We start from the raw sequence: 143613 nt of genomic DNA, 5'->3' as shown, positions 1-143613 counted from the left end.
TATAACCTCATAATCCTGTGGCTATGCCTGGTTTGTAGATGCTTGTTATCTCTGTGGTTAGTGCACAGTTTGCAGAATCTTTGGTCTCTTTGAGTCAATAATCTCACTTACCCATCGCTAACCCTTGTATCTCAGCATCAGCTCGATGATGAATGATTTCATTTATGAAACTCCAGATCATCACTCTCTGACTGCTGACTCTCTCGGCCTGCCAGGGGTCGTTGCAATGCAATAAACTACAAGCAGACACTGCTAGGAGTGAGGGGGAGCATCGCGAGGGAGCAAATGCTCCAGATCTCTGGATGCAGCCCAATTTCTTTGCAAAGTGGGGAGTTTTAGGTAATGATTTCCTTGAGATGGCATCTCTGCTCACCATACATGCAGGCCCAGTATATTACCTGTCTCTCACTTTTTTTCAGTGGAGAAACATCAAGGGAGATACAACAAAGTAAATCCATTCACGCCTGGGCTTTCCGCCCATTGTTTCTTTTGGGGCAGCATTTCAACCCTTTGACATGCAAACCTTATCTATTCACATATATTCAATACATTCAGTTCAGACAGGGTGATGTTCCTACCCTCCAGGCAAACCTTATCTATTCACACACACACTTTGATCCTTGGCTGCCCAGGTCATGAGAATGCTTATCTCAAGGTTACATTTTGTTCATCCACCAACCCCCAAATCTACATGTGATCACACTCCCCATCCCTCCAGGTTTATCACTCACTGTTTATGGATTCCTTGTTAGTAATTGCTCAATAAATACTAGGTATTTCTTATTAGGGTGAGTGGGAGGAAGATGAGTCAGCCAAACAGACAAAGATAATTCCTGAAGGGAGGAAATAGCCCTGCAGGTAGGGTTTATCTTATCTTATGTCAAGTGGAGGCCAGGAAAGATCATTATTGCGTACCTGTTCTGTGTTGGGTACTTACTGGCACTGCCTAGTTTAATGTATAAATCTATATGTCTATTGTTTTTTTTTTTAATCCTCACCCGAGGACATTTTTCCATTTTTTTGTTCAGATAGAGTGGGAGGGAGAGAGAAAGAGAGAGAGAGAGAAATCAATGTGAAAGGGACACATTGAGTGGCTGCCACCCGCATGACCCAACCGGGGCCGGGGACAAACTGCAACCGAGGTATGTGCCCTTAGTGGGAATCAAACGCGGGTCTCTCTGGACCACAGGCCAATGCTCTAACCAGGGCTATATGTCTATTTTTATTTTACTGAAATAAACTAAGTTTGGTGAGGTGAAGTGAAGTCCTCTAGGCTCCCACCTCGTGGCGGCAAAGCTGGGACTTGAACTTGCAGCTGTGGGGTTGCCACACCCTCTGATTCAGGAGTGCTGTGATATAACACCCCAGGCAGAGCAACCGCAGCAGGACCACAGGCTCTCAGGACCCAAGCTGTGCCCAAGGACCTCAGCTCCACTTTCCGGTTTGCAGGAGATTTGCTCTGTCCCCTCTGCCCCCGGCCACCTGCCGATATCCCCAAAGAGGTCCCGGGTAATGACTAAGCTGAGAGCTGTCCCGTCCAACCTCCCAGCCCTAGTGGGAGAGACTTCTGAGGTACATAATGGCTTTTAAAATGTAATTTAACTTAATGCTCTGCTGCATTGTTACTAGTATAAGCCCCATGTGTGTCTCCGGGACAGCCGATCATAGACAATTTCACAGAGAAAATGTCTAAACTGAGGCAGCTGCTACTTTTCTGAACACATAGGGTGTTTAAGCCACCTGGCCAGAGGCTGCGTTGGTGGCCTCAGTGACTGTAGCTGAGATTCTAGGCTTCCAAGAAAATGTCAGGGAGAAGGCCCCCACGATCCCTTTGGGAGGGGCACAGAGACCTGTGCTGAGGACACCCTTGTCCCCATGCCTCACCCGCCCCAGACGGCAGGGGTGGGGCAAGGCTGCCCTCATCCCCAAGGGAACTGGTGTGCACTGGGGCTAAATGCTTTGCATTAGTACTGAGGCAGCTCAGAAGAAAGACGGGAGGACTTGTAACATTCTCCGGGCTAATTGGAGGGGTCTCGTCAGAGATGGCTAGCGCCCGAGGACACCGAGTCACATCACAATTCAACCCTCATCTACTCAGTATACAGAGCAAATGCTCAACGTACACGCAAGTAGGGGCTCCACTGGCCTTCCAATTTCTAACATCAATCTCCCCTCCTCTTCCTCCAACACCAAAGCTGTCACTGAGGGGTCCACTGGGTTCCCTGTGGGGTGCCACCCTCCCTCTTCCTCTGTCACTCAAGCCACGTTTCAAAACTCCTGCTTCGCAGCCGGGGCCTTTATTGCTGTTAGGTAGGACACGGTGTGTTGATGTGAAGCGACTAGAGCAGGTAAGAAGTGTTGGATGGGCAAGGGGAACCTCTCTATGTCCCGAGGATGAGCACACAGTGTGGAGAGGCCCTGGGTCCCAGGTTTCAGCCTCTGCGTTGCCAGCCATGACCTTCTGAAAGGAAGGAACCCGAAGTTCAATGACACACCACACTCCTGGGCAAGCCTAGGCTCTCGTTTTGCTTCAGGCCCTGCGGTGACCGCCAAGACTTTTCATTCACCATCACTCCTTCAATCCATCAGTCTGTTCATCTTTCTGTCTGGCATTATATTTTTGCCACATGTGTCAGAAATTTCATCCTGAAAAGAGTTCAGACTTTGCTGAAGCCCAGTCCCTGTCTCCCCTCCAGCCTTGTCTCTCTTGACCCTCTGCTCACGGTTTGTACCCTACTGACCTGGGCACACTCTCACCTCTCAGCTGTGACACTTGTCCCTCCTGCCTCACACTCTCTCTACGTTGACTTCTCACAGTCCCCTCTCCCACTCACTCCGCAGGCTGGCGTTGAGAGGTCAGTTTCTCAAGGAAGCTTTTATCACCTCCACTCCATTGTCCGTGTCTGGGAAAATGTCCTTGCTTATCCATGCTTTCTTAGTGTCTTGAGTTTGCCACATGAGGACACCTGTCACCCTATAGGTGAAGCCATAAGTGTCATCTCCACGTGGACAGGTCTGTTTGTGGTCACTTTCAAGGGTTTTAGCCCAGGGACGGGAAGCTGTGGCCGAGGCTGCTTCTCCTTCCCCATCCTGAGGCTGTCCAGAGTCATCCTGACCTGGGGATCACCCTAAGCAGCTTCTGCTCATGAAGGAAATCTCAGCTATTGGTCTGTGGTTGTTCCTGGCTATCACATGAGTTAGGGGATTAGGGCCTAAGTGTTGCATCGGTGGTTAATTTTGCCACAACTTGACTGGGCTACGGAATGTCCAGAGAGCTGCTGAAACATGGCTGGATGACCGTGAGGGTGTCTCCGGAAGAGATGTGCATTGGAATCAGTGAAGATGCCCCTCATCTGTGGGTGGGCATCGTCTAATCAGGTGAGGCCTGGCCAGGACGCAAAGGCAGAGCAAGGGCGAATGGGCTCTCTCTGCTTGGATGGAGCCGTCTGTCTTCTCCTGCCCTCTGACGCCGGAACTCCTGGGCCTCGGGCGCTCGGATTCGGACCAGGACACTCAGGCTGAATGACACCACCTGCTGTTCTGGGTTCACAGCTTGCAGACGGCAGATCGTGGGGCTTCTCAGCCCCCATAACTGCGTGATCCAGTTCCCCTAGCGAGTCCCCTCAGACGTGTACACCCCTCTGGTGCTGGTTCTGTGGGGACCCTGGCTGACACGGGCGGGGAGGAGTAGTCTGCCCCTCTGAGCTCTGCAGGCGGCAGGCAGCATGATCAGACGACCCATGCTGCTCACCCCGAACTCCAGGCTCCGAGGAACGCGGCGGGGGAATCCAAAGGCGGCATCGGGGGTCGGCTGGTGGAGGGGGTGGCACTGCCCGACGGCCTGTGTTTGCTGGAGAATGTGCCGCCTCGTCACAGGTGTCACGGAGCGTCTCTCTCCTGTCCGGGCACAATGTCAAGCTGTGGGAGCAGAGGGTCCTGGGGCAGAGCCGGAGCAGTCACAGGTCGTCATGGCAAGCGTCCCTGGAATTCTAGCTACCTTATCGTCACACTACTGTATGTTTACATATCCTAATGACGAGATTGCACATTTCAGATAGTAGGTAATTATGAGTTCTATTACTTAAAGAAAAATACTTGGGGATAATTACACAATTACGAAGTACAATTAGAAAATGACATATAATTAAATTTAGAAAAGCGTTTGAAACGCTCCTACCTCCCATCCCGCCCTCCTGTACGAAAGATTCTTGTCTTTATTCTCTCCCTTCTTTCTCTTCTTCAAGTCCAAGTGACGCCCAGGCCAGTCCAGTGTGAACAAGGGCTGACTGTTCCCCTGAGGATGCGAGGACATTGCATCTCAGGGATGTAAGCCCTCATGGCCTCCTGGGAGTTCAGGGACCTGAGGCTGTGGAATCAGAGGGGCCTTTGGTCAGGTCCTGGGGAGTCGCTGTCCAGTGCTCCTTGGTTCTCCATTGGCTGGGGTGCAGAAAGGGAGGGAGGAGGGGCCGCACAGTCCGGGGCTGGGAATGTAGCAAGAAGTGGGGCTTCTGACTGTGACTGGAAGCAGCTTGTCCGAGGTCAGCTCCCACCTGGCGACAGCAGGTCATCACCTGACAGTATTTCCCTTTCCCAGCCCTGCGGTCCTCGGTCCTCGGCAGCACCTGATGGGGCAGGGAGACGGGCAGTTCTTGTTGCCCGTGGCAACCCTTCCTTGGCTCTCTCCGTCTTCACACTCCTGGTTTTGTCTTCGGTTCTCTGGTGCCCTTCTCAGTCTTCTTCATGGCTTCTTTCTCCAGTTGGCTCACAGGTTCCATTTTATTGTTCTTCAGAGTTCCATCCTGTGTCTCCCTCTCTTTCCTGTCTTTGGCGATTCCAGTGGGCTGGAAGGAGCAGGAGGTGAGGCTGGGTGAGCAGGGAGGCAGCCCTTCCTCTGGGCACACAGTGTGCCTTTCGCAGACCTCCCTGCAGCTGTGGGTGGCACGGAACTGTGGGCAGAAGCAAGGGGCCCCCTTCCAGGCTTGTCCCGTAACTCTTCCTCCCTTCCTCCTTCTCCAGCATCTGCGGAGTGTCCACGTCCAACATTCAGTCTCTCGGAGGAATCAGGAATCCCACCGTCTCCAGAGCAAGAGCTCCTCTTGCTGCTACTTAGAGTTTGAGCAAGAAAGACTTGAGTGCATTAAGTCATTGCGATTTCTAGGCGCATCTGGTGTAGCAGCTGCTTCTAGATGAAAACAGCCGCGCTGATATGAAAGACGACGCGAACCTCCGAGTTAGTATTGGCAGAGTTCTCGCTCTCTTCCGGTAGGTCCAAGCCGGAATCCAACTTGTATTCAAAGTGGATAGAATTGGTTAGTCTGGTGGAAGCCTTAGCGCCTCCCTGGCATCCACTCTCTTCATTGGCTGGTTCCCTCAGTTCTGCTCAGGTCCCTGACCCTCGTCCACACAGCCCTGGGCTTGAGGGGAAGCTGGCTCCTCCCTCAGCCCCAAGGTCTAACCCACCCCTCGCTGCAGGAGCCCAGGCCCGTGTGAGTCCTGGCTTGGGGGTTTGATCAGGAAGGGCTAGGACCCAATTCGCCCAGTGACACATGGGGTGAGTTTCCTGGGGGTGTTTGGAAAGATGCTTCTTCACCCTTAAGAGAGAGACACAGACACCGTCACTGAGGAGCCCAGAGTTCTGAAAACAGGGCCACACCCCAGACCAGCAGTGGGCGGGGAGCCTGGCCTCTCAGAGCCGCGCCCAGTCTGGGCAGGCAGGTCCCTCGGACTCCTTCGTCCCCAGTCTCAGCCGGCTGCGAAGCTCACCGAGTACCAGCTGAAGATGCTTTCGGCGGAAGGTGTCAGGAAACCCAGCGGACATCGCCTGAAACCATAACGGGCTTATCCGAGAAAGGGTGGGGCGGAGCTGGGTTCAAGCAAGGCTTTTGCCCATTTTTTTGAGACACTCTCCCCATCCTTCTCTTCTTCAGGCGGGTGTCCTGCGGTGACCCCAGGCCTCACAGCCACAGACAGGGAGGAGGTCACACCCGGGCGTCCTGACGGATGTTTGCAGCCTTCTCAGGTGCCTGGGCCCGTGACTGCACGTCTTCGTTCACTCCCACAGGGGGCTCCCCACGGCCATTGTCTGTACGTCACTGAATCACCAGAGGCGTGACGGCATTTCCCTGTGTCCAAGTCCTCGAGGCTCCTGTGCGTGGCCGACACAGGCCGTGTTCTCCCCCTGACTGGTCTCACCCTGTCCCTCAGCGCGAGCGCTCACCGGTCCCTTGATGACCTCACCCACAAGTGCGGGGCGGACTCCTCCACAGGCTCCTCTTGGTCTTGCAGTGTCACCACCTGCTGCACTGCTGGCCCTCATCCCTGAAGCCCTACCGCAGGAACCCCTTGGTGCACCTTCCTCAGCCTCCCTCCTGCGAGCAGCTTCGTCCCCACTCCTGCACACACACGTCCACAGCGGCCTCTTCCCTGCACGGCCGCCGAGTGCTCCTGTCTGTCTCCTGCACGGAGGGTGAAGGTCCTCATTCATTCCACCAGCATTGGTGCTTTGAGTGATCAGCGTGTGCCAGACACGGTGCATGGTGCTGGGAACACGAGAAAACAATGCAGCCAACGTGTAGCACTGACCAGAGGCCGGCCACTACTCCACACATGTTGTGTGCCTTAACCTAGAGAGCAACAGTTTGCTGGGCGTCAGGAAGGGAATGTGACCCGTGCACCTGGGCGCAACAGTGCATTTCCATCCCCTCCCCAGGAACTTAGAATACAGCCATTCTTCTGACAGTCCATACTGATGGACACACAATTGTTTTTGCAAATTTAGGTGATAGGAGAGGCAGGGCTGGAACCCAGCACTTTCTGCCCCAGATCTGTTATTTCTGCTACATCACACCTGTTCCACTGCACCTCCTCCCGGCTCCTCCTCTGCCAGGGGGTGATGATAATAATACCTTTCCTTTTCTGCTTCATTTGATTTGTGAAGAAGATCCAATCTGAGGGTGATGAAAGATTTTCAACCTATAAAGCTCTTTGCAAATATGAGCTGTCATTATATCTATGTAAGAACGGGATGGAGCTGAGGAACCGGGAAGTGCAGGGTTATTGAGGGAAATATTGAGGGAAATGCCTGCTGGGCTGCCTCCAAGTAGAGCAGCCGGTTCCTACAGACTCAGGGTTTTAAACTTAGGGCTGGGGTGGGGGGTTGCCCCACCGAGGAGTCGGGTGGTCCTTGATTGTTCGGGGTGGGGGTCTTTCCGAGAGTGGTTCTTCTGGTCAGTTTAGGTTCGGGTGGGGGTTCAGGACACTGCTCCGCCTGGCCGGAGCGATAAGCTTTGGTTTCCTGGAATAAGGGGCGTGGGGTGAGGTTAAACAATAAGAGGCTGAGGGTAGTAATATGGAAGTTAAAGTTAACAATCGATACCTGTGTCTAAGGAGTCCTATTGAACATCTGTTTTCGCCTAAAATAAGGCACCTCTTCAGGTGCTCATCCTTGAGGGGTTCTGAGCTGCACAGGAAGGGGTGCTGCCCTCGGGGTCAAGGTCTCTGGTGGCTTCCTGACTCCTCTGGCCCCGGAGGCACAGGTCATTTCTGATCAAGCAGGTCATTTGCCTTCATTGGAAGAGTTTTTGTCCCTCTTTCTTCTTCTATCACCACTTTCCACCTCCTTCAAGCTACCTGGCCTGAACCCCCAGTTCCAGGTTCTCGCGTCGGTGGGAAGCCCCACAGATGCTGACACCTGCTGGAGGCTGCCCAGCAGGCCCTTACCCGGGTGCAACCTGAAGCTGAGCCCCTGTCCTCGCCCTCTCGCCCGGGGTAGAACCGGTGGAGCTCCGAGGATGGCGGAGCAGGCCACAGGCAGGCCCGCAGGAAGGGCGTGGCTGCAGGTGGCAGTGCGTGGCTCCCCGGGGACACCCAGGGGAGACCCTGGGAGCCTCACTCTGGCCTCCTGCTGACTGAGGAGGAGGATGGTCCCCTGGGACTGGAGTGTCGGTGGTGGAGCAGAGTGACTCTTCTCATCTTACACACGGGCTCAACCTTCTGTGATGATGGCCTTCAGTTGGCTGGAAACAATGGAAAGTTTAACCTCAGCTCAGTCTGGGGGCAGTGAAGAGGGAGCCTGGTCTGAGTGCAGCACCCCTCTCCAGGCCTGTCCCTGGGGCAATGAGGGAGCCTGGTCTGAGTGCATCCCCCCTCTCCAGGTCTGTCCCTGGGGCAATGAGGGAACCTGGTCTGAGTGCAGCACCCCTCTCCAGGTCTGTCCCTGGGGCAATGAGGGAACCTGGTCTGAGTGCAGCACCCCTCTCCAGGTCTGTCCCTGGGGCTATGAGGGAGCCTGGTCTGTGTGCAGCACCCCTCTCCAGGCCTGTCCCTGGGGCAATGAGGGAGCCTGGTCTGTGTGCAACACCCCCTCTCCAGGCCTGTCCCTGGGGCAATGAGGGAACCTGGTCTGAGTGCAGCACCCCTCTCCAGGTCTGTCCCTGGGGCTATGAGGGAACCTGGTCTGAGTGCATCCCCCCTCTCCCGGCCTGTCCCTGGGGCAATGAGGGAGCCTGGTCTGTGTGCAGCACCCCCCTCTCCAGGCCTGTCCCTGGGGCAATGAGGGAGCCTGGTCTGAGTGCATCCCCCCTCTCCCGGCCTGTCCCTGGGGCAATGAGGGAGCCTGGTCTGTGTGCAGCACCCCCCTCTCCCGGCCTGTCCCTGGGGCAATGAGGGAGCCTGGTCTGTGTGCAACACCCCCCTCTCCAGGCCTGTCCCTGGGGCAATGAGGGAGCCTGGTCTGAGTGCATCCCCCCTCTCCAGACCTGTCCCTGGGGCAATGAGGGAGCCTGGTCTGAGTGCAGCACCCCCCTCTCCAGGCCTGTCCCTGGGGCAATGAGGGAGCCTGGTCTGAGTGCACCCTTCTCCCGGCCTGTCCCTGCTGCAGCAGGAGGGGGGGGCATTCCCGACAGTAGTGGGTTTAGGGAGCTTTGGACCCTCTAGGCCTTCAGCTGGCTTCCCATAATGCCACTCGGCCATAAAGGGATTCCTCCCTTCCTAAGTCTCCTGCCTTCGGCTTTTAAAAAAATGTTTTATGTTTACCAGTTGCCATAACTGCAACTGAGTGTGTCCACGATACGAAGAGCCCAGGTCCGGGGCCGCCCCGGGAACAATGCTCTAACGTGGGGGTCTGACCGTCGTCCGTCCCGCATCTCGTTTGCTCTCTCCTCCCACTCGGACTATCCGGACCCCTCAAGCTCCTATAAACGACCCTCATCCTGCCTGCGGCCTTGGGAGGAGCTGTCGGAACGCCACGTCCCCCTCTCCTGCTTAGATATCACTTCCTCCTGGACCCCCTCCTGGGCGCGAGGTCTGCCTCCCCGGTGCACGCTCAGCGCCTCAACTATGTGTTTCTGAGAAAACGTATCTGATGTTTTATGATCACCAACTTGCTTATTCATTTCCCCATTAGAGCAGTTCTCAGAGGACAAAGACACCGACCCCTGACTGCGGAATGGATGAATGGAACCTGTCCACCCTGGAGCTATCGGGCCTTTGAGACCCCAGAGATGGTGACTACTGGCATCTGCACTTCCTGGTGGGTGGCTGTCAGATGTCACCCCTTCCCTCTGCCGTCAGGCTGCCAAGTCGCCCCATACACGGAGCCACTGTGCCCCGGGGAAGGCCAGCTCCCTTGGGCTCTGAGAAGCCGTGAGTTTTTCTTTGGCCTTTCAGGACTTGAAAGCAAGGCGCCGGGGGAAAGGGCGGCTTCTGGCCTCAGAGTAATGGCTCGTCTCCAGAGGGCAGGCTTAAAGGAACAACGCACTTTCCTCCCCCACTTGATATGTTTCTGCTTCTTACCACTTAGTGAAATCTTTTCAGTTCTGCTGCAGGCGTTTGGGGGAGAGCGGCCCGGGGCCGCCCTGCGGTCGCCTGCTGGTACAGCTGGGCAGGAGGGGGTGAGCTGGGAGGGCCACCGGCTGGCTCTGCAGCTCACAGCGCTCCTGCTGGGGTGGGCGGGGCAGCTGCTCCCTGGGCCTGGATGAAGGAAGCACTGCTGACCTCCGGGTGGACACTGAGGCATCTCAAAGCCGGCCCCTGAGGGAGGTAAGGAAGTTAGTCACAGGCTGATCCCCTGAAAGCCACACTGCTCGCCTGGCCCCTGGCCCCGTTCTTCAGGGTCTCACACGGGATCGGCGTGGAACTGCGCAGTCTGGCGCCTCAGTGTGGTGTCCGCTGGGAGATCGATACCAGCCGCGCACAGGCTCGTCTGCCGGCTCCGGGTCAGTGCGGGGTTTATGACGCCCGATGACGGGACTTCCCGCACAGCCAGTGTCTCCGATGCAAATGAAAGGTGGGGTCACGGCTGTCAACACTCGCCATCTCTTTTTATAGTGTGCCAAGTGCTTATTTGTGGTTGGGGCCCCTCTAGCAAGGAAGGCACAGAAACCTACAGCAAGTCTTTCTCTCATACTCACTTCTTGGCTGGTAAGCAATGGGATGAATTCCGAATGTTAACATTTGGGCTGCCCTGGCCAGTTTGGCTCAGTGGTTAGAGCGTCGGCCTGCGGTCCGGAGAGACCCGGGTTCGGTTCCCGCTAAGGGCACGTACTTCGGTTGCAGTTTGTCCCCGGCCCTGGTTGGTCGTGCGTGTGGCAGCCACTCGATGTGTCCCTTCACGTCGATGTTTCTCACTCTCTCTCCCTTCCTCTCTCTCCCTCCCATTCTATCTGTACAAAAAATGGAAAAATATCCTCGGGTGAGGATTAAAAAAAAAAAACAACAAAAAAACATTTGGAGCTAAGCTTTTGTAGTGCTTTGTTAAGAATGCTGGAGTCCTCCCCGTATCTTCATTAAATGATAATGAGGTTAATAAAGAAGTAAAGAATTAGGAGCTGAATGAAGGAGTAAAGAATTCTGCTCTGATTTCTTCAGAGGGAAGAACTCTGGGACGGGGAATAAGGAGAAGGAGTCCCCCCCAGAGGCAAAGATCTGTGAGCGTGGCCAAGACTCTGGGTTGAGAAGATGAGTTAGACCAGTCCTAGGGGGAGCCCCTTCAAGGCAGGAGCATAGGACACACTTGGCTCGGACTGAGAAGAGCAGAAAAGTGAGGACCAGATGGAGGTGTTTCAACAGAGACGGTGGTTCCCAGGCTGAACAACTTCACCTTTTTGGCTAGAATTCAGGAACTTTGAAGGTCAGATGACCTCTCCCCTCTCCCCCTCCCAAACACACACCTGGGAGGAAACGGAGGCTTAGCCAGTCGAAGTGAGCAGCCCGAAGTCACACAGCTGATTAATGAAGGTCCACAGAAGCCACCTGTATCTCTTTGGGACGCAAGTAGGGGTGGGTGAGAGGGTGGTTTAAAAGAACCCCCAAGAGTGACACTGGGCTCGGTGGAGAACGTCCAGGCAGGCGGAAGGGGACAGGGCTTTTGGGAGGAGGAAGCGTGTTGTGTGTTGCTTCCCTTCACATGTTGGCCTCTGTTAAGTTCCAGTTTTTCTAGGGAAAAAAAAGACTTTTTTTTTTTTGGCTGGTGGTAACTTGGAAAATTTTCTTAAGTAGGTAAAATTAAGGAACTCTGCAGGGAAGAATAAAATGACTTCTCAAGACAGGCTCAGGATACATTTAGACCTTGGTTTATACACATTAGAGGAACTACGTCTCTTACTCTCATGATGTATGTCAGAAGGTGTAGTGGGCTGAATGGTGGCCCCCCCAAATATTTATCCATGTTCTAACCCCTGGAACTTGTGAATTTGACCTCAGTTGAAAAACACTGTCTTTGCAGATAGTAATTAATTAAGCTCTCAAGATGAGATTATTCTGGATTTAGACTGGGCCCTAAATCTAATGACAAGTGTCCTTAAGAGAAAGGAGTGGGAGATTTGAGACACAGAGCCATAAAGAGGCCCTGTGAGACGGGCAGAGACGGAAGCGATGCCGCCACAAGCCGCAGCACGTGGAGGCGTCAGAAGCTGGGAGAGGCAGGGAGGATTTTCTCCTGCAGCCGTCAGAGGGAGCATGGCCCTGCTGACACTGATTTCAGACATCTGGCCTCCAGAACTGAGTAAGAATACATTTCTGTTGTCATAGCCACACATTTCTGCCGACTCTCTCGGCCTGCTGGGAGTCGTCACAACACAATGAACTATAAGCAGAAACTGCTTGGAGTGAGGGGGAGCATGGCAAGGGAGCAAATGCTCCAGATCTCTGGATGCAGCCCAATTTATTTGCAAAGTGGTTCCCTAGTTTACATGGTGTTTTAGGTAATTAAGTCCTTGAGATGGCGTCTCTGCTGACCATACAGCCCAGCCCAGCGTACTTCCTGTCTCTCGCTGTTTTCAGCGGAGATACGTCTAAACAAATTCATTCACACCTGAGCATATTGCCCATTGTCTCTTTCAGGGTGGCATTCTAACCCTTTCTCATGCAAACCTTATCTATTCACACATATTTAATAATTCAGTTCAGACAGGGAGGTGTTCCAACCCACCAGGCATAACTTATCTATTCACACACATGCTTTCATCTTTGGCTGGCAAGGTTGTGAGAATGCATACCTCAAGGTTACATTTTACTCATCCATCAAACCTCCAACCCTACACGTTTCTTATGGCAGTCCTAGAAAAGTAATCCAGGGGGTAACTGTTGTAGACCAACAAGACAGACCAGACTCAGACTCCGAACTGGGTTCAAATGAAGAGAGCTTTATTAGCCACGCGGCAACTGTCCCATCCTACACAGAGGAGAGAGCAGCCCCGAGCTCAGGGGGAGGGTTGCTTATATAGTTGTCTTAGCCCCTGTTAAGGAATTTGGGTTAAGGGTATGCGAGCAAGCACATACAGAAGCAGATATTTGCAGTCAGCTGTTATGCCTGAGGGAACAAACAGTTTCTGCGTGCACAAAGCGATGGTTATCTATGCAATGCAGTGGTTATCTGTTAGCAGATAACCACTTCTTGCCATTCCCTTAAAATCCAGGGGCAAGGTCATGTGTTTGTCCTTTACATTCCCCACTGGTCTTAGGGTTAAATCAAATCTTTGATTCTAAAGTGTCTTCAATTTCTTCCATTGTGGCTAGCCTCTGATAGGGAGTGCTAAGAACCACGAGCTTAACAGCCTGTACTTTTTCTCTAAAAATTGTATTAGCGATTAATTAGAATTGGGCCACAAGTTAATATTAATAGGAGGAGGGGAGGATTAAGGGGCTCGCAAGGCCAATGATAAGAGTAGTGAACCATGGGGACCAATCAAAGAGGTTCTCATACCAATTCTTAGAGGTGGACAGAGCCTGTTCTCGTTCATCTAGTCACTGTCTAACTAATTTTATGCTTTCTCTAATAATACCAGACTGGTTAGCATAAAAGCAACAGGTTTCTCCTAAGCCTAAACAGAGAAGAAATAAACCTGTGGAATAATGTTAGCAAGAATACATAAGTCTTTGGTTCCAACGGGAAAGATACAGGGAGTCAGTCCTGAGGTGGAAGCAAACCAAGTCCCGGGGGGTACAGTTAGGACCCAAGTCTCTTGTGATGAGGGGCTTAATGGGGTCAGGGTGGTAGCGTCCCCGCATGAGTCCGCATAAGGTGAAGAGCTTAGGTCGTAGTTGCAGATGATGAAGCACGTCCCCTGTCCTTGTAGGACTCCGAGGGTCAGGCGGGGGCTGTACCTTCATAGCGGTGGCCTCCCTTGAGGGCATCTAAATTGGGTAGGTGCTTTACTGGCGATCAGAGTCAGGAAAGAGACTAGGAGGAAACCCTGGAGAGCTTTATCTTCAGAGGATCCTCGGTCCGCTGGAAGGCCCCTTGTTCAGGTATTTGCTCAGGGTGTGCTTTCTTTACCCGAGTGTGGTGAATCCAAAATCTCTGTCCTGCTACCTTCAGAGCGGTGGGCGTAGTCAGGATAACAGGAGAAGGGCCAGTCCAGCGAGGCTCGAGGGAAGCAGGCTGATGTTTCTTGACCCAGACCCAGTCACCAGGGCTGAAGTCGTGTGGTAGTATCTGGGGTGTCCCTGGTTGGGGTCTGGTGTCCTTGATTAGCTGTCGGGTCTTTTCTCTCAGCCTCTGGATTGCCTGCAAAGAGCTGAGGAGGTTATGGTACCCAGGTTGGCTAAGACCTCGTCCCTGATTTTGGGTAGAATAGGGGGAGGTCAGCCAAACATGATTTCAAATGGGGTGAAACCCTTAAGATAAGGGGTACAGCACACACGAAGGAGGGCAAAAGAAAGGAGCCTTACCCAGTTATTGCCAGTCTCAAGGTGGAGCTTAGTTAAAGTTTCCTTTAATGTCCTATTCATTCTCTCTACCTGTCCTGAACTCTGAGGCCTGTAGACACAATGCAATTTCCAGGTAATCCCTAAAGCTTTAGCTAACAATTTTGTGGTTTGAGCAATGAATGCCGGGCCATTGTCGGACCCCAGAGCTAGAGGGAGGCCAAATCGGGGGACTATCTCAGAGAGCAGTAACTGGGCTACTGTGGTTGCAGTTTCAGTCTTGGCAGGAAAAGCCTCAGTCCAGCCGGAGTAGGTATCTGTGAAAACAAGCAGATATTTATAGCCGTATTGGCCAGGGGTGACCTCAGTAAAGTCAATTTCCCAGTGGTCACCAGGAGCTGTGCCTCGTTCTCGGGTCCCGAGGGTGAGAGTTGACTTGGACACAGACAGGGCATCTCCTTATTTCAGATTCTGTCCATCTGTTGATGTTTGGGACATAGAAGTCCTGGGCTATGAGACTGGAGAGTGTAGTCTTGCCCGGGTGGGTGCCCTGATGCAGCTGAGAGATCAGCTCTCGGCCCAGGGCCGCAGGCAAGAGGATCCTCCCGTCGGGGAGAAGCCTCCAGCCGCGCGGCCCCTGGTTGCAGTTGAGCCTCTGTCCAAGTTCTCCCTCCTCTTGGGTACAGGAGGGCTCCTTGGGAAGGCTTTCCCCTGGAAGGACAGGAAGGATCTCTAGTGGCCCCACTGGTCTTAGGGCAGCCTCCTTGGCTGTCTGATCGGTGAAGGCGTCCCCCTTAGCTTCAGGGGTGTCGGAGTTCTGGTGGCCCCGGAAGTGGATAGTGGTCACTTTTGTTGGTAGCCAAATGGCCTCTAGGAGGGCAAGAATTTCTTCTTTATTTTTGATGTTTCCCTCCTAAGGTTAGGAGTCCCCTTTCCTGGTAGAGGGCCCGTGGACATGGGCTGTGGCGAAGGCATAGCGGCTGTCAGTGTAGATGTTTACTGACCTACCTTTCGCCCATCTTAACGCCTGAGTGGGAGCAACTAGTTCAGCCTCTGAGCTGAAGTCCCGTGGCCTAGTGCCTGGGCCCAGATGACCTTGTCTTGCATGACTACCGCCGCTCCCGCATATTGGACACTTCCTGGATGAAGCTGCTCCCATCTGTATAGAGCATGCTCTGGAGTTGGGAGAGGGTTGTCAGTTAGGTCAGACCTCAGGTTAGTTAGAGTCTCAGGAAAGTCTGAGCAATCATGAAGGGAGCCTGAGGGTCATCGTCAGGCAGCAGGGTGGCTGGGTTGAGGGCAGAGGTCTTCAGGAACTGGATTCGGGAGGAGTCTAAGAGGAGTATCTGGTATTGGGTGATCCAGGCATTAGACATCCACCAGTCCGGAGGGCTCCTGAGGAGAGCCTCAACAGAGTGTGCCCCAATAATCTGGAGGTCTTGCCCTAGAGTCAGTTTGGATGCTTCTTTAACTAAATAGCAATAGCTGCCCTGGCTGGTTTGGCTCAGTGGTTAGAGCATCAGCCTGCGGTCCAGAGAGACCTGGGTTCGGTTCCCGCTAAGGGCATGTGCCTCAGTTGCAGTTTGTCCCCGGCCCTGGTTGGCAACCACTCGACGTGTCCCTTTCATGTCGATGTTTCTCTCTCTCTCTCTCCCTCCCACACTCTATCTGAACAAAAAATAGAAAAAATGTCCTCGGGTGAGGATAAAAGAAAAAAAATTATGTCCTGGCCGGTTTGGCTCAGCGGTTAGAGCATCGGCCTGCGGTCCAGAGAGACCCAGGTTCGGTTCCCACTAAGGGCATGTACTTCGGTTGCAGTTTGTCCCCGGCCCTAGTTGGTCTTGCGGGTGGCAGCCACTCGATGTGTCCCTTTCACGTCGATGTTTCTCTCTCTCTCTTCCTCTCTCTCCCTCCCACTCTATCTGTACAAGAAATGGAAAAATGTCCTCGGGTGAGGATAAAAAAAATAATAAATAAAATAAAATAAAACAGCAGTAGCTGCTATGGCTCGCTGGCAGCTGGGCTAGCCGGAGGCTACCGAGTCTAATCTCTTAGATAAGTAGGCAACTGGTCTCTTCCAGGGCCCTAATGATTGGGGTAGGACCCCTTGGCAATGCCTTGAGTCTCAGAGACGGAGCTGAAAGAGCTCAGTGATATCAGGCAGAGCTAGGGCTGGTGCAGACATTAAGGCCTTTTTTAGTTTCTCAAAGGCCTGTTGTTCTATCTCAGTCCAGATGAAGGCATTGTCTTTCCCCCCTGTGCTGGTATAGAGAGGCTTAGCCATCTCGGCAAAGCTAGGGATCCAGAGGCGGCAGTACCCTGCAGCCCCAAGAAATTCCCGTACCTGTCTCTTGGTCGTGGGGGTAGGGATTTTCATGACCACCTCTATCCTGCTCTTGGAGAACGACCGTTTTCCTTCTTTGAGTCCATAACCTAGGTAGGTCGCGGTGGTGGTACACAATTGAGCTTTCCTGGCTGAGACCCGATACCCTCAGTGTTCTAGCTCTAGTAGGAGTGCCTTCGGGCCTCCTCACATTCAGGAAGAGAAGCGGCTGCTAGAAGCAAATCATCTACATACTGTAGCAGGGTGACGTGTTGGTACCTTTCCCGGAACAGTTGGAGGTCCTTGCTCAAGGCCTCATCGAAGATGGTGGGAGAGTTCTTGAACCCTTGAGGCATCGGGTCCAGGTCAGTTGTCCTGAGAATCCCCTTCTGGATCAACCCATTCGAAGGCGAAGATGAGTTGGCTGAGAGGCGATAAGGGAATTGGAAAGAAGGCGTCCTTGAGGTCCAAGACAGTATAGTAAACACGGTTAGGGGGGATCAGGCTCAGAAGCGTGTAAGGGTTCGGAACCGTGGGGTGGATGGTTTCCACTCGAGTGTTTACTTCCCTTATATCTTGGACCGGCCTAAAATCCTCAGTCCCAGGCTTCTTAACCATCAGGAGGGGAGTGTTCCAGGCCGACTGGCAAAGTTTTAAAATGCCTGCTTCTCTGAGTTTATTAATATGCGCAGTTATTCCTAGTTTGGCCTTTATGGAGATCGGGTATTGGCAGATGAGGTCCTTAGGTTTCTGTCGGGCCCCCCTCTTAGGGCAGTCCTTTTTCCAATGACCATATTCTTTGCAGTAGGCACATTGCTTAGGGTCAAGAGGTGGCCGAGATCATTGCCTAGGTCTCCGTGGGGTTGGCCCTGTGTTTTTAGGCCTATTTCCCTGTTGCCCTTTTGTGATTCTCTTGAAGAGCGGCTGTGATTACTCTTGTGACTTTTTTAGTATCGGCCGTTTCTGGGTCGTCCCAGTTGTTAAATACTCTCTGAGCTATTTCAACTAACTCACTAAGATTCTTTCCTTCAAAACCCTCTAATTTCTGGAGTTTCTTCCTAATGTTTGGGGCCGACTGGGTGACAAAAGCAATATTAGTTGCCCGCCTGTTCTCAGGGGCCTCCGGGTCTATGGGAGTAAAGAGGCGATAAGCCTCCATGAGACGGTCAAGAAGGGCCGCTGGGGATTCCCCTGCGGTTTGAACAGTCTTGCTTACCTTAGACAGGTTAGTTGGCTTTTGGCTGCTCCGCGGAGGCCCTGGAGTAGACATCGGCGATACTGGGTTAAAGCCTCCTTACCTTGATCAGTGTTCTGGTCCCAGTTGGGTCGGGTAGTTGGGAGGTAGGCTCCTATTTGGGCCGGATCTGTGAGGGGTTGGCCGTCTGGCCCGAGGACGGATTTTGCTGCCTCTCTGTGGACCCTGTCCCTCTCCTCGGAGGTGACCAGGACCTGCAACAATTGCTGACAGTCATCCCAAGTGGGCTGATGGGTGAGGAAGACTGTCTCTAGGAGAGAGATTAAACCTCGGGGTTTATCAGAGAAGGAAGGGTTCTGTTGTTTCCAATTATACAGGTCACTAGTTGAAAAGGGGACATAGACCATGAAGGGCCGAGTCTGGTCTCCCCCTGGTGGTGGAGAAACCTGACGGAGGGGCAGGATGGCAGCCGAGGAGTCTGCGCCTGCGGAGGGGTTAGCAGGGGTGCTGCCACGTGTATGGGAAGGACTGAGCAGCTGAAGGGCTTCAGCCTCTCCGGCCGCAGCAGCGGCAGGTGGCGGAGACTGATAAGGGGGTGCCCCACAGGGTCAGTGAGGGGTCTTCTGGGGGACCTGAAAGAACAGGGTACAGCCTTTGGGAGGGAGCAGGAGCCGAGGGCTTCTGAGGCTTCCGCGGAAGCTGGGCCATTACCATCTTCTCCCTGTTAGGGTAGAACATTTCTTAACATAATTAGGCTTGTCAGTAGCTAGGTCAATCCAAACATCCATGTAAGGAGTTTGGTCTGGGAGTCCCGTAGATGACGCCGCAAACTGCAAACAAAGAGCTTAAGTCAAAAGTGCCCTGGGAGGGCCAATTGACCTGGAAAGTGGGCCACTCCCATTCGCACAAAGTGCGCAAGAATCCAGGGTCTGCTGAGATGCTGTAACCTGAGGCGCTTGGAAAAGTCTGAGAAGTTATCAAGGAGACATTGAAGAGGGGTCCTAGGTCCTGAAGGTCCCTGACCCATTTTGAAGGACACAGGCCGGCACAGCACAGAAACACAAAACACAAAACACCAAAGGACAAACAAATAAGACAGACAAAAAAACCCAGACAAACCGAACCGGGGCCAAAAGCGACGTGGGGGACCTTGTTTGTCTATCTCGCTGGGGCCTCCAAATGTTGTAGACCAACGAGACAGACCAGACTCAGACTTCAAATTGGGTTCAAATTAAGAGAGCTTTATTAGCCGCGCGGCGACTGTCCCATCCTACTCAGAGGAGAGAGCAGCCCGGAGCTCATGGAGAGGGTTGCTTATATAGTTGTCTTAGCCCCTGTCAAGGAATTTGGGTTAAGGGTATGCAAGCAAGCAAGCACCTACAGAAGCAGATATTTGCAGTTAGCTGTTATGCGTGAGGGAACAATCAGTTTCTGTGTACACAAAGCAATGGTTATCTATGCAATGCAGTGGTTATCTACTAGCAGCTAGTCTTGCCATTCCCTGAAAATCCAGGGGGCAAGGTCATGTGTTTGTCCTTTACATAACCTTCTACTTTCTTTTTTTTCTGAAGCTTTAACTTTATTCTGTTATCTGTGGGCTTCAGCATCGCAAAGTCTAAATGGGACAGTCTGATCATCTCCGACCATCCAGAGTTTTGGAGTGAAGCTGTACATCTCAGGTAGCAGCAGTGGATAATGGTTAACAGTACAGGTTCCGAGGTCAGTCTGTGTCACTTTGGGCAAGTTGTTTATTCCCGTGTCTTGATCTTCTCATATGTAAAATGGGAAAAATATTTTACCTACCTTTATAGAGAATTGGTAAGGGTTGAAGACATTTATATATTTAGAATCTCTATCTTTTCTCTTTAGACTTCTTTGAAGTGCTTGGTCCCCATTTTCCACATTCCATGATTACAGAGGTTATTTCTGGAAAACAAACTGACGTCTAAAGCTGACCTCGGCCCGAGGCTAAGGCGAGTAGATTTTATTCTTATGTAGGTCCCTTGGCTAAGGCGACTAAATGATTCCGTTTTTATCATCAATGGACCTTCCCGATATTTTTCCAATAATAGGTTAATCACCCCTAAAAGTAAAGGAACTTTGCCTAAGATTATAGTTGCCTCACGTGTTGGGAGCATTTGCAGTTTCCAAGTACCAGTAACTGCAGGCATTTGCAAGTACTCATGAGCCTGGTGAATGATGCTAATTCTGACTTCTGTAATCACTGTCACACCCACTATTGTACTGGTCCTGGGGGGGGGGGGGGCAAAAGGAGGATGGGGCTTCTGTCTTTAAAATCCAATGAGCAAGAAGAAGCGTGGCTGCTGATCTGAGGGGAGACTATGATCCCCGCAGCCCACTGGCGAGACTAAAGTGCTCCTTTACAATTTGGCTGTGCATCTCTGGTTACATCTCTGATGTACATCGCTGACACATTATAACAAAGCAAAGGGCCATGGGTGCCACGTTCTTTGTTGGAGTCCTTCACAAAGGCCACTGGGAGACCTGGTGATGACAAAACATGCTGAGGAAGGGGGAGCCTCATCTTGACAGTCTCAGTAGTGGCTCAAAGGAGGAAGTTGGGCTTTTGTGATAGGGTGGCTTTAGGAGAGAGGTTAGTGAGGTCTGGGCAAGGCTTGGCATAGAATTTGTAAACAAGTGAATTACTGGAATAGTCAGTGGCCTTGTCTCTGGAACAGGAGTTGATATGGGAATACTATTAAATTATTTTCCCCATGATATCATTATCCAGCCTATGAGCCTGTATGAGCTGCTGTTAAAATATTTTGATTTTGGTCAGTGCTGCAACACATGGTTTTATACAATTGATCTCTTTTGCCACTCATAGTACAGCTTTTCAGTTTGTGGATTTGGTCTTACTTCTTACCTCTGAGGATAGGAGAATTTTATTTCCAAAGAGCTGCCTCTCTTTTGATTCAGTCCAGGAAGAAATCTCTAATGAAGCAAGAACAAATGCTTATTCTTGTTGGAAGCCTCCTCCCCACTGCCTTCTCATGCTCTGCCAGAGAAAGTCTACATCTTCTTGCTGAATTAGGGGCCTCCAAGTGTTATGAAAGAGACTCAGACAGAACACCAGAGGAAGCAAAGAGGCTCCTTTATTTACACGTGCACACCCAGAGGAGGCAGTCTCCAAATTCTGAGCCCCGAGCTGCAGGACGTGCCTAGCTTTATAGCAGGCTGGGCAGATATTTGTTAGATGCAAGAGCAGTAAGCAATTCACAGAAGCAGGGAATAAAAGGCCTGGTTATCCCTAGGAGGCAAAAGGATCTAGTTATCTAGGTAAAAGGGTCTATTTATCTCCTGGGAAGTTGCTTTTTCCCTTATTTATTTTTAAATTAATTTATTTGTTTTTGTTATAGATGTCCCTCCTTTTCTCCCATTGACACCCTCCTCCTCCTCCCTCCCCGCCCTGCCCCAGCTTTGTTGTCCCATGTCCATTGTTCATGCATACATGCATATAAGTTCTGCAGTTTATCTCTTCCCCACAATCCCCTCTGGGGATTGTCAGTCTGTACCCCACTTCCATGTCTCTGGGACTACTCCATTCCTCAGACTGTTATGTTCATTATATTCCACAAATAAGTGAGATCACATGATACTTGTCTTTCTCTGTTTGGCTTGTTTCACTTAGAACAGTACTTTCCAGGTCTCTCCATGTAGTCTCAAAGAATAAGAGATCTTTCTCTCTTACAGCTGCATCTCCATTGTGTATATGTACCACTGCTTTTTTATCCATTCGTCTACTGATGGACATTTGGGCTGTTTCCATATCTTAGTTATTGTAAATAGTGCTGCTACGAACATGGGAGTACATATATTCTTTCTGATTGGTGTTTCAAGCTCCTTAGGGTATATTCCTAGAATTGGGATCACTGGCTCAAATGGCAGTTCAATTTTTAATTTTTTGAGGCAACACCATATTGTTTTCCATAGTGGCTGCACTAGTCTGCATTCTCACCAGCAGTGTACTACAGTCCCCTTTTCTCCACACCCTCACCAACACTTGTTTGATGATTTGTTGATGGCAGCCATTCTGACAGGTGTGAGGTGATACCTCATGGTTGTTTTAATTTGCATCTCTCTGATGATTAGTGATGTTCAGCATTTCTTCATATGTCTCTTAGCCATTTGTATGTCCTGTTTGGAGAGGTGTCTATTCAGCTCCTCTGCCCATTTTTTAATTGGGTTATTTGTCTTTCTTTTGTGGAATTGTATGAGCACTCTATATATTTTGGAAATTAACCCCTTATCTGATGTATCCTTGGCAATGATGCTCTCCCATACAGTGGGTTGCATTTCCATTTTGATGATTGGATCTTTTGCTGTGCACAAGCTTTTGAGTTTGATGTAGTCATATGTGTTCATTTTCTCCTTTGTTTCTGTTGCCTTAGGAGATGTATCAATGAACATTCTGCTGCGAATGATGTCTGAAATTTTGTTGCCTACATTTTCTTCTGGAATTTTTATGGATTCATGAGTCACATTTAAGTCTTTTATTCATTTTGAGTTTATTCTTGTATATGGTGTAAGTTGATGGTTTAGTTTCATTTGTGTGCATGTAGCTGTCCAATTTTCCCAACACAATTTATTAAAGAGGCTGTCTTTACTCCATTGTAAACTCTTGCCTTCTTTGTCAAATGTTAATTGAGCATAATGTCTTGGGTCCATTTCTGGGTTCTCTATTCTGTTCCACTGGTCCATATGCCTGTTCTTGTGCCAGTACCAGGCTGTTTTGATTACTGTAGCTTTGTAGTATAACCTGATAGCTGGTACTGTGATCCCACCTACTTTGTCCTTCTTTTTCAAGATTACTGTGGCTATTCGGGGTCTGTTTTGGTTCCATATGAACTTTTTTTTTTTTTTAGGTGTTTTAGGACTTTAATGTCCTTCATGTATTCAACACGCAACACTGACAAAGGATAAACAACAGGGCAAAGACCCTGGCAAGGAGCTTCCAGCACTCACAGCGTCACCCTCGTCAAACACGATTAATGAACACAGTCAAGTGAACAAACAATAAGGGAGTTTAACAGAGACTTTTTAGTTTCACGGCATAACTGAAAAATAAACAGCCAATCAACCAACCTTCTCTTCCATTTACCGAAAGGAAAATAAAAGTGAATTGGAGAGCTTTGAAATCTTGGGAAGCAGCCTCCAAAAGGAGGGGAGACGGGGAGACAAAACTGTTGGACCTATGTTAGAACGCAGAAGGCCAAGGACTCTACAAATTCCCAAAGTCTCTACACATTTCACTGAGAACCGCATTATTAGAAATAAAAATGTATAGAGATAGAATCTATTTGGTATTATAAATAGGCCTTGCTATATAAACATATGGTATGTCACATTTATCTCTATGAGAATAAGAGTATAAAGATCTCCAAATGGCTCTTTAGCCCAGAACCCTAAATACTCACAGGATCAAGGTTGACTTGAATTAACAGCTGTGGAACCCAGGGACCCCCACTGCTGTCATTTTGATAAGGACCAAGATTCAGCACCTAGCAGACCCCACAGACCCTACCCACCCTCAATGCTATGAGTCTGTGTCTCCAGAAACATCAACTGCACTTTGTGTAAGTCCACAGGCAAGTCTGAATACTGAGATCTAGCTAGAAATAGTAGCAGCAAAAACAACATAAGGGAGAACCATTAGAAAAGCTAAAGGGAGATTTTTTAAAACGCTTCCAGTTCAAGTCTAAATTAAGGTGTCTATTAAGTCCCACCAGCTTTGCAGAGCTGTGGATATTTTGCCATTCTTTTAAGAAAAAAAAAAAAAAGTATCTATAATAAGCATGTTCCTTTGAGAAAAATACTATGGCTAAGTTTTTGAAGCCATTAAGTTACTTTAAATTTTGGACATTGTCCAAGGGTATAGTATATATGTGTATGTTGGTTAGGATGTGTTCACAGCTGATGCATCTCCAAAAATTTCATGAAGGCTGCCAGCTCCTTAACATCCTCGATCGTGATGGCATTGTACAGAGAGGCCCAGATGACTCCTGCAGACCTGTGCCCTTTCAAGGAGATCATATGGAGCTCAAGGGCTTTATCGAGAAATCTTTTCTCTAAGGCATCATCTCCTTTGGCGCTGCCAATGCGGAATGGAATATTCATCTTGCTTCTGCTCTGGGGCTCCACTGGGCATACGTAGAACCCTTGAGAATTATCGATGATATCATAAATCATCTGAGATTTGATGGAGCTGAGCTTCGCCATGGCTGCTGCGCCGCCGTTGTTCTTAATCCACTCCAGGACCAAGCCCATGACGTAGACACTGAAGGTGTGTCCTACAAGGAGTTGTTTCCAGCCTGCGCTTTGTACTCCAGGACCAAGGGGCACTCTCGGAGGGCGAACCCCAGCAGGTCATTGCGGACAATCACCACCGTGACCCCTGCAGAGCCAACATTCTTCATCGCACCAGCAAAAATCACCCCAAACTTGGAAACATCCACTGGCCTGGATGGGAAGTTTGAGGACATGTCGCAAACCAGCACTGCTCCCTTGACGTCAGGGATATAGTCAAACTCCACGCCCTGCACAGTCTCGTTGGCACAGTAATACACATGGGAGGCCTCTGGGCTGAGCGTCCACGTGCTTGGGTCTACAATTTTTGTATAACTCCCAAGTTTAGGGTGGACATGTTCATAGTCTTGGCTTCTTCTGAGGCTTTAGCTGACCAAGTTCCTGTCACCAGAGAGTCAGCACACCTTCCTGCTTTCAGCCCAATCAGATTTAAGGGGACAGCACTGAACTGGCCAGACCCACCTCCTTGCATAAATATCACCTTGTAGTTTTCTGGAACAGCTAGTAATTCCCGCACAAGATTCTCTGTTTTGTTAAGAATTTTAGCAAAATCTTACGACCTGTGGCTCATTTCAAGAACACTAATCCCAATGCCTTTGTAGTCTAATAGTTCTTTTTGTATCTCTAACAATACCGAGTGCGACAGCTTGGCCCCTGGGCAGAAATTGACCACTTGCCTCGTGGTGTCCACGGTGCTGCAGTGGGAGACAAGTCAGCCAGAGAAACTAGACACACGGGCTGCACGACTGTCCCATATGAACTTTTGAAGTATTTGTTCTAGTTCTGAAGTATGCCGTTGATATTTTGATGGAGATTGCATTGAATCTATAGATTGCTTTGGGTGGTATGGACATTTTAATGATTTTAATTCTTCCAATCCATGAACAAGGTATGTGCTTCCACTTTTTTATATCTTCCTCTATTTCTTTTTTCAATGACCTGTAGTTTTCTGTGAATAGGTCCTTTGTTTCTTTGGTAAACTTACTCTTAGGTATTTTAATTTTTTTGCTGCCATGGTAAATGGGATTGTTTTTTTAGTTTCTCTTTCTGTGAGTTCATCATAGGTGTATAAGAATGCCGTCGATGTCTTTACGTTAGTTTTGTATCTTGTTACTTTTCCAAATTCATTTATTAAGTCTAATAAATTTTTGATGGAGTCTTTGGGGTTTTCTACATATAGTATCATGTCATCTGCGAATAATGACAGTTTCACTTCCTCCTTTCCAATTTGGATCCCTTTTATTTTTTCTTCCTGTCTGATTGCTGTGGCTAAGACTTCCAGTACTATCTTAAATAAGAGTGGCGAAAGTGGGCATCTTTGTCTTGTTCCTGTTCTTAAGAGAATGCTTTTAATTTTTGCCCATTGAGTATGATGTTGGCTGTAGGTCTTTCATATATGGCCTTTCTTATGTCGCGATATGATCACTCTATTCCCACATTGATGAGCGTTTTAATCAGAAATTGGTGCTGAATTTTGTTGAATGCTTTTCAACATCTATTGATATGAACATGTGGTTTTTATTCATTTTGTTTATGTGGTGTATCACATTTATTGATTTGTGAATATTGTACCAGACTTGCATCCCTGGGGTAAATCCCTCTTGGTCATCATGAATAATTTTTTTGATGTATTGCTGGATTTGATTCGCTAGTATTTTCTTCAGGATTTAGGCATCTATATTCACCAAGGATATTGTCCTGTAGTTTTCTTTCTTTGTAGTGTCTTTTTCTGGTTTTGGAATTAGAATTATGCTGGCCTCATAAAACAAGTTTGGAAGTCTTCCTTCTTCTTGAATTTTTTGAAATAGTTTGAGGAGAATGGGTGTTAGTTATTTTTTGAAAGTTTGGTAAAACTCCCCAGTAAAGCCATCCGGGCCTGGGCTTTTGTTTGCTGGGAGAGTCTTGATTACCTCTTCAATTTCCTTAGTTGTTATTGGTCTGTTCAAGTTTTCTATCTCTTCCTGGTCCAGTTTTGGGAGACTATGTGTTTCTAGAAATTTGTCCATTTCTCTTAGATTGTCAAATTTGTTGCCGTATAATTGTTCATAGTGGTTGTTAATGATCTTTTGTATGTCTGTGGTGTCAGTTGTTACTTCTCCTCTTTCATTTCTGATTTTGTGTATTTGGGTCTCTCTTTGTTTCTTGGTGAGTCTAGCTAACGGTCCATCAATCTTGTTTATCTTTTTGAAAAACCAGCTCTTTGTTTCATTGATCCTTTGAATTGTTTTTTTGGTCTCTATGTCATTTATTTCTGCTCTGATCTTTACTATGTCCTTCCTTCTACTTGCTCTGGGGTTTTCTTTCTTATTCTTTAACTTGAGAGGTTAGATAGTCTATTAGAAATTTTTCTTGCTTCTTTAGGTAGGCCTGTAGTGCTATGAACTTCCCTCTCAGAACTGCTTTTGCTGTATCCCATAGATTTTGTGTTGTTGAGTGTTCATTTTCATGGTTTCCAGGAAGTTTTTCATTTCTTCCCTGATCGCCTCGGTAACCCATTTATTGTTTAATAACACGCTATTTAGCTTCCATGTGTTCAAATGTCTTTGAATGTTCTTGTTGCAATTGATTTCTAGTTGCATGCCATTGTGATCTGAGAAGATGCTTGATATGATTTCAATCTTCTTGAACTTGTAGAGATTTAGTTTGTGTCCTATCATGTAGTCTATATTTGAGAATGTCCCATGTGCACTTGAGAAGAATATGAATTCTGCAGTGGGGTGTAATTCTCTGTAGATATCCATTAAATCCATTTGGTCTAGTGCTTCATTTAGAGTCTCTGTTTTCTTGCTATTTTTTTTTTCTAGAGGATCTATCCAGTGATGTCAGCAGGGTGTTGAAATCCCTTGCTATGATTGTATTGTTGTCGATTTCTCCTTGGAAGTCCTCCAGAAGATTTTTAATATATTTTGGTGCTCCTATATTGGGTGCATATATGTTTACCAAGGTTATATCTTCCTGATAGATATAGATTCTTTCAATATTATGTAGTGGCCTTCTTTGTCTCTAGTTATGGCCTTCATTTTGAAATCTACTTTATCAGATATGAGTATTGTTACCCGAGTTTTTTTTTTTCTTTCCGTTTGCTTGAAAGATTTTTTTCTATCTCTTCACTTTCAACCTATGTGAGTCTTTTGTTGTGAGGTGGTTTTCTCGTCAACAACATATAGACGAGTCATGCTTTCTTATCCAATCAGCCACTCTGCATCTTTTTGTCGTAGCATTCAGTCCATTTACATTTAAGGTGATGAAGGTGATGATTGATATGTATTATTTATTGCCATTTTTGTTTAGTGTGGTTCTATTTTTCTTCCTATTTCTTCTACTAATTACAACAGTCCTTTTAGCATATCTTGCAGAGCTGATTTGGTGTTAATATATTCCCTTAGCCTTTTTTTTTTTGGTCTGGAAAGCTCTTTATTTGACCTTCTATTTTGAATGATAGCCTTGCTGGATAGAGTAGTGTTGGATTCAGATCCTTGTTTTTCATGACCTTGATTACTTCATGCCACTCCCTTCTGGCCTGTAGTGTTTCTGTTGAGAAGTCAGCTAAGAGCCTTATGGGTTTTTTTTTTTTTTTTTTTTTTTGGAGGTAACTTGTTGCTTATCTTTTGCTGTGTTTAGGATTCTCTCTTTGTCTTTAATTTTTGGCATTTTTAATTACTATGTGCCTTTGTGTTGGCCTGTTTGGGTTCTTCTTACTTGGGGCTCTCTGTGCTTCTTAAACTTGATTGCCTTCTTCCTTCACCAAGTTAGAACAGTTTTCTGTCACTATTTCTCAAATATATTCTCTAACCCTTGCCCATTTTCTTCTTCTTCCGGGACTCCTATGATGCTAATGTTATTACGTTTCCAATTGTGCCACAATTCTCTTAAGCTGCCTTCCTGTTTTTTTTTTTTTTTTTTTTATTCTCACCCGAGGACATTTTTCCATTTTTTGTTCAGATAGAGTGGGAGGGAGACAGAGGAAGAGAGAGAGAGAGAAACATCGATGTGAAGGGACACATCGAGTGGCTGCCACCCGCACAACCAACCAGGGCGAGGGACAAACTGCAACCGAGGTACGTTCCCTTAGTGGGAACCGAACCCGGGTCTCTCTGGACCGCAGGCCGACGTTCCAACCACCGAGCCAAACCGGCCAGGGCGCTTCCTGTTTTTTAATTCTTTTTTCCGTTTGGGTTTGTGATTGGTTGATCTTTTCTACCCTGTCTTTTAATTCACTGATCCGGTTCTCAGCTTCCTTTACTCTGCTGGTTAGTCTTTCCAATGTGTTCTTAGTTTGTGCTATGTCATTCTTTATTTCCACTTGTTTGGTTTTCAATGTTTCTTTGTCTTTAATCATGGTGCTGATGTCCTTACTCATGCTGTTGAGCTTCCTCAAGTTCATGACTCGTAACTCTACCTCTGATAATTTGCTTAGCTGCATTTTATTTATCTCATCTTCGATAGAGTTCTCATGTTCTTTCATTTGGGATCTGTTTCTTTGTTTCACCACTTTGGCTATCTGAGTGGGTTTTGGAGCCTGCCAAGTTTTCCCTGTGGGTGTTGGTGTTCTGCTGTTTTGTGGCTCCCTCTACTGCGTTAGGATGAGCCTGGGTGGGCCCACGTTAAACACCACTGTCAAGTCTTACTTTCCTGGGTAGTTTGCAATCCCAGGAAAGGTTCTGTTATCCTCTAGTTTTTTCCTGGTGGCCAGTAGTCTCTGTTACTCAGTGCCTTGGAATGTAGCCCTGGTGTTCTGCATAAGAGGATTTTCAGAGGGTGGGATTGATGCTAGTTATTAATGAGCCTCAATTTGCATTTCTTTGCCTCACCTGGGAAAGGCTGAATCTCCGAGGTGGGAGGCTGCTGCTTTTCCCCACAGCTCTGGGAAGGAGCACACTGGCCACTGTCCTTTGTGGCCGCAACTCAGCCAAAACTCTGAGTGCCCTCCAAATCCTGGGTGTCCCCACAGATTTCCAGCTCAGTCTGCCCTTTATCTGGCGTAGCCCCCACGTGAGTAACTGTGGCTATTTTAGCGCTCTGTTCTGGTTCTCCGGGCTGTGTAGCAGGCTTGGTCTTTATTCCCCAAGGGTGCTGGTCACAGCTAAGACTGCTGCTGTCCGTGGGTTCCCAGCCCGCCACCCTCTCACGCCTCCACAGATCCTACCAGTGTCCCTGGTTATATGGTCCTGTCCTGCTGCTTTTCTGTTGCTTTTATATGTGTATTTGTCTTTATTTTAGTTGTAATTCCCATTTGGTCCTGTGAGATTGTCCATGTAGCTTCTATTCATTCCACCTCCATTTTCACATCCTCTATGCCTATCTTGTGCACAGTTGGGTTGCACAGGCCTTTCTGGTGCCCCTGCACCCCACGGGTCCCACGGGTCCCGCGGGTAACTAGATCGCACAGTCCCTTTGGGGATCCAGCTCTATGCCTATGTTATGGGCTGCTGGGTCGCACAGGTCTCTCTGGTGCCCCACACCCTGCAGTTCTCGTGGGCAGGCAGCTGGATCGCACCAGTCTCTTTTGGGCTCCGGCTTCCCACCGCTCTTTTGAGCTGCTGGACCTCACAGGCCTCTGTGGAGCCCCAGGTCCCGCTGCTGGTGGCTGGGGAGTGCTGCTGCCCCGTGGGGCTGAACTTCTACTGAGCTTTTGCTGTAGTTTTTTGGGATGGGCCTCAGCTGCTGGTCTGTGCTTCTGTTGCCTGGGGATGGATGTCTGCTCCCCAGCCTCTGTTGCTGGGTATATATCTTGACTCTGATAGGGCTGCTACTATGGGGGATGGTGCTGGGCTCCAGGCTGTCTGCAACTTCAGTGACTAGCACCTTGTTAGCTCCACTACTGTGCACTGGTCTGTGTTGACACAGAGTGTCCACTGGTCTGATGGTGCCAGGTGCGCTGGTGGGCTCAGGTTGCTGGGCCCTAGCCGCTCCAACTGCCTCCTCCCAGGGAAGACCCGGGATCTTCCAAAATGGTGGGACCTCCCTGCGGTGCAGGGAGAAGCACCCTGAAGGGCCGCTTACCGCGGTAGCCGGCTGCTCCGTCCACAGCACAGGGACCTTCTGCTCTGCGGCTCTGCACTGCCCGGGTTTGGTCGTCCACCTTCATGTCCACTCACACACTTGCTCACTCTCTCACATCCACCTTCATGTCCACTCACACTCTCTCACACACTAGCTCACTCTCTCACATGCTCACCCTCCCTCCGGTCCTGCCTGCTGCCATCTTCCTTATTTCAGAACTTTCTTTTTCTAAAATGGCAGTGTACTTTTTTTGTCACAAGGAGCAGGCTTCCATCAGTGTACCTTTGCATTAGTTTCATATAACACAACAGTCCCACCACCCACCACCCACCACCCACTATTAACACTCACCCCCTCCACTGGCACGCCCACCCTCCATCACCATCGCCGTCCCACCATCTCAAATAGCACTGCATAGTAAGTCAACACTATGTGCCAGGAACCACTGTTTTGTTGAATTGCCTCTGCAGATTTTGATACAGATTAGTGGTTCTCAATTAGAAATATACTGATGGATCTTCGCTCAGCTCAGAAGTACTGAATTGGAAGTTCTTGAATGAGGGCTTGGATGAGCCCTGCCTAAGCTAATGTCTTTCCTTTACATTTCTAGAAAGTCCAAAGAACCACACCTAAGCTCTCCCCTGGTGCTTCTTTTACCTTAATTTCTTTCTTTGTTTCACTATCCCCAGCCTTAATAAACATACTCTCAGAGCCATCTGGACTTGTGTCATGAAATCTTTTCTGCACGACATCAAGAACCCATACACCACTGGCTGGCCTGAGGCAGACCTGCTCTAGGCCCAGACCCATCCCCTTGTTCCTGAAGAACAGTCTCCAGGCTGGGAAACTTATCAGGAATAAAATTGTTCTCCAAGACCATATTAAGAGCTTGCATTGATCAGGTCTCTTTTGCATTTTTCTCTTTTGTAGTATATTTGAATACCTAATATGTTCCAGGCTCAGAGAGCCTAAAGGAAAATTCATAGATAAGAAATGAAAATCTATGTTGAGTGATCAATTAGTCCTGAAGACATCCTTGAGAATGGAGACTCCCTCTGACTTCTGAACCCCTTTTCCAGCTGTTTCCTTTCCTCATGCGGCTGCCAGTCTCTGAACCAAGAGGCAAGAGCCAGCTCTCTGGTCAAAGAGCCAAGGCCCCTGCTTATTCCTGGTTCTCCTGTTTCACCATGAAGACCTTGGCTTTGGAAGCATCTCTACTTTGGCTCTTGGCCATTATCTGCTGCGGTCACCCAAGGAGGCCAGTTCTGTCATTGCGGCCACCAGTCCGTGAGGGCCTGTCCTGGGGTTCATCCAAGCCACTGCTCCAGGAGGCAAACTGCAGATGGTTCTTCTATTTTTAGATCTTGGGATGTTGCCCATGAACGAGCCAGTGACCTGGAAGAGCCGACTCTCCCTGCAGTTTTTGCTTCTGACTCGTCTCCCTTCATCATTCTAGCAAAATGTCTCTGTCCAGGGAATGAATGTCCCTCCGACTAGGATGAAATGACCCAGAGTTAACTAAGCTGGATTTTGGTTTTGGGACACAAACCCTGACGTCCTAGGTACTTGCTAAGACTGTGTCTACTAAGACTGGTATTAGGAAGAACACATTGGACTGCTTGTTACATCAGGAGTCTCAAAAATTTTTCATCATGCTTTCTTATCAACAGAAGATGTTTGAGCACACACCCCAGTTTTTATCTATGCTTTTATTTATAAATTCTATACATGTACATTTTACTGCTGTAGTATATATGCTATAAAGCTTATAGAAAAAAAAGCAGTAAAGTATCCCATTTTTAACAGGAAGAATGGGATATTTGGAGACTGAGGTAGTTCTAAAGAGTTAGAAATTCTTGTATTCTTTTCCTGTACCAAATAGACCTTTGGGTACATCCCACTGTGGAAGGCACTGCTCTACATAGTGAAATGGGAAAATGTTATTTGGAGACATATGTTGAGCTGCAATGCTAACTATTGTTGATCTGAGGAATAATGTAAAGGTTTTTGTTGGTCAAAGTATTTCCTTTTTCAAAATATTTAGTAATATCTGAAAATTATCTGTTAAAGACGTGATTATTTTTGAGTTAAGCATTCCCTTCTCTCTGAGGTTTCTTAAAACACAAATCCTCCTAAAAGTTGAGAGGAGAAGCATGTTACACCTCCTGTCCTTTGGTTGATGCCTAAATCCTTGCTTTCCTTAGCATCCTGGATTCCTGGCACAGAGCCTGGCACACAGGAAGAGCTCAATGAATCTTGTTGAACAAGTGAATGAATGAGGAAAGAATACAGAATAGAAAGACCGAGAGGAGCAAGAAGGAGAAAGGTTACTGGGAGATAGAGTGAAGCTGAGTTTTCTCTTCTTCCTAATTTTGTTTGGGTTGAGAGCAGTCATTCAGCACAGTGGGACTCCTCCCAGCACAGGGCTTCTCTTGCTCTGAAATTCTATTTACCAAGATTGCTGGGGAGTTTGGGACCCACCAGGTTTGAAAGAGGTCCCAATCAGCTTAGCAGTGTTATGTTTAGATTCCTTTATTTCTTATATATCTGTTGTAGATTTTTGGTTTGTGGTTTCCATGTGCTTCATAGATATCAAGCTATGTTTATATGGTTCTATTTGATGGTCACTTAAGTTTGAACACATTTCAAAATCACTGCCATTTTTACTCACTCCTTCCATATTTATGTTTTTGTCATTTTGTGTGTGTGTGTGTGTGTGTGTCCCTTAATTTACTCTTGTGATTACACAAGATCGTTCTACTTTTGCCTTTTAACCTTTGTACCTGCTTTAGTGTTGGTTGATATACTGATTTCTTTTTGTTTGTTTGTTTGTTGTTTGTTTGTTTGTTTATCCTCACCTGAGGACATTTCTCCATTGATTTTTAGATAGAGTGGAAGGGTAGGAGAGGGAGGGAAAGAGAGAGGAACATCAATGTAAGAGAGACACATTGGTTGGTTGCCTTCCACATGACCTCAACCAACGCTGAGGATTGAACCTGCAATCCAGGTACGTGCCCTTGACCAGGAATCAAACCCACAACCCTTCTGTCCACAGGCCAATGCTCTAACCACTGAGCACAACTGGCCAGGGTTGATACACTGATTTTATTATGTGTTTGCCTTTGTCACTGAGATTTTTTTCTTTGTGATATTTTCTTATTTATACTTTTATTTCTTCCTCCACTTTTCCTTCTTATTTTTCTCATTCTTTTTCTTTTTCTCCTTCTTCTTCTTGTTCCTTTAACATTTCTTGTAATATTAGTTTGGTGGTGATGAATTGCTTTAGCTCTTCCTTGTCTGGGAGTTCTTTATCTGTCTTTTGATTCTAAATGATAGCTTTGTTTTGTAGGGTAATCTTGGTTGTAGGTCCTAACTTTCTATCACTGAATATTTTATGCCATCCCTTATGGCCTGCAAAGTTTCTGTTGAGAAATCAGCTGACAGTCTTACGGGAGCTCCCTTGTCAGTAACTAACTGCTTTTCTCTTACTACTTTTAATATTCTCTGTGTCTAATCTTTGACATTTTAATTATGATTTGTGTTGGCATGGGCCTCTTTGGATTTATCTTGTTTGAAATTCTCTGCTCTTCCTGGACTTGTATGTCTATTTTCTTCACCAGGTAAGGAGAGTATTCAGTCATTATTTTTTCAAATAGCTTTTCAATCCTTTAACTCTCTTCTTCTGGTACCCCCATGATATGAATGTAGTTACGCTTGATGTTGTCCCAGAGATCTCTTAAACAATCTTTATTTTGTTTGATTCTTTTTTCTGTTCATTGGATGTTTTCCACTACCTTGTCTTCAAAATCACTGAGTTGACCCTCTGCTTTATCAAATCTGCTGTTAATTCTAGATGATGCATTCTTCAGTTTAGCTATTGTATTCTTTATTTCTGACTGGTTCTTTTTTATTTCCCTTTTTTAAAATATTTTCTCTCTCTTTGTTAAAGTCTCACTGAAGTCATCTACTCTTCCCCTAAGTTCATTGAACATTCCTGTAATCAAAATGCAGTTTTGAACACTGCATTTGGTAGATTGCTTGCCTCTGTTTTGTTAAGTCTGTTTTCTGGAGTTTTGTCCTGTTCCTTTATTTGACATGTTTCTTTGTCTCCTCATTTTGACTGCCTCCTGTGTTTGTTTCCATGTGTTAAGTAAATTCACGACATCTTCCGGTCTTGGCAAAGTGAGCTTAACTAGCAGGTATTCTGTGAGACCCAGTGACACAGTCTCCCTGGTCACCTGTGCCAGGTGCTCCAGGTTGTCTCTTGTGTGGGTTGTGTGTGCCCTCCTGTTGTAGTTGAGCCTTGATGGCTATTGGCACATCTGTGGGCGGGATTGATTCTCAGGCTCGCTGGCTCTGAGGACAACAGCAAATAAGCTGTTGTGCCGGGGCTGACTTTATGGAGTGGAATTCAATTTAGCAGGTCTCTGGTGCCTGCTGTGTTCACTCTCTGGGCATGTTGTTTGTTGTGCAAATTGGATGGCGCTCTGGTGTTGCCAAGAGTTGGCCACTAGGTGTGTTAGTTCTGGGACCTCCTTTGAGGGGATCCAGTATGGTCCAAGGTCAGATGCTGCCTGTGCCCAGCCTGGGGCCACCTGATAGGAACTACTGATTGATCTGCAATTGGTACCTGCCTCTGCTGGACTTGGAAGTGGCTGGGAGTAGTTATTCTGTGAACCAAGGCAGATTGCCACTTGTGCTGAGCTAGGGGCTGCTTAGCAAGAGATACATGACATACCAAGACCAGACACTGGTTGTTTGGGGTTTGCTGACTTTGGAGAGATTTTAGGAAAGTCCATAGCAAAGACCCAACCCTGCTGTTTGTGAGGAACAGCCCTTGAAAGAGTTTTGGTTGTGTGTGAAGTTGGGTAGAGTCTCAGAGAATAACCAGGGTGGGGCAAATGCAGTGTTAGCCAGGCTACTGAAAACCCAGATTTAGGGCCCACCTGTGCCTGCAGGCTGGGTATGGGGAGGACTCAACAAAGGAACAAAGGCACCTGCTGGCACTTTAGTCTTGAAGAGAGCTACCCCTCCAGCCCTTGTCCTGAAGCCAGACAATTTAGTTCCTCCCAGCATGTCCCTGACACTTCTTGAGCTGTTGCTCTTTTGCCGGAGCTTAGGGTGAGTGTTTGTGAGTGAGTGAGTCTGTGCTTGGGGCATTTAAGAGGATGCCTGGGTCTGCAGAAGCCCTCTGTCTCACCCAGACCAAGTCCCTCCTGCTTTTCAGAGCCACCAGGGAACTCCTCTTCTTGGCACTGGTGCTCCAGGCTGGGGACCCCAGTGTGGGGCTGGGACCCCTTGCTCTTCAGGGGACCTCCACAGCTGAGATATCCCTCTGGATTTTTAACCACCACACATGGATGTGGAGACCAGCCTGTTTTGTGTCTCTGCCCCTCTTACCAGTCTGGATGCGGCTTCTTTGTACATCCGTAGTTATGGACTTCTGTTCAGCTGCTAGTCGTCAGGTGGTTCTCAGGGGTGGTTGTTCTATTAGTTGTAATTGTGATGTGGTAATAGAAGGAGGCAAGCACGGTGTTTACCTACTTTGCCATCTTGACCAAAAGTAACGGCTTGCACCAATTTTCTAGATTAATTTTAGTAAAAATAGAGCTCTCTATTCATCTTGATATCTTTTAAACAAACTTAAAAATTTTAATAGTCTGCCCGGCCGGTGTGGCTCAGTGGTTGAGCGTCGACCCATACACCAAGAGGTCGCCAGTTCAATTCCCAGTTAGGGCACATGCCCAGGTTGTGGGCCAAATCCCCAGTGGGGGCCATGCAGGGGGCGGCCAATTGATGTTCTCCCTCATTGATGTTTCTATCTCTCCCTCTCCCTTCCTCTCTCTCTAAAAAACCAATAAAGAAAAAATATTTAATAGCTTTACATTTATGTTCTTAGCATCATGTGCATTCTTTATTAGCTTATTTCCTAGATATGTTATAGATTTTGTTACTATTGTGAAGAATATCTTGTTTTCTCTTTTCTACATAGTTTTTAGAGGTCTGCAGAAGTTCTACTAATTTATGTAGATTGATCTTGTATCCAGACTCCTTTTCAAACTCTTCTTATATCTTACGGTTTGTCTTTGAATCTATTGGCACTCCTCATAGATGAGCATATAATTTGCAAATAATAGCAGTTTTATCACTTTCCTTCACTTCTTAAACTTGTTATTGTTGTTGCTGCTGTTATTATAAGTCTTGTGTAGCCTTAGCAAGGACACCAACAAATGATGATAGTAAACAATCTTTGTCCAATTTCTGAACTTCTTGTTAAGTATAATGTTTGCTGTACATTTTGAGTTTAGGTACTTTAGTAATTAGGGGAGTTTCTTTTTATTCTTATTTTGTCTGAGGATTTTTATTATAAATGTATGTAGAATTTTTTATCAAATTAAAAAAATTTCTTGAGAAATCATTTTGTTTTTCTCCTTTGATTTAGTGTGTAAATTATATTCAATTATTTCTGTTGTTAAATAATCTTTACATTACTGAGATAAACATTACTTAATTGTGGCATATTCCTTTTTTTATCTTGTTGAATTAGGTTGGCTTATATATTATTTACGATTTTGGAATCTATAAATGAAAATAATGCTTTTTCTTCTATTTTTAGTAGTGTTTGGAATTAATCAAATACTAATCTAATAGAATGAGTTGGGTAGCTTTTATTCTTTCTCCACTTTTTAAAGCAAATTGTTCTATATAGGAGTATCTTGATGTTTGAAATAGCATCTGTAAAAATACATGGTCTAAGGACTTTCCCTCCCTGAGAGATAGGTGTATGTGTCCTTTTTTATTGTTAATCACTTTGATCTTTTATTTGTTGTTAATTTGTTTACACTTTCTAATTTTTCTTGGGCCAGTTTTATATTTTATATCATTAAAAAATATCTTAATACATTTTAAATATATTTTATCTCGGTTGTTTTATTAGTGTATAGCTATTAAAATACTTTTTTATGATTAATTTGATTTCCATGTCTATAATTTTTTTTTTTATTTTTTTTTATTTTTTATTTTTTATCCTCACCCGAGGATATTTTTCCATTTTTTTGTACAGATAGAGTGGGAGGGAGAGAGAGGAAGGGAGAGAGAGAGAGAGAAACATCGACGTGAAGGGACACATCGAGTGGCTGCCACCCGCACGACCAACCAGGGCCGGGGACAAACTGCAACCGAAGTACGTGCCCTTAGCGGGAACCGAACCCGGGTCTCTCCGGACCGCAGGCCGACGCTCTAACCGCTGAGCCAAACTGGCCAGGGCTATAATTTTTTTTTAATTCTGAATTTTGTATAACTGCCTCTTTTTTCCACTTAATCAGTTTTTGGTGGAGGTTACTATGTCTTAGCAATCTTTTCAAACATCCAGCTTTTGCTGTCGTTATTCTTATCTATTCTGTGGCTGCTGTTGCTGCAATCCACTTGTTTATTAAACTCTGCCTTCGGTTTTGTGTTTGCTGTATTGTTCACTCTCTAAACTCAAGTTAAAAACCTTAGCTCATCTGTTTTCAATGGTTATTTTTTCTGATAAATGTGTTCGGAGTTAACATTTTTATTGTTAAGGTTGCTTTCATTGTGTCTCTTCAATTCTGGCATGTGCTTTTCTCATTATCATTAAATTCCAAGAATTTTTCTACTTTCCACTATATTTTCTCGTTAACCCAAGTAATATGCTAGTGTACAAGGCTTTAAAGCTATTTTATTTTTCAGACTTACAAGGCTTTAAACCTGTTTTATTAATAATTTATCATTTTAATCCATTGTGTTAAAATAATATGTATAATGTTGATTTTTGGTGACTGTACTGAGGTTCTCTTTGTGATCTGGGAAATGGTGAACTGTCTAAATGTTCTTTGAGCTTAATGTATTTAAATTGCTCAAAAATGTGCTTTCTTAACTTAGGGGTTGATGTTGTAAAGTTCTTCCCACTTCCCATATAATTATTATATCAAGTTTATGAATCCTGTCACTTGAGTATTCTCTATCATTGCTTATTATTTGCTTGTTCTCTGAGGTGGTTGCAAAAAAGTTTCTAGTTAAAACTTTTATATGCTTCTCTCTGTGGTTATCCTGTTGCATTTTATATCTCGAAGCCATGTTGTTAAGGATATATATATTCATAATTGTCATGTCTTTCTGATTTTCTTTTATGAAATATCCCTCATTCTTTGCCTTGAATTCAGTTTTGCTTGATACTAATTTTTCTCCCTAGTTTTATTTGGTTCAAAATTGTCTCATACATTTTCCATCCTTTTAGTTTTTACTTTTTGATTTTTACTTCTTGTTCACATTTTGTTTTAGAAATATTATTTTTACAAAACATATTGCTGAATATTGCATTTTTATAAAACCAGTCTGTGAGTCTCTGTGTTTGATTGATGTTTAATTGTGTACAAACTGTATTCATTTCCTATAACTGCCATAAAAAAAAAATACCACAAATTGGGTGGCTTAAAACAATAGAAATGCATTGTCTCACAGTTCTGGAGGCTCGAGGCCTGGCACGGAGGTGTGGGTAGGGACATGTTTCCTTTGAACCCTGTGGGGGGTCTTTCCTTGCCTCCGCGGGCTTCCGGTAGCTTGCTGGCCATCTTTGGCATTTCCGGATTGCAGCTGGACAGTTCCAGTCTCTCCCTGCGTTGTCACACGGCCTTGTCTGTGTGTCTTCGTATTCACGTGGCTGTCTTCTTACAGGAATGTTCATTATATTGGATGAGGCCCCCCTACTCCAGAATGACATCATCTTAATTTTGCTAGTTACATCTGCAACAAACTTATTTCTAAATAAGGTTACATTCTGAGGTATGGAAATTTAAAGCTTCAATATATCTTTTCTTGGAGGACACAATTCAATCCATGGCAGAAATTATGTAATTAATTTTATATCAGTATTTATTTTTAGCCATCTTATTTCTAATGTATACTTACTGTATTTTACTTTTCTTTCTTTCCTTTATCCCTTCCTTCTTTCATTGAATTGATTTTTGTTCTTTGCTGGTTCGAAAATCCTGAATTCTATTTTTATGTTCCTAGTAATTATATTTAACTTATTAAAAATCATATTTATGTTTATTTTTCTGATCGATTTCCTATCAATATTTATTCTCTATAAAAATATAATTATACTCTCACCTTCTACTGGTCTTGCTTTGAAACAATTATTTTTTAATCCATTGCTCACTAGTCATGTTGGTGTTGTTCAAAGTTTGGTTCCAGATGGTTATGAATGTTACTGATATTTTTTTCTATTTCTTTATCACTCTCTCTTTTTTTTTTATCCTCACCTGAGGACATTTTTGCATTTATCTTCAGATAGAGCAGGAGGGAGAGAGGGAGGAAAAGAGAGAGAGAAACATTGAAGTGAGAGAGACACATTGATTGAGTGGTTCACCCACATGACCCGAACCGGGGCTGGGGACAAACTGCAACCGAGGTCTGTGCCCTTAGCGGGAACCGAACTTGGGACTCTCTGGTCCGAGGTCCGACGCTCTAACTGCTGAGCCAAACCGGTCAGGACTATTTCTTTATCTCTTAATCTCTCCTTCTCTTTCTATACTTTTTTATACCAGAATTAATTTTCTTAAGTTATTTATCTATTCTTGTTTCATTTTTATCTCACAGCAGCCTCATGGAAGTATTTTTTTTTTCTAACTGGAATACATTCCCTAAGAGTGTTTACAAAAAGAGGTTTGTTATTTTGGTATTAATTTCCTTGGGCCTTCTATGTCTGAGATAATTTTTATGGCATATTTTAAAAAATTTTATTAATTTATTTTTGTTACAGATGTTTCTTCTTTTTCCCCCATTGACTCCTCCTCCCCAGCCCCCTCCCACTCCGTCCCCAGCTTTGTTGTCCATGGCCATTGGTTATGCGCACATGCATATAAGTTCTGTGGTTTACCTCCACCCCCCTCCCCCTCCAATCCCTCTTCTGAGGTTTGTCACTCTGGACCCTACTTCTATGACTCTGTGTCTATTTTGTTCATCAGTTTGTTTAGTTCATTATGTTCCAGAAATAAGTGAGATCATGTGGTATTTGTCTTTCTCTGTTTGGCTTGTTTCACTTAGGATAATACTTTCTAGGTCCCTCCATGTAGTCTCAAAGGATAAGAGATCTTTCTTTCTTACAACTGCATAGTACTCCATTGTGTATATGTACCACAACATTTTTATCTACTCGTCTACTGATGGACACTTGGGCTGTTTCCAGATCTTAGCTATTGTAAATAGTGCTGCTACAAACAAGGGGGTACATATATTCTTTCTGATTGGTGTTTCAGGCTTCTTAGGATATATTCCTAGAAGTGGGACCTCTAGGTCAAATGGCAGTTCAACTTTTAATTTTTTGAGGTAACACCATATTTTTTTCCATAGTGGCTGCACCAGTCAGCATTCCCACCAGCAATGTACTAGAGTCCCCTTTGCTCCACACCCTCGCCAGCACTTACTGTTTGATGATTTGTTGATGGCAGCCATTCTAACATGTGTGAGGTGGTACCTCATTGTTGTTTTAATTTGCATCTCTCTGATGATTAGTGACATTGAGCATTTTTTCATATGTCTCTTGCCATTTGTATGTCCTGTTTGGAGAGGTGTCTCTTTAGGTCCTCTGCTCATTATTTAATTGGCTTCTTTGTCTTTCTTTTTTGAGTTGTGTGACTACTTATATATTTTGAAATTAACCCCTTATCTGATGTATCATTGGAAATTATGCTCTTCCATATAGTGGGTTCCCTTTCCATTTAGATGGTTGTTTCTTTTGCTGTACAGAAGCTTTTTAGTTTGATGTAGTCCCATGTGTTCATTTTTTCCTTTGTTTCTCTTGCCTTTGGTGTTATCAGTGAAAATTCTGCTGCGTATGATGCCTGAAATTTTGTTGCCTGCATTTTTTTTTCTAGGATTTTTATGCATTCACAAATCATATTTAAGTCTTTTATCCATTTTGAGTTTTTTCTTGTGTATGGTGTAGCTGGTGGTCTAGCTTCACTTTTTGCATGTAGCTGTCCAATTTTCCCAACATCATTTATTGAAGAGGCTGTCTTTAATTCATTGTATGCTCTTGCCACCTTTGTCAAATATTAATTAAACATATTGTCTTGGATCATTTTCCAGGTTCTCTGTTCTGTTCCATTGATCTATATGCCCGTTCTTGTGCCAGTACCAGGCTGTTTTGATTATAGTGGCTTTGCAGTATAACCTGATATCTGGTATTGTGGTCCCTCCAACTTTGTTCTTCTTTTTCAAGATTGCTGTGGCTATTCAGAGCCTTTTTTTGGTTCCATGTAAACTTTTGGGGTATTTGTTCTAGTTCTGTGAAGTATATCATTGGTATTTTGATGGAGATTGCATTGAATCTATAGATAGCTTTGGGTAGTATGGACATTTTAATGATGTTAATTCTTCAACCCATGAACCTGGTATATGCTTCCATTTTTTTATATCTTCCTCTATTTCTTTTTTCAATGATCTGTAGTTTTTTCTGTGAAGAGATCCTTTACTTCTTTAGTTAAGTTTATTCCTAGGTATCTTAATTTTTTTGCCCCAATGGTAAATGGGATTGTTTTTTTAGTTTCTTTTTCTGTAAGTTTATCGTTGGTGTATAAGAAAGCTGTCAAATGCAAAAAAAATGAAACTAGACCATCAACTTACACCATACACAAAAATAAACTCAAAATGGATAAAAGACTTAAATGTGACCCGTGAATCCATAAAAATTCTAGAAGAAAATGTAGGCAACAAAATTTCGGACATCATACGGAGTAGAATTTTCACTGATACATCACCTAAGGCAACAGAAATAAAGGAGAAAATCGGACTACATTAAACTAAAAAGCTTCTTGCACAGCAAAAGATCCAATCATCAAAATGGAAAGGGAACCCACTGTATGGGAGAACATCATTGCCAATGATGTATCAGATAAGGGGTTAATTTCCAATATATATAGAGTGCTCCTACAACTCAACAAAAGGAAGACAAAGAACCCAATTAAAAAATGGGCAGAGGAGCTGAATAGACACCTCTCCAAACAGGACATACAAATGGCCAAAAGACATATGAAGAAATGCTCAACATCACTAATCATCAGAGAGATGCAAATTAAAACAACAATGAGGTATCACCTCACACCTGTCAGAATGGCTGCCATCAACAAATCATCAAACAACAAGTGTTGGCGAGGGTGTGGAGAAAAGGGGACTCTAATACACTGCTGGTGGGAATGCAGACTGGTGCAGCCGCTATGGAAAACAATATGGTGCTACTTCAAAAAATTAAAAATTGAACTTCCATTTGACCCAGTGATCCCGCTGCTGGGAATATACCCTAAGAAGCCTGAAACACCAATCAGGAAGAATATATGTACCCCCATGTTCATAGCAGCACTATATACAATAGCTAAGATCTGGAAGCAGCCTAAGTGTCCACCAGTAGATGAATGGATAAAAAAGCTGTGGTACATATACACAATGGAGTACTATGCAGTTGTAAGAAAGAAAGATCTCTTATCCTTTGAGATGACATGGAGGGACCTGGAAAGTATTATCCTAAGTGAAAGAAGCCAAGCAGAAAAAGACAAATACCACATGATCTCACTTATATACGGAATATAATGAACATAACAGTCTGAGGAATACAGTAGACCCAGACACATGGAAGTAGGGCACAGACTGACATCCCTCAGAAGAGGGGGTGGAGGGGTGGGAAGAGATAAACCACAGAACTTATATGCATGTATGCATGACCAATGGACATGGACAACGAAGCCGGGGACGGGGCAGAGGTGGGGTGGGGTGGGGGGTGCCAATGGGGTAAAAAGGTAAAATATCTGTAACAAAAAAAAAATAAAAAATTCATTAAAAAAAAAAAAAAGATGAATAAATAAATAAATAAATAAAAAGTAAAAAAAAAAAAAGCTGTCAATTTCTTGATGTTAATTTTGTATCCTGCTACTTTGCCAAATGCATGTATTAAGTCAAATGCATTTGATAAAGTCTTTGGGGTTTTCTATGTACAATACAATGTCATCTGCAAATAATGACAGTTTCATTCCTCCTTTCCAATTTGGATCCCTTTTATTTTTTCTTCCTGTCTAATTGCTGTGGCTAAGACTTCCAGTACTATGTAAAATAAGAGTGGCAAAAGTGGACATCCTTGTCTTGTTCCCATTCTTAAGGAAAATGCTTTTAGTTTTTTTCCCATTGAGTATGATGTTGGCTGTAGGTTTTTCATATATGGCCTTATTATGTTGAGTTATAATCCCTTTATTCCCACATTGCTGAGCGTTTTTATAAGAAATGGGTGTTGAATTTTGTCAAATGCTTTTTCAACATCTATTGATATAATCATATGATTTTTATATTTCATTTTGTTTATGTGGTGTATCATAGTTGTTGATTTGTGAATTTTGTACCCTCCTTGCATCCCTGTGATGAATCCCCCTTGGTCATGGTGAATAATTTTTTTGATGTATTGCTGGATTCGATTTGCTTATATTTTGTTAAAGATTTTGGTATCTGTGTTTATGAGGGATATTGGCCTCTAGTTTTCTTTCTTTGTAGTGTCTTTATTCGATTTTGGAATTAGAATTATCCTGGCCTAATAAAATGAGTTTGGAAGTCTCCCATCTTCTTGGATTTTTTGGAATAGTTTGAGGCGAATGGGTATTAGATCTTCTCTGAATGTTCAGTAAAACTCCCCCATGAAGCCATCCGGGTCTGGGCTTTTGTTTGCTGGGAGAGTCTTAATTACATCTTCAATTTCCTTAGTTGTTATTGGTCTGTTTAAGTTTTCTATCTCTTCCTGGTTCAGTTTTGGGAGACTGTGTGTTTCTAGAAATTTGTTCATTTCACTTAGATTGTCCAATTTGTTGGTGTATAATTGTTCATAGTATGTTTTGTTGATCCTTTGTATTTCTGTGGTGTCAGTTGTTACTTCTTTTTCGTTTCTGGTTTTGTGTATTTGGGTCTTCTCTTTTTGTTTCTTGGTGAGTCTGGCTAAAGGTCTATCAATCTTGTTTATCTTTTCAAAGAACCATCTTTTTGTTTCATTGATCTTTTGAACTTTTTTTTTTTTTTAAGGCTCTATGTTGTTTACTTCTGCTCCAACCTTTACTATTTATTTTCTTCTACTTGCTCTGGGTTTTTATTTTTTGTTTTCTTTCTAGTTGTTTAAGTTGTAGGGTTAGAGAGTCAATTAGGAATTTTTCTTGTTTCTTGAGGTAGGCCTGTAGTGCTATGAACTTCTCTCTCAGGAATGCTTTTGCTGCGTCCCATAGTTTTTGTGTTGCTGTGTGTTTGTTTTCATTGGTTTCCAGGAAGTTTTTAATTTCTTCCTTGATCTCGCTGGTAACCCATTCATTGTTTAATAACATGCTATTTAGCCTCCAAGTGTTTGAATGTTTTTGTTGTAATTGAGTTCTAGTTTCATGCCATTGTGATCTGAGAAGATGCTAGATATGATTTCAATCTTCTTGAATTTGTAGAGACTTACTTTGTGTCCTAACATGTGGTCTATTTAGAGAATGTCCTGTGTGCACTTGAGAAGAATGTATATTCTGGAGCTTTGGAGTGAAATGTTCTGTAAATATCAATGAAGTCCAACTGATCTACGTCGTCATTTAAGGACTCTATGTCCTTGTTTAGTTTTTGTCTGGAAGATCTATCCAGTAGGGTGTTAAAGTCACCCACTATGATTGTATTGCCATTAATCTCTTTGTTGAAGTCCTCCAGAAGTTTTCAAATATATTTTGGTACTCCCATATTTGTTATGTATATGTTTACCAGGGTTATATTCTCTTGTCGGTTGATCCTTTTAATATTATGTAGTGACTTTCTTTGTCTCTTATTATGACCCTTGTTTTGAAATCTATCCTGTCAGATATGAGTATTGCTACACCAGCTTTTTTTTCATTTCCATTTGCTTGGAAAAAATTTTTCCATCCCTTCACTTTCATCCTGTGTGAGTATTTTGTTGTGAGATGGGTCTCTTGTAGATAGCATATATATGGGTCGTGTTTTCTTATCCAATCAACTACTCGATGTCTTTTGATTGGAGCATTTAAGCCATTTACATTTAAGGTTATTATTATTATTGTTGTTGTTGTTGTTGTTATTTTTAATCTTTTCCCGAGGACATTTTTGCATTTATTTTCAGATAGAGTGGGAGAGAGGAAGGAAGAGAGAAAGAGACACATTGATGTGAGAGAGACACATTGACTGGCTGCCACCCACACAACCCCAACTGGGGCCGGGGACAAACCACAACTGAAGTACATGTCCTTAGTGGGAACTGAACCCAGGACTCTCTGGTCCATAGTCCAATACTTTAACTGCTGAGCCAAATCGGCCAGGGCTAAGGTTATTATTGATAGATAGTTATTAGTTGCCATTTTTATTTTATGCGTGTTCCTCTCTCTCTCTCTCTGTTTCTTCTTCTTACAACAGTCCCTTCAGCATTTCTTGCAGTGCTGGTTTGGTGGTGGTAAATTACTTTAGCATTTTTTTTTTTGTATCTGTGAAGCTCTTAATTTCTCCTTCAATTTTGAATGATAGCTTTGCTGGATGGAGTAGTCTTGGATTCAGACTCTTGCCTTGCACTACTTTGTACACTTCATGCCACTCCCTTCTGGCCTGCAGTGTTTCTATTGAGAAATCAGATGTCAGTCTAATGGGAACTCCATTGTAGGTAACTTTGTGTCTCTCTCTTGTTTTCTTTTAAGATTCTTTCTTTGTCATTAATGTTTGCCATTTTTGTTATGATGTGTCTAGCTGTGAGTCTTTTGGGATTCATCTTGCTTGAGACTCTCTGTGTTTCCTGGACTTGTGTGACTTTTTCCTTCGTCAGTTTAGGAAAGTTTTCTGTCATTATTTCTTCAAACAGGTTCTCTATTCCTTTCTGATTCTTCTCCTTCCTATAATGTAAATGTTATTACATTTTATATTGTCCCATAGATCCCTTAAACTCTCCTCCTGCTTTTTAATTTTTCCCACATTTGCTGCTCTATTTGGGTGTTTTTTTCTACCTTGTCTTCCAAGTCACTGATTTGGTCTTCAGCTTCTTCTAATGTATTATTGAACCCTTCTAAGGAATTTTTCATAACAGCTATGTCATTCTTTATTTTCTCTTGATTTTTATGCATAGCTTCTACCTCTTTTATAAGCTAAAGTAGTTCCCAGTGAGCTCTTCATAATTCTTATTAAGTTGCTTGTAGTTCTCACCAAATTGTTTGAGCACCCTTATAATCATTGCTTTGAATCCTTTATCTGACAAGTTGCTTGCTTCTAGTTCCTGTAGTTCCTTTTCTGGTGAGTCCTCTCATTTTTTCATCTGAGTGTTGTTTCTTTGTCTCACCATTTTAGCAATCTGGTAGTTCTGAGCCCAGGGAGGGATGTTGGAGTGTATAGGCAGGTCAGTGTGTATCAACTAAGGCTGCTGTGCCTCCCACCTGTTTTGGTTTATGGCACCTCTGGAGGATTGACATCTGGCAGCTGGTATTGGTCTGTTGTGCAGGTCTCAGCTCCCTGAGATTTGCTGCTGCTTGGGCTGGGACACTGCTCCTGATTAGTTTCTGCTGATGCTGCTGGGGATGGGTCTCAGCTGCCAATTTGTGCTGATGCTGCCTGGGGTGTGTGGGTCCAGGTGGTGCACTGCTGGGGTGCATGGGTTCTGCTGGTATAGTGATGGGGTGCATGGTGTTCTGCTAGTATACTGTTGGGGTGCATGGGTTTCATTGGCACACTGTTGGGGTTCGTGGGTCCCTCTGGTATGCTGCTGGGGTGTGTGGGTCCAGCTGGTGTTCTTCTGGGGTGTGTGGGTCCTGCTTGTGTGCTGCTGGGGTACCCTGCTGCCTGGTGGGGCTCAGCTCCTGATTAGTCACTGCTGGGGGCGAGTGTCAGCTCCCGGTTTGCACTGCTACTGCTGCTGCTGTTGCTACGGGGTGCTCTCAGGTCCCAATCCTTTACTACCGATGGGGGCTGAGGATGCTCCACACCTGGGACTTTGCTGCTGCTGGGGGAGGGGCTCCACTCCAAATACACTGCTGCAGTTGTCGGGCAGGTCTCAGCTGCCCTAGCCCTGCTGCTTGGGCTGGGGCACTGCTCCTGATCAGCCTTTGCTGATGCTGCTGGGGATGGGTTTCAGCTGCCAATCTCCCAGCTGGTTTCAGCTACTGCAGCAGGCACCTTGATAGCACTGCTACTGTGCACCGACTGCGTTGACACAGCTGAGTCCACTGGGCCGATGGTGCAAGGTGCTCTGGTGGATTCGGGTCCCTTGGCCCTAGCTGCTCCCTATTTCCTCCTCCCAGGGAAGAGCCGGGATCTTCCAAAATGATGGGGCCCCCTGGCCATGCAGGGGAAAGTTTGCTGACATGCCACTTACTCCAGTAGCTGGCTGCTTTCCATCCACAGCTCAGGAACCTTCTGCCCTGTGTCTCTGCACTGCTCAAGGTTGGTCATCCACACTCACATTCACTCACACTCTCTCACACTCACACACTCACCCTCGCTCCAGTCCTGCCCGCCGCCATCTTTTTCTTTATGGCATATTTAAATTTTTGTTCTTGCCGAATAAATTCTTGGTTTGAAGTTCATTAACACTTTGAAAATATTATGGGTCTGCCTTCTTGCCTCTGTGGTAACTGTTGAAAAGAAGTTGGATGGCCATCAGATTCTTATTTCTTCATCTCATTTTCTTTTTTTAAACACTCACCTGAGGATATGTTTTTATTGATTTTAAAGAGAGAAAAAGTGAGGGGAGAGACTGGGAATTGAACTCACGACCGAGTATGTGCTCTGACTGGGAATTGAACCTGTGACCTTTTGGTGTATGGGGTGATGCTCCAACCAACTGAGCCACCTGACCAGGCTCTCATTTTCTTTAACATCTTCATGTTTTGGGTTTTTAATTCTCACCTGAGAATATGTTTTTATTTTTTCTAATTGATTTTGAGAGAGGAAGGGGGAGAGAGAAAGAGAGACATAGAGAGAGAGGTCCATGTGATAGAGAAATATGAATCCATCGCCTCTCTCACTTCTAATTCTTTATTCTTTCCCAACGCCTTCTGGGAGAGTCCATTTACCTGGTCATCCAATTCACTTGTCTCGCTTCCAAAGGAATCCATTTTTATGATTTATGTTGTTTGTTGACTTCTTTATTTCAATGATTACAATTTTTGTTTCCAGTGTTTCTGTGTGACTCTTGTTTATAACCACATTGTCTTGCATCTTACCATCATCGCTCCTTTTCTTTATTCGTTATGCTTATTTGAAATGTTAATGTTCGTTTCATTCATTTTAATGTATTTGCATCACTCATGCAGTTTGCTGTCTTCCTTTCACAGTGCGATGCTTCTGGGCTGTCTGGTAGTCTGTGCTTGCGGGTCACTTTCCCCCGGGGGAGTTGGCTCAATCGACTTGAGCTGTTCCTGGGGAAGAGACCAGACCTGGCCCTCAGCTGAGCGGCCTCTGCTGGTTGAGGAAGGAGCAGCGACGAGAGGCCAGCGCCTGGGCTGCCTTTCCCCTGCCTCACCTCTCCCGGGCCTGCTGGCTGGGAGTGGGCGGACTCCAGCACTCCTGGTTTTGGGGACTGTGTTCCTGATCCGTGACTCGCAGGCTCCCCCGGAGTACGAGCGGAGTGTGGGGTGGGCTCTCCTGGCACCGCTGTTCCCTGCTCTTCAGGCTCAGGTGCTCCCTGGGCACGTCTCCCACTCGGCCTGGTGTCGTCCGCAGCTGCTGTTTCTGCCCCGTGGGCTCAGAGGGGCCGCGGTGCACCCAGGGCGGAGGGGTGCTGTTCAGAGGCCCTCGGCTTCAGGGGTGCCCGCCCCTCCCCCTGGGGCTGCCCTTTCCTCTCCACGCCGGGCCACAACCACCGGCTCTCCCAGGCTTCCTCGCCGGCTACTTGGTTCTTCTTATCAGTACCTTTCCTTTGACTGCGGAGGTGTCTCCGGGTTGGAATAGAGGAGGAAACCCCAGCCCATTTCAGCCCCACACCTCCGCCCTCGTGCTTCCAGCTTTCTGCCCCCAAGCCCATCCCCCTCCAGTGCTGTCCACAGCCTGCTGCTGCCCCTCCAGGCTGCGAGCTGCGTCCCTGCGTCTCCCTGCGCTCGGCTGGGTTAGCTGGGGCTGCCCTCCTTCCCGGTGATGTCCTCAGCCTTCCGGGCTCCTGTCCACTCCCCCCAGTTCGCACCACCCACACGTGTTTACAGTGCTTTTCTTCTGCTTCGCTTTCATATCTGTAGGATTTCAGGAAGTCATGTTTAAACAGAAGTCCTCTAACAGAAAATATTTAGAGAACTAAATAAACTAGTTCCTTAAGTTCACCTGGAAGAGAAAAATATGGAAGAATCGTCAAGGTCATTTGGAAGAGCTAGGACTTGATATATTACTATAGGAAATAAACGATGACCCTGGCACAAGACCGAAAACCAGCTTATTATGGTAGAATACAGATCCGAGAAGGAGATACACATATGTGTTTAGCTCATAAATAAGAAAAAGCATTTCCGATCAGTAGAGAAAGGATCAACGATCCAAGATTTATTGCTGGGACGACTAGCTGTCTGTTTAAAAATAAAATTAATGTGGACTCCTGTTATAGGTTGAATTGTGTCTCCCTAAAGGATACGTGGAAGACCTAATCCCTGGTACCTGTGACTATGGCTATGGTTAATGTTATGTGTAAATGTGGTTAGGATATGGCGCCCAATTTGTTGGTCAAACACTAGTCTAGATGTTGCTCCGAAGGTATTTTGTAGATGTGATTAACATTTACAGTAAGTTGACATTAACTGAAGCAGATGTGGGTGGGCCTCGTTCAATCAGTTGAAGACTAAAGAGCAAAAAGAAATTTTGTGGAGAAGAGAGAGTTCTGCCTCCAGACTGTAATGTAGAAATCCGATCTCATGCTCCAGCCTGCTGTCCTGCCCTATGGATTTGGACTTGAGACGGCAACATTGGCTCTTACTTCAATTTCCCCCCTTCCAGCTGCTGCTGTACAGATTTTGGACTTGCCAGTGCCCACACTTTCTAAATCAGGTCATATTCTGTACCCTGAAGTAACCTGTAAACCTTCAAGGAATCCCTTGAGTCAGTTCTTTAAAATAAATCTCTCTCTCTTTATATAATATATAACATCATATATACTATATAATATACACGATATACTATGAAATATATAACATATAAACATAAGCATATGTACATATTATATATATGTATAATTATATATAATTGATTTGTTTCTCTGGAGAACCCTGATTAACACAGTGATCTTATTTGTGAATAGGGCCTTTGTAGGTGTGAACAAGTTAAGATGAGATCATTAACGTCAGCCCTAATCTGGTGTGTATACCTAGTGTCTTTATAAAAAGAGGAAAACAAGATTTATATATACCCTCTTCTTGTATTTTCACTAAACCTTTTCCAGCCAAAAAAATATTTGGCCACCATCAGCTAACTGTCCCATGCAGAAGTCAAAAGAACGAGACTTCTCTCTGAAAGGGAAACAGTCCAGGGTCTTCTCAGTTACACGGCAGATCCTGGCCAGGGACCCTCGTTTCCACCATCCCATCTCTATATTCCATGAACTACAGTGCCTCCTGGAGCCAGCTCCTACTAAGATTTTTGGAAGCTGGTTATTAAACACAGCCATTATTCAAAATTAATTACTTTAAAAACAAAAGTAGTAAATACTCAGTGCTTATCACTTTGTAATTACATTCTGATCTACGCTCTGAAGGTTATTTACATCTGTATTGTGCCTGCGCGGTGGTAGTACTGTAACGCGATGTTCTACTGTGTTTTGTTTTGTTTTTTATCCTCACCCGAGGACATTTTTCCATTTTTTGTACAGATAGAGTGGGAGGGAGAGAGAGGAAGGGAGAGAGAGAAACATCGACGTGAAGGGACACATTGAGTGGCTGCCACCCGCACGACCAACCAGGGCCGGGGACAAACTGCAACTGAAGTACGCGCCCTTAGCGGGAACCGAACCCGGGTCTCTCCGGACCGCAGGCCGACGCTCTAACCGCTGAGCCAAACTGGCCAGGGCTGTTCTACTGTCTTCTCAACTCTGTTCAATGATGTCACGTCAGCAGGATGAACTCCATCACAGTGCAAGTATTTATACAGCAAAAACGGGCAAACACTATAAATCAAGGCTTTTCCTTTTTGGGGGTGATAGAAAAAAATGCCAATAATGACGATTAAACTTAAGTATATACCATGTCTACTGTCCTATGTACTGTGAATAGTACAAAAATTGAGAAAATAGTCTTCCAGTGTTTGAGAACTGTCATCTGACTCAGTGGTGGAGTTTTCATGCCGTTAACCAGTGCACCTGACATAGATCTTCGATGCTTTACTTCCACCTCATTTATTAACATAAATGAAAAGATCAACCCACATTTATGGCAGAACTACTTCAACCTCATCGTCTTCAATCAGAGATTGGCAACAGATACAAGAATCTGGGAAAAATCAATAAAAGCATTCTCTGGTGAATCAATGACTATGCCAAATTTAATCTAATATATTACATATTTAGTATTTATAAATTGTGTGCAATACTCTTTTACTCAGTAAAATTAATAATAAATGTATGTATGCTGTGATATTATGATTTATAATAAGAAATATATAGTATTTGGTCTTAGTCTTGTTTCTGGCACAGAACTCCTAAGACCCTTAGAATTTCCTACACAATGAGATGTCATTTGTTGTTAATGAAATGAGTTTTGGACCCAGCTAAGGTTGGGAGCTGGTTGCCAGGAGAACCAACCTGTGATTTTAGAGGCTGGAATTTTCAGTCCCACCGTCCACGCAGCTGACCTGAGGGGAGGGGAGGGAGCCTGGAGATAGACTCAGTCACCAGTGACCAATATTTACTCCTGTGCCTCTGTAATCAAACCTCCATAAACCCCCGAGGACGGCTTCAGACAGCTTCAGACAACTTCCCGTTGGTGCGCAGCTGGGGATTCAGGGAGAGGGGTGCACTAGACCCCCCCCGAGCCTTGCCCTATGTATCTCTCCTGTCTGACTGTTCCTGAGTTACACTCTTTTTATAATAAACCAATACTCTAGTAAATAAAACATTTCTCTGACCTCTGTGAGGCTTCCTAGCAAATTAATTGAACTCAAGCAAGGGGTAGGAGAACCTCTGATTTGTAGCCATGTGGGCAGAAGCACGGGCGTCAACCTAGACTCGCCTTTGTCTCCAGGACTGAGCCCTGAATCTGTACCCCAGGAAGAGGCTCACTGGACCCTGCAGTCTGCAGCCGGTGGGTCAGAAGCACAGGTGAGGACCGGGACTTTCGATGGGGTGGGAAGCAGAAAGCAGCCCTATGGGGCTGAGCCCTTAATCTGTGGAGTCTGATACTCGCTGGGGTCAACAGGGTCAGAACGAGTTGAATGGCAGGTATTGGAGAATTGCTTGGTGAGGGGGGACCCCCTACATCTGAATTGGTGACCAGAACCTATTTAATCGACATATTTTGTTTTCTGGAAAGTTGGTTGTTAAAAATTTGCCAGGACACCAATGTCTGTGGATTAAATTATGTTAACTACCAAAAAACACGTCAATATGAATGAATGTTTCTCAATATAAATGAAAAACTTAAATCCCAAAACATTAAATACAAGATGACAGACTTTTTATAAGTTAAAAGTAATTTAAGTGTCTCTTGTTCTGCCAACTGAGCTAGCCGGGCACTTAGAAGTTAGAAGTAGTTTAAAAATACTTTTGAGAGAAAACATATACTAATGTTTATTTACATCCTTTAGTCATTATTTTAAAAATTTTTAATTAATTTATTTTTGTTACAGATGTTTCTCCTTTTTTTCCCCATTGACACCCTCCTCCCCATCCCCCCTGACCCCATACCTGGCTTTGTTGTCTGTGTTCATCGGTTATGCATACATGCATATAAGTTCTGTGTTTTATCTCTCCCCATTCCCCACCACCAACTCTTCTGAGGGTTGTCAGTCTGTACCCTACTTCCACATCTCTGGGTCTACCCAATTCCCCAGACTGTTATGTTCATTATATTCCACAAATAAGTGAGATCATGTGATATTTATTTTTCTCTACTTGGCTTGCTTCGCTTAGGATAATACTTTCTAGGCCTCTCCATGTCATCTCAAAGGACAAGAGATCTTTCTTTCTTACAGCTGCATTGTACTCCATTGTGTATATGTACCACTGCGTTTTTATTCATTCATTCATCTATTGATGGCCACTTGGGCTGTTTCCAGATCTTAGCTATTGTAAATAATGCTGCTATGAAAATGGGGGTACATATATTTTTTCTGATTGGTATTTCAGGCTTCTTAGGGTATATTCCTAGATGTGGGATCACTGGATCAAATGGCAATTTAATTTTTAATTTTTTGAGGTAACACCATATTGTTTTCCATAACAGCTGCACCAGACTGCATTTCCACCAGCAGTGTACTAGAGTCCCCTTTTCTCCACACCCTCGCCAACACTTGTTGTTTGATGATTTGTTGATGGAGACCATTCTGACAGGTGTGAAGTGATAACTCATTGTAGTTTTAATGTGCATCTCTCTGATGATTAGTAATTTTGAGTATTTCTTCATATGTCTCTTGACCATTTGTATGGTCTGTTTGGAGAGGTGTTTATATAGGTCTTCTGCCCATTTTTTAATTGGGTTCTTTGTCTTCCTTGACTTGTATGAGTACTCTATATATTTTAAAAATTAACCCCTTATCTAATATATCATTGGAAATTATGCTCTCCCATACAGAGGGTTGCCTTTCCATTTTGATGATTGTATCTTTTGCTGTGCAGAAGCTTTTGAGTTTGATGTAGGCCCATGTGTTCATTTTCTCCTTTGTTTCTGTTGCCTTAGGTGATATATCAGTGAAAATTCTGCTGCATATGATGTCTGAAATTTTGTTGCCTACATTTTCTTGTAGGATTTTTATGGATTCATGAGTCACATTTAAGTCTATTATCCATTTTGAGTTTATTCTTGTGTATGGTGTAAGTTGATGGTCTAGTTTTATTTTTTTGCATGTAGCTGTCCAATTTTCCCAACCTCATTTATTAAAGAGGCCGTCTTTACTCCATTGTATGCTCTTGCCTCCTTTGTCAAATATTAATTGGGCGTAATGCTTGGGTCCATTTCTGGGTTCTCTGTTCTGTTCCACTGGCCCATATGCTTGTTCTTGTGCCAGTACCAGGCTGTTTTGATTACTGTAGCTTTGTAGTATAACTTGATATCCAGAATTGTGATCCCACCTCCTTTGTCCTTCGTTTTCAAGATTGCTGTGGCTATTTGGGGTCTTTTTTGGTTCCATATAAACTTTTGAAGTATTTGTTCTAGTTCTGTGAAATATGTCGATATTTTGATGGGGATTGCATTGAATCTATAGATTGCTTTGGGTAATATAAACATTTTAATGATGTCAATTCTTCCAATCCATGCACAAGGTATGTGCTTCCATTTTTGTATATCTTCCTCTATTTTTTTTCTTCATTGTCCTGTACTTTTCTGCAAATAGATCCTTTACGTCTTTGGTTAAGTTTATTCCTAGGTACCATAATTTTTTGCTGTGATGGTAAATGGGATTGTTTTTTCAGTTTCTCTTTCTGTGAGTTCATCAATGGTGTATAAGAATGCCATCAATTTCTTGACATTCATTTTGTATCCTGCTACTTTTTCAAATTAATTTATTTTTATTTTATTTTATTATTATTATTTTTATCCTCACCCGAGGACATTTTTCCCATTTTTTTTTTTTTTGTTCAGGTAGAGTGGGAGGGAGAGAGAGGAACAGAGAGAGAGAGAGAGAAACATCGATGCGAAAGGAACACATCGAGTGGCTGCCACCCGCACGACCGACCAGGGCCGGGGACAAACTGCAACCAAGGTACGCGCCCTTATCGGGAACCGAACCCGGGTCTCTCAGGACCACACGCCAATGCTCTAACCGCTGAGCCAAACCGGCCAGGGCACCAAATTCATTTATTAAGTGTAGTAGATTTTTGATGGAGTCTTTAGGGTTTTCTATGTATAATATCATGTCGTCTGCAAATAATGACATTATCACTTTCTTCTTTGCAATTTGGATCCCTTTTATTTTTTCTTCCTGTCTGATTGCTGTGGCTAAGACTTCCAGTACTATGTTAAATAAGAGTGGCGAAAGTGGGCATCCCTGTCTTGTTCCTGTTCTTAAGGGAAATACTTTCAGTTTTTGCCTATTGAGTATGATGATGGCTGTAGGTCTTTCATTTATGGCCGTTATTATGTCAAGATATGATCTCTCTATTCCCACATTGCTAAGCGTTTTTTATCGGAAATGGGTGCTGGATTTTGTCGAATGCTTTTTCAGCATCTATTGATATAATCATGTGGTTTTTATTCTTCATTTTGTTTATGTGGTGTATCACATTTATTGACTTGCGAATATTGTACCATCCTTGCATCCCTGGGATGAATACCACTTGGTCATGGTGAATAATGTTTTTGATGTATTGCTGGATTCGATTTGCTAGTATTTTGTTCAGGATTTTCACATCAATATTCATCAGGGATATTGGCCTGTAGTTTTTTTTTGTTTTGTTTTTTTTGTAGTGTCTTTTTCTGGTTTTGGAATTAGAATTATGCTGGCCTTATAAAACGAGTTTGGAAGTCTTCCTTCTTCTTGAATTTTTTGAAGTAGTTTGAGGAGAATCGGTGTTATTTCTTCTTTAAATATTTGGTAAAACTCTCCTGTGAAGCCATTCAGGCCTGGAATTTTGTTTGCTGGGAGAGTCTTGATTACCTCTTCAATTTCTTTAGTTGTTATTGGTCTGTTCAAATTTTCTATCTCTTCCTGGACCACTTTTGGGAAACTATGTTTTTCTAGAAATTTGTCCATTTTGCTTAGATTGTCAAATTTGTTGCCATATAATTGTTCATAATATTTGTTAATGATCCTTTGTATTTCTGTGGTGTCAGTTGTTACTTCTCTTTCATTTCTGATTTTGTGTATTTGGGTTCTCTCTTTTTGTTTCTTGCTAAGCGTCCATCAATCTTGTTTATCTTTTAAAAAAACCAGCTCTTTGTTTCATTGATCCTTTGAATTGTTTTTTTTTTGTTTTTGTTTTTTTGTTTTGTCTCTATGTCATTTATTTCTGCTCTGATCTTTACTATTTCCTTCCTTCCACTTGCTCTGGGGTTTTCTTTTTGTTTGCTTTCTAGTCCTTTAAGTTGTGATGTTAGATAGTCTATTAGAAATTTTTCTTGTTTCTTGAGGTAGGCCTGTAGTACTATGAACTTCCCTCTCAGAACTGCTTTTGCTGCATCCCGTAGATTTTGTGCTGTTGTGTGTTCATTTTCATTGCTTTCCAGGAAGTTTTTAATTTCTTCTGTCATCTCCTCAGTGACCCACTCATTGTTTAATAACATGCTATTTAGCCTCCCTGTGTTGAAATGTCTTTGCAATTGATTTCTAGTTTCATGCCATTGTGATCTGAGAAGATGCTTGATATAATTTCAATCTTTTTGAACTTGTAGAGACTTAGTTTGTGTCCTAACATGTGGTCTGTCTTTGAGAATGTCCCATGTACACTTGAGAAGAATGTGAATTCTGTTGTTTTGGGGTGTAATTCTCTGTAGATATCTGTTAAATCCATTTCGTCTAGTGCTTCGTTTAGAGTCTCTGTTTCCTCATTAATTTTTTGTGTAGAGGATCTGTCCAATCCTGTCAGCGGGGTGTTGATGTCCCCTGCTATGATTCTATTGCTGTCAATTACTCCTTTGAAGTCCTCCAGAAGATTTTTAATGTATTTTGCTGCTTCTATATTGGGTGCATATATGTTTACCAAGGTTATATCTTCCTGTTGGATAGTTCCTTTCAATATTATGTAGTGGCCTTCTTTGTCTCTAGTCATGGCCTTCATTTTGATATCTATTTTATCTGATATGAGTATTGCTACCCCAGTTTGTTTCTTTTTTTTCTTTCCATTTACTTGGAAGATTTTTTTCCATCCCTTCTCTTTCAACCTATGTGAGTCTTTTGTTGTGAGGTGGGTCTCTTGTAAACAACCTATATATGAGTCATGCTTTCTTATCCAATCAGCTACTCTGTGTCTTTTTATTGAAGCATTCAGTCCTTTTAATTTGAAGGTGATTATTGATATGTACTTATTTATTGCCATTTTTTGTTTAGTGTGGTTATATTTTTCTTCCTATTTCTTCTACTAATTACAGCAGTCCTTTTAACATTTCTTGTAGTGCTGGTTTGGTGCTAATGTATTCCCTTAGCCTTTTTTTTTAGTCTGGGAAGCTCTTTATTTGACCTTCCATTTTGAATGATAGCCTTGCTGGGTAGAGTAGTCTTGGATTCAGATCATTGTTTTTCATGACCTTGATTACCTCATGCCATTCCCTTCTGGCTGTAGTGTTTCTGTTGAGAAGTCAGCTGAGAGCCTTATGGGGTTCCTTTGTAGGTAACCTGTTGCTTATCTCTTGCTGCCTTTAGGATTCTCTCTTTGTCTTTAATTTTTGGCATTGTAATTACTATGTGCCTTGGTGTGGGCCTGTTTGGGTTCTTCTTACTCGGGGCTCTCTGTGCGTCTTGAACTTGAATGCCTTCTTCCTTCACCATGTTTGGATAGTTTTCTGTCACTATTTCTTCAAATATATTTACTAACCCTTGCTCATTTTCTTCCTCGGGGACTCCTATGATTGAATATTATTACATTTCCAATTGTCCCACAGTTCTCTCAAGCTGTCTTCCTGGTTTTTAATTGTTTTTTTCTTTTTGGTTTCTGATTGGTTGATTATTTCTATCTTGTCTTCTAATTCACTGATCTGTTCCCCAGCTTCCTCTACTCTGCTGTTCATTTCTTCCAATGTGTTTTTTATTCCTGCTATGTCATTCTTCATTTCTTCTTCATGGTTGTTAATGTTTAATTGGTCGATTTTTAATGTTTCTATATCTTTACTAATGGTGTTGATGTCCTTACTCATGCTGTTGAGCTTCCTCAAGATCATGGCTCTGAATTTTAGCTCTGTTAACTTGCTTAACTGCATTTCATTTATCTCCTCTTTGGTAGAGGTCTCTTGTTCCTTCATTTGGGATTTATTTCTTTGTTTCACCATTTTGGCTATCTCTGTGGGTTTTGGAGCCTGACAAATTTTCCCTGTGGGTGTTGGTGTTCTGCTGTTAGTGGCTATCTCTACTGGGTTTGGATGAGCGTGGGAGGACCCACGTTAAACACCACTCTCAAGTCTTATTTCCTGGGTCTATTCGCAAACCTAGAAATTGTTCAGTTATTCTCGAGCTTTTTGCCTGGTGGCTATTAATTGCGGTTCCTTGAAGAGCCTTGGTTTCTTAGTTGAATAAAAAACTCCTTTGGGTGTTCAGAGTATGGGGATTTCCTGAGGGTGGGGCAGATGCTGGTTGTTAATGAGCCTCAATTTGCATTTCAATGGCCCACAAGGTGGGGTTGAATCTCCGTGGGAGGGGCCACCGCCTTTTCCCAGAGCCCTGGGAAGGAGTAAGAGGGCCACAATCCTATGTGGCCGCAACTCAGCAAAAGTTCTGAGTGCCCTCCAAATTCCGAGTGTCTCCACACAGTTCCAGTCCAGTCTGCCCTCCCTCTGCCGGAGCCCAAGGTGAGTGGCTGTGGCTATTTTAGTGTCTGTCCCAGCTCTGCGCTGTGGAGCCGTCTGGGAGTGTACCCCGAGGGCACTGCTCACAGCTAAGCCTGCTGTTGTCTGTGGGCTCCCAGACCCCCTCTTGTGCCTCCGCAAGCCTACCAGGATTGAATAGTGTCCCTGGTTATGTGGTCCTTGCAAGCTGCTTTTCTGTTGCTTTTTCCTATCGATTTGTCTGTGTTTTAGTTGTAATTCCAGTTTGGTCCTGGGAGATGGTCTGTGTAGCTTCCATGCACTCTGCCACCATTTTCACTCTCCTTTAGTCATTTTTAATACTTTTTTTTTTTTTTTTCCCTCACCTGAGGATATTTTCCCATTTTTTGTACAGATAGAGTGGGAGGGAGAGAGAGGAAGGGTGAGAGAGAGAAACATCGATGTGAAGGGACACATCAAGTGGCTGCCACCCGCACGACCAACCAGGGCCGGGGACAAACTGCAACCGAAGTACGTGCCCTTAGCGGGAACCGAACCCGGGTCTCTCCGGACTGCAGGCCGACGCTCTAACCGCTGAGCCAAACTGGCCAGGGCCATTTTTAATACTTTTATATTGTTGAGTCATAAGAGTTCTATATACATTTAGGGTACTAGATCTTTATCGGATTTGCAAATATTTCCTTCCATCTTCATTACCTCCTTGCTTCCTTGACCCCGTGATATTTGTTTCACCCTCTTTGAAACTTGAACGAGAGTCTCCCTGGAGAGATGTGCCCCCTAGTCCAACTCTCAGGGCTCAGGGAAGCCAAGAGTCTCCAAAGGGAGGAAACAATTAACCAGTTAGTCTGAGGGAAGTTGCAGTTTTCAGGTGGATGATAATTAATTAAACAAAAGTTCTGAATTCAATTAAGCACCAATTTTGGCATCTGCAGACATTTAGTTAGCTATGATTGCAGCCACAGCCAGGAAGTGTGGTGCCTTCAGGCCCTGCTGCCCGCCCCCCCGCACACGAGTGTCCCGGGGCAGCGCCCCAGTGCCTGGTGTGGGCGGAGCCGTTCCAGACAGCCCAGGCCAAGCGGCTGCAGCAGGAGCCTCAGCAGCCCGAAGGGCAGCAGTGGTGCCACCCGGCTGTGTTTGCAGCCTGGGAAGGGGGCGCTGCTCCCCTGCCAGGGGGAATCAATCTACTTCCCTTGGGCAGATTGTGCTTTAGCTCCCGATGGCCCCTCCTGGGCAGGCAGAAGTTTCAGGGGCCCTTTTCCTAAGAGAGATCTTGAAGTCTCCAGAAGGAGCTGCGAGGTGGATGGAAATTTTTCTATAGCTCTGAGTGGGGTGCTCAAAGGCCTTTTCTCTAACAAGCTTGTTTGTTTATTTTTTAATCCTCACCCAAGGATAGTTTTCCATTTATCTTCAGATAGAGTGGGGGCGGGGAGAGAGACATGGATGTGAGAGAGACTGCCTCCCACATGACCCCAACAGGGGCCAGGGACCGAACCGCAACCAAGGTACATGCTCTTGACCGGAATCGAACCCGTGACTCTTCGGTCTGCTGGCTGATGCTCTAACTGCTGAGCCAGACCGGCCAGGGCAATGCTTCTGTTTCTTAACCATGCGTGGAGCTCCATGTGCCGTGGCATCTCACAGAGTAGACCCACGGCACTGAACAAGCAATAATCACTGTCCAGTCTCCATTGATGTGTGAGGAAACTACGGCACAGAAAGGTTAAAGTCACATGGACGCTAGGGCACTGACTTCAGATCCTTATTCTTTTCCATAAAATAAGCCTTATTTTGAAATAAGGTTAATAAACTTGTGAGGCTCACGTAGAAATCACGAAGCACAAAACCGTTCACCAAAAATTAGTCTCTTCTTTCTTTCTCGATCTCTCTGATAGTCCAATCCACACCCAAGCTTCTGTAAGGAAAGTCTGAATCTTCTTTGTTGGCTTGGAATACCTTCTCCTTATTTCCTACCTCCTACCTTTTAGCCCACCTCACCCTGCCCCTCTTCTCCCTGTTTCAAACAAGGCTTTTAAAAGCAGCTCAAAAGTTGCCTCCTCCAGGGAGCCCTCCCAGATTGAGCCCACCCAACTCCCCTGTCCCCAGCTGTCTGTCAGCCTTGCTCTGCCTGTTGCAGGGCTGTAATATAGGTATTGTATAGCTCTCAGTTACATGCGTTCCTTCCCATGCACGCCAAAACTTGAATGTTCATTGCAGCATTATTCATAATAAGCAAGATGCAGAAACAACCCAGATATTCATCAGCTGGCGAACAGATGAACAAAATCAACATATCTATATAATGGAATATTATTTGGCCACAAAAAGGAATGGAGCACTGATCACTGTGGGGGAGCCTTGTATTCGGTCCCTGCTGTAGGTTCTCCAAGAGCAGGGCCTGAGACTTCTCCATGTGTGCTTCCCTCTGTTCCCAGCACTGCTGTCCGTGGACTCGGGGACAGCAGCCAACCACCAGAGGTCTCTCCAGACTCAGCCACCTGCAGGGCCCACCACAACATGGCAGGTACAGGAAGAAAAGGATTTCTCCTAAAACAGAACTCTGATCCTCACAGCGTCAGCGACTGTGCACAAATGACACAGGAGGGAAGCCCTGGACCAGCTCGGGCAGGAGACCCTCCTCACCATCCCCACTGCGCTGATAGGTGTCTAGCCAAGGGGCAAGGCGATTTCCATGCCGGCTGTTCATCCTCCTCCCTCCCCTCCCTTGTTTCACCTCCTGGTGAGCATCCAGTTCAGATGCGGTTCCTGAGAACCATCACTCGCCCTGTGTGTGGAGGGCACACGGGGAGGAGCCTACTGCCTGGGCTCTGCTTCCCACTCTGACACTTCCCGGTTGTGTGGCCCCTGGGCAAGGACCCTCATTTTCTTTTCTCTTTTTTTTTTTATCCTCACCCGAGGATATTTTTCCATTTTTTGTACAGATAGAGTGGGAGGGAGAGAGAGGAAGGGAGAGAGAGAGAGAAACATCGACGTGAAGGGACACATCGAGTGGCTGCCACCCGCACGACCAACCAGGGCCGGGGACAAACTGCAACCTAAGTATGTGCCCTTAGCGGGAACCGAACCCGGGTCTCTCCAGACCGCAGGCCGGCGCTCTAACCGCTGAGCCAAACTGGCCAGGGCAGGACCCTCATTTTCTCACCCACAAAGTACCAGAGCGTGAGATCCTTCAGGCCTGTCGCACACCCTTCCGCACCCCACAGCGCTCGCTGGACAAAGTGCCTGAGCTGGTCACATGCTCTCACCCATTGCGTGCAGCCGAAACCTGCCTCACCTACCTCAGGGCTGTTCTGAATGTCATGCGAGGTCATGCGAGGGAGAGACCTCGAAAGGCTCTGCAGTTGTTGTGGACGGAAGAGGCCAGCCCTGCCTTGGTCAAGCAGTCGTCAGAGGTTGGCCTGTTTCCCGCACTCCTGCAGCTGTTCGTAGCAGCCTGATGTCTTTTATACATCAATTTTTGGAATTGCCAAGAATTGGAAGCCACCCAAATGGCCCTCATAAGTGAATGGATAGACAGATCGTGGTGTGCCTGTGTAATGAGAGGCTCTCCAGTGAGAACAGGAGCACACTACCTGGAGAGTGCATCCTGGCGATTTTACTCACACGGACTTCCAGAAAAGCAGACGGATCTATAGTGACAGCAAGCTCACCGGGGGCTGCCTGAGGATGGGGGTCGAGGGAGGATGGGTCACGGGGCACAAGGAGAGTTCTGGGTATGATGGAAATGTCTGCCATCTTGACTATGCTGATGGTTTCCCTGGTGCGTGTGTGCGTCAAAATTCATCACGTTGTGCACCCTAATTTTGTGCTGCATCTTATACTTTAATTAGACCTCAATAAACCTGTTAAGAAGAAAGATTCATCTGGGATGATATTCCTCCTGATGTTGTCTTTTCCCTCCCTTTCTCTCCTTGAGGAGAAAAGGTTCTGGAAGGTAGGCATGTGCTATCCTCCTTTGGGGTGAAAAGGGTGGGAAGCCCTGGCCAGTGTGGCTCAGGGGTTAGAGCACTGGCCCGCACACCAAAGGGGTTCAGTTGGATTCCTGGTCAAGAGCACGTACCCACCTGGGTTGCAGGTTTGATCCCTGGGCCCAGTCAGGGTGCATAAGGAGGCAGCCAATCAGTGTGTCTCTCTCACATCAATGTTTCTCTCTCTCTTCCTCCCTTTCACTCTCTCTAAAAATCAATGGAAAAAGTATCCTCAGGTGAGGATTGAAAGAAAGAAAGAGAGAGAGAGAGAGAGAGAGAGAGAGAGAGAGAGAGAGAAAGAAAGAAAGAAAGAAAGAAAGAAAGAAAGAAAGAAAGAAAGAAAGAAACTCTTGTAGAGTTTCACTCAGTTTCTTACTGAAGTTTATTTCCTAGCCGAACTTCAAGGAAAAAGCTTTTGTATAATTTACTGTTCTCGCTGTGCCTTCTCCCTTCTGAAGGTTTTGGTGGATGGCCTTGGTAGATTTTTGGATGGAGGACAGAATCAGATGGTGGCTGCGACCCAGACTAGTCTCGGATCCAACCTTTAGGACCGTAAATCACCCATCACCCCGCCTTCCAATTCTCCCTCTACTGGCCTGACTCCATCACCTGCATCCAATCCAAGGTGCCATCACTGAGAATACGGCATCTTAATGATAATTTTCCCTGAAGACATGACACCATAATGATAATTCTCATCAGAGACTTCTCCAAATAAAACCTCTAGCTTCTCCAAAAACTTCGGGATCTTTGGAAATGTGAGCTGGGCAGGAGTCAGTCCCTGGGCTCCAACAACCAATTTCAACTTCATTGAATGCCTGCTGAGTTTCTCTAGCCCACAGGTCCCTGAATCATTTCTCAGCCTGCTGCTTGGTTTTGCTAGTGTTCTTCTGCTTTGCCAACCACGCATTCCTGCAGAGAAGAGTAACACATTAGTTTCAACAACCTTCAACGGTGCAGAGACCTTGGAAGCTCTCTGAATACACTTGCAGAAATAACATCATGCTTACCCTCACACCAAGCTAGGAAGGCAGGGATGGGCACCTCATTCAGTAGATGAAGACAGGGTCAAGGGGCTCAGTCCATATATCATGAAGAAAGACCAGATGAGCATTTATATTATTTATTTCCCAGGCTGGGGCTTTCTCCACTAGTCTACCCCTTTTTGCTGGGCATGGGGGCCTCAGAGAGGGCAGGGAGCTGGTAGTAGCGAGGCCTCCGCTCTCTAGTCTGAGCCACTTAGGACAGGCTGGAGGCCAGGCTTCCTTAGTCAGCCTCATCCAATGTTGGGTGCCGCCGGATGGACAGCCTGTCTTCTGCAAACCCCTGCAGTTTCTACTCCCCTTAAACAGGAGGGCTGACATTCTGATTTGTTGTTTTCATAGGCACCCCCAGCCTCACATGGCTCCCTTTGGAGCCCGGGAGTGTCCTGGTACAGGGCAGGGCAAGATAAACAAACGCGGAGGTGCAGGGCAAGGGGACTCATGGCAGCTGCTGCACCAGGCCTGCGCATCTGTAAACCCCAGCTGGTCTCAACCACACCAGACCTCAGCAAGTTATCCTCTGCAAAAGGGCCCTGTATTTGTCTGCTGGGACCCTCATAACAAACACCACAGACCAGGTGCTTACACGACAGAGATTTATTTTCTCATGGCTCTGAGGCTGGAAGTCAAGCTCAAGGTGCTGGCAGGGCTGGTTTTCGAGGGAGAACCCTCCTTTTGTGCAGTCTTCTTGCTGTGTTCTCATGGGATCATCTCCCTGTACATGCACATGTCCGGTACCTCTGTCTGTGTCTTAATCTCTTCTTCTTCTTCTTCTTCTTCTTCTTCTTCTTCTTCTTCTTCTTCTTCTTCTTCTTCTTCTTCTTCTTCTTCTTCTTCTTCTTCTTCTCCTTCTTCTTCACCCGAGGACATTTTTGCATTCATCTTCAGATAGAGCGGGAGAGAGGGAGGGAAGAAGAAAGAGAGAGAAACATCGATGTGAGAGAGACACATCAAGTGGTTGGTTGCCACCCACATGACTCCAATTGGGGCGAGGGACAAACTGCAACTGGGGTATGTGCCCCTAGCAGGAACCGAACCCGGGATGCTCAGGTCCGTGGGCCGATACTCTAACTGCTGAGCCAAACCGGCCAGGGCTTAACCTCTTCTTAGAAGAACACCAGCTATATTGGATTAAGGCCTACCCTAACACCCCCATTTCAACTTAGCTCTTTAAAGGCCTTATCCCCAAATATAGTCACATTCTGAGGCATCAGAAGTTAGGGCTTCGACATACGACTTTTGGAGGAACATTCAGCCCATAATAGGCACAAAGTCCCAGTGGGGGGATGGAGGTCTGGTTTTCTACACTGGATATCTTGCTGCCCTCAGTGAGATCACATTTTCCAGACCCGGGCCCTGGACTCAGAGTCACGGCTAGGATTCCACAGGATGCACCCTACCCAGCTTCCCAGAGCCTGCTGTGGGGAGTTCTGGTCCAGTGTTACACACAGGCCCTACCTCTAGCCTCTTGTCCATTTTCCCCTCTCTTTTTACAAAACTTCCCTCAGATACTAAAATAATAATGTAATGGCTAACATTTATTGAAGCTTACTCTGTGATAGACTCTATGTATACATATACAGTATCAATGGCATTATGATGTCCATTATACAGATGAAAAAACAGAGATTGGAGAGTCACTTGTCCAAAGCCACACAGCTAGTTTACCAAATTGTGGAAGTTTTCTGTCACTATTTCTTCAAATACATTCTCTAACCCTTGCTCATTTTCTTCTTCTTCGGGGACTCCTATGATGCGAATATCATTACGTTTACAATTGTCCCACAGTTCTCTTAAGCTGTCTTCCTGTTTTTTCATTGTTTTTTTCCTTTTGGTTTTCTGATTGGTTGATTTTTTCTACCCTGTCTTCTAATTCACTGATCCAGTCCTCAGCTTCCTCTAGTCTGCTGTTTAGTCCTTCCAACGTGTTCTTTATTCATGCTATGTCATTCTTCATTTCTTCTTCGTGGCTTTTAATTTCCTGTTGGTTGATTTTCAATGTTTCTATGTCTTTACTCATGGTGTTGATGTCCTTACTTATGCTGTTGAGCTTCCTCAAGATCATGGCTCTGAATTCTAGCTCTGTTAACTTGCTTAACGGCATTTCATTTATTTCATCTTTGGTAGAGGTCTCTTGTTCTTTCATTTGGGATTCTTTCTTTGTTTCACCATTTTGGCTATCTCAGTGTGTTTTGGAGCCTGCCAAATTTTCCCTGTGGGTGTTGGTGTTCTGCTGTTTGTGGCTCCCTCTCCTGGGTTTGGATGAGTGTGGGAGGACCCACATTAAACACCACTGTCAAGTCTTACTTTCCTGGGCAGAGTTGCAAGCCCAGGACAGGTTCAGTTATCCTCTAGCTTTTTTCTGGAGGCTATTAGTCTCAGTTACTTGAAGAACCTTGGCTTCTCAGTTGAATGAAAAACTCCCTCAGGTGTTCAGTGTAAGAGGATTTCCAGAGGGTGGGGCAGATGCTGGTTGTTAATGAGCCTCAATTTGCATTTTAATGGCCCACAAGGTGGGGTTGAATCCCCACAGGAGGGGCTGCGGCCTCCCCCAGAGCACTGGGAAGGAGCAAGATGGTCACTGAATCCCGAGTGTCCTGACACAGCTCCAGTCCAGTCCGCCCTCCCTCTGCCGGAGCCCAAGGTGAGTGGCTGTGGCTTTTTTAGCGTCTGTCTGAGCTCTGCGCTGTGGAGCCGCTTGGGAGTGTAACCCTGAGGGCCCTGCTCACAGGTAAGGCTGCTGCTGTCAGTGGGCTCCCAGCCTTCCTCTCGTGCCTCCACAATTCTACCAGGATCTATTTAGTGTCCTTGGTTATGCGGTCCTCGCAAGCTGCTTTTCTGTTGCTTTTTCCTGATGATTTGTCTTTATTTCAGTTGTAATTCCAGTTTGGTCCTGGGAGATGATCTGTGTAGCTTCCATTCACTCTGCTGCCATTTTGGAATTCTCCCCACACAGCTAGTTTAAGGGACCTTGGAAATGATATCCTTTACTATGAAGATGAAGACGTTTGGGGCTCAATGGGCCTGTGAGAGAGGGCGTGGCCCAAGTTGGACAGAGGATGCTGACCGAGGAACTCCAGAAGAGAGTGGGGGCTTGAAGAGCCCTGCGGGTGCCACAGAAATGGCCTCTGCAGATCCCAGGGTGGTGTTGGGCTGGACCATGGAATGACTGGTTGTTGGGCATCGTTCAACAGAGAGAACGAGTGAGCTTCCCGGCAAGCTCTCCTCCAGACGGGGAGACTAACTGGAGTTCAGGGCGCGAACCCTAAAATAACATCCCAAAGATAGGAAAGAGGTGGAGAAAGACCTGTACGATGACTCAGAGATGAGGAAGGTCTTCGTCAGAACAGAGCCTGAGATGGTGGAGATTCGACGTGGGCCTGGAAGCTGCCCTTGAAGTCCAAGGGCGGGATGGTGGAGGAACTGCTGTTTCAACAGTGGCTCCACTTGCTTCGTCACTGATTTTATGCCACCTGAAAATACAGTCAAAGCCCCAGAATTTTAGACTCTGATGGGTCTTCTGGACTTAATAAGAGGTCAGATGAATTATTCATGGGACAGCATCTGAAAGGATACTGCCTGAATGGCGTGGCAGGGGAAGGACCCCGTTTATTCAACAGAAATGACCAGATCTAGTTTCTAGAACCTGCTCTGACCTTAACTAGCTGTGCGTTCTCTGACAAGTAGCTTAAACCTCTCTAGGCCTCAGCGTCCTTCTATGCAAACTGAGGATGTTAACTCCGTCACGTGTAAGGACCCGCCCAACTCCAATGCGCTAGGATTCTGTGGTCCACCGGCAGGGAGAGATGGTCAGAGGGGCCAGGGTGGCTGATGAAGGAGGCGGATGGGGCCAGAAGCAGCCTCCAGGTGCTTTGCTTAGAGAACACCTGCCAATCAGAGGGTCTCTCCACAGAAGTACCACTGGGCAATGGCCAGAGACCTGAAACCGTCTGGGAAGGACCACGCTGTGTGATTCAGAATGTCATCCACATAGACCCATTTAGTGGTATAAATTGGAAGGCAGAATGGCAGACACCAGTGGAATAAACAAACTGTAGAACATGACAAATCTGGGTTTGAATCCACGCTTTGCCATTTGCTCACGATGTACCTTTGAGAAAATTACATACCGTTTCTGTGCTCAGATTTCTCACCAGTGACATTGGGATAATAACACATTTCTCCTAGAGCTGCTGGGAGAAATAAATTAGATAATGTATAGAAAGCACTCAGCACAATTCCTGGTAAGTTGTAAGTCCTCATTACACGGTTATTTCATATTATCATTCAGCAGGGACAGTGGGAAGAGGAGACGGCGGGTTCGGCCTGGATGGGCTGCGTGACGTTCCCTTCCCGGCTGGGCCTGTCTCCCTGGATGACATTGCAGGTTTCCATGAAACTAGAGCATGAGGGCGTCAAGTAGCAAGATGGTTATTTAGCTGATTGATGGTGTAAGAAAGAGCTGAGAAGCTGAGCGAGGTATTCCCGAGTAAGAGAACATCCCGACTGATGCAAATGATTCCATTGGGCAGTTAAAGTGTAATTACATTTTTTTTACTGCAATATTTATGGAGCTCTTTTATTCTTAAATTCAGACACATTTAAATGCAAATGGCTTTCAAGGAAGAGTTGGGAGAATATTAAATGTTCTTACTAATTAAATGATGCAACTAACCCTAACTATCCTGACAGCCACTGAGCTACGGAAGATGTGGCTCACAGGAAAAGGACCACACGATGAACATGCTGAGTGCTGATGCCAGTTCTGATTTCCTCAGTCGAGTTGGACTACTTGCGAAAAGGAGATGAATATCCATAGTCATAAACGATCTTGCCTGAGTGAAAAGTGGCTCTGAAAACCGTGGGAAGCCCGTTGCACACCCTGGGGGTTTTATCTGTGTCTCTGGGAAGAGGGGTTCCATAGCTGAAACCACACCCAGGTAAAGCACCTGACAGCTGTCGATGGCTGGTACTCCCGCGCGGGTCTCCGACACCGCTCGGAAGGTGATGCCGTTGTGTCGCTGGCCTGGAGCTCACGGAGAACTTGAACCCAGCACAGAAGACCCCGGTGGCAGCGGAGACCGGGTTCCTGATGCCAGCGGTGGCAGCGGAGACCGGGTTCCTGATGCCAGCGTAGAATTCGATGCAAATTGGATTAAAGGCTGGGCGGGGATCAGCTGCATGCCTAAAGTGTACAAGTAGGTTGCTAAAAGCAAACACCAAGCCTCAAGGCAAAAGGGCAACACTGCTCCAAGACTGGAACAGTACACGGGGGTGGGGAAGAGGAAGAAACTGGGACCTCTGAAGGTCGGGGGCTCATCTGGCCCACTAGTCTATAACCCCTCCCAGTTCTTCTGGCTCCTGGTCGTGTCTTTGTCTCAGGCTGTCCTTTTGCTATCTGTTAAACTTTTTGCGCTGACCTTACAAAATGTTTAGCCTCAGGAGGGAAATGACCAGAGATCGGGTTCTTCCTACCCTCCCACCAGACACTCGCTCCTGCGCAAGGGCTGCCTGTGTGGGGCTGTGCCCTGGGCTCCGAGGCTCATGCACAGGAGCCCCACTCCCAGAGAGCCGGTCTGGAGCCGAGCACTGGTGGCCGGGCCAAAAGTCGAGGGGGCTGCCATCCTGAGTGGCCTGCCTGTTAGATTTGTCAAGGCCATGACCTGCAACTGATGTACTGGGAGGCGATATGAGTACCTGAGTTTGAATCCTGCTGGTCAGATTACTTAAACTTGCTGAGGCTCATTTTCTTCATCTGTAACATGAAGATAACAACACCTTCTTCTGTGATCGTGGGCAGAGACTGGGGCAGTCTGTCTACAGTGCCTCAGAGCAATGTGCTACAGAGGTGCCGAGAGCTACTCGTCACATACATGTGTTGGAGTGTCCCTCGGATCCAGGTGGATCGTGGGGCGAAGGAGGCGGAACACTGGCATCAGGGTGATGGGAAGAAACCGGCTCCCTGCCGAGAGGCTTGGCGGACGCCGCTGGCCAGGGAGCCTGCACGGAGAAGAAAGAACCCTACAGCTGCAAGGAGTTTACCAGCGTCCTCCTGAGTCTGCAGCTGGGAAAATGAAGGCAGTTCAATGTCACCTAACGAGGAAATGGTGATGTTGGACCCAGTTCCTGCTCAGGCCATTGCCGTGGTGCGCACGGCTCACGAAGGTGTGTGGCAGCCCTTGGCTGTGACAGGTCTGAGACTGCTCAGTGTTCACCTCAGCGACCTGGACGGGGCCACCTGCCTGCCCCAGAGAGCGCAGGGACTCTGCCCGGCACGTCCCGGGACCTCTGAGGCGTGCAGTCTTCTCTAGCTCTGCTGTGGATGTCGAGGGGAACCCCTGTCCTTCCTTGGTGCCCCCGCTCGGGCTGTCTCACCGTGTCTCACCGAAGGTGTGAGGTGCTGCTGGGCTGCGAGGGGCGCTCCTTCCAGGTCACGTTCGAAAGGAGGACAGGACATTAGCCAGAGCTTCGGCTCCGGCTTGCTGAGCGCGCAGCTGAGACCCGCCGCCGCCGGGGAGACGGATCAGTAGAGCCGTAGTTCTGCGGGAGGGTTTGCATGATCATTTGCCGCCCAGGAGCTGGGAAGGTGCTCATCTAGTGACTCATGAGCTCCGTGTGGGGAAACCCCCCTGGGAAAGAAACTGCGTCGTGTTTTCCCAGGGCCTCCTCCCCTCGTTTCCATGCGGAGGGCAGGCCCCGCTTAGCTGTGCAGGGCAGAGCCCGGTTGTCCTGGCAACCTCGCTGGAGTGACCAGGTGCCCCTGCCTCCCTCTAAGTAGTCCTGTGTGTGGAAATGAGGAGGGATGGGCACCAGCTCCGTGTCTGGGCCGCACACCCAGCCCAGGTCACTCGGCAGGGGAGCTGGCAGGTGAATGGGTAGCGGAGGGCACAGTCATTTCTAAATTAGTGTTGGGCCTGCTCGAGGTGGGGAGCGTGTGTGGGTGCACGTGTGTGTGCCTTCGCGTTTGGGGGCATGTGCTATGTGGGTGGTTGACCACGTGGGTTGTAGGGAGCAGGTGCACATGCGTGTGCCCCCGTGTGCCCTGGCGTGGGTGCGCAGCTCTCCTTTTGGCTTGGGCTCTGATTATGTTGCTTGCTCCATCCACGGCTTACCTTTTGAACTTTTAGGGACTTGAGCTGGGTCCTGAGAGTCTGGGTACCTGGGGTGGGGCTGAGCTGGGTCTTGCTAATGAAGAGGGATTGGAGTTTCAGTAGGGCCCCCTTTGGAGAAAGGCACCCCCTTTATGGCCCCCTGAGGGGGCAGACAACTGACCTCGGAACCTGCTAGGAGGGTGCCTGGGACTGCCCAATACCTGATGCCCTCCACAGCCACCCTGCAGCCCCTCTGCCACCCTGCGCACTCCCTCTGCCTGGGGACATCCCCTTCCTGCTCCGCCTCCTGTCCTGTTCTCGTGGGATCCTGCCCCTGCGGAAGCCCCTACCTTGGTGCAGCCCAGAAGGGAGGGAGTGTTTTTAGCCGGGGTTTTCCCTGTCCTCCTCCAGCTGCTCCCAGCCGGAGCCACCGCCCGCCTGGCTTTCCCTCCTCTCCCTCCCACTCCTTTCATTAACTTCATTGACGCTAATAACCCTGCTGGCAATTCCATTGTCTCCTCTTAATTCCAATTTCCTTTGGTCTCGGGAGGCAAATCAGCAGCGAGAAGGGTGAACTGGCACAGCCTCCCAGGTATTAGTCAGGGGAGCATGGAGAGGCGGGATCCACACGCCTCCAACATCGGGGTGCTGCGTGGGTCTCCCCGCTCCCTTTGCTTGCTCCCCTCCTGAGCTCCAGCCGGATCTGGAAGCATGTCCGTGGGCTGGCTCCCTTCCTCTTGCCCTTCACCCCCTTGTCAAATCGGCCACGGAGTCACACAGACTCGTACCCTGAATATCAAATCCTGCCACAGTTCTCCCCTCCCCACACCACCACCTGCTCACACCCAGGTGATGGTGCCGCCGCTGGCCGCCTCCCTGCCTCCAACCTTGCCCTCGTCCAGTGATTTCTTCGTCTTACAACCAGACACAGGACACGCTGCTCCTTCTGGGTGCCCGTCCTGAGTGGGCAGCACACAGCCATCCCTGGCACATCTGGCCAACTGCTGAGCTCCTGCCCCCCGGAGCAACCCGGGCACCTTCTCCTCCAGGAAGTCTTCTCTGCCGGCAGGACCGGGCACCTGCTGGTGTCCCCACAGCGCTGGCTGATCCCGACACCCCACTGGCTGTGCTAGACCACAGCTGCCGGAGAGTGAGGGCTTTGGAGTGGGGTCTGGGGGTGGAGGCGGGCATGGCGAAGGTGGACTGGGAAATAAGCACAGGGGTTGGCTAGGCTCTTCCTTAGCTTTAGGCTTTTTATTGTTAATGAAGCTGGACTGAAGAAAATGACAGCCCCAAAACACAGTCAGCTCCTACTCCTTCCCTGGGCCGAGTGTGCGCTCCGGTCACGCAACAGGACGCCCGCAGGCCTCCCGTGCGGGCAGTCGGGTCAGCGGCCTTGCTGAACGGAGGGGGGTGTACCTGGACCGCAGCAGGCAACGCAGGCAGAGACGCGAGCCGGTCGCCGGACTGCTTTCCCGGTCTGGACAATCGGTCCCGGCTCCCGAGGGCAGGGCAGGGCGAGGCGGTGGGCAGCAAGGGCAGTGTCTGCTCAGCGTTAAAAGACACGCTGGAGAATATAAAAATCTCCAAGCTGATTTGAGCAGAAGCTGGTTGGAATTGGGCAGTGCCAGCCAGCAGTGGTCAGGAGTGCTTCACCCCCGGAGCTCTGGGCAGGCTGTTCACAGAAAAGAGGTGGACGGAGATGATTTGATGCGCCGAAGCTTAAGCAGCTGCGTTCTAGCAGCCTGTTCGTGATTGGCGGTCCTTCGGTTCCACTTCTTTTTTTTTATTTTTTTATCCTCACCCGAGGACATTCTTCCATTTTTTGCACAGATAGAGTGGGAGGGAGAGAGAGGAAGAGAGAAGGAGAGAGAAACATCGACGTGAAAGAGACACATCGAGTGGCTGCCACCCGCAAGACCCAACCAGGGCCGGGGACAAACTGCAACCGAGGTACATGCCCTTAGCGGGAACCGAACCCGGGTCTCTCCGGACCGCAGGCCGATGCTCTAACCGCTGAGCCAAACCGGCCAGGGCTGGTTCCACTTCTTAACCTTGAAGCATTAAAGACAGGTTTGGGTTTGCTGAGAGGCACTGAGGAGCACACACCTAGTCGAGTGACTCTGAAGACGAAGCTGGCTTCCTGAGCAGGCCATGCATTCGGACAGCGGCCCGTCCAGCAGGTAGAGAGGGGCTCCAGGCAGCGGCGCGCTTAGAGGCGTCTGCAGGCAGAACCGCGTGGGCCCACAAGAAAGTCATCGGCAAAAGGAAAGAAATGATTATCTCAGGCAAGAACACGTTCCTGGGCAGGAGTTTCCACCTGCTTCATCCCTTGGCACCTGCACTGTGAGGGTCCGGCCCGCGTGGGCCTGTCACGGAGCTCAGCACAGGGAAGAGAGCAAGGGGAGGGGATTTATTTTACTTTCTTATCGGAAAGGGCCAGGTGTCAGGTGGCACAAAGCCACAAAGGGAGGGGGAATTGCTCATTTATTGGGGGTTTTAGGGAGCAAACTGCACTGGGGCAGGAGGGGACTGCAGAAGCTGGCCAGGCGCCGGGTTGCTTTGAGAAGACAGCTTGCTTGTGCCAGGAGACCGGCGGCAGAAAGGGAGGGGACGGGAACTTTCTATTCATTAGAGATTTTTTGGTGCGAATTATGCCAGAGTTGTTAAAACAGCAGGGGGAGGACGGTGGGGGAGGACGCAGCCCTCTCTCCACAGTTTGAGTAGAAAGGTGTTTGAATGAGAGCAGGAAGCCGGCTCTGTGTTTAATCGCCAGGTGCTTCCTATAAATTGTGGACAAATTATGACAAAACGAAAGGCCTGTTTTTTGTCTTTACATAAACTAATTACTAAAGTTCTGCGGCACAACAAAAAATATGTAATATTTTTTGCCAACCTGTCAAAAACAGGAGGTGCAATTCATTCTGATTCATTCGCACCGGACGGCTCCTGGGTTGGCTGTTACCCTTTGTTACTGGACAGTCTAAGGGGAAAGAGGTCAGTGCCCCTGACTAAACAGGCAGGTATTGCATGTTTGAAAAGCTCTCGCATCACACTGGGTGAAGAGTCGCTGCCGTAGGGGAAGGCCAGGGCCTCACAGGGCAGGTTGCCTCAGTTTCTTATGGGGAATGAAGAGGGCAGGTGCAGATCACCTCACTGATGTGGAGCAGACCACTCCAGACCGAGCTGGTCAGGGTGCCTTCCTGGAGGAGGTGGACACTGCAGTCAGGTCGGGAATGAACTCGAGGTTAGCACTACAGGCGTTAGCACATGTGACTCCATGGCAGGCCTGTGGTTTCCTCATCAACAGTAGGCTACTAGGGCATGAAAACCACCTCACTCTAATGGCCTCCTTGCTTAATTCAACACCAGTACTTACAACTGCACATAAGTTCCTCTTTAGGGGCTGGCGGGAGTGTGGTGTTGGGGAGGCCGAGGATGTCTCTCCCCATGAACTATCTCTGGTTTGCGTCAGATCCCAGCACCCAGCCCGGAGCCAGGCACGTTGCATGTGACTGATCAAGGGTGTCAGGTGGAGGAAAGGTCTTACATTTACTGGCTTCATCAAACCTCAGAGCTAGAAAGGATCTTAGTGATGAAGAAACCGAGTCCTGAGAGCCAAGGTGACTGACCCAAGGTCACAGAGATCATCAGTATCCCCTTCAGCCTTCTTACTGCAGGACCCAGTTCCTGGGCAGCTGCAGGTGAGGGCTGAGGTCAGGAGGTGGTTGGCCACGGGAGTGCTGCACACAGAGGGAGCTTGGAGTGCGATGAGACACAAACAATTTCCCAAGTGCGCAATGTGAAAACGTGCTCAGGATGGTGTGGGGTTTGAGGTGGAGGTGAGCCAGGAGGGAAGAGGACTTGAAGCCAGAGTTCCCGGAGGAAGGGCTGGTCAGCCTGGAGGGAAAGTGCATGATCTGCAGGGCTGCTAGATGGGCCAAGAATCGAGCCTGTGCTGGACAGTCCCAGAGGGTGGAGCTCAGACCACTGAGAAGCACGTGTTGTTTAGTGCGCCAAATTCTACCGATACCCCGAGGAGCTGGGCTGTGTGCCCAACGGCGACTGGATCCTCCTGAGGAGTATTTGGTCTAGTTGAGACACAAGCAATACCGTGTCCGAACTGCCCAGCGCTGGTATTTGCTGTGGGCTAGGAGCGCACAGAAGAGGGTTCTCTGACTCTTCCTTGGGCCAGGTAAGGGTGGGGTGGTCACTCAGGTGGCCACCCGGGAAAGGGTAGTGGCTAACCAATGGCAGATCCCTCCCAGCGGTGCCGGCCATGGTTCTTAGCATGGCCTTGAGATGGGTAGTAGTGACGCTTAGGTCTGCCCAGCCCAGGCCCCACCCCCGCTAACCGGACAAGCTGCTCCAGGAGCGCATCTGCCTCTGCTTCTGTACTTGATCCAGTACCGCAAAGCCATGCCATCTCTTCCTGTGTACATTCTCCAGTGGTCCATTTTTATCCACCTCCCTGCCCTGCCCCGATTCTGTTCTCTCATACGACAGTGCCATCCAAGACCAGCTCTTCTCCTGGGTGCAGGGGACAGGATTCGTCCCAGAAGCTAACATGTCCACCTTTAAGATACTGGAATTCAGAGAGGAAAGTGATACTCTAGCCTTCTGGGTATCAAAGCCCAGGAGCCTGAAGGACAGGCCAGACACACTTCCCACAGGTCTGCCTGCTGCCCCTGTCCCGCCAGCTCTGGCCTGGCCTGACCCCACTGAACACGCCCACCCAGATTAGATACCTTCTTGAATTCCCTTGGCGAAAATGTTGTTGACATCAAATCCTGATCCAAATGTGATTGCTTCACGGGAGGGCTTAGGCTGATTCAACCTTTTTAAATCTGCACTTTGTATTTAGTTTCCTGCTTCATTTCTGTAGAGTCTCAATTAATCTACATAGCTGTTCTAGAAGGGCTCCTTTTAGAAGATCCCTTGTTTGGTGGTTAAAAGCAATGGCCACCAGAAGGGAGCGGCAAGAAATATTCAGAGTGATGAAAAGCAAGAACCTACAACCAAGATGACTCCATCCTGCAAAGCTGTCATTTAGAATCGATGGCCATACAAAGTCTTTCCCAGACAAGAAAAAGTTTAAAAAGTTCATCACCACCAAACTGTTATTATATGAAATGTTGAAGGGTCTTTTTGAAGAAAAAGATAAAATATATGAACAAACCAAATGGCAATGAATACATATCTATCGACAATGGAATCTACAAACAAAATGAACAGGCAGAGCAGAAACGTTCTCATAGATACAGAGAACATTTTGTTGGTTGCCAGATGGGAGGGGGTTGGGGGAATGGGTGAAAAAGGTGAAGGGATTAAGAAGTACAAATTCAGCCCTGGCCAGTTTGGCTCAGCAGTTAGAGCGTTGACCTGTGGTCCAGAGAGACCCAGGTTCGGTTCCCGCTAAGGGCATGTACCTCGGTTGCAGTTTGTCCCCGGCCCTGGTTGGTTGTGCGGGTGGCAGCCACTCGATGTGTCCCTTTCACATCGATGTCTCTCTCTCTCTCTGTTCCTCTCTCTCCCTCCCACTCTACCTGAACAAAAAAACTGGAAAAATGTCCTCGGTGAGGATGATTAAAAAAAAAAAAAAGAAGCACAAATTCATTGCTAGACTGACAAACCTCAAAGGGAAAGGGGTTGGGGGTGGGAAGAAATAAACCAAAGAACTTATATGCATAACCAATGGACACAGACAACAGTGTGGGAAAAGGCGGGAGGGGTTGGGAGTGGGGAGGAGGGAGTCAATGGGGGAAAAATGAGGAACATCTGTAATACATTCAACAATAAAGATTAAAAAAATAAGTAAATAAAATCAAATTAAAAACAAAAAATTAAAAGCAATGGCTACACAAAACCGTGTGCATTCATATTTACAGAAGCTTCATTCGTATGTGCCAAAACCTGCAAGTTGCCAAGACGACCTCTAGTAAGTGAAAGGATAAATAAATGGTGCTACATCCAGATAATGGAAAATTCTTCAGTGCTAAAAAGAAATGAACTACAAAGCCATGAAAAGAGATAAGGGAATCTCAAATGAAAATTGATAAGTGAGAGAAACCCATCTGAAAAGGCTCCATACTGTGTGATTCCAGCTATGGAATGTTCTGGAGACAGCAAGATTAGGAGTCAGGGATGGGGAGGGATGAGTAGGTGGAGCACAGGATTTTCCGGGCAGTGAAGCTACTCTGCGTGACGCTGGAATGCGGGACACGTCATTATACATTTGTTCGAACTCCGAATGTACCAGCTCCCGAGTGAGCCTCATGTAAACTACGACTGGGGTGATGATGACGTGTCAGCGTGGGGTTCTCATTGGCGGCTTATGTTTCACTCTGGTGAAGGATATGGATAAGGGGAGAGGCTATGCATGTGTGGGTCGGGGGGCATGTGGGAAATTTCTGTACATTGTTGTGAACCTAAAACTGCTCTAAAAGTAAAGTCTTTAAAATGGCCTCAAGTTCTTAGCCGTCCTCCCGTTGAGAGGGGCAGTCTGTGTCCCTCCCTGCTCTGTGTGTGCTTGTGACTCTTTGGCCCGTAGAATGACAGGCAGTGATGCGGTGAGGCTTCCCCGCGAGGCCACAGAGGGGCACCCAGCTCCTGCGGGGTTCTCTTGGAACACTCACCCTGGGTGTTTCCTCTGGGGATACTCCTCGAAACCCAGCTCACAGGCTGTGGGAAGCCCAAGCCAGATGGAGAAGCCCATGTAAGCACCTGGTTGGAAGTCCCGCTGAGCCCAGCCTTCAAGTCACCCAGCCCAGGTACCAGACACAGAGCGAAGGCCTCCAGGTGATTCAGCCCCAGCTGTTCACATCAACCCCAGCTGTTCGAGTCTCTCAGGTAAAGCCCCAGATATCGTAGAGCAGAGATAATCCATTCTTGCTGCTCCCTGTCCAAACTCCTGACCCACAGGCTCTGAGTGGAATAATACGGTTTTGTTTCATGCACTTAGTCTGGCATGGGTTGGCACACAGCAGCAGGTTACGGGGACCCTCCCTCAGACTCCCCGTGACGTTTCCCCTCGCTGGCAGGGCTGCTGGGGGCAGGCACAGAGCAGCCCTGGGACCCACGCCAGGCCTGGGTGAGGTGGCCTGGCCACTTTACCTTCTCTTCCTGCCAGCGCCTTGGCTGAATGGGAAGTAAATGGTGCCATCAATCATCCTTTACCCTCCTTTCTCCCTCCTTCTGTCTGAAGGGGGCTGCCCACGGGTTCAGCTCAGCCATGTGCAGGGGGGGGGGGGGCCCGCCCCTCAAACCTAATCAATATCTGCCTCTGAGCCGGCTCTTAGGGGCTGTTAGTGTGCCATTTATAAAACGACTGTATTGACCACAGAAGATCATTGCAAGTGACAAATGTCCGCTTTGATGCACAGCTTTCTCTGGGGCATGCAGGGCTGCGACTGCCCTCCCGTGTGGACGTGGATGTGAGTGGGAGTGGGGAGGACTGGGACCGACCTGGGAGGGTGTCAAAGGGGTGTGTGTGTGTGTGTGAGAGAGAGAGAGAGAGTTTGAGGAGGGCTCTGACCTGCTGGATCATCCCACCTTTAGTCCTCTGTGGCATCGGCTGTGAAACGTGGACAGGGTCAGGGCTGCTTTGGGGCGTTGCTTCTTTCCACTTATTTTTTCACGGAGCCCAGGAGCGGTGGAACTGCTTCCTTCCCAGGTCCTGTAACCTCCTCCCGCAGCTGAGGAAGAAGAAAAGGCGTGGTCAGTGCTGACCACGATCACCAGGGAATGACAAGTGGAAAAATGCTGACCTAACTGGGGCCAGAGTAGCATCTGGGTGGCCAGGCAGGTCACCAATTAGGTCGTGGCTGCATCGCACGTTTTCAGAGTGCGGCTTCCCGTGCCAGGGGCGCGGAGCGGTGCCGCGCCGCTCCTGTCTGCCGCTCCTTCGCTTCACAGGGTGTCGTGTCGACGGCTTCGTATCGGCACACAGAGTGTATGTAAACTGTTCAATGAGTGTATGTAAACTTTCATTTTATGATGTACTGTGATTTATTGATTCAATCAGCTTCCTGTTGATGGCAATGGAGACACAGCTTCCAGATTTTACAGTGCGTATGAGTCATCTGGTGAGGTTCACACGCAGCTTCTGGTCCAGGTGGTCCGGGGTGGGGCCTGAGATTCCGTATTTTTTACAAACTCCGAGGTGATGCTTCTGGTCTATTGACCACCCTTTGAATAGTGAGGATTCGGGCCATTGTAAACAATGCTGCAATAAATAGTTTTGTAGGTGTCATTTATAATGGCAATTCTATCTGTAGGATAAATCTAGAAATAGAATTTCCAGGCCAAAAAATGTATGTGCCCTGATAATTCGATCGATTTTGCAAACTGCCCTTCCTAAAACGGCCACTCGGCCAGCACTTCTACAGGACCTTGTCCGCACACCCTGGCCAGTAGGGAGCATTGTCAAGCAAACATGTCTCTATTTTTAGTTTTCATTTTGTGAATTTAGACATTATATTACTGATGCACAGATATTTGGGGCTGTTAGACCTTCATGGTGCTGCCCTTTCTATACGGTGCATTACTTTGGTTTGTTTTTGTTCTAGGCAACGCTGTGGCCTGTGTTCCGACTTCAAATCAGCGTTTGCCGGTGCGCCTTTGCCAGATCTCCCTTTCTAGTCCTGCATGTTTTTATTTAGGATTTTTCCAACTTCAAGTTAATTAGATCAATCAGTTCACTTGCATATACCTGTTTACAGTCACATATTATATAAAATCTCAATTTAGATACAGAGTTTCTTCCACCCTCATTATTTTATGAAATTTTGTTCAAACTGTTCGTATGCAGTTTGAAGATTACAGTTTTCTTCTCCACCATCAGAGATAATGTTCTGAGTCATTCATCCCAATCTTCCCAAGCCTGCCACCTTCACCTCCTTCGAAATGTGACAATGCCACACATTTTGTAGCCGTGTGAGCTAATGTCACTGCAAAGCTGCTCCCAAGCTGCGGATCCTTGTCCTTAGCATTCAGTCGTTTTCTCCGTCTGTCCCGTAGCTTCTGTTTATGAGCTCCTCAATGGAGCTACGCCAGGGCTGCTTTTTCCCTTTCATCAAATTTACGATTTTATGAGTAGCCCATTGGAATGGATTCAAATGGCAACATTCTAGCAGGCTTATACTTAGAACAACTGGAAGAGAAATTCGTCGGTCCTTTCCATCCACAGCGTTTGCACGCAGACGAGACACAACTCTGAATTCTTTTAGCCTTTCTGAAATGTTCTCTGTATTTCTAAAAACACAGTCAAATGCTCCTTCTCAATGTTTCAGTGTTTCAGGTCCTATCTACTGACTTCTCACAGTGTGAATTGAGCTTTTTCACTCTGCGCCTCACTGTTTTCTCCAAATACAGTTACATCACAATTCTTCGGACTAAATAAATACTCAATGTTTATATCATTGTGACTCTGTAAATATTATTTAGAGTTGAGCCATGTGGTAAATCATAGTTTAAGTTTCCTTTCTGCACAAATGGCTGTTATTTCTACCGTGAGTGACTCTCTTTTCCTTTTTTGTTTGCTTTGCTTCTTCTGTATTTACCATGAATTTACCCCGAACTCTCTGACAGAATCAGCATTCTTGTCCCGATATGTTCAAAACTTCAGTAAGAGATTCTTCCAGAGGACCCTGGCTCCTTGCTGCAATCCAGATGGGGCGCCGCCTTAGCCTGTTGCTCCGAAAGTCATCTGGGCACTCTCTTCACCGTCCCCGGGACCCCGTGGCTCTCTGCTGTGTTGTGTCCCTGTCTTCTAGCTTTCTCTCTGTTGACTCTCATGGTGTAGGGCTGTCTTCCAATAGTGTTCAGAAAGAAGGCTCCTGGAGGATCAAACGTTGGAGGATTTTCATCTCAGATAATGTTCTAATTCTACTTGCATGGTTGATTGATAGATAATTTGGCTAGATATAGAATATTGGTTTTGCTATAATTTTCTTTAAGTTGTGAGGTTAGATAGTCTATTAGAGATTTTTCTTATTTCTTGAGGTAGGCCCGTAGTGCTATGAACTTCCCTCTCAGAACTGCTTTCTCTGCATCCCATAGATTTTGTGTTGTTGTGTGTTCATTTTCATTGGTTTCCAGGAAGTTTTTTGTTTTTTTTTTATCCTCACCCGAGGACATTTTTCCATTTTTTGTTCAGATAGAGCGGGAGGGAGGGAGAGGAAGAGAGAGAGAGAGAGAGAAACATCGATGTGAAGGGACACATCGAGTGGCTGCCACCCGCACGACCAACCAGGGCTGGTGACAAACTGCAACCGAGGTACATGCCCTTAGCGGGAACCGAACCCGGGTCTCTCTGTACCGCAGGCCAACGCTCCAACCGCTGAGCCAAACCGGCCAGGGTTCCAGGAAGTTTTTAATTTCTTCCTTGATTTCCTCAGTAACCCATTTATTGTTTGATAACATGCTATTTAGCCTCCATGTGTTGAAATGTCTTTGCATGTTCTTGTTGCAATTGATTTCTAGTTTCATGCCATTGTGATCTGAGAAGATGCTTGATATGATTTCAATCTTCTTGAACTTGTAGAGACTTGGTTTTTGTCCTAACATGTGGTCTATCTTTGAGAATGTCCCATGTACTCTTAAGAAGAATGTGAATTCTGTAGTTTTGGGGTGTAATTCTCTGTATATATCTATTAAATCCATTTTGTCTAGTGCTTCATTTAGAGTCTCTGTTTCCTTGCTAATTTTTTGTCTAGAGGATCTATCCAGTGATGTCAGCGCGGTGTTGAAGTCCCCTGCTATGATTGTATTGCTGTCAATTTCTCCTTTGAAGTCCTCCAGAAGATATTTAATATATTTTGGTGCTCCTATATTGGGTGCATATATGTTTATCAAGGTGATATCTTCCTGTTGGATAGATCCTTTCAATATTATGTAGTGATCTTCTTTGTCTCTAGTTATGGCCTTCATTTTGAAATCTATTTGATCAAATATGAGTATTGCTACCCTAGCTTTTTGTTTTTTATTCCTCACCTGAGGACATTTTGCATTCATCTTCAGATGGAGCAGGAGTTAGAGAGAAAGAGAGATTGATGTGAGAGAGACACATTGACTGGCTGCCACCCACACAACTTCAACCAGGGCTGGGGACAAACTGCAACTGAGGTACGTACCCTTAGTGGGAACTGAACCCGGGACTCTCTGGTTCTCGGGCCGATGCTCTAACTGCTGAGCCAAACCAGACAGGTCTACCCTAGCATTTTTTTACTTTTTGTTTGCGTGGAAGATTTTTTTCCATCTCTTCATTTTCAACCTATGTGAGTCTTTTGTTGTGAGGGTGGTCTCTTGTAAACAACATATATGTGAGTCATGCTTTCTTATCCAGTCAGCTAGTCTGTGTCTTTTTATTGGAGCATTCAAACCATTCACATTTAAGGTGATAATTGATATGTACTTATTTATTGTTATTTTTATTTAGTGTGGTTTTGTTTTTCTTCCTATTTCTTCTACTAATTACAGCAGTCCTTTTAGCATATCTTGCATTGCTGGTTTGGTGTTAATATATTCCCTTAGCCTTGTTTTTTTGTCTGGAAAGCTTGTTATTTGACCTTCTATTTTGAATGATAGCCTTGCTGGACAGAGTAGAGTTGGATTCAGATCCTCGTTTTTCATGACCTTGATTACTTCATGCCACTCCCTTCTGGCCTATAGTGTTTCTGTTGAGAAGTCAGCTGAGAGCCTTATGGGCTTTTCTTTGTAGGTAACCTGTTGCTTACCTCTTGCTGCCTTTAGGATTCTCTCTTTGTCTTTAATGTTTGGCAGTTTGATTACTATATGTCTTGATGTGGGCCTGTTTGGGTTCTTCTTACTTGGGGCTCTCTGTGCTTCTTGAACTTCAATGCCTTCTTCCTTAGCCAAATTAGGGAAGTTTTCTCTCACTATTTCTTCAAATATATTTTCTAACCCTTGATCATTTTCTTCTTCTTTGGGGACTCCTATGATGCGAATATCATTACGTTTCCAGTTGTCCCATAGTTCTCTTAAGTTGTCTTCTTGTTTTTTTAATTGGTTTTTCCTTTTGGTTTTCTGATTGGTTGATTTTTTCTACCCTGTCTTCTAATTCACTGATCCGGTCCTCAGCATCCTCTACTCTGCTGTTTAATCCTTCCAATGTGTTCTTTATTTCTACTATGTCATTCTTCATTTCCACTTTGTTGGTTTTCAGTGCTTCTATATCTTTACTCATGATGTTGAGGTCCTTACTCATGCTGTTGAGTTTCCTCAAGATCATGGCTCTGAACTCTACCTCTGATAACTTGCTTAACTGCATTTTATTTCTCATGTTCTTTCATTTGGGATTTGTTTCTTTGTTTCACCATTTTGGCTATCTCAGTGGGCTTTGGAGTCAGCCAAATTTTCCCTGTGGGTGTTGGTGTTATGCTGTTTGTGGCTCCTTCTACTGGGTTTGGATGAGTGTGGGAGGACTCACGTTAAACACTACTATCAAGTCTTACTTTTCTGGGTATATTTGCAAGCACAGGAAAGGTTCAGTTATCCTCTAGCTTTTTGCCTGGTGGCTATTAGTCTCGGTTACTTGAAGAGCCTTGGGTTCTCAGTAGATTGAAAAACTCCCTCAGGTGTACAGTGTAAGAGGATTTCGTGAGGGTGAGGGAGATGCTGGCTGTTAATGGGCCTCAATTTGCATGTATTTGGCCCACCTGGGTGGGGTTGAATCTTCAAGAAAGGGGCTGCTGCCTCTCCCCAGAGCCCTGGGAAAGAGTAAGATGGCCACTGTCCTGTGTGGCCTCAACTCAGCAAAAGCTCTGAGCGCCCTCCAAATCTCGAGTGTTCCCACAGAGTTCCAGTTCAGTCCACCTTCCCTCTGCTGGAGCCCAAGTTGAGTGGCTGTGGCTAATTTAGCCTATGTCCCAGCCCTCTGTGCTGTGGATTGGGCTTGGGATTTTAAACCCGAGGGCACTGCTAACTGCTAAGACAGTTGCTGTCTGTGGGCTCCCAGCCCACCACCCTCTCGCACCTCCACAGACCTACCAGTGTCCCTGGTCATATGGTCCTTGCAAGCTGCTTTTCTGTTGCTTTTTCTGACAATTTGTCTTTATTTTAGTTGTAATTCCAGTTTGGTCCTGGGAGATGGTAGCTTCCATTTAGTCTGCTGCCATTTTGGAATCGTCAAAATTAACTCTTTACAAACTCATACTATTAAACTTTTAACCTCCAGGACAAATTTTCTAATGTTTCTCTTTTCTATTATTCCTTTTATTCTTCTTTCTAAGAGATGTTCTTATTTTTATCTTTTAAACTGATTTTTTAGTTATATATATATCCTGAATGTCCTTCCCTCCATCCACACATACTTTTTTTTTTTTGATCATTCTGTTCTAATTTTTATGGCTGCAATAATGTCCTTAAAAAAAAATCTCTCAGGCCCTGGCTGGTTTGGCTCAGTGGTTAGAGCATTGGCCCATGGACCAATGAGTCATGGGTTTGATTCCAGTCAAAGGTATGCACCTCAGTTGTGGTTTGTTCCTGGCCCTGATTGGGGTCATGCGGGAGGCAACCAGTTGATGTGTCCCTCTCACTTTGATGTTTCTCTCTATATATCTTAATCTCTCTTGCTCACACTCTATCTGAACAAAAATGGAAAAATATCTTCAGGTAAGGATTAAAAACAAAACAAAACTCTGTCGATATTATTTCTAGTATTTAGAAATTTTTCTCCATTACTTACCTTGATTCACTTTCTTTAAATATTTTGTTTTGTTTGTTAGTGTCTGTGTCTCATATTAGAGACTCTTAAAGCTGTTGATCTTCAGCTAGCTGTTGCCGTTTAAGAGTGAAGCATTACAATGTAGACTGGAAGTTCTGGTATATGGGGTCACTGGGCAGGGAGGACTTCACTGAGGACTCTCCATCCCCTTCCATGACATTATGTTAGCCCTTGACCAGTCAGTTTCCACAAAGAGGAATCTGCCTGTCTTCTGCCCTGGGTGGTTGGGTAGGGGTGCAGAAATATATCTAGAGCCAGGTGGGGAGAGGGGGGCCACTGACGAGGGGGTCTCATCATTGACAGCAGACCTTCCGTTGATGTCTTTGTTTACAGTATGGCATGCCCACTCCACCTGGGCCTTCCTCTCAGGAACCTAAACTTGCTTTCTGCCTTGCTATGGGAAAAGGACCCAACTGCTGGTCAGACAGACTGGACCAGTTCATACCTTTCAGCTCCCACCATGGCCTGCCCTGGAGGTCCCTGGTGCCTCCCATCCTGAGCTTCTCTGGGATCCCGTGTACTGAAACAGTTGGCTTCTGCTTCCTCACTCCACTGCCCTCTGTGTGAGCAGTTAGGACCGGTTCGTTCCGTCTGCTAAGTGTCTTGGTGTTCCGTCTACATTTTTTTTTTATTTCAAAATTTGTTTACATTTCTTGCCCACTGTTATCTCCTCCCCAGTTCTCGTTGTTGTGGTATTGTGCCTCTTTTCATCCATTTACTGTCATCTCTTTGGTCACCTCAGGGAAGAAACAGATAAATATGTTCGTAACTTTACGTTTAGCTGGATCCAGTCCATCCTTTCATTTCCACTCTTTCAGAATCACTTTCTTTGGGTGTGTCAGAGTGACCTTTCCAAACAGCAAGCCTAATCTTTCCTCCCTTTGGCTTAAACTCAAGGCTCCTGAAGTTTTTTTAGGATGAAAGTCCAAACTCTGACATGGAGCCTGTGCAGTCAACCTCCTCCTTTGCCTCCTTGAAATGATGCTCCCTTCACAGGCGGCTCCCTCTGCCCTACGGCTCTTCCCCAACTGCCATCAGCCTACTTGGTTCCTGGCATCCTTCGCTCTCATCTCTGCCTCCTTCTTCCAGACCAGGACCCTCCAGCAGCCCTCTGCACATAAATGCAGCGTCCTTCCCCAAGGCGTGAGCTTGTAGCTTTGGTAGTGAGTTTACCTGGGAGGTAGGGGTAGAGCTAGAATCTGCGAGGCCAGGGAGCCATCTTTCTTCTTCAGTGTCAGGTCCCTGCAGCCCAGCACAGAACTTGCACAGAAAGACTATCAAAGTACAGCTGTTGGGTGAGTGGGTGAGTGAGTGAGTGAGTGAGTGAGTATGCACTTGGACCTTAGAGACTGCCTGGCTCAATACCTACTTGTTATGGGTGAACACATCAAGATGCGTCGACATAAGGGGATGTGCCCCCAAACACACACACCCACACTTACAAAATATAATGCTGATAACAGTCCTCTGAGGTGCTTTCTGTCCATCGCATCTTACAGGGGGGAGGATGAGATTCGAAGAGTTAAAATAACTTGCTTAACATCACACAGCTGAGGGGCAGAACTGGGACCAGCACCCGGGTCTCTCTCTGCCTGCAAAGCCCGTCGGTCTCTGCACTTCACGCTGCCCGAGCAGTGACACTCAGCTCTCATTCCGACCTGCCAGGAATCAGGACCGTGTGTGTGCATCAGCATTAGCCATTATAAAACCCTAAGCCTCAGAGTTTACAACGTTAACGTGTATCTCACTTGGGGTCTGCAGGCTGGCCGTGGCGCTCCTGGCCCTAGGCCGAAGATCTCCATGCTTTCGGGTGCTTTGTTCTCATGGTGAAAGCAGACGCTCAAGAGGGCTGCCCTGGAAGCCTGGGACCTGGACGCCACATCCGCTCACGTCCATTGAGCCAAAGCAAGTCACAGGGCCACGTCCAACATCAAGGTGTGACAGGCAACTCCTCCCAGGGGGCGGGAGCTGCAGAGAACAAGCCGTCGCCGAACGGTACACGGTCTGGCACAGTGAGAGCCACAGTGACCGCCATGGACAATGCAAGCAGTGCACCCACTTCCGGCGGGGTTGGCAGCCTGCCAGTGACGCCTCCTGGGAAGAGGCATCAGTGCAGCCCACAGGTTAAGGACCCACCGTGACCAAGTGTTTGCTTCTTGTCGGAGGCGCCCGGACCTCACTGTGGAGGAGGAACCTGATGTCAGAGTTGGCCTCTGTTTTGATTGGTTTGGTGCCCATGCAGGTGTGAAGTATTTTAAGTTCCACCCCTGAATATATGCAATTGCAAGTTACACATTTAACCCATTTTCTGACCCGAAAGCTCACCCTCTTCTCCAGGACTGAATAGTGCAGCGACCAGGACCTCTCGTATCCACCAGGGACCCCAAAGGCAGAATGTGTTGAAGTAAAAGCAGTAGATCTTAGTAAACTCAAAGACCATTGTCTGCCCAGGTTACAGATTAAAAAGGGAGCCCAGCTGGTGTGGCTCAGTGGATTGAGCATCGTCCCCTGGACTGAGAGGTCCCGGTTGGATTCCCCTCAGGGCTCATGCCCGGGTTGTGGGCTCAATTCCCAGTAGGGGGCGTGCAGGAGGCAGCCAATTAATGTTTCTGTCTCTCCTTTTCTCTCTCTCTAAGAAATCAATAAAAACATATTTTTTCAAAAAGAGAACTTCCTTTATTTATTAATTTACCAAATATTTTTAGGTCCCCTTAAGTTCTGGGCACCCTGCAGGTCCCGGGTGGGGGTGCGGGGGGCGTTACCCTGCCCAGCCTGTAGCAGGGTTTGAGACAGGCTTGCTTTCTGTCTGAGGAAATGTGCCAGCTGGATGGGGCCTTGGGTGCAGGCCAACACTTTCAGACAGAGCGAATGTCAGTTCACCTGGTTAGTGCAGTGGCCGAGCTGGGGCCACACTCCTGGTTAAGTGTTCTGTGCTGTCGTCAGAGGACACAGAAAAGCCATTGGAGAGAGAATCCCTGGGTGGGAAGAAGGCAGACACTTGGTGGCTGCTCTGGAGGGTGGCATATCTGTCCCCGGACAGTTACGTATGAGCCGCCTTCCCTGGGGCTCAGAGGTGCTTGGACTCCAAGCCCCGGTTGCAGGGTTGGCCCACCTCCAGCCCCCTTGATGGCCTAGGAGCCCAGGAGCCGGGGGCTGGGAGGGGAGGCCACCCCTGCAGCTGCTTCGATCACCGCAGGCTGTGGGAGTGGGAGCCCATGCTCCTCTCTGCTTGATCCAAACCATGTTGAACACAAGCCTCTCGTGGGCTTCTGTCAATAACAAGTGGCTTATGCTGCTGCCTCGAGAGGGGGATTGTTCACCCTGCGTTCACCCCTCGCCCTTACTCATTGTCCCCTCCTCCCGCGCCTGTGGAGGGCAGGAGGAGAGAAAGGTGGTTTGCACACACTGCAGTGGACGGCTAGGATGAGGACAGTTTAAGAGCTTACTGCCTGGGTTTTGCTACGACACAACCTGGTGTCTGAGCGCCGACCCCACCTGCCTGGGCGCCCCAGGGAGGAGGAGGGGTTGGTGGCCTGGTGAGCGGTTCCTGGGGGAGGCTGAGGGCACCTCGGCTGGGAGGATCCAGGGTGCCAGAGCCCTGGGCGCTGGTGTGCAGCTCCCGCTGCAGGGCAGGCGCTGGGGGCCTGAGAGCACTGGAGAAGGAGTCCCTGCCCTGCCAGACTTGCTGCTAGAATTGAGGTGAGTCGGGCCGCCTCTGGGCCTCCATTTCTCTAGCTGCACGACGGGAATATGGACCTGTCCTGCCGAGGCAGTAATGAGGTCAGAAACGATCAAGGCTGGGGCAAGGACTTTGGAACTGCTAAGCTGGGAAGGGGTGTGGGATGGGGATGGGGATGGGGTCATTGCTGTTGCCAGCCTTGCTCCCCTGAGATGAAGGTGGGGGCGGGGTGAGGAGGGGACTCCCCCTCTTTTCCACCTGGCTATGTGGGCACGGGACTGGAGGGAGGCAGGACCCCAGGGCCCCGGGCCTGCAGGAGCGGCTGCCAGTGATTCCCACGTGGGAGCCCCAGGCTTCTAGTGGGTGCAGCCCCGCCCTGCCGGCCACCCCCGCCAGAGCCAGGAGTAAACCCCCACATGGCGCCAGCTGTCTCTGCAGGGACCTGGGGGGCTTTCTCTTGGGAGAAGGAATACAAATGGGCAGTACAGAGAGCTGGGTCTGGGCTCTCAGGGCGGGGAGCAGCCTGTCCCCATGTGTAATGTCAGGGACAGAGGTCACCCGCCTCAGCTATGCTGGTCTGGGCCTTCGGCCTCCTTTGGGTGGAAAGGAAGACATGTTCCCTTCTACTCCAACCCAAGAAATGGATCTCTCCTCCCTGGCTCCTTCTTCCTTCTGCTCTGGACACGAAGAAGATTTGGATACCTTGTGCTTTCCCCAGCTTCACAGACCCCTATTGCTCCCCTCAAATCACCGACGTTTTCCAGAAAGACGGGAGAGGGCGGCCAGCCAGCCAGCCCTGGCCCCTGGCCCCGGCCCCCGGCCCCAGGCCCCGGCCCCTGGCCCCAGCCCTGGTCCTGGTCCTAGCCCTGGTCCTGGCCCCAGCCCCCGGCCCCCAGTCCCCGGCCCCGGCCACAGCCCCCGGCCCCAGCCCTGGTCCTGGTCCTGGCCCTGGTCCTGGCCCCAGCCCCTGGCCCCAGCCCTGGCCCGAGCCCTCAGCATGCCTGGGCTCCGTTCCTGAGCTTCCAAACCTGGCTGAGTGCCTCAGGGCCCAGGTTTAGAGACGAGAAACTCCAACTCCAGAATAGAAGCACTACATGCAAGTGGATTAAATTCTAGCCCTGACATTTAATTAGCATTTTTCAGCTCCCACACTTGAGGAGGACCTGCTATTTCTTCTTTTACTCAGAATACATGGTGAGCCAGGAACATCTTCCTGAGCTCCCAACCTCTGTCAGAAGTCAGGCACTTGGGAAGCAGGACAAATACTTCTGCAAGCCTGTGGGTTGGGGCTGGGGAAGGGAGGTGCTTCCCTGAGGCAACCAGGAGCCGATGGAGGGCAGGGGCCCCACACAGCCCTCCCCTCCCATGTCCCCGAACAGGCACCTGTCCGACCCAGCACAGGCGTCTAAGGGAGCTGGACCACTGCCTCGGAAACAGCCAGGAGAGACCTGCAGGGAGCCCGCCTGCCACGTGTGCTGGGAGCCGCTTGGAGCAGAGTAGGGGGGTGGACCGTGGGGGTGTGGTTGGAGGGCACCCCTAACTCACACAGAAACAGCTAATGCCATGGTAATAAGTACCATGAAGGAGAGTGTAAGCCAGGGCCCGGAGCTCAGGCAAGGCAGAGATCCTGAGGGTAGGTGGATGAAGCAGGGTGAGGCACGGGTGGGGGGGGGTTCGCAGGGGAGGCACAGGTGGGGGGGTCCCGGGGGAGGCACGGGTGGGGGGGTCCCGGGGGAGGCACAGGTGGGGGGTCCCGGGGGAGGCACGGGTGGGGGGTCCCGGGGAGGCACGGGTGGGGGGTCCCAGGGGAGGCACGGGTGGAGGGTTCCAGGCAGAGGAAACTATGGGTGCTAATGCCCGGAGGCAGGAGAGCTAGGCGCCTCCAAGGAATGGAACAAAGTTTCTCAGCCTGGTCCTTTCTTCTCTGCCCTGCGACCACTGTCCTGCCTCAGGCCTGGCCACAGCACCCGCCCCACCTGACTGGATGTCACCAGGGTAACCTCTGGAAAACAAAGCTCGATCATGACACCGGCTATCCGTCCCAGGGTCACTGAGATGAGATGAGCAGTGCGCTCCCCGTGGGTCCCTCGTGTCCCAGGTCCGCCCGGCCTGCCTGCAGCCACACCCTCTCACTCCCCGCCGGCAGACATCCCTGCCTCCCTGCGCCCTGGCCTGAAACTGCTCCTCGAATCTCCACGAAGGCTTGTAAACCTTCTCCCCACACTCAGGCTCCTTCCCTAGTGCCGCCCCTCATGTGGGCTTCTGACGAACCCCAACCCAGCAGCAACCCCAACCCAGCAGCGTGTGGCCCGGTGCGGCTGAGCCAGGGGGCTGGTTGGAGGCGCGGAGTGTAGCTGAAGCTGCAGGGCCGGCCCCTTCCAGGTCCAGGAAGACAGTGTGTTAATTTCCCTTTGCTTCCCATGGCACAGTCCTGGAGGTCTTCACGCCCCATCCCGGCCTGCCTCCAGCCTCTGCGCGGGGCTGGGACCCTGACTCCTCCGTGCTGCTTCCGCCCTTTTCTATTGGGAAACACAAGTCGCTCGACCAGTCCAGGTTTAAAGGGTGAGGCGATAGGTTCCACCTCTTGATGGGAACTGCTGCACGGGCACATTACCAAAGGCACAGGCACCGGAGGGGTGGAGGACTGTGGCCGTTTTAGTCGCCTACCACACTGGACTGAGAAGGACGGCTCGTTGACCAGACTTCAGTCAATCTCCTCTCAGCCCTCTTTCAACTAGGCCTTGTCCTCGGCCCACTCCGGCCGCCCACTCTGCCCCCGGCCCCCTCCTGTCCTTGGCCCCCTCTGTCCTGGGCCGCTCCGACCCCGCCCCCGGCCCGCTCCACCCCCCCGCCCCCAGCCTGCTCCGCCCTGGGCCCACGCCTTGTAGCAAGAATCCTGCCAAGCCAGTTCAGGGAGGATCCCCTGCCCTTGGTATCGGAGCACATTCCTCATGCCACAACCTTGAAAGCTAGCTAGTAATTTCCACCCTCCCCCTCATCCGGCCACTTGGCTATAAATCCCAGCTGCTGTGAGTTCAATCTCTCTCTACTCTTGCAGTTGTCTTGAGTAAAGTCTTCCTTGCCTTGTTGAAGAGGTACCCAGTACAACTTCTCTTTAGCAGGACCACTGAGGGGTCCTCGTCCTTCCTCCCCTCCCTGACTGGGCCTGAGCCCCTCCAGCCAGTACTGGTGCTCTGGATGGTGACCCCGCCTTCTGCGGAAAACAGATCCAGGCGGTTTGCTGAATGGAGCATCGGGCTGAAATCCCAGAGGGCGGTTGGTGATCTCAAACCAAAAGAGTGTGTTCCCTGGACCTCTGTTAAGCTGCAAAGTCTCATTTTATAATGAGCACAATAACAACGACCTAGCGGGTTGTGAAGCTGGAATAAAATAGTTGTGGAAGCTTCCAGCGCACAGGCAGTTGGGTTTTCTTTCCTTGTAGACAAATCTCAGTAATTCGGGTTCCCTAGGGAAAAGCCAGGCTGCATCAACAGAAGTCTAGCTGTGGAATCTCCCCCTGGAAGTAGCTGTAATCTCTCAGCCACCAAGTAACCACACTAAATATTCTTCGCAAGAGGGAGGTCCTGAGAGGTCTGCAAGGACAGACGGCACCACGCCAGTTTAATTGTCTGGAACTAAATTGGTCGCTTCTCCCTTTCTCCTGCCTGCGTCTTGTTGCCTATTGCAACCAGTAGGCGTGGGACGCGTTTAGTGAAAGGGGAGTAGTGGTGCGACCCCTTTCTCATGGGCAATACTAGTAACACTGCAGGGGCACCAGCTGGCACTCACTGAGGGCTTCCGGACCCCGGGTTCTTCACGGATATTTCCTCACTTACTGCTCAATTCTGCCCCAGGAGACGGGAATGATCCACCTCTTGCAGACGAGGAAACTTGGGCTCAAATGGTTGTGACCTTCTGAGGCCTGTCAATGAAGCAGGGAAGGATCTGGATCCCAACTCAGGCATCTGTCTGACTTTAGACACCTCTCCTGGGTGGCTCTTAGGGGCCCTGTTAGCTGGACCCCTGTCTGAACCCACGCCGTGGCTGACCAGGGGCCCCAGATGACGAGATTCTCGTGGGGAAGGCTGGCTATGGGAACAGCCTCCTCATACGCAGAACAGATGTGGATGTTACCATGGAGGAGGGCACTGGAGAGTAGGGCGGGGAGGGTCCCAGACCCGCCCCTTGGGATCTCTGCAGCATGGCCAACGGGGCTGTACCTGGGGCCCCCATCTCCTCGCCAGGCCTGGCGTTTCCTGCCTGACCCGGCTTCTCCAGGTGGTGCTGGTACCTCTCCGCTGCGAAAGATCCCCGATGAACTGGGCCTGGCGTTTGAAAGTCTGAGGCTGGTAACTGGGCATCTGTTCCGCTAGATTCAGGCGGTGCTGAGGTGTGTTTCTCCTCAGCTTGCCTACTTCTGCCCAAATCCCAGGCTCCTCCAGAACCGGGGGCCTGCCAATGGTTTGTATCTGAAGCCACCTCAGGGCGGGCAGGCCCCCAGAGACCAGCGCTTCCCGGCAAGGGCAGCTTCTGGGGCACCGTCCGTGGGTGGGTGGGGGGCAGTGGGAGAATCCTCGCAGCTGAGATTCCCAGGGGAGTGCATGGACTTTCTGGGTGGGGGGCACGCAGATGGGCTCCGCAAGGTTCCTGAACCTCTGCAAATCGTGCCAGGTTGCTGGTGGATACAGTGGAGAGGTTCTGAAACTTTCATTAGATTCTCAACAAGGTTGAGAACCCCTGAACTCGAGAGTCACTAGTTTGAGGGATTAGAGAGCTGGGGACAGTTAGAGGCAACAGGAGTGTCGATTCCGGAGAAGCACATGAGGATGGAATGGATCGTTCGTAACTCTGAGATTTTGTTTCTGTAAGAAATCTGTTTCTTAACAATACAGTTTCTCAAGACACACAGTGAGCCATGTGCTGGTGCGGTTTGAAGCCTGTGATGGCCCTTTAAGGAAGGAAGGACTTTCTCCAAGTGCTGGTCTGTGTGCTGAGGCAGCAGTGAGGGGATCCCGCAGTTTTATTACTCCTAGACTTCAGACAATCTCGCTTTATAATGCCGACGACTTTCTGGAAGAAAATTACTGTCGTGTGAATTACTTTTCGGGCCTTCCCAAACTCTGCATTTGATAAGGGTACATGTTAGTTCCTACATGGCAGAGCCAATGCTCCGAGCCGGTCTGCCAGGCTCCCTGGGGAGGCCGCTGCGGGCTGGCGGCTCCATCAGAGGACCCCCGGGAAGCCGATCTGGCTCAGGAGATCCACAATTTAAAAAAAAATGGTGCAGTCATGCGGGAGTTTCAGTGATCAGTGAAGTCTGTTGTTTTTTTGTTTCCTCCTAAAGCCCTTTTCTTTCTGAAAGAACAGAAAAGAGAGTATTATGAAATAAACAAAGACAATGTCTTTGCTACCACCCAAGGTGTAATAAGAACATACACTCTGAGCCAACATCACAGAGGCACAGGTGGGGTGACGCACGGGAGCAAACACGAGCCCAGCAGCACCACCCCCATTGGCACAGCTACTGCCGCAGGCCCGGTAGGTTCATAAGGTCATCTCAGGTCTGGTTTGGGAGGTTTGAGGAGCTCGTAGGTGACATGCGGCATTTTCTAACTGCCGATTTCTGGGAAGGTTGAGCTGCAGTGTGTGTGTGTGTGTGTGTGTGTGTGTGTGTGTGTGTGCACGTGCGCGCGCCAGGTGTCGGGTGAGAGCTGTTGGGGGGTGGGCTGTGAAACCGAAGAATGCCCACTCTCAGGATTGCCCGAGTGTCTGTTCGGCCCTGAGAGTGGGGGCCTCCTTCTGGTTTGCCCCCTAGAAACCTCAGTGGCTTCACTGCACCTGCCCTGTGCGATGGGGCTCGGCATTCTCATTAAAGGTCTCTGTCTCCACTTTGGTCACAAGAGTCAGCAAACGGAATGCTTATTTGAACACTCTCTTCCCTCTCCAGCGGTTCTCAACCTGTGGGCCGCGACCCCTTTGGGGGGTCGAATGACCTTTGAACAGGGGTTGCCTAAGACATAACAGTAGCAAAATTACAGTTATGAAGTAGCAACGAAAATAATTTTATGGTTGGGGGTCCCCACAACATGAGGAGCTGTATTAAAGGGTCGCGGCATGAGGAGCTGTATTAAAGGGTCGCGGCATGAGGAGCTGTATTAAAGGGTCGCGGCATGAGGAGCTGTATTAAAGGAAGGTTGGGAACCACCGCGCCTGGAGAGACACAAATGGAGCCCGTGGTCTCCTCTCTCTCCACACCGTCCAGCTAAACGGAACAGTTGGAATGCAAGGTGCACACAGAGTGAGCATGTGCGGTGGACTGACCTTTGGCTAACACTGCTCGCTGCTCTCGTGGGCGGGAGCACTCCACACAGATGACACTTCCTACAATCACTCATGTTTTGTTTAATTTTTACTCCAGATGCACTGCTGGCTGAAGGCAGGAAACATAAGGAACACTCGTGTCTGAATGCAAAAAAGCAATGCGAATTGTTTGCCTATGATCACCTTGATCAACTCAGCAAGCTGCGTGTAGCTAATCGAAATTCTGATATCGCATGTTGAAGCCTCTCTAGTACTTCAAAAACCAGTATGAAAAAAAAAAAGCATTTTAATTTGGCTTTTCATTTGTTGGGAGTGAATATTATTCATGAGGATCTTGTTTGCAGAGAAATGCTTGAAAGTAGCAGCTAGAGACCTTCTCTCTTATCTTATTTTGAAACAAAAAAGAAAACATTTAAAAATGAAGCCGGTTTAATTTTTAAAGTGCAACATGTACTAATTTCAAGAATCGGGTCATCAAAAACAGTTTCGCATGCTGCAATACCTAGTAAACATTTAATCTGCATTTTAATACACAGTCAGGTCCTAAACCAAATGTGTTAGCCTGAGATGATGTTTTAAAATCCAGAGGGAATTTCTGAGTCATCTTCCTGTGAAGGGGCAGAGAAAATACTTCTGTGGAAGGAAGAGTCCAGTCACTGGAGACAGACAAGGCTGGCTGGGATGTCCTCCTGTGTCGCTCCATGAGCAAGCTTCTCAGCCCCCTTAGCCTCCGTTTTCCCATCTGTAACAACAGGGCTATGAAGAGTAAATGAGTGTTTATGTAAAGTGGATGTTTCTGTGATGTGATCTTTCCATGGATGGCAACTTACTGTCATGTTATAATATCTCCATTCTGACCCTCAGTTACTGCACGTACACACCCTGGCAGTTTCTGTTTTGTAAACATAAGGGCCTTGAGAAACCCAAAGAAAACTATAAAGATAAGGGGTTAGTGATGGCCTTGGGAAACTCAGAGGAACCATGAGAAAGAAGAGATTAATGGCTGCCCTGACCTCTGACAGCTGCTCTCGTCCCCCCTTCTGTCAGCCCCCCCCCCCCCGCCTTAACGGTGCCAAAAGCGGCACCAAGAATGTAGGTTTTTTTCCTCTGTAGTTTGTGTCTATATAAGGGGGCAACAAAGAAGGCTTGGGGCTGTCGATTTAGGCAGAGCCCCCCTTCAGCCCTCCGGTGTAATAAAGTGCTCCTTTACAATTCGGTTGTGCGTCTCTGGTTATCTCGCTGACACCTTACAACAACGTAGGCTTTGGTTCAGCTGTCTTCCTTGACAATCAGGGTCATTGTGCCTCTCTCACCTACTCCCATGGCCAAAGCTGCCCCCACACATTATCCTGTTTTCATTGCCTTCATGGCACTTGCCCCTGTCTGACATGATCTCATTCATTTATTTGTTCTGCAGTCTGCTGCCTGTATTAGAATATCAGAACAGGAACCTTTTCTGTTTTCTTCATCTTGGCCTCTCCTGTGTTTAAAATAGCTTGATATGCAATGCATGCTCAATAACCATGTGCTGACTGAATGCTGAGGGACTTCCTAACTCTTTTCCCTTTCATGACTGGCTGTGACCATCACCTCAACTCTCCATCTTAGTTTCTTCCTTTGTCACAGGAACACATTGATCTGATCAGCAGTTGGCAAACCTGGACCCACCTGTTTTTGTGAATAAAGCTTTATGAGAACACAGCCACCCCACTTGTTTGGGTATCGTCTCTGTCTCTGTGCTCCAGTGGCCCAGCGGACCGTTGTGGAGACCCCGTAGCTTACTAGCCTACAATAGTTACTATGTGGCCCTTCACAGAAAAGTTAGCTAACTTCTGGTCTAGATGAACTCTGAGACCTGTATACTCCCGACGCTCTCCATCTTCTGGGAAACCCACACACTGTCCACTGCTCTGTGTAATTACAATTACACTAATTACAGCTGACTTATTTTCTGGACCTTTGAAGGTTCATATTAGGTCACGAATGTCTTTGGTTGTGGAGTTTATACTCACGTTTGTTCATTTCTCCATCACCGTCCAGCCTTCTCCCCAAGAGATTTTAGCCCTAACCACTATCATCGCTGTCAGCCTGAGATTCGCTGTAAGTCTCCCTTGTCATCGGCGACTTCAGTTCTGAGATGGGATGGGCCTTGGAACTGAGAAATGTTTCCAGCGGGTAATGCCAGCCTCGTGTCACAAAACAGCGGCTGAGAGCTGGAGGGGGCGGCAGGCTCCTGTTTCCCCAGGAAACCCTTCCCTTGCACGGTTCCCTGCCCACACAGTTCCACCGGGGCTGGGTGTCAGGGAGACTCTGGTTCACGTCTATATTTTCCACTTGCTGGTTGCATGATTTCGGATCAATAACAATCTTTCTGCATCTCGTTTTCTCCTCTGTGAAGTGGAGGGAGAGTGATTATAAGCTCATGAAGGAGAGTGGAAAGCCGGTCATTTAAGAAATAGTTGAGCCCTGGCCTCTTTGGCTCAGTGGTTAGAGTGTCACCCGTGGACCAGAGAGTCTCATGTTCAGTTCCCGCTAAGGGCGTGTACCTCGGTTGCAGTTTGTCCCCATGGCCCTGTTGGGGTTGTGTGGGTGGCGACCACTCCATGTGTCTCTCTCACATTGATGTTTCTCTCTCTCTCTTCCTCCTTCTCTCCCTCCTGCTGTATCTGAAGATAAATGCAAAAATGTCCTCCAGTGAGAATTAAAAAAAAAAAAAAGAAAAGAAAAGCAATAGTTGAGCACCCGAGGTAAATCAGGCTGTATTCCAGGTCCTGGGTGGCAGCAGTAAATAAAACAGACAGTGCCTGTGCTCTCGTGGATCCTAGTCCTCCTGGAGGGAGGTAGACAAACAAATATTCAGCATGATGAACACCATGGAGAAAAAGAGGGTAAAGGATGGAGAGTAATGGAAGGGTGTTGTTTTATTTGATAGGATGGTCAGGGAAGCCCTCTGCCAGAGATGCCATTTGAATAGAGACCTGGAGGAAGTGATGGGGACACAGGAATACCTGGAGGACTAGCATTCTGGGTCAGAGACTGCACCTGCACAGGCTGTGTTCAGAGAACAGCACACCCGCCAGGGTGGTGGAGCAGCGGTGGGCGTGGGCGGTGGGCGGGGTGGTGGAGCGGGGGCGGGGCCAGAGGGCGGGGTGGTGGCCCCACGCCAGGCTGGAGGAGCAGACAGGATGTTCAGAACCTTGTTTCCTAGAGAGGACTTGGGATTCGATTCTGAGGATAGTGAGATCTGAGCAGCGTTGTAACATGCTCTGACATGTTTTAAAACAACTCTGTTACGTGGAGAGTAAACTGTGAACTAATTTTTAAGTGCCTGTTATAATGGCTTGCCCACAGAGGACCCACAATAAATGTGTACCTTCTATGCTACAACCTATTTAGAAGGAATTACCTGTAGTTGTAGCAAGACAGTGTGAGGTCAGCTGGGAAAGTGGTCTGATCGCTGGAGGGTGACAGAGGAGAGCAACCTCCTTCTGGGAAGGTGATTCCCATCCCAGGGCTCAGAGCTAGGACGCGGAGAGGGGCACTCTCACCTCGGGCCCGCCCTGACTCCTGGCTGATGAGACCATCCAGTTGTCTTTGTCAGCCTCAGAGACGATCGCCGGCGCTTGGGCTGGCTGGGCTATCCAATGTCTGAAATTGGATCATAAGAATGAGATGATTACAAGTGATTTGGAAGGACCATCTATCATCAGCCTCTCAGATCTGCTCTCTGAAAGCCTCCTTGGAGCCACTTGGGGGCACACCGCAGTGTCGGAAGCACTCGGGGCAGGAGGGGTTCTTGCGGGGGAGTAGAGTGTGGGACTGAAATCTTCACCTGAGCTTAAAAAAATCAAAGCCCACGATGGGTACCAGACACCCTGAGCCCTTCGTCACAGCTGCTCCCAAGGGGGATAGGGCTGGGGAGAGGGTGTGGTGCTGCCTCTGGCCACAGACTCTGTCTGAGTGACTCTCCTGCTGGTCCAGCTCTGTCAGCCTAGGTCCAGGAGGCGCCAACCCTCCCCCCTCGCAGGTATCATTTCCATAGCTGCCTTCAGAGCCCTGGGCCCTGCAGGGGGGCGCTTGCTGTGTCCTCTGCCTGTGCCTCCTTGCTGGGCTGGTGGGGAGGAGTCCCAACAGGGTGACTGCAGTTTCTGGTTTGTCTGGGACGGGGGTTCCCTGGATGGGAGGATTTCAGTGCTACAAGGGGCACGTCCCAGGCAAAGCAGGGTAAGTTGGCCGCTCTAAAGGGCTGCCTAGGCTGAGGGCTTATTGAGAGCAGGGCTGCACCTTTTGCTTTCATAATCACTTCACTGAGGTATAAGGGGCCATGGGCCGTTCCAAGCATATACCTCAGTGGCTTCTATTCGCGGCTGTGCAACCATCATTACAACCACTATCAGAACATTCCATCATTCCCAAAGAAACGCATACCCATGTGCAGTTACTCCCCGTGTCTGCCCCACTCCACCCCGGCCCCGTCTGCTCTCCGTCTACAGACTTTTCTCTCCCGGACATTTCACATAAAGGGAAGCAGACAACGTGCGGCCTTTCGCGTCTGGTTCTTTCACTGAGCACAGTTTTCAAGGTCCATTTATGCCGTAACACGTATCAGTAGATCATTCTGTGTCTATAGCCGAATAATGTTCCACTGTATGGATATACCACGTCTATTCATTTGTTTTTGGACATTTTTCTTTCTTTCTACTTTTTGTTGATCAGGAATTATGCTGCTGTAAGCGTTCACATCAAGAGTTTGTATGGACTCGTGTTTCCGTCTTTCTCGGGTAGAAATCTGGGAACAGGATTGCTGAGTCATATGGGAACGCTTCAATCATTGGAGAAACTTCAGGACCGTGTTTTAAAGCAAAAGCATCCTTTCACATTCTCGCAGCCCTGCGGGAGGGAGGGTTCCGAGTTTTCCGCCAGCACTTGTGTGTCTTTTCTACTGTACCCGTGCTAGGGTGCGGGGGCGCCATTTCACTGTGTTGTGATGTGCGCGGCCTGACGGCTATACTAGGGGCTGTGTTCGGTCCCTGCTGGGGTCTGAGCACGTGGAGCTTTGCCTGGGCTGAGTCAGTGCTGGACACAGAGAGGTGAGCTCTAAGTTCCAGCATGACTCACACCAGGCTCCCATCGCCAGAGAAGAGTGTGTGCAGGCAGGCTGAGCGGGCTTCACCGGGTTAGGAAAGGGCCCAAGGAGCACAGACTGAGGCTCCGGACGGAGATGGAGGGGCCTCCCTCACTGGTATGGGACAGTTCTGTTATCTCCAGACCATGTGCTTTGAGGCCAAACAGATGTGGGTTCAAATCCTGCTGCTGCGGCCCCAGCCCTCACGCTGTGTGGGAAAAGCAGCAAAACAGTAAGTGAGGCTGGAAAAACATAAAAGGGCCAGATTATGGAGGACCTTGTGTGATACGCTCAGTTTAGGTGTTCATCTTGATGGCCCTAGGGGCGCACTGTGAGCCGATAGGCAGAGCAGCAGTTCGGGTAGGTTTGCATTTAGAAAGGGCACTCGGAGTAGCGTGGAGAGCCCATCGCCCAAAGCCAGCGTGGAACGTAGAAAGGAACACACGTAACTTGATGGAGGCTGCACCAGGGTGATGACACAGGTGCTGGTGGGTTAGACATTGACACTCTGAGGGTCATGGGCCCTTTTGCAAACCTGATGAAACCTTGAGACCTCTTCTGCAGGAATAAAGTGCATAGAATTTAGCAAGCAGGCTTCGGGGTGGCAAGACCACCACTTAGAACCCGAGACCGTCCTCACCTCAGCTTCGCCTGTCTGGCTGGTGGCTACCAGCAGATCACTTTCCCTCCCGAGCTTTGCCAGATGACCCCCAACGTCCTCCCTTGTCCTGAGGGTCTTTGCCTCCTAGTAGTTACTCAGGAACGTCCCCTGAGGGGTGGAGGTCATGTCTGGAAGACTTTCACCCCGGGAGGACGCAGGGAAGTGAGTTAGTCTGTGACCTGAGCCTGCTGGTGTAGGGGAGTCCAACGTCAGGAATTGCCTTGTTTGTTGTGGTTTTTATTGAATGTCTCCAAAGAAAAAATGCACAAAACATCTGTCCCACCTTATAAATAGTGCGTCTGACAGAGGTAGTCTGGAGAATTATTGCCTGCTGTCCGGTTTCGTGTTTGTTTATAACTTTCTCAAGAGTTTGAATTATTTCAGAACTCACATCCAAGCATTTGGCTGAAACATTTGGTTTGGTTTATAGTCAACATATCCCTCTGAAAGTAATTATTCTCAACACATTTCCTTGGTTGTTCCTGCTGCTCACATAGTGGGGCGGGGATGATTGAAATGTCCCCCACAGCCTGAGATGTGCATTCCTGCCAAGGGAGGGCGGAGCTCCTGGGAGGCCCGGAGGCACGGTGGAGCCAGCCTTGGGTCCCAGCTCTTGTCGGAGACTGACCAGGGCGACCGAAATGCTTTGGACAAAGCAATAGCCTTTCAGAGGCTTCACCTGCTGGAAAAGGTAGTAGTGGAATAGATTGTTATAATACAATCTCTTATATTATATAACAACCTGGGCTTTGCTCCAGGTTGTCTTCTTACTTACAGATGATGATTCTCCAAACTGATCATCAGTCCATGCAAGACTGGCTGGATACTAATGACCTGGGAGCTTATTAGAAATACAAATTGCAGGCTACTAGAAATTCTAATTTAGGGGATCTGGGATGGAATCTGGGGAAATGTATCCTTATTCCTTTCTTTTTTTTTTTTTTTACTCATTTACTAATTCAGTCTGTTAATTTTTTTTTTCTTTTGCCCCAGTTAATTTACTAAGGTGAATCTAATGTATTATTCAGGTTAGGGAGCCATGCTCTCAGGTAAACACTACTATATTTATTCACTTTAGTAAATGTTTACGAAGTATTTAGTAGGTGTGAGGTGTTTTCCCCATGGGATGCGAGGACGCCATTCCTGCTTTGTCCTGCAGTCTGGTGGTGGAGAAGGACAGGCAAGAACGAGTTACTCTCGTGTGACAGAGGCTATAGTGAATGTCGTACCAGATACAAGGAGGGAATGACTCAGTGGGGTGGAAATGACCAGACGGGAGACAGGGCCAGTGAGTGGGCGGGTCCAGGTTTACAAAGAGGACGCTGTCTGGTCACAGAACTGTCTTCGTTCAAAGCTAGTCCTGGATGATGGCTGCTATCCCACTAAAACAATGACCCAGACAGTGACTGTATCTTCTCGTGCAAACCAGGGGACACAGGAGCGCTGATGTGCTTGAGTAGGGTCTGGGGTCCTTGCTGTGCGTGAGCTCGGGGCAGGTGGTGCAAATGTGGGGAGGACACACATTGCTGTCGTGTACCGAGGGCCTGTCTGTGTGCAGGACACTCAAGTGAGTAAGTTCAGCCCAGCCGGTGTGGCTCAGTGGTTGAGCGTTGACCCATGTACCAAGAGGTCGCCGGTTCGATTCCCGGTCAGGACACATACCCAGGTTGTGGGCCAAATTCCCAGTGGGGGGCATGCAGGAGGTGGCCAATTGATATTCTCTCTCATCAATGTTTCTATCTCTCCCTCTCCCTACCTCTCTCTCTAAAATTAATAAAAAGAAAAAAAAAGTAAGTTCAAAAACTATGAAAAGTAATATGACAACTTGGTAGCTAAAAGTACAGTACTGTTCAAAAATCGACTGTGACAGACAGCAGATGCGTGTTTGCGTGGGAATGGGGTGGGGGAGGTAGGGAGAGATTACCAAGGGCATGGAGAAAATTGGGGAGTAACAGATACGATATGTTCACTGTCTCTATGGTGGTGATGGTTTCATGGATATGAACAAATACCAGACAGCAAATTCTCGCCTTAAGTAGGCGCAGTTTATGGTAACTCAATTACATCTCAAAGTTGTAAAAATACGGTTCCTGTATATCAGTAATGACTAGTTAGAAAATAGGGGGCATCCCATTTATTACAGCATGAAAACCCATAAAATCTCTTGAATAGCCATACAAAGATACGAATTTATACAAAGAAAAGTACGAACCTTTCCTCGGTCACGAACGAGGACTGGATACGTGGAGAGGTGCACCTGTTGCAAAGGGGGCTGTCTTAAAGGTGCCCTTCTTCCCAAACTGCCTTGCGAACATGGAACAATGTCACTAGGAAGGACAAGGGGCCGTCTCCTTCTCGGGCTGGGAAGGAGCAGAGAACTTGACCAGCGAGGCAGCGGGGGCACGCCATGCCTGTTTGCTGGGTGCTGATGCTGCGGGGTCTGCGGCTTTGCTGATGGACAGGCTGCCTCTCCCAGGGCAGCCCATTCCCGGGTCGCCTGTGAGGAGGCCTTTCAAATGCAAACCAACCAGCCCAGAGCCCACACCCCCAGTCACCTCCTTCATGTTGACCCAGCAACCTCACCACTGCCCCCTGCCCTAGTCACCCCAGGGCCAGGTATTGGACAGCTAGGGGCAGTCCCTTGGCCCAGAGCCCCCCGAGTTGTTCAGAGTAGCCAGTCCTACGCCTGCTCACCCTGCCTCCCCCAACCCTTCCCGTGAGAGCCACAGTCAAGGCTCTTGCTCCCAGATCCCCTCTCCCTCTGCCTCCCGACTGACCCCAGGGCCACACCATGCAGGGCCGCACGGGGCAGGTGGCTGGGGCCGCCATCGGGACCAGTGTCCAGGTGGAGGGAGAGAGAAGTCGGAGGCTCCGTGGCAGGTGCAGGTGACTTGCTCAGGCTTGGCCTGTTCAGAGCAGAGTGAGGGCAGAACGAAGCCAGAAAAGACTTTTGTGAATTTCCACCCAGAGGATTGCCAGATAAAGTACAGGACAGCAGTTACATTTTAATTTCAGAGACACAGTAACTTTTTAGTATAAGTACGTCCCATGCAGTATTTGGGACATAGTGATACTAAAAGTTTATTTGTTGGGTCTCTGAAATCCAATATTAACTGGCTGTTCTGAATGTTTCTTTTCTGTCTGAAGAAGATTGTTATGGCATAATGCTAAATGTACGAATCAGTGTCATCACTGAAAGTTTGTGGTCACCTCCCCCCCAAATTCATGTGAGGATCCTAACCCCCAATGTGATGGTGTTAGGAGGGGGGCCTGTGGGAGGTGGTTAGGCCACAGGCTGGAGCTGCATGAATGGGATCAGTGCAGGCCAGACCGCAGAGAGCACCCTGCCCCTCTGCCACGTGTGGCCACCACAAGTGGACCAGGAAAACGGCTCTCGCTGGACACCAATTTGCCAGCCCCGTGATCATGGACTTGCCAGCCACCAGAACTGTAGAAATAAAGGTTTGTGGTTTGAGGGATGTCAGCTCAAATAGACTAAGACCATCTTAGTTAAAAATCATGTTGACAACAAGATTCAACCACATTAGAAAAGTATAGAGAAGGTTTGGAAAGGGCACAGTGCATTGCTAACCCCCCTTCTCCCAGACGGTTGCCTAGTGGGTAATATTTTATTTTTTTTCTTTGTTATAGGTTTCTGTAATTTCTGTGTGCTCTACAGCTTGCCAAGTTTATTTAAATCAGTATTCTGAGTGCCTGGAATAATGACACAGGATGAATAATGTTGATTGTTGAATTACTGAATTAATTGTACATATATTACTTTTAAATCAGGAAATCTTTAGTTAACTGCAGGGAGCAGAGCTGTAGATAAATTCACCCCGAAATGTAGGGATAAAATATAAGGCACCAGGAAGGGAAGGGAAGAGAGAGTGTCAGGGGGGAGCCCTGGAGCTGTCTGCATGCTCATCCCAAGAGGAAGAGTCCGGGCACTTCCGACTGAGGCTTCCATTCGGTGGGTGCAGGGTCTGTAGGTTTGGCTGGGTGGTCTGATTCTGAATCCTAGACACTGTACGGACCTGAGACACTGTACGGACCTGAGACACTGTAGGGGACCGGAGACACAGTCAGGACCTGAGACACTGTACGGACCGGAGACACTGTAAGGGACCGGAGACACAGTAAGGACCTGAGACACTGTAGGGGACCGGAGACACAGTCAGGACCTGAGACACGGTAAGGGACCTGAGACACGGTAAGGGACCTGAAAGTAAGCTTGAGGCTGCAGGTAGGCCTGGAGCTTCATGGTGCTCCGATGCTTTGGAAACAAGCTGAACCAATTGCATTCTCCCTTTGCCCTGGATTAAGTATTTTGGGAAAACAGAAGCATTTCTGTTCTTTCCAAAGCAGCATAATGGATTCCATGTTAGTCCCTGAAGAGTATTTGGCTTGACGGACTGACCCCCCAGCGGCCTGCAGTCTAGTAAACACCAGAGATTTAGAGAGTACTGCTAGCAAGCATAGCACTTCAATAATTCATCCTCCCGTCGGCCGCGCAGAGTTCCTGAATCCCACCCTTCAGGGTTCGTGTGTCCGGCCCATGTGAAAGACAAACAGAACAACGAGGGGCAAGGGTGGGGAGCAGGGGTGGGGTCCTCGTGGGTGCCCTGCTCTCGGCTCTAAGGGAGACGAGCCTGGACCTCCTCTGCCAGCCCGACAGTGCTGATGCGCCCTGGGTTCTGCTGTTGGGCTGTCTTCTGCTCCAGATGGCTCCTCATTCTTCCCTGAATCCCAGGGCGAGACCAGTGCCCAGAACCTCACAGGCTGGGACCACACATGTTTGTGATCCCAACTGAACCCTCCACAAGTGGGAACAAAGCTGAACAAAACCTATCCTTCGAAAACATCACCAGCATCAGTAATCCGGAAAGCCTATGCCCGGTCTGGGTCTTTGGGGGTAAACTCAGGAGTACAAGCACAGCTCAGGCAGGGCCTAGCTTTTTATTTATTTATTTATTTATTTATTTATTTATTTATGTAATCATCACCCAAGGACATTTTTTCATTGTTTGTTCAGATAGAGTGGGAGGAAGAGAGAGAGAAACATCGACGTGAAAGAGACACATCGAGTGGCTGCCACCTGCACGACCCAACCAGGGCCGGGGACAAACTGCAACCGAGGTACATGCCCTTAGCAGGACCCGAACCCAGGTCTCTCGGGACTGCAGGCCGACGCTCTAACCCCTGAGCCAAACAGGCCAGGGCAAGGTCCTATCTTTTTATTTATTTATTTATTTATTTATTTATTTATTTATTTTTTATCCTCATTCGAGGATATTTTTCCATTTTTTGTACAGAGTGGGAGGGAGAGAGAGGAAGAGAGAGAGAGGGAAACATCGATGTGAAAGGGACACATCGAGTGGCTGCCACCCGCACGACCAACCAGGGCCGGGGACAAACTGCAACCGAGGTACATGCCCTTAGCGGGAACTGAACCTGGGTCTCTCCGGACCGCAGGTGGATGTTCTAACCGCTGAGCCAAACCGGCCAGGGCAAGGTCCTATCTTTTTAAACAAGATACTAAGTTGCTTTTCAGAGACAGACCAACACTGCAAGTCATGTGGCGGAAGTAACTGCAGAGGAGACACTTTGACCTCCAGCTGCACCTGGAACCGAAGTCTTGTGTCCCACCCCCACAGAACCAACAGACAGGGACTGTTTCAGAAGTGAAGGGTCTGTTGTCCAGGAAGATTTGATGTTGACGCCCCTCTGCCATAAATGGCCAAGCTCCAAGGTCCTCCAATTAAAACTCACCCCTCGTCCTGACCGGTTTTGCTCAGCGGTTAGAGCGTCGGCCTGCGGACCAGAGAGTCGCGGGTCCGGTTCCCGCTAAAGGCATGTACCTCGGCTGCAGTTTGTCCCCGGCCCTGGTTGGGGTGGTGTGGGTGGTAACCACTCGATATGTCTCTCTTACATAGATGTTTCTCTCTCTCTCTTCCTCCCGTTCTATCTCAGGATAAATGCAAAAGCGTCCTCAGGTGAGGATAAAAAAATAAATAAAAAAATAAAACTCTCCCCTCTATCACTTTGAATACCTGTTCCCCCAAATCCTCAACCCCTCAACCCTGACTGAGGGAGTTTAGACTTTTCTGTCGCAAGTTGCCCGTTCTCCACGGTGTAGCACTGGTCCATAGATGCCCGGCGCCAGGGTGCTTGGCTGTCTGTGGCGCCGGGCGGAAGGGCTTCTTGCTCCAGGCCTGGAAGCCCCCGGTGCCAAAGGAATGCTTCTGGGGAAGACAGTCTGGCTGGTGGCTTACTTGGAAACTTCCCATTTTTCCATATGGAGTCGTTGTCAGCATCCCAGAGGTACTTTTTTTTTTTTTTTTTTTTTCTGCTAAGAGGGACTGAAGTCAGCCCTACGGATGCCCAATTCAGAGACACTCATTTTGGTCTGTCCCTTTCTGCTCTACTGACCGAGCCTTGCCAGGAGAACCACGTGGGTGACCCGGGGAGTTGGAGGAGGTCCATTATGGAAAGCCACCAGCAATCACTCTCATCTGCCTGGGCCCATTCATCTCTAACTGACTCGGGCATTCTCTCCTTTACTTGTTTATTCAGCAAATGTTGATTAGGTGCGCTCTGTGCCAAGAACCCAGCTGGGCACCGGGGAAGAGCTGTGGTCCCTGAGGCTCCCCTCGCCAACCAGCCCGCCTGTTTCTCTGCTCTCAGCACACATCCGACCCCTCCCCCATGTTCACTGGGTGCCCACCACACTGCCTTCAGACTGCCCCTCCAGTGCACCAAGCCTGGGCCTACATCAGGGCTTCTGTGTTGGCTGTTCCTTCTCCCTAGGGCCTCACAAGGCGGCCCCTTCCCTTCATGCAGCTCATACCTACCGCGTCACCTCCTTAGAGAGGCGCTGCAGCTGCCCTGGAGGCCTCATCACTCCGAATGCGCTGCCTTGTCTGCTTCCCTCCCTCTGCTGTTAGCTCCGTGAGAGCAGGGCCCTCCCAGGAAGGGGCCTTGGCAAACAGCAGGTGCCCAGGTAGTATTGGCTGAACCCATCAGTAGCCAGGCTTTCACTACCTCACCTGGCCACTAGGGGTGCTCTGCTCACCCAGGGACACACATTTTAACCTTAGCTTAGCCCATATGTGTTAACGTGGTTGGAAAGAAAAATTATGAAGTAAAGATAGAAAAGAAGGTATATGTCAAAAGCTGACTAGCTAATCCAATGTGTATCCTAAAGTAACCTAAAGCCTCATGGGCATCTCGGCGGACACTGATCATCCTTCATCCCGCAGGTAGGTTGTTAGACCAGCTGCCCCTCCTCCTGCCAGAGTCAGAGCCTGTTCCCAGCCTCCCCTCTGGGTGAGGACCCAGGAATGCTTCCTGGCCCCGGTGGCCTCTCTGCAGGATCCTGGCCTCTCGGTCAGCCAGGCTTGTGCTGTACAAACGAGTCCCGTGCAGAGCAGAGCGATGTCCATGCTTGTTCTGGGGGCGTCTCCCCCTGGTTCCTTCATCCTTTCTACATGTTTGCAGCAGGCCCAGCAGCTGAGCTTATGATGCTCTTTCTCCTTTTCCTTCAGATGAGGTCTGACCTCTTTCCCTACCTGGTCTAAGCCAGCGCCTGGCCCAGCTGCACCTGAGTCCACATAGCTCTGAAATGAAAGATGTCTCCTTCCTCTGTGGACTCGGGGGGGAGCTTGTTACAGAACTTTTCTGAGTTTCACTTTACTCATCCGTAAAATGGAGGTGATAACACTGCTTCATAAAATTCTGTGAGATCCAAAGAGATAACTGTACAGAACCTGGCAAAAAGTGAGAAAAGGGTAGGTATGGTCACTGTTATGGAACCTCAAGGCCTTCAGCCCCTTTCCTCGAGCTCCAGACCCGACTGGTAGGTGAGTTCCTGTCCGTCTTCGGGGGGCGGCCCTACCCGGTTCCATCCTAGGCGGGCAGTGTGGTGTGAAGCAAGCATATATGCTGGGAGTCAGGCCCTGGGTGGCCCTAAGCAGGTGTTCCCCAGGCGACCGTGTGTTTCTCTTCGGCTCTGCTGTGCCATCGTTTGCAGTCTGTGTGGTCTGAAAACCAGGGGAAGCTGGAGAGCTGCTCGAAGAGTAGGAAAGGAAGGTCCGCGGCCCCCTCCGTGGTGATCCCAGCAGTGAGCAGTACAGGCTTTGCGTGGTCTATGAAAACAACTGTGAGACATCTCCAGCCGAAACCCTGTGGACAGCACTGTCCACGCCGGTTCCCACAGCTCCTGCAAAGTGGAGGCCCTTCTTTGTCCTCATGAACAAGGCAGCATCCCCAGCAGCCCTGATGCAGAGGCAGCCACGGATGTCCCCCGGGCGTGAGGGAGCGAGGCCCGGCTGGCCTGCCGGGGTGGCCCAGGCAGGACAGGATACTGAGGCTCAGAGTGGTTAGGAAAGTTGCCCAAGGTCAGATGGCGGTGCGTGAGGGGCGGCCCGGCCCTTCCGTTGCTCTGACTATGCCCAGGAAGGCCCAGCAGGCCACTGCCCTCGGCTCAGTCCAGCTTCAGCCTCCTGACATCATGCACAAAGGTCCGTGTCACCACGGTGACCTCCTGTGAACCACGGTTCTCCAGCAGAGTCACCTGCTATTGTTCGGTCAGAATTTCGTTTTTGAAGGTCAACCCTCCAGAGCTGTCTTCCTGGGTTTGCCTGTCTTTTCCCTGAAAGTTTGCAATCTGCCTTTATACAGGCTGAGGTTCATGCCAGACTGCGCCCCGCTGCCCCGCCCCCAAGACGAGCATCAGCTTGGAGATGACCTGGCTACCATTTCTCAGGATGTCCCTCCCCACTCCTTCCCCAAGCAGTGTGTCTTGTTGGAGCAGAATTAGGTTCAAAATAGTTACCTTGCCCTCTCCCCAACCCCTGCTTCCGGAGAGTCAGGTGCTGAGGTGAGTCACGAGTGTGTGGGATGTCCCCTGCTTTACCTGCATGGAAGTTCCTGCAGTGACAGGCATTCGTAACAAATCTGAATAGGCCACGTGGCCTGCAAAACGGCATTTCTGTGGGTTTGTAAAGTGGGACCTTCAGTTTGTCTCTGTGACGGCTGCAGCCACTCCTTTGGCCCTCTGCTGTGGGTACCCCGTGTGTGTGTTAGAAGAGCTGTTTGGGGGTGAACGTGTACTTTTACATAAAACACCAGGAACTGACTTTGCGTGAGGCAGGCAACAGAGAGGGGGGTGCAGAGCGTTTATTTTTGGAGACAGACGTGGATTTCAGAGCTTTCTCAACACCTCATTAGCTCGGAGACGTGGGCAGAGTTCTAACGTCGTCAAGCTTTAGGTTTCTCACCTGTAAGTGCCCGCATCAATGTCATCGGGCGCGCGAAGACTGCGTGAGACTGCACCGCAGTGCCTGGCAAGAGCAAATGCTCAGCTCACTGGGTGTCACTGTGCGCGGCCACATCTGTTGTCGCGGGAAGTTGCTTCGTTTGCATCGGTGAGTGGATCTGAACTCACCTGAGCATGTGCTCCTGGAGGCTTCTAGTCTCACAGACACCAGAGTCCCGAGGACAGGGAGACCGCAGGAGGCAGGAGACTGGACTCCTAAAGCAAGGGTCAGCTTCGGAGTGTCTGGGTTGGAGGCGAGAGCTGACCCCAGAGGAGCGGGGCAGGACGCACCCTTCAGAGAAGTGAAGGGACCCTCTCCCCAACCCCTGCTTCCGAGAGTCAGGCTGAGGCTCTGGGTGTTTCCTCCAAAGGACACACGAAGGCCACTAGCAGGTGGAGGCGGCCTGGACTCAGGGAGAGAAAGGTGGAGCTCTGACCTCCCAGGCTGGCTGAGGGCTGGGAGCTCTCCGCTGGGAGGTGGTCAGCGGCTGGGCCACCACCCTCCCAGCTCGCCGTCAGTTGGAGGTCTCCGAGGTGTGTTCCCAGCTGCACTTGGAGGGACGGACGGAGCGGCAGCTGCAGGTTGTCTTTCCTCACCTGAACCCCGACTTTGATCTCCAGGCAGCACAGCACTTGGTTTGAGAAAACCCCCAGCCTGCTCAGAGGTGACGAAGTGACAGGGCTGCAATTATCACCCACTCCTCAGCACCCAGAGCATTGTGGGAAGGTGCTGACAGCTCTGAACTCTCTTCGTGTGGGGAGCCAAAGCCCCCAACCTCTGCTCAGAACATTTGACACAGACAGACAGCTGCGGGACCTGCGTGGGGGCGGAGGGCGCTGTCGCCTCCTCTCCTCTCTGCTGTGGGAGTGGGCTGAGAGGCCCACCACGTGTCTCCATCCTTGGACCGATTCTCATAATACTAAGCTAGACTTTACTTAGCAGTCCCCTCAGGGTGCAGACTCTACCAGAAAGGAAAGGAGACCAATAGGCATTGATTGAGCTGAAGGAAGGGGCAGGATGGAGCAGTGACCTCCAGAGGGCGCCAGAACAATTCAGTGTGGAGCAGCTGCTGAAGAGGTAGGGGGACCAGTGTGAGGAGGTAGGGCTTTGGAGCCACAGGTTCAGGTGAGAACCCGATTCCGCCCCGTATTTGACGCGTGGACAACTCATTTCACCTCTTAGAGCTTCCACTTCCTAATCTGGAAAATGGGGTGGCGGGACGTGCCTCGAGGGGTTCTGTGAAGCCTGAAGCTGAGTGCAATAATGCAGACCAGGGTGAGAGGTGGCCAAGGAATTACTGCAAAGGGTCTGGTCTCCAGGGGCACCTCGGCCCATTGTCCACACAGTGAATTCATGCTCCCCACTCAGAGACGCTCGACCAGTTTTTCCTATGTATATTGGTGCTGTTACAATGAATAAAATGCCAATTCTAGGCAAAGCATCCCAGAATCCCCGGTCGACTTTGTGACTGTGTTTTCTTAATTGACAGGCACTGAGCCCTGCACTCTCTCGTGGGGTCCGCAGGTGTGTGCCACAAACTGGGCGTCCTCAGAAGACCCAGGAAGGTTGGGGACCACGGAGATAATGCACGTAAAGAGCTTAACCCCACCCCAGGCCCAGCTCAGAGGGAAGGAGGGCCCTCTGACCTGGGCAGGGCTCTGATTTCTCTCCCCCGAGGCTGTGGGGTCCCACAGAAATGTCCCACACGCCCACTGGCAGGCCCCGGCAGGCTTGACTGAACCCCGTAAAAAGCCTGGCACTGGTCTTCCCCTGCCTTTCCCACAATGCCAGCTCCAAATTAGGAGAGTTGCTCAGGGAGAATTTTTGCTCATCTGAATCACTGGTCACTTGACCTCCTCCGATCCGTGTTCTGCACTGCCGTCTGGTGCTGGGGTGAGGCGCAGAGGCTCGTAGCTGGGAACATGTGCCCTCAGGCCCCAGTCCTTAGAGCAACCTCCCCAGGAGAAAGCCCCCTCCTCCCTCCACCACCCTGAAATGAAAAGCTGCAGGTGTTCTCCACCATACCACTGTTTGCCCTCCAGCGAGGGGCCCTCGCGCTCCGGGGTCAGGTACCACCTCCCACTAGGCAAGGGGACCTGTTCGCCCAAGCTGCCTGAATCATGGCCCCTCCACTGCCCCTGCCTGCTTGCAGTGACCACCCCCTGCCTGCTTGCAGTGACCACCCCATGGCTCTCTGCTCTCAGCCACAGCTGGCTTAGCCTCTGGCTCCTCAAGGAGCCCTCCCTGGGTCAGTGGAAAAGGCTCTGTTAGAAATGCGAGTCTCTGCCCTCCCCAGGGCCTACTGAACCAGAATCTGCATATGAACAAGATCCCCAGGTGATTTCTATGCAGATGAATGTCTGAGAATGTGTGTGGCTCAGCCATGGTCTCCCGTCACTCCGAGATACTTTGTGGGAAGGAAAACTCAAGGGAAGATGAATCCCACACATCCTCTCTCCGAGGCAGGGTGTTACCTCCATACATGGAGCAGCGAACTGAGGATCCAGGAGGTCTGAAACCAGCTCGCTGTTCCAGGGCTGGGGAGAAGGCTGTGTGCCAGGTAGACGGAGAGAGGGGGTACTCTGGGCACGGGAACAGCCCATACGGGGGGGAAGGGGGGGCACCGCGATGGGAGACAGCATCAGGGGTCACTGCTAAGAAGCCCCGTCTGCGTTGCCCCAGGCTGGGTATCCGTCCATTTGTTCCCGCCTTCCCTTCACAGCCCCTCCCCCAGGCCCTGCGATGTGCACGCTCGGGGCAAGGCCGGTCCACCGTGGCGGAAGACAGACCCAGTCTCTGCTCTTCAGGATCTGCCTTTCTACTGGGGAGAAAGAGTCACTGAAAACCATTTAGTTATAATCGAAATAAACACCACAAGGTATAGAAAAGGAATCTAGCTTAGTCTTGGGGGGAAATACTGCAAATAAAACAGAAATACACCCCTTCTTTTAGGGCTCCTGACTTCCCAGGGCTCCCAGGCCTGCTGTCGTCTCTCTGGGTTGGCAGTTCGTCTCCCTTTGTCCGGGAGCTAAAATCATGGATTTGTGCACGTGCTGGGCACACAGGGTTGCTAGACAGAGGGGTGGGAGCCGGCCCGCCCTGCTGGAGAAAGGGCCAGAGCGCAGAATGTCCCTTGGGTCCCTGCATGCTAAACCTGATTTTGTTTTTTCTAAATCAAAAGCCCTGGGAGACTGGCGTTTCCTGCGATGCTGCTGCTAAGTGAGCTTTCGAGAAGGCTCCGGAGAACGGCAGCGTCAAAGCGTGGCCCGCCTGCCTTCCTCCTCCCGGCAAACGGCTCACGCTCGGGCCCAGCTGCGGCTCCTCCCAGGAGCTTCCGTGTCCAGCCTGTGCTAGCAGTTGGGGCTCCGGTTCTCTCTCTTGGGTTTGGTGTTCCTGGCAGCCTGGTCCCCGCAGAGACCTTGGCACATCGGGCAGATTGCCAGGCTGCATTGCTGTGCCAGGGACGCGCAAGTTTCCATATCGGCCTGCTCCAGTTGCTTGTGACTGTGTAACAAGTCACCCAGATCTGTCACAACAAACAGCGGCTTATGGTTTCTCGAAGTTCTGTGGGTTCACTGGGCTCAGCTGAGACTCTCCTCTACTCTACAGGGTGTAGCTGAAATCACTCCTGAGGCTCCGTTCACCTGGGGGCTGGCCAGGGCCTGGAACATTCCAGAAGGCTGTCATTCTTCATCCGAGTGGCTTCTCATCATCCAGTCATCTACCCCGAGCTTCTCTCAACATGGCTGGTGGCTTCCAAGAGGACAAGCCCCAGTATTCAAGCTCTCACCCAGCCTCTGTTTGCATAATGCTTACTAATGTCCCATTGGCCAAAGCAAGTCACACGGCCAGGTCCAGAATGACTGTGGGAGGGGCAACACGGGGCAGAACCCCCAGGAAATGTGGTGCAGTGGAGACCACTGATCTAACTGCCTATCACGTTGCCTTTAAAAGTGCAGCTCCTGCCCAGCCGGTGTGGTTCAGTGGTTGAGCATCAACCTATGCACCAAGAGGTTGCAGGTTTGATTCCCGGTCAGGGTGCATGCCCAGGTTGTGGGCCCAATCCCCAGTGGGGGGCATGCAGGAGGCAGCCAATTGATGTTCTCTCTCATTGAAGTTTCATCTCTTTCTCCCTCTCCCTTCCTCTCTCTCTGAAATCAATAAAGAAAAAAAAATGCAGCTACCTGTAACTGCTCCAGAAAGATTACTTATGAGGCGAGACTAGAAGATGAAAAACACCCCTGGGGGGTGTACAGGGCTTTAGCATATTTCACTCAATCGGTTGTTCAATAAGTCACTCAAATTAGTACCAGGCATCGTACCAGGCACTGGGCATGGCAGGGTGACCGAGACGTATCCCTGCTCTCGAGGAGCTACCAGACCGTTGGGGACAGGCTGACACATGGCAATACTACAGCATGTGAGACTTCTGGGACGGAGTTGTGGCTGGGATCATACAGAGTCAAAGAGGAAGGGGTTTAAATCAGATTGAGGATCAGAGAAGGACACCTTTGAGAAGGAATAGAACTGAGTTTTGGGGCAACAGTGGGAGCTGACCAGGTGGACCTGCAGTTGGGCATCAAACACAGGAGACAGTGTGTGTAGGGGGGTGGCCCTGGGAATGAGACATGCCTTGAAACCACCAGAAAATTGGATGTAGTTCCTGGTTCCACATGTCCAGAAGGAAGAGACGGTGTGGGACATGGGCCAAAAAAGGCTGGAGTGCGAAGGCTCCTGTACTTTATCACGCCCCAGTGCTTTGAAGACAAGGGAGAGCATTAGAAAGGCGTCTTCTTTCTGCATGATGGCATTTGAATAGTGTCCTAGAATAAGCACGTCCCCTTGTATAGAATATAATATAAATGAGGAACCATTTTTCTGGCCGTCACCCACTGAATGAGAAGGCTGGTACCAAAATGTAGTTATGATCTGATGGCAGTCTGAACGGGGTTGGAATGACAGAAAGGGAGACGTGGAGAGGCCCTTAGAAGGTGATAAGTGTAAGATGTGGTGTAGACGGAATAGGAGGGCTAAAGAGAAGAAGATAAAGGTAATGCCACCTGCTCCCGTTTCCCCATCCACGCACCTGTCTCCAGGGGTGCAGAAAGTCTAGTACCAACCAAGGAAAGTGCTTGCCAGGCTGGGTGCCCTGCCGAGGTGTGCCTCTGAAGGAGGGACCTGGGGGTGCAGCACAGGGCTGATCTGTATTAAGACACTGTCGACCTTGTAGGCACTCTGCAAACAGACAGGGTTCAAGCAGTACATCTGCGTGACGAACAGCTGGGGCTCCCATGTACCCCGAGTAGAACCACTGAAATTCAGTCCTGGCTTGGTTGCTGGGTGCTTTCTAGCTCTGTGATCTTAAGACAAGTTACCAAAATCCTCTGTGCCTCCTTACTCTGGTCTCCTTGCTCTGTTCCATTGATCTGCCAGTCCATTCATATTCTGTGTCACAGATTTAGTAGTTTTACAATAAATGTAAATATATAGAAAGATGAGTGCCTCCTGATTACTATTTTTTTTCCCATAATTTTCTGGCTTGTTTGTTCATTTTTTTCATATGAACTTCCAAACAGCTGGGTAGTAACTTTTACATTAATTCATAGATTGAGGAGAATTTGAATCTTTATAATGTTGGGTATTGCCAAGACCAAAAGGTGTTGCCTTTTCATTTGTTCAAGTCTTTATTTATATTTTTAGAGTTTTCTTTACATCAATCTTGCGTATATATCATACTTTTTATTGCTTGGTATTTTGTCTTTATTTATATCTGTTGCTGTTGGAAATGGGGTTGTTTCTTCTATTATTCCCTCAACTTGGCTGTTGTTTGCTATGTGGAGGCTATTATATGTTAATGTTGTATTCAGCCAACTTAGTGAATTCTCTTACCGCTGTAATAGTTTATCCGATGTTGTCTTTCTTATTAGATTTTTGGAGTTCCACATATGAAAGTATTGGTCATTTTGCCTCCTCCTTTCCAATGGCTGTAACTCTAACTTCTCTCTGTCTAGTTGCATTGGTTAGTATTTCCAGAACAGTGTTAACACTGAAGATGGTGGGTACTCCTAACATGGATGGAAATGCCGCTGAGGTTTTCTCATTCAACTTTGGAATTCAGAGAGATTTACGGTGACCAGCTGAGAGAGTATCATACATTCTTACTTAACCATGAGGTTTTAATAAGTGAATATGGCTAAAGACGTAGACTCTATGAGTCCATTTATACAAAAATTCATGAACAGATAAAAAACTAATCTGTGGTAACAAAAGTGAGGACAATGGTTATTTTGGTGGAGAAAGGACTGATGGGAAGGCACGTGAGTCTTCAGGAGGCCTGGCAGCATTCCGTAGGTGGGCCTGGGTGGGTGGGTGGGTTTTTGGATCAGTGTTATGCTTCTTCATTTGAAAGAATTTGGAATAATTTATTCTTTTTCTAGACTCTAAAAAAGTTTAAGAACTTTTAGATATCATTATTTTTTTTTTCTTCTTTTAAAAATAGGCTTAGACAATTAGTAGAAATTTCTGGCATGTAGTGTTATAGAGAGAAAGTTTGCCAACTTTTTCCATTTATTCTTTTGTAATTGGACTGTTCAGGTTTTCTATCTTTTGTAGAGTCAATTTAGAAAATTACATGACTTATGAAATTATTCATTCTCTTGAAAATTTCAAATGAATTTACATGGAGTTGAGGACAGTAGTATTTTAATTTCCTTTATACCTTGGTTTTCCCTCTCTATGACTTATTTGGTAGAGTTTAACTTTCTTTCTTATTAGATTACTAACTTACTTATGTATTTTCCTAAAAGTCACCTCTTGGATTTTTCTAACATTTTCCTTTGTAAATTAATATATTTATTTCTGCTCTTAGCTATTAAATCCTTCCTTCTGCTTTCCTAAGCATTGTTTTATTATTTTTGTAGCTTCTGAAATTGAATGTTTAACTCATTTATTTTATATACCTTTGATTATTGATAGTACTTGATGAAAGACATTTCTCTCTTGATGTTACTCTGACTGTATCCCATAGAATTGATGTGTATTATCTTAATCATAATGTTCTAACTATGCTTCTCTATATATCTTCATTTCTTTTTTGACCTAAGAGTTGTTTTATTTTATTTAAAAAATATTTTTTCCTTTACTGATTTTAGGGAGAGAGAAAGTGAGAGGGAGAGAGAGATAGAAACATCGATTAGAGAGAACATCGATTGGCCACCTCCTATATGCCCCACATTGGGGATCGGATCCACAACCTGGGCATGTGCCCCGATCGGGAATCTAACCGGCGACATCCTGGTGCCTGGGTCGACGCTCAACCACTGAGCTACACTGGCTGGACTAAGAGTCGTTTCAAAAGATTTTAAACTTTTTTTCCAGTGGTGAGAATTTTATTTTATTTTATTTTAGATTTTGTTATTTATTTCTAGTTTTAGTGTAATATGACCAGGGAATGAATTTTTCACTTTTTTTTTACTGTGAATGAATTTCAAATGAAGATTTTTTTCTGCTTTGAGAGTACAGAGTTCAAAATATACAAATTAAGTGTACTCATTAAGCTATATTATTTTGGTCTTCTGTAGACTTAATTTTTATCCACTTGATCTTTGATCACAGATAGTTGAATGAAGGCCTTTTACTATTGATGTGTTTTTGCCTGTTTCTTCTTTTCTTGTATCTTCTTCTATATTTGCTTTGCAAATATTGACGTTACCCATTTACCCATAGGTAGTCGGAACTCTTTAGTTCATGGTGAATTGTTTATTTTAGCATTATAAAGAGTCATTCTTTGTCTCAGTTAGTGCTTGTCATTCCAATCCAGTCTCTCTGATGTTTACATCCTGAACTGTTTATTGTTCTGTGCGTGTACCTGGTACCATTGTCCATCTGTTTATTGTCGATCTCTTCAATCCCTTTGTTTTAGGTGGATTTTATGTGCAGGGGGGTTGGCTTTGCTTTGTGATACAGTCTGAAGTCTTTATTTATTTTTTAATAAGTGAGTTTAGCTTATCAACGTGGATTTATGTGACATATGCTTGCTCTTAGCTCTTTCATGCTTTTTACATTATGCTTCTGGTTTTTTTTATAAAACACTCTCTATGTGGACCACACCCCACACCCCACCCCATTGGCCTGGTGTGTGTAATTTAGAAGGTTTGTATTTTTCTGGCACTTACTTACCTTCCTAATTATAACTTTATATAATATGCCTAATCCCCTATTTCTTTAGATAGTGTCTGTTAGTTCTCTATATAATACATTCAATCCTCTGTTTCTTTAGATAATAGGTAGTAATTTCTTTCACATCTTTGTTCTGTGTGTTTGCTTCACCAAGATAATTGCCTCATTACTTTCTTTTAAAATCATGGTGAAATATTTAGTCACAATTATTCAGCTCTGTGGAAACATTTGCCTGTTGACTCGTCTTCATCTACCATTTGCTTTTCCTGTGTCTTCACTGCTTTCTTTGTATAGACCTGTGCTGGATCCCTTTTCAACAGCACTCTCTTTGGAGGGGGGAGTTCTTCCTGAACAGCTGCGTGCTGTGGGCTTGTGTGCGGGCTGGGCTGCGGTACAGGCGACCAGGACTCAGTGTCCGTGCACAGGAGCCTACGCCTTCCTTCCGTCCAGCCAGAGAGGACAGGAGCAGCCACTCTCTGCAAAGGTGGACTGTCCAGGTGCCACCCGGTCTTGCTCCACCTTCTCTGTCTCATGGAGTTGGGTCCAGAGCTTCTCTTGGCACCACCCCATTTACTTCGTCCCTGCTTTTGAAGTCGTGGGGTTCAGGGTTACACCTCAAGGAGGGCTTCTCACCTTCCAGAAATGTATGCTGCCAGTTCTTTCTGAGCTCTGCTGCTGGGACTTCCTCTCTGTCTGTCTTGTGGTTCCAGGTGTCAGGTCTCTCTAATCCTGCCTCTTATTGCCTCATGGCTCAGAGGAGCTTTTCGAGAAGGAAGAAACGCCAGCTTCACGTGGCTCTCGTCTGACTGGAAGTTGACTGTCCCTGCTGATATTATCACCACAACTCTGCTGCCAGGTGATGGGTCGCAGCATCCGGTGGCCGTGCCTGGAGACAGGAATGGGTCCTCAGAAGCTGGTGAGAAGGGTCTGGTGTCAGGAGGGTCGGCGTGTTCAGGCTTATAGACAGGGGACCAGGTGGTTCCTCAGCTCTGACAGCCACCCACAGGGCAGGAGTGGGGGCACAGAGGCAGCTCTGCCTCCTGAGGACCCGGAATCCGCTCTGTGCATGGGGGTGGGGGGGCTCCATGACCTTTAACATGTCCAGTGCACACAGGAGCAAGAGTGTTCATCTTACATTTACAGGTGGGGCGACCAAGGGTCAGAGGGAAAGGAGTGGCCAGCAGGTGGGCCTCCCGACCTCCAGCCATGAACTCTCACATGGCAGGAGCCTGTGGTCTCAAGCAGGGGCGCCCTGGAAGAGAACACCTGCGGCGCCCTGAAGCCCATCTGCACGCCCAGCCTCCGGGCCTTGTGCTCTGTTCCCTGCCTGGGGACTTCTCCTCCCACCAGCTGCACCTCCACCCCTGTCCACTCGTCCCAGTACGTCCTTAGGGCCGCCCTCCTTGACCCTTCCCCTTTCTCTCTTGCCTTGAGCTTCCTGTGTCCCTTACTTCCCCTTCTTTGGGAAGACTGCTTGCTTCTCTGCCCTTACTCTTTGCTAGCAGCACCCTCTTTCCCTCGCTTTTCACTCCTCGCTCCCTCCTCTTGCTCAGGTCTCTGCAAGAGCCATCGGCTCCAGGCTGCCCTGACCACCCCCAATAAAACAGCACCCTCAATTAACCTCCACCAATTTCCTTTCATTCAAAGAAGGTTATTTCATAGATGTTTTTGCTTGTGAATTGTCTGCCTCCAAGCACTAGAACACAGTTTCATGAGAGCAGGATTTTATTTGTTGTATATGGGCACAGTGTGCTCAGCAACTAGAAAAGTGATGTCATCTAATAGGCACTACATATATATCAGGAAGGGAGGGAGGGAGGAAGAGAGGAGGGAGGGAGGGACGGCCACTCTGTCCCACATCACACTGAGCCAGCATCTGTGTTTTATTTCTCTCTTTCTCCCTGTAAACTGCCACGTCTTTGTGTCTGGGACAGAGGCTGCCTCTTCGTGTTAGAGGCTCCATATATGTTTTTTGACTTGAATCGAGCGCAGCATGTCTGCCTGACTGAGTCTCAGAGTGAAGACGATGTTCAGAAGCCTGGGGAGCAGGCCTGTCTGTCAGGCAGTTCCTATTGCTACGCTCCTTCCCCAGGCGCTTCATTTGCAAAAGCATCTGTTGTGATATGAGAACTTTTTATAGGCAACAGACTTCAGCTGGTAGGAACCGGAAGTGTTTCTAGGAGGGCCCGCTAAGGCCTGCCCCTAGCCCCGTGCCGGAAGTGGGCGGAGGTGGGCACGGGTGGCCCCACTGTTTGGCTTGTCCTCTGACTGTGCTCCCTGCCCACCCAGGCCACACGGGCATTTGTGGAGGGGCTGGGAAGGACACCGGTCCGGCAGGCTCTGGGCCTGCACTGACAGATGGGGACAGCGGGTGGAAGGCCTCCCTGGGGTCGGGAGGGCCTTGCGTCCTCACTCCTTACAGGAATGGTGTGGCTCCTCTCCTGGCCCCATCTCTCGGTCTCAGCTTCCCAAACAGTCATCACTTTGAAGCCACGCCCTGAGACATTTCTGTAGAGACTGCAGATGTGCTCACCAGCCCTGACACCCTCCAGGGTCCCGCTGTGCTCACCCCGACGGTGCAGGCTCCAATAATGAAAGTTTAATTCAAGTGGAAGAATATGAAATTGCTCAACATGCCCAGCAATTTGCTGAAAAAGGGAGAGGAGTCCTCAGGGCTGAGGAGGGGAGCCCCCCACACCCCCCTGGAGCTGGTGGCCGGCGGCAGGCCCCAGAGGTCGTCGGCCCCGGAGGCCCGGCAGTTGTGACCCAGACCGACACGTTGCCACAGGGATCTCTGCAGAAACCTTGAGAACCGCTGCTCTGGTCCCAACTTGTCGTGGTGGGATTCCCTCTGCACATCCCTGACACGTCCATCCGGCCTGTTTGAAAACTGCCAGTGTGATGGCCTTCACCGTCTCGGATGACAGCTGATTCCGCAGAAAGCCTGAATTGCTACTGAGCTGCCGGTGGTCCCCGCCGCTGCCGTCCCCTCCCGGAGAAGAGGCTGAGCTCGCGCCTCCGCGGGTGCCACCAGCAGGGCTCTGCAGCGCCGGCTGCTCTGTGAGGCAGGCGGCCTGTGGGGCCGCCGCGTGCCCTGGACTGGTGCCGGGGGCCACATCTCCCCAAAGCAGCCCGCAGCCAATCTGGGAGCGTGCGGGGCCGCTTGCGCCTCAGTGGGGCTCATTCCGAGGCACGAATATCGACCGTTTTCCGGTTTTCGGGCAGGACGCAGCTGCGTCCCATGCGGTCCCATGCCCAGACGCTGGTTTACGAACACGCCCTTGACTGGCTGCTTTCTTCCCCTGTCCCTCTCTCCCTGAATTCTGCGCTCCTTCCAGAAAACGCGCCTCCGGAACCCTGGGCTCAGAGGTTGCTTCTGGGGGAGCCCAAACCAGAAAAGCTAACCACAAACATACACGAAAATCGGAGAAAACAGTCAGATGGAGAGACGTACCGCTCCTTGATGTGAAGAGTCGGCGCCGTAACATACCCCCCCAGCTAATCACTGTGTTTGATGTCCTTGTGGTTTAGAAAACTGATCAAATGACTGCAAAAGTCATGGGAATAAAGCGCACAAATATCTAAAACAATTCTGAGAGAAAAACAAAAAAGGAAACCTCGCTTGGCCGTGTATCCACCCAAGTTCAAAGCTCTAGAAAGAAAGCAGCACATCACCGCCTGGGAACCCCAGCTGGCCCCAGGGCACCACGCGGGATCCCCAGCAGGCCCCAGGGCACCACGCGGGAACCCCAGCAGGCCCCAGGGCACCACGCGGGAACCCCAGCAGGCCCCAGGGCACCACGCAGGAACCCCAGCAGGCCCCAGGGCACCACGCGGGATCCCCAGCAGGCCCCAGGGCACCACGCGGGAACCCCAGCAGGCCCCAGGGCACCACGCAGGAACCCCAGCAGGCCCCAGGGCACCACGCGGGATCCCCAGCAGGCCCCAGGGCACCACGCGGGAACCCCAGCAGGTCCAGGGCACCACGCGGGAACCCCAGCAGGCCCCAGGGCACCACGCGGGAACCCGAGCAGGCCCCAGGGCACCACGCGGGAACCCCAGCCGTACACAGGAGAGGTGCATGTCAAGAGGAACAGAGGCTACAGGCTCTTCTCCATTTCGGCAGAGACCCAACAGAGGAAAAGGGCTTGACCCCCAGCAGAAGGGTGCACTTCGGGTAAGAGGAGGGTCAGGTCCCAGGCAGGGGGCCTGAGGCCAACAGGCATTTCTCACTGGGTAACAGGAGCTCCTGCTCAGAAAACCAAGGCTTGTCCAGCCCTCTGCCCTGTCTGAGGTTTCCTGGGTTGGTAAACATATCCCACTTGTGGGGCAGGTGGGACAGGCAGCGTGGTCAGTCCCTGGTGGGGGATCAGCCAGAGCCCAGTGACATGGCACTTCCATGATCGTGCAGAGGGTAATGGGAACACTTCTGGACAGCGATGTGCTATTAGCTCTGGGTGTGGGCTCTGGTCACATGCTTCCCGTCCCCAGTATCTGGCCACATCTGCTCCCTGACCCCAGACCCAGGTGCAGAGTGACACACAACTGTCTGGCAAGGAGCCCTGCACAGCGGCACACGAATGTGCTGCGAGGACATTGGTGAGATTTGGTTTCACCCAGTTTCACAGCAGAGACTGTTCGGTGCTGGGAGCGGGCGCGAGGGGGGAAGACACGATGCCTTCAAGCCCTCCCCAAACACCAGGCATGCACACATGCACACATGCACACGCACTTGTGCACACATGTTCTGTTATATGTGTCAGCTTGGCTGTGCCACAGGGTATCCAAGATATTTGGTCACACATTACTCTGGGTATCTCTGTGCTGGTATTTGTGGATGATTATCATTTAAATCCATGGTCTTTGAGCAAAGCAGATTGCTCTCCATGATGTCGGTGGCCTCATCCAGTCAGCTGAAGGTCTGACTAGAACAGAAAGACCAGCCTTCCTTGCACCAGAGAGACTTCTCCAGAAGACAGCCTGTGGACCTCACCCGCAAGGTTGGCTCTTCCTTGTGCTCCAGCGACAGCTTCTGGATTCGACCTGCAGCTTCCGCTCTCCAGGGTCTCCAACCCCTCGGTTTGGACTTGCCAACCTCCATATTCATGTGAGCCAAGTCCTTTTTAAAAATTACTATTATTATTTTTAATCTGCACCTGAGAATATTTTTCTATTTATCTTCAGATAGAGTGGGAGGGAGGGAGACAGAGGGAGAGAGAGAGAGAAACATCGATGTGAGGGGGACACATCAACTGCCTTCTGCATGACCCGACCAGGGCTGGGAATGAAGTGCAACCAAGGTATGTGCCCTTGACCGGAATTGAACCCACAACTCATTGGACGGCGGGTCGACGCACTAACCACTGAGCAAAGCCGGCTAGGGCTAAGCCAATTCCTTATAATAAATCTTTTTACATCCTATTAGTTCTCTTTCTTTGGACAACTCTGACAAACACACACGCACATGCATGCACATGTACACACACGCACACATATGGACACACGTGCACACACATGCATGTGTGCGCATACACAGGTGTGCACATATGCACAGTTGGTCCCTAAGGCTGTAGCCAGAATGGGGTTTGGCAGCATTACTGTCTTTCTCCTCATCCCCTGCTTTCTCTCCTCTGCCTCACACCTACCCGCAAGTCCCAAGGATGGACAGAGACAGAGGAGAGAACTCTAGAAGTAACATCCCAAGAGCATCCCTGGGGCTGACTCTGGGAGACCCACCTGCAGGAGCTTGGCCCCCATTCCATACCTGGAGTTTCCGCAGCCTTGCCCAGACCTCGTGGAATGTTCCCAGAGGCACCAGGAAAGCCCTCTCCTGTCTGGGGACAGCAGGACCTTCACAAGCTCTGGTTCCTCTACTTGGTCTTCTCCACTCTGCCTCCTTCCTCCCTCCCTTCTCATTTCCACTCCCCACGCACCCGGGCCATGCGGCCACTGCTGTTCTCAGATCCTTGGGAGACAGACCCCTGGTCTCACTGAGAGGAGAGAGGTCCAGAAGGGAGGGGCCTGGAGCAGAAGGCAGGTTGCCAGGCAGTGAGTGCCCTCTTCCTAGCCCATGAGAGGAGGGTGGATAGGGTGGCCTCCAAGGATGGGCAGCTGGGAGCTCCCACCGTGTCCCAGCTGGAGTGTAGAGGAGAGAATTCTGGGTGTGCCCGGCGCCTGATGGGGGCCCAGTGAAGACCTGCTGATGCCAATGAATGATAGAGTGACAGAAGACTTTTGCCAAATCACTGGTCTTGCTTAAATCTCAATTTCAGCAGAAATGAATGTCTTGAAATGACTATCCTGGGAGACCATATGTATGAAAAACATCATTCTCCCTCGAGGTGGTATAATTTCCCACTTTAGACACAACCCTTCTACAGAATGTACACATTCATGGCCACATTTTCTCAAGAACCCCTGACATTTCCTGAGGGCCAGGCATTGTGTTAGACCCAGAGCCACCACATTTGATCATCTCAGCAATTTTATGCAAAACCCTTGGGTATCCGTGTTTCACAGATGTCAGAGGAGAGTCTCAGATGGTGAAGTGATCCTTCCAAAGTCACAGAGCTGGGGAGTGACTGAGCTGAGACCCAACGTTCTGTAGTTCATTCACTCACAGTTCCTCCAGGCCCGTGAGTGACACCGGGCACACGGGTGAACCAGGATGACAGGGCTCCTGCGCCCACGGAGCGTAGATCGTTCAGTCCGCTCAGAGCTCTCCCACTCCCCCTCGTCAGGTGGTCTCCAGAACCCTCCATCTCCTCGTCAGGTGGTCTCCAGAACCCTCCATCCCCTCATCAGGTGTTCTCCAGAACCCTCCATCCCCTCGTCAGGTGGTCTCCAGAACCTTCCATCCCCAATCTCCCTCGTCAGGTGGTCTCCAGAACCCTCCATCCCCACTCCCCCTCGTCAGGTGGTCTCCAGAACCCTCCATCCCCTCGTCAGGTGGTCTCCAGAACACTCCATCCCCAATCTCCCTCGTCAGGTGGTCTCCAGAACCCTCCATCCCCAATCTCCCTCGTCAGATGGTCTCCAGAACACTCCATCCCCACTCCCCCTCGTCAGGTGGTCTCCAGAACCCTCCATCCCCTCGTCAGGTGGTCTCCAGAACACTCCATCCCCAATCTCCCTCGTCAGGTGGTCTCCAGAACCCTCCATCCCCAATCTCCCTCGTCAGGTGGTCTCTAGAACCCTCCATCCCCCGCTCTGAGTTCTGGTCCCGTGGTGGCTCTTGGTCGCTGCCCTCTACCTTGGGCCAGTGACTCTCTTCGCGGGAAAGTTAAAGCACCAGCCCCCTGGGTGGCTACAAGGAGCTCCAGATAACCCTTGCCCCCCTGAGTCCCCCCAGGCTAGGTTAGCAGCCCGTGCTTTGGGTGAGTGCATCCCAGCAAATTGTATCAGGTTGGCATGTGTCTCCAACAGTCACCAGATTCTGCAGGCTTCCAGGACACAGACCCCCAAGCCTTGGCATGGGTGCCTCACGCAGCCAGTATTTAGGAAGTATCTGCGGAGAGAATGAATGCACACAGAGTGGAGCCCTAGAGGTTGGGACGGAGTGATATGCCCCTGGCTCTGGCTGCTTCTTCCAGATGTTCCCCAGCGTGAGCACACAGCTGCCCTTCCCACTCAGAGTCCGTAATGAACGTGGCACCCTCAGGAATAAACATGTACCCGAGGGCTCCAATCTTTCTCATTAGAGGCCCAGGCAGATTGCTTCTCTCCATGGTCCTGGTGCTGCTGAGTGAGTCATGCCGCCCAGCAGAGGACCCTGTGCTGTCCCAGGGTGAGAGCCCTCTCATCCTTCAAGATCGAGTACTAATGGCCAACACAGGGCCCCCACACTGGACGGACATGGGCCCAGTTTGGCATCTTTGAGTGGAAGGTCCAGGGGGTGCCCCGGCCCTAACGGGCTTCAGGATAAAGCCCCAGCCTTCAGCTGACATTCAAGGCCCTCCCGGGCTGGGTCTCAGCCTGCCTTCCTGGGGCTTTTGTTCCCTACACCCCTTCCTGAAGCGCGTGCCTTTCTTCCCCGGGAGTTTGTTTATGCATTTCCCCTCTGCTGAGCCTTGTCCTTATGGGTCGCTCTGAAGCTCAGTCACGGTGGAAAAGCCCACGAAGTGGCACTTCCTTCATAAAGATTTCCTTGACCGACCCCGGTGCGGAACCCACAGTCCTCCGGTCACGGTCGCATCGAATGTCCTCCAGCCCTAGCTCTGTCACTGTGCGTCACTCTTACCTGTGTCTCAGGCTCCTTGTCTTTAAGGGAAAGGAAACCCCTTCACGGTTTTCATGAAATGTAAATGACCTTCAATTATTGAACATTTACAAACATTTATTCTGTATTTGGTTCCAAACACACAGGGCTCGGTGCGGAAGAGAAGATGGGTACAAGCACAGCCTTACTCCAAGGAGCTTGCGGTTCGGTGGAGAGCGATCTGAATGGCACTAACAACAGCTTCACATGTGCGCTTCCCTGGCACGTGGGGCTGAATGCTCTGTATACAGACAAATGCAGAAGAGATCATAAGGCCAAGAAATAAAGTGCTTTGAAATTAGATAGAGTCGCAAATAAATGGGAGATGATCTCGTTATGGCTACTCATCCCTGGGTGTCTCTCTGTCTCGGCTCCTCCGCGAGGCTGTGAGCTCCGTGAACCAGACAGAAACCAGCCTTCTCCGCACCTTCCACGGTGCCCGCAGCCAAGCGTGTCTCACTCCATGACCTGCTGGTTGGTTAATGTCCCTCCAGAGCCAGGAGGACCGAAGGAAATGCTGTTCGTTCAGAAGTGAAGGCACGGGAGGCCCGGCCAGCAGCGTCTCTGGACGTCCCCTCGCCCAGCTCCTGCCACCGACCAAACTCAGCAGGTGAGGAGCAGATGACCTTCCAGAGGGGCTTCCCTTTGGAGCCTCTGCTCTTCCCAGTAGGTCCGACTGTCCGACTTACATTCCCTGAAAGTTTCTCTCTTAGAATCACTGGCCTCTCCCAGACCACGGGTCCTAAACGTCCTCCCGCTGCAGTGGTCTGTGGCCCGTGGGCCCGGCCCAGCGGAGGAGGGAGCAGAGCCCCCCATCCCTCCCGGAGCAGGTTCTCCTCCCTGCAGCTCCAGCCCTCCGGTCCCACTTGTGAGCTGGCCACGCGCAGAGCCTGGGCTCTGAGCCTCAGGACACCTGGGTCGGCCTCAGCCCTGGAACCGCCCCTCCTCCGGCCCGATTCGCCTCCGTAACTGCGCAGAGCGTCTTCCGTCCTCCTCCCTCACAGGATCGTTAGGAGAAGCAAACAAACACGTGTTAATGCACTTTCCCACCTGGCTCACGTGCAGCAGAGCCGAGGGGTTGTCGTCACCTGTAGGTCTTGAGTTTTCAGCTGGTTTCCCTGAACCAAGGATGGATGCGCAGACCAAATGACCCCCGGGAAGGGGAAGATATGGAGACCCCAGGGCTGCCCAGGCCCCGTCAAGGGACATCACACGAGCAGAGACAAGCGTGTGCTCAGTCTGTGTCCTTCTCCGTCCCTCAGGGAAGGCTCTGCAGGAGGGTGGAGGGGGCAGGGTGATGTCCTGTGGTTCTGGGCAGAGACAGGGCAGGCGGGGAGGTGTCTGCTGTCCGGCTGGGGCAGGATGCTCCTCGGGGCCCAGCTGGCTTGTCGAGGACTTCATAAAAGGTCACTGCATCTGCATGGAGAATTTTCCAGCTTTTAATTAAGCCAACGAGGCTGTGCGTCGGTCAAGTTCAGTCTCTAATCCCCAGTTAAGGCGCTGGGCCCTTGCCGCATCCGGCACCGGCTGCCGCCGGCCACGGTGATTGTGTTTCTGGCCATCTCGCTCTCCCTCTCCAGCAGAATTTCCAGTGGGAGGGAGCCTTCCCTCGGGCTCCTGCCAGCGGAAGCCTCCCCCCAGGTGACGTCCCGGGGTGTGAGCAGGGAGGCCTCTGTGCTCAGCTCGCTTCCAGCTCCCCCACGTCCCTGTCCCGTCCGAGCTCCTCTTCTGCTCCCTGCAGGATCCTCTCCATGTCTCTCGTGGCCTCAGGCCACTTACTAGGAACCTACTCTGTGCCAGGCACTTCGCATACTTACCTTTAATTCTCAAAACAAGCCGTGGAGGAAGAGTGACCTCTCCTCTCCAGAGGGAGAGGCCAGGGTCTCAGAAGGCGTGACCTGCCCCAGGGGAGGGGCGGAGCACAGACTTACTGTGGGCCTGTGTAACCCGCTCTGTCACCAACCAGTGCCCACTCCACGGGCTCTGCGGGGCCTGTGGCTGAGGACAAGGAAGGATGACCAGATTGCTATAAAACAGCTCGTGACAATAATGACGGCTGCCATTTTTGAGCCAGTGGCCTGGCATTTAGTAGATGCTGAGTATTCAGTTTTGACATGAAAGAAATCTGTTCAGATACTGTCTGGGCACATTACTATACATCTCATTCAGCTTCACAACAATCCTGCCAGACAAGTAACTTTACTTCCATTCTACAGATGAGCAAACTGAGACACAGAGATTAAATTTGTCTACAGGTTGAAATATATGAAATTTCTGCATCTGTAGGTAGAAAATGGAAAAATATCACCAACTTCATAGGGCTCAGCCTAATTATAGATAAAGTAGCCAAGATTTGAGCCTAGTTCTTTCTTAATTCCAAAATTCCCACCTTCCCTCTATAGCATGGCCTTCCTATTGCAGCCTTTTAAAAATAACATGTTTTTATTGATTTTTTTTTTAGAGAGAAAGCAAGGGAGGGAGAGGAACATCAATGTGAGAGCTACACTGATCAGCTGCCTCCTGCACGCCCCCTACTGGGGATCAAGCCCGCAACCCGGTCATGTGCCCTGACCAGGAATCAAACCAGGACCTCTCAGTCCTGCGGTGACGCTCAATCCACTGAGCCACATCGGCCGGGCCCTTTTGCAGCTGCTTGAAACCGTGTGATGAAATAGAAGGAAGCTGGTGCTGTGCCGAAGAGAACAAACTCCCTGCCAACCCTCTCCTCCAATTTTGGAAGGCCTCTTCCTTCCCTGAGAAGCATCGGCCTGGGGAGACTTTCCTGAACAGGCTATTGGTCAGAAGCACACAGGCTGGACTGTGGGCTTAGAATGACCACGACAACATAGACAAACAAACAACTCTCTAAGTAGAAATGCATAGGCAACGCCCACGTAGACAGAGGTTCTCACAGAGCTTTGTTCCAGAGATGAGGCTGGCCCAGACAGCCCCCTGATGATGGGAAGGGCTGGGCTCTCGCCGCATGCCTGCTCCAGGCTCAGCAGAACGCACACCCTTCATCAGGGCCGAGCTCCTGGTTGTAGACTTGCAATTGGGATTTAGTTTGATTTCTGAAACTGGACTGTTGGGCCAGCCTTGGAGCACCAGAAGTGTAGGCACTACTGACCAGCTGCTAGAAAAATCAGCTTAGGAGACAAAGACATCTTTCCGTGTTAACCCCCATCCCAGTGTCACAGAAACATGAAAGGCATAGGGTGCTTTCAGAACCCCAGAGATGTCCCTTCTGCATGCTCGTGATTTACGAGTAAAGAAACCGAGGCCCAGTGTTACCCTGCCCAAGACCATGTGCTCACCGGGGCTGAACCAGGCTGTTCTGTTCTAAGCTCCCAGTGTCTGGCAGAGAGCCTGAGCCATGCTAGGCACTCAACAACTGTTTACAAACATGGACAGACATGCTGACGAAAGAGTAAACACAATGGAGTGAGCCGAGGGATGCCTGCATCAGGCCTTGTCCCATGGCCATTCCCCCTGGAAACGGTGTCTCCCAGGGCAGGGGAGCGCCCTGCTTCAAAGCAGGTGGTTACTGGGGCCAGGCCATTTCAAGCTCCAGTCTGTGGTCCGACCAACTTGAGGGGCCTGGGTGGGTGGCTTCTTCCTTCTGTGGGACAGCACTGAGAACTGTGTCCTTTGAACTGTGCCCGGGACCAGTTATCCCCATCTCCTCTGCACCAGTCCCCACCCGTGAGGGCACTGAAGACCATCTCCTCTGCACCAGTCCACCCGTGAGGACACTGAAGACCATCTCCTCTGCACCAGTCCCGCCCCGTGAAGGCACTGAAGACCATCTCCTCTGCACCAATCTCGACCCGTGAGGGCACTGAAGACCATCTCCTCTGCACCAGTCCACCCGTGAAGACACTGAAGACCATCTCCTCTGCACCAGTCCCGCCCCGTGAGGGCACTGAAGACCATCTCCTCTGCACCAGTCCCGCCCCGTGAAGGCACTGAAGACCATCTCCTCTGCACCAGTCCACCCGTGAAGACACTGAAGACCATCTCCTCTGCACCAGTCCTGCCCCGTGAGGGCACTGAAGACCATCTCCTCTGCACCAATCTCGACCCGTGAGGGCACTGAAGACCATCTCCTCTGCACCAGTCCCGCCCCGTGAGGGCACTGAAGACCATCTGAAGGCACTGAAGACCATCTCCTCTGCACCATCTCGACCCGTGAGGCACTGAAGACCATCTCCTCTGCACCATTCTCGACCCGTGAGGCAATGAAAGCCATCTCCTCTGCACCAGGTCCCGGCCCGTGAGGGCACTGCAAGACCATCTCCTCTGCACCAAGTCCCGCCCAGTGAGGGCCACTGAAGACCATGCTCCCTCTGCACCAGTTCTCGCCCATGAGGCACTGAAGACCATCTCCTCTGCACCAATCTCGACCCGTGAGGGCACTGAAGACCATCTCCTCTGCACCAGTCCCGCCCCGTGAGGGCACTGAAGACCATCTGAAGGCACTGAAGACCATCTCCTCTGCACCAATCTCGACCCGTGAGGGCACTGAAGACCATCTCCTCTGCACCAGTCCGCCCCGTGAGGGCACTGAAGACCATCTCCTCTGCACCAGTCCCGCCCGTGAGGGCACTGAAGACCATCTCCTCTGCACCAGTCCCGCCCATGAGGGCACTGAAGACCATCTCCTCTGCACCAGTCCCGCCCGTGAGGGCACTGAAGACCATCTCCTCTGCACCAGTCCCGCCCATGAGGGCACTGAAGACCATCTCCTCTGCACCAGTCCCGCCCATGAGGGCACTGAAGACCATCTCCTCTGCACCCAGTCCCGCCCCGTGAGGGCACTGAAGACCATCTCCTCTGCACCAGTCCTGCCCCGTGAGGGCACTGAAGACCGAGCTGGCTAGCAGAGCGCGTGACTGCATCTGTCCGCAGGGAGCCTTTGCTGATCTCCCCAGCGAGGCTGAGTGAAACCCCCTCCTCCCCCATGGAGGCCTTCCCAGAATTCTTTCACCCTCAAGGCAAAATACTGAAATCACATGCAGCACTTGACAGATGCTGATTCCTCAGACCCACCCCGAAGAGAGTCTTACTTGTTGCTCTGGAGCAGGGTCTGGGCATCAGGATTTTCCAAAGTTCCTTAGGGGTTTTCAACCTGCAGCAAGTCCGAGATCCTCTGCGTAAGGTCCACTGTCTCCCCGTCACCTAACACAGCCCTCGAACTCAGGGAATGTTTGCGGAATGGATGATGGAAGGTGAAGGAACAAAGGAATGCAGGGCCCAGGAGCCAGCAACAGCGTGAGCTGGGATGTTCTGGGGAGACTGAGCCCAGGCCCAGTGCCCCTCCCACTCTCCACACACCTCAGCCCCCTCCCCATCCTCCACTAACTCAGATTCCGTTTGTCTGTCTATAGATTGGACTTGTGTGCGTCGGAGAAACTCCCCAGGTGATTCGCATGCACAGGTCTGGTTAAGAACAGTGAGCGAGTGAGTGAGGCATCTGAGCTAATCGGAGCGGTTTTAGTTGACAATGGAAAGTGCAGAAGCAGGAACAGGTAAGCATTTTATTTGGATTAGGAAATGGGTGGGTTGGACCTCCCACTAGTCTTGTTTCTTGTCACTCGATTGGCAAAATAAACAGCACCTGGTGGGGAAGGGCCATGCAGCCCTGTCCTCCCTCCTCTCGGTCCCGGTGCAGGAGAAGCTAGTAACTGCACTGGAACATGACTCGCCTTTTGGCTTTGGATTCCAACCCGCAGGTTGCTGTGGTTGCTGCCTGCTGTTAGTACGTCTACTGGATTGGAATTGAGGTCATGGTAGGGAGGAATAAACCATGAAGGGAAGAGGGGTGAGTCCATTTGGGATGTGGTGATAAATCCCATGCTCAGCTCAACTCAGCAGGACCTTGGAGCCTGAGGAACTGTTCAAGCCATTTGATCTTCAGTCTCCAGGGACATTGGGAGTAACGGAGAAAGTCAGAGATGATGGTGAGGAAGGAGACCAGCGAGTCAGCCCTGCCGGCAGTGTGGAGTGTCCTCCTGCTCATCTGCTGCGCGGACAGGAGGCTCAGGGCCGCTCCGCGGGGACACACCCTCTCGGCCGCAGAGAGTTCGGCAGCCAGGCAGAGAGATGGAGTGGTCCGGTCCCCGTGCCAGGGATCTGCGCACTGTCCCCAGCTGGGCTTACAGCCACGTTCAGTAGAAACAGTGAGACAAACGTACAAAGAACAACAAAACTACAGAAGTGGGCCTTTTGCTCTCAGTGTCCAATGATATCTCCTGTCAGGATGGAAATGTTCTGCGCTCCGTTGTCCAAGATGACGACCTCTGACTGGCAGGTCACACTTGGAGTGTGACTAATGGAGGGAACGGACTTTTAACTTTTATTTTATGTGAATGAATTTAAATGTAAATAGCCTGTTGGTGGCGACCATATAGGACAGTGCAGGTCTGTACCGTGGGGTGACTGGAGGGGGAAGAAGCACGAGCCTGGGGTGAGTGGGAGAAGAAAACACTGGCAGGCTCCCCCTAACGGGCAAAAGCACCAAGGCGTTGCTGTGTGGGTGGAACTCGTTACGAAACGTGTTCCCTTAGGGCGAGAGCCAGGCGCTCCGAGCTCGGCTTCTTGGGGTCGTGAGCCGATGGAGAGCGAGCGCTCTTGCTCCCATGCTATCACCAGCAGCAGGGAGGGAGGCTCCCCGCGAGTCCTGCTACACGCAGGGGGGATGACTTTGTTTTTCCCTTACACCAGTTCTCAAGTCCTTTCCAGGGAGAGTCTCTGGAAGAACAAGCGTCTGCTGGACCAGGGGGAGAGCTGGGCCGAAGAGCTGCCCAGCTGCAGAGCCCCAGCCCCTCAGCTCTATGCAGCGGCTTCTCAGACTGGGAGGCAAGACCTCCCGGGCTCCGACTCTGCATTAACTTGCAGAGTGGGGTTGAGAAACTTACTTACTCTCTCTGAGCCTTCTCTGTAAAATGAGGGGGTTGACAGCCTCTGGAAGGCCCAAGGTTCCTCCTAGCATGAGAATTAGGTTTCTAAGGATCTAACGTTCCCGTCCTGGACACAGATTGAGTCAAACGGGCAGTGGAACTCTGTCACTGCAGCGGGCTTTTCTCTCAACCCTGGTCACCCTCAACTTCAGCTGTTTTATTTATTGGTATTATCAGTACTATTAGAACAGCTTCTATTTTCTGCTGCTCAGCCTGGATCACCCCCCAGGAAATCCATTGTCAGCTTCAGCCAGGCCAGAGCGAGCAGTGACCCAGAAACACACAATCTGGCCCTGAAACCAATGGACGGGGTTCACACGGGAGCACTTGTTACCGTCTCGGCCCTTCTTTCCCTCGCGACTCCTTCCTTGCTTCCATCCTTCTTCCCCCCCTGTCTTTCCATTTCTTCTCTTTCCTCTGGCTTCCTCTTTCTCCCCCTTCATCCTTCCCATCACCTTCAGGTCTCCGCCTCCCCGGTACACCTGCCTTCTCCTAGGTCCTGGGAGCCTGGCCAGCCTGGTTTTATGCTCGTCCCAAGCTGCAGACTAAGCCACACTTTGGTGTGTGTGTGTGGGGGGGGGGGGGGCAGAGGGTGGCTGCAAAGGCTGGGGACGCTACCTCCAGTGTTTACAGATGAGTTTCCCTCTCCAAACACAGCAAGAGAGCGCCTGGCGACGGGACCAGCTCTTGCCGCTGACAGAAAACAACAAAGTAAGGTAAAAACCTTCCACCTGTTGTAGGCTGAATGTCTGTGTCTTCCCCAACTTCAGGATTGAAACCCTATCAGCCAGTGTGATGATATAAGAAGGTGTGGTACACTGCTGGTGGGAATGCAGACTGGTGCAGCCACTATGGAAAACAATATGGTGTTACCTCAAAAAATTAAAAATTGAACTGCCATTTAACCCAGTGATCCCACTTCTAGGAATATACCCTAAGAAGCCTAAAACACCAATCAGAAAGAATATATGTACCCCCAAGTTCATAGCAGCACTATTTACAATAGCTAAGATCTGGAAACAGCCCAAATGTCTATCAGTAGACGAATGGATAGAAAAGCTGTGGTACATATACACAATGGAGTACTACGCAGCTGTAAGAAAAAAAGATCTCTTATCCTTTGAGACAACATGGAGGGACCTAGAAAGTATTATCCTAAGCGAAACAAGCCAAACAGAGAAACACAAGTATCGTATGATCTCACTTATTTGTGGAATAAATGAACATAACAGTCTGAGGAATGGGGTAGTCCCAGAGACGTGGAAGTGGGGTACAGACTGACAATCCCGAGAGGAGGGTGTGGTGGGGGAGAGATGAACAATAGAACTTATATGCATGTATACATGACCAAAGGACATGGACAACAAAGCTGGGAACAGGGCGGGGAGGGAGAGGGAGGGGGAATCAGTGGGGGGATAAGGAGAAACATCTGTAACAAAAAATAAATTAATTAATTTAAAAAAAAAAGAGGTGTGGATTTGGGCCCTGGTTTGGCTCAGCAGTTGGAGTGTCGGCCTGCAGACCAGAGAGTCCCGGGTTTGGCTCCCTTTAGGGGCATGTGCCCCCCCAAAAAAAGGTGTGGAAAAAGGTAATTGGGATTAGGTGAAGTCATGAGGGTGGGGCCCTCCTGACCAGGATTAGTGTCCTTGTGAGAGAAGGAGGGAACTTGCTTCCTGTCTCCTGCTGCCACGTGAGGACGCAGAGAGAGGTGGCTGTCTGAAATCTGGAAGTAAGCTCGCACCAGAACCCAACCAGACTGGCACTAGAATCTCGAACTGTGAGTAGCCTCTGGAACTGTGAGAAATAAATTTCTGTTTTTGATAAGCCATCCAGTCTACGGTATTTTGTTATAGCAACCTGAACTAAGTCACAGCCAAACCAGCCCCAAACCCAAAAGTCCCAGAGGAATTAGCAGCGAGGTTTGGGATTTGGGAATCAAAGGGGAGGTTACTCCCTGTCCTCCAGCTGAGAGAGGGGGACCTGCGCCTCGTCTCACAAAGCGGGGCAGGCGAAGGGTGGACAGAGTCCCCGGGGCAGCAGGTAACTTCTCTGAGGACGCCCTGCAGCCTTCCCCCGCGACAGGCTCCTCGGCCGGCTGCCTCCGTCTGGAAGCCTCCGCAGGGCAGCTGCGCCTGGGCTGGAGGCCAGGGAGTCTGCATGTCACAGGCGGCTCTGTCCTCCTTCACCATGTAGGGTAGTGAGAGAGAAGCCAGGGGCCGAGCTCTCGGCACACTCGCGAGGACTTGCTGCCAGCTCAGATCAGCCATGCTTACGTTCCACCCACCCCTGCCCCCATTCCACAAGGAACCCTGCTCCACAGAGGTAAGATTTGGGGTGCTGGTTGCTTCTGGGACCAAAGTCCCCCTTCAAGCCCTGTTCCTCTTCTTCAGGAGTAGCTTAAAAGAAGAGGAAAGGAAGATGACCCTGAATTATTTCCTCTTAAGTCTGCAGGGCCAGTCGGGGGAATAAAATTAGTCCTAAGTCTGGGCTTCAAGCCAGTGCATCATTCACTAGCCTTGTGTTCCTTTCAAGCCTTATTTTTAAATCTGTAAAGTGGGAATGGAACACCTCCTTCACTGGGGATCTTATGAGGATTGAAGAGATAATAGATGCCCCCTTTTCTTGGACAGTTGATAGATAGTTTGGTTAGCCAGGAAGTTGGAGGAGGATGGCCCCAATGACTTCCTCAGGTTACTGACTTGCTTGGCAATCTATAACTCTAGGGAAACTTAAGTGAGTCCAGAAATGACCATGCAATTGGCAGAGGTAGGTGAGGTTTAACTGCTTGTTACTTGCGTGGCTGACTAAGCAACATGGCCCTCCCTCTGCGACACTGAAACAGTCAAGAGAAAGTGCCAGTAATGGGCAATTTTTTAGCATCTGGAGTAAGTTTCTCCAGCACCCGCGTCAGTTTCCAGCAGGCGCGGCTGGTTCGGTTTTCCTGGTGGTGTGGAAGTCCGACGCCGATGTGTGGGGAGGAGGAGAACAAAGGGAGCACTGTGCATTTGAGTGATGTTGACACTCAGCCGGGAACAAAGGAGCTTGTGATGCAATAGACATAATGGGAAGGCCCCACCCAGGGCAGCGGCCTTGAACTGTACAGCCCTGGAGGACAATTTCTCCAAAGGAGATGAAACCAAACTAACTTCAGCTTCAGCCTTGGGTGATGGGGAGAAGCTAAGCCAAAGAGCCGGCCAACGCTCGAGAGAGGGGTGTTTCCAATGACCACCCTCCAGGGCCACTGTGGCCAGCACACTGACTTAAAGGCAATAGGTGATGACAGTCCATGGCTGTAAAGAAAAGGCCAGTGACAGGCTGGCAATAGAGTGTTCAGGAAACCAATTGAAAGGAAAGAATCAGTAAGTTTTATTTTTATATTTTTTATCCTCACCCGAGGACACTTTTGCATTTATCTTCAGATAGAGCGGGAGGGAGAGAGGGGGGAAGAGAGAGAGAAACATCGATGTGAGAGAGACACATCGAGTGGCTGCCACCCACACGACCCCAGCCGGGGCCGGGACAAACCGCAACAAGGTACATGCCCTTATTGGGAACCAAACCCGGGTCTCTCTGTTCTGTGGGCCGACACTCTAATGGCTGAGCAAATGGGCCAGGGCAGTATTAGTAAGTTTTAAAGACCAAGGCAGATGTGGACACAAGGAGAGTCACAGCTCACAGAGCCAGTGACCAGGAGGAAGTTTCCGGACTCGAACCCTGCCGCAGAGACGGTCTGTTCTCCCCCTCTACCACCTCTGCAGAGCTGGTGGGCTGCAGGGCAGGGCAAGGCTGTGCAGGGCTGAGTGACCAGCTCCTGACTAGGCTGGAGCTGTTCAGTGCCCTGTGAGGCTGGACTTTTTACATGGGAGACAGAGAGGAGTCGTGTGAAGAGTGCTTTCTTCCCAGAGGGTGCCTTCCTGTTTTCTGCTCCTATCAAGGAAAGAGAGTTTAGCAGAGCAGTAAAATGGCCAGTGCAATTCAGGGAAGAGTTTTCTGACCATAAAGACTGTGAGCGTGTAAGCGAGAAGGTTGGGAGATCGCTTTCCTTCTGAGAGTCGGGGTGGCAAGCAGTACGAGAGGAGTGTCGGGGTCTTTAAAACACAGGAGGCTTTCTCCTGTCTGGGATGGTAGGTAGGATCCACAAACAACCGCTCCGATGCACGGGTTCTGCCAGCCCCCGTGCACCCCTGCGGCCCCCACCCAGCCCCCAGCCTACGGGATGCAGGGGGGTAGCTTGCCAGCCTCTCGGAGCAGACCGTGCCCCCCACATGCCTCCGGGATCGAGCGACGTGAACACGAGGGCTCTCGCTTTGATTTTCATGAATAACATTTAGAATATCTTGATCTTCCTTCTTCACTCTGCTCGTGTGTGAAACAGCCAGTCTTCTCTCCCTCTTTCTGTCGCTCTGTCTTTGCGTATGTTATTATATGCAAATTTTCACCAGAAAATCTATAAACAAATATAGAGCTCTACTTAATGATGCGATCACTGAAGTATCCAGGGGATGTGAACTGAGGTATGAAATTTACTTTGAAATGATTCAAAAAATACGTAGGTGCTTTGGGTTGAGTTGCATCCCACCAAAATCCATATGTTCAAGTCCTACCCACCAGTACCTCTGAAGTGACCTGATCTGAGATAGGGTCATTACAGAGTCATGCAGTTAAAATCAGGTCACGAGGGTGGGTGTAACCCAATATGACTGGTGTCCTCATACAAAGGGGAAATTTGGACACAGGCACACAGAGGGATGGCCATGTGGAGAGGCATACGGAGAAGACAGTCATCTCCCAGCCATGGAGAGAGGCCTGGAACAGGTCCTTCCCTCACAGCCTTCTGAAGGAACCAACCCTGCTGACACCTGACCTCAGACTCCCAGCCTCCAGAACTGGGAGACTGTACACGCCTGGTGTTTAAGCACCTGGTCCGTGGTACTTCGCTCCAGCAGCCCTGGGAACTAATGCAGTTGGGTTGGTGGATGGTTACAGGGTTAGATAGACAGGCAGATACCTAACAAAAACAAGTACAGTGAAATGTTAACGACAGGTAGAATCGAGGTGCTGAGCTTATTTATGGGTGGTCCCTCTAAAATTCAAACACTGTTGCATGTTTGAAATTTGAAAACAGGAGGGAAAGAAAGCATTACAAAATGTTCTCTTAGAACAAAGAGAAGTCAACTGTGTTACAAATAGTAGCTCCATTCCTAGAAGTTCAATGACTAGATAATTCCACAGAAAAGCTCAAGTGAGCAATCTCCACAGTAACGATGACATTAACACACACACGCACGCACACACACGCACGCACACCACATTCCTGCATGTTGACTTTGAAATTTCACTTTGGAGACACTGTCTTATAAAAATAATAATACCGGTATATAAATATTTGCTTATTTCACTATTGATTGTAATGATAATTGACTCTAAAAAACAAACACAAGCAGAACAGAAACAGATTCATAGATACAGAGGACATTTTGACGGTTGCCAGATGGGAGGGGGGTTGTGGGGATGAGTGAAAAATGTGCAGGGAGTAAGAAGTACAAATTGGTGGTTACAGAATAGTCACGGGGAGGTCAAGTACAGCATAGGGAATATAGTAAATAGGATTGTAATAACTATGTATAGTGTCAGATGGGTATGAGATTTATCAGCATGATCACTTACTAAATTATATAATGTTTAATCACTGGGTTGTACACCTGAAACTAATATAATATTGTATGTCAACTATAATTTAAAATAAATTAAAAAATACCCTGGCCGGTTTGGTTCAGTGGTTAGAGTGTCAGCCCACGGTCCAGAGAGACCGGGGTTCGGTTTCCGCTAAGGGCATGCACCTCGGTTGCAGTTTGTCCCCAGCCTCGGTTGGGGTTGCGTGGGTGGCAGCCAGTCGATGTGTCTCTCTCACATCGATGTTTTTCTCTCTCTCTTCCTGCCTCTCTCCCTCTCGCTCTATGAATACAAAAGTGTCCTCAGGTGAGAATTAAAAAATAAATAAATAAAAATAAAATAATATTTTTTAATCCTCACCCGAGGACATTTTTGCATTTATCTTCAGATAGAGGGAGAGAGGGAGGAAGAGAGAGAGAAACATCAACATGAGAGAGACACATCAGGTGGCTGCCACCCACACGACCCCGTTGGGCCGGGGACAAACTGCAACTGAGGTACATGCCCTTAGTGGGAACTGAAAACGGGACTCTCCGGTCCACGGGCCAACGCTCTAGCCGCCGAGCCAAACCAGCCAGGGAAAATAATTTAAAATAAAAAAAAGAACAAACAAATCAAAGAAGGAGCCTAGTCAGGCCAGGATTCGCTGAAGGGATTAAATGTGGTCATTAGTTCCTCCTGACAACTGGCCAACAGTAGGAATAAGAACAGAGCTGGGGTTCGGTCTGCGAAGAAACTGGGATTTGCTCATTAAAAATTCTTAGAGGGCCAGTAGAACAAGGAACAGCAGGAGGGTGTACAACAATGAGGACTCCAGCACCAGAACACCTTGGGTTTGGAAATTCTGGCTGTTTCACTACCTGTGAGGTTGGGCAGATGCCTCGTTCTGTCTTGTTTTTTGTAAAATGGGAATAATAATATTTACCTAGACAGGTTTGATGAAGGGAGTAAATAAATTATGTATGTAAAATACATACTGTACATGCTTAACAGTGACAAGTATCCATTATGAGCATCTCTGTGTGCATACACCCATTCAGAGCAGGTGCTCGGCAGTGGTGACCATCATCATTACAGTGTTTCCTAGTCTTCCCTCGCGATGAGAAGAGCGAGTTCTAGCTCTCTGATCCACAACCCCAGAACCTCTTGGGTTTCTACTTTCACTGTTCATGCATGCAGCTGAGGAATGCAGCCCTTAAGCTCAAATGGCAAGAAGCCGAGGGAAGAACCCTTCACAGCAGTGTCCTGGTAGTAACTGATCTTCATTCACTTCTGTGTAGGGCTCAGGTGTGCACGGTGCCAATGAAGACATCAGGATCTGGGGACCACGTTTCAGTATCTGGTCCAGGGCTAGGGTGTGATTATACTGAGTGAGTGTGTGTGTGTGTGTGTGTGTGTATGTGTGCGCACGTGCGCATGTGTGTGTGTTAAATGCCATTGTTACTGTGGAGATTGTTCACTTGAGCTTTTCTGTGGAATTATCTAGTCATTGAACTTCTAGGAATGGAGCTACTATTTGTAACACAGTTGACTTCTCTTTGTTCTAAGAGAACATTTTGTAATGCTTTCTTTCCCTCCTGTTTTCAAATTTCAAACATGCAACAGTGTTTGAATTTTAGAGGGACCACCCATAAATAAGCTCAGCACCTCGATTCTACCTGTCGTTAACATTTCACTATACTTGTTTTTGTTAGGTATCTGTCTGTCTATCTAACCCTGTAACCATCCACCAACCCAACTGCATTAGTTCCCAGGGCTGCTGGAGCGAAGTACCACGGACCAGGTGCTTAAACACCAGGCGTGTACAGTCTCCCAGTTCTGGAGGCTGGGAGTCTGAGGTCAGGTGTCAGCAGGGTTGGTTCCTTCAGGAGGCTGAGAGGGAAGGACCTGTTCCAGGCCTCTCTCCATGGCTGGGAGATGACTGTCTTCTCCGTATGCCTCTCCACATGGCCATCCCTCTGTGTGCCTGTGTCCAAATTTCCCCTTTGTATGAGGACACCAGTCATATTGGGTTACACCCACCCTCGTGACCTGATTTTAACTGCATGACTCTGTAATGACCCTATCTCAGATCAGGTCACTTCAGAGGTACTGGTGGGTAGGACTTGAACATATGGATTTTGGTGGGATGCAACTCAACCCAAAGCACCTACGTATTTTTTGAATCATTTCAAAGTAAATTTCATACCTCAGTTCACATCCCCTGGATACTTCAGTGATCGTCTTACTAAGCAGAGACCCAGACAGGGCGGGTTGTTTGAGTTTCTACCAGCAGTGTCAAATGGACAGGTGGTGGGGCACACCATCATCCTGCTTTTGCCGAACCAGAGGTGACTGGACTATCCGTTATTACTCCGCTGTTCAGGTTTGAGGAGGGTATTTCCTTGTTCCTGCGTCTACCAGAGAAGGCACTTGACGCAATCCCACCCGTGCTGATCCAGGAACTTCTGGGCCACGAGGAGTTCAAGGGTCAGGCGGACACCCCTTTGAGAACTACACAGGCTGGCAGTGGATCCCCACCCCCCACCCCCCACAGGTTCCCGGCCCTCTGCCGGCTAAGCTCCTGCCACCGCTCTGAAACCAGAAACATTCCCAACCTCTCCCCAGGCTCAGGGAAAAGGTCCCATGTTGCTGGAACCTTGCTCCACCTGGAACTAAGGTGAATAAGGCACGTTCTCTCTCCTCCCAGCCCTTGACCTCTCACATGTATCTGCCACGTGCCACCAGTTTGGGTGCCTTGGAGGTGGTATTACTGCACACCATTTCATGTAGCTATAGGTATTTCATTTTCAGTGCTGTGTAGTATTCCACTCATGAGTATAGTTTGTTCTTAATTTTACAGTTGAAGGGCTTTTGAGTTACTTCTAATTTGGGACTACTATAAGTAGACGTTTCCTGGTGCATCTTTTCTGTAGAAGGGTAGCTGGCCACTCGGAGAAATCTCCAAGACCTTTTTAGGAATTCATGAGGTCATAACCTCTTATAAGACATTATTTGCTTTTTGTCACTGAGTTTACATGTGCACTGATAGTGCCGAAGCAGTGGTGGTAAAACGACTAACGGGTCTTAACATGAATCCGGGCCGTGGCACCAGATGGGGCAGGTCACTGTAGTGCTCACCATGATGTACCACGGTTCAAAAATGGCCGTTCTCTTTAATGCATTTCATTAAGCAGGAAGAAGTATGAATTGTATTAAACCATGACCCTTGAGTACATGCCTTTCCATTATTCTGTGTAACATCAAAAAATATCAAGTAGCTAGATCTAAGGGCAAGATTTCTATAAGAAAAACTCTATAATTTATTAGAGGACAGAATAAGATGTAAATAGAGGAGAGAGATGCTGAATTCATAGATTAGGAGACTCAAGATTGTAAGGATGTTAATTTTCCCAAATTTTATTTGAAGATTCTGTGCACAGAGATTGCTATGCATTTACATTTTTGCTCAACTCTTTGATGTCTTGCTTAATGCAAGAAAGTTGAATTCCTAGGTAATCGTTATTTTTTGATGCTATGTTAAAATATCTTTCCTAAATTTTATTTTCCATGAAGGTTAAGGCCTCACATACAAAAATATAATGTAAGAAATATTGGCTTTGCCTCCAGAAAACCTACTAAAGATCAGACTGCATAAATACCCCTAGGAAGCTCCTTCACAGCGCGGAGATGGTGCGACCGTGGAGTTCGATGTTGAAGGAAGGTGTGGGGGCAGCAAGGGCGGCGGTCCACGGTGGAGCCGCTGCGAGGCGGCCAGTGAGCAGAGCAAGGAAACTTCGCAGACACCAGGCCTGCGGGAGTGAGCAGCGCAGGGAGAACGGGGGAAGAATGAGGGCTGCGGAGTCCTCCCAAAGGCAGACCCCCAGCTCTGGCCTCCCTGCCGCCCACAGCGTCGGGCTTCCTACTTGTGGAACCCTCTGGGCATGACAATATTCCAGACGTCTTGTGCAAGAAGGGATGGGGGTGCTGGCGACCAGGGTGCAGGACGGCAAGGCAGACCCCTGAGGCAGAATAGGTCCTGGGGCTGCAGACCGCCATCTGCAGGGCCCACCTCACTGAAGACAGCGGAGAGGACGGTGCAGAGCAGAAGGAAAGGCAAGGGGAGCAGAGCCAAGGTCAGCAGCCACCTCAACGTCGGGACCGTTGCAGACGCCCAGAAAACCCTAAACCGCAAGATGGCAAAAACAAAACAGCCCACCCAGCAGCTGAGAACTGGTCTCCCAAGGCTGAGCAGGGCGGGGCTGAGTGCATGCCGGCTTACCTTCTCTGCTGTCATCGATTTAGTCAACAAGAAGTGAACAGAAAATTCAGCAACAGGAAATGAAGAGAAGTTTGGAACTGAAGACGTAGTGCTTGCCTGTCAACCAGATAACTAGAACTACCTGCAGCATCTCCGCAGCCTGGGCGTTTTATTGTTTTTATCTAAAGACGTCTCTTTTTGACAATAACAAACATGTGTGTGTGTGTTGTTTTTTTTTCTCCTCACCTGAGGACACTTTTCCATTCTCTTTTTTGTTCAGATAGAGTGGGAGGGAGAGAGAGAGAGAAAAACATCAACGTGAAAGGGACACATCAAGTGACTGCCACCCGCACGACCGACCAGGGCCGGGGACAAACTGCAACCGAGGTACGTGCCCTTAGCAGGAACCGAACCCGGGTCTCTCTGGACCACAGGCCGACGCTCTAACCGCTGAGCCAAACCGGCCAGGGCACACGTATGTTTTTTAAGCCTGATTTTCCTCAACATATCCTTAAAAGTTTTTAAATGGTTTTATATACGGTCAAGTTGAGGTTTTTAAGAACTTCATTTCTAATTTGTAATAAAAGTTTACAACATGATTAAAAAAACAATAAATTATAAATACCTATTAATAAGGGTCTTAAATAATAATAATAATAAAAGAAATCACCTCCTTTATTTCTATTCAGCTAAGTGATTCTTCCTTAAAATTATAAATAATTTTTTGCATTTTATAAAA

General features: G+C 48.7%; 1 pseudogene; it reads right to left on the bottom strand.

Annotated features, from left to right (window-relative positions):
• Positions 1-23591: 23591 nt before the first annotated feature.
• Positions 23592-130786, bottom strand: LOC118627752 (annotated as a pseudogene).
• Positions 130787-143613: the final 12827 nt, after the last annotated feature.

Source organism: Molossus molossus, unplaced genomic scaffold (genome assembly GCF_014108415.1).
Source record: "Molossus molossus isolate mMolMol1 unplaced genomic scaffold, mMolMol1.p scaffold_m16_p_13, whole genome shotgun sequence".
Classification (NCBI taxonomy): Eukaryota; Metazoa; Chordata; class Mammalia; order Chiroptera; family Molossidae; genus Molossus; species Molossus molossus.
The sequence above is the reverse complement of the archived record's forward strand: the minus strand, read 5'-3'. Positions and strand labels throughout refer to the sequence as shown.